At 48.4% G+C, this 116,106-nt stretch overlaps 4 protein-coding genes and 1 long non-coding RNA gene across 10 annotated transcripts; 4 read left to right on the top strand and 1 right to left on the bottom strand.

Annotated features, from left to right (window-relative positions):
* Positions 1 to 1,925: 1,925 nt before the first annotated feature.
* LOC142472613 (aquaporin-8-like) lies at positions 1,926 to 8,408 on the top strand. The gene is made up of 6 exons (XM_075579686.1): positions 1,926 to 2,012; positions 3,942 to 4,228; positions 5,277 to 5,403; positions 7,372 to 7,583; positions 7,793 to 7,927; positions 8,304 to 8,408. The coding sequence occupies exons 2-6, from the start codon at positions 3,954 to 3,956 to the stop codon at positions 8,344 to 8,346; spliced, it is 792 nt and encodes a 263-aa protein (XP_075435801.1). The 5' UTR covers positions 1,926 to 2,012; positions 3,942 to 3,953; the 3' UTR covers positions 8,347 to 8,408.
* A 2,996-nt stretch (positions 8,409 to 11,404) lies between these two features.
* LOC142472612 (cytochrome P450 2F3-like) lies at positions 11,405 to 32,512 on the top strand. 2 transcript variants are annotated; one of them, XM_075579685.1, is made up of 9 exons: positions 11,405 to 11,563; positions 23,997 to 24,159; positions 24,679 to 24,828; positions 25,718 to 25,878; positions 27,375 to 27,551; positions 28,743 to 28,884; positions 30,175 to 30,362; positions 31,306 to 31,447; positions 31,586 to 32,512. In XM_075579685.1, the coding sequence occupies exons 1-9, from the start codon at positions 11,480 to 11,482 to the stop codon at positions 31,762 to 31,764; spliced, it is 1,386 nt and encodes a 461-aa protein (XP_075435800.1). In that variant the 5' UTR covers positions 11,405 to 11,479; the 3' UTR covers positions 31,765 to 32,512. The 2 variants fall into 2 exon arrangements, with proteins under 2 accessions (XP_075435800.1, XP_075435799.1); XM_075579684.1 differs by lacking the exon at positions 11,405 to 11,563 and adding an exon at positions 12,192 to 12,439 and having other exon boundaries at positions 31,586 to 32,507.
* Positions 32,513 to 39,929: 7,417 nt separating this feature from the next.
* LOC142472611 (uncharacterized) lies at positions 39,930 to 56,117 on the bottom strand. 4 transcript variants are annotated; one of them, XR_012789785.1, is made up of 5 exons: positions 55,995 to 56,117; positions 43,381 to 43,982; positions 43,084 to 43,174; positions 41,442 to 41,731; positions 39,930 to 40,759 (listed from the first exon to the last, which is right to left on the bottom strand). It is a non-coding gene; the product is annotated as an uncharacterized LOC142472611 (long non-coding RNA). The 4 variants fall into 4 exon arrangements; XR_012789783.1 differs by lacking the exon at positions 39,930 to 40,759 and having other exon boundaries at positions 41,214 to 41,731; XR_012789784.1 differs by lacking the exons at positions 39,930 to 40,759; positions 43,084 to 43,174 and having other exon boundaries at positions 41,214 to 41,731; positions 43,175 to 43,982.
* On the top strand, positions 40,086 to 55,869 carry FBXW10B (F-box and WD repeat domain containing 10B). Its single transcript, XM_075579677.1, has 13 exons — positions 40,086 to 40,774; positions 41,500 to 41,700; positions 43,322 to 43,449; positions 44,374 to 44,496; positions 45,057 to 45,166; positions 45,828 to 46,031; positions 47,805 to 47,926; positions 48,768 to 48,916; positions 49,470 to 49,612; positions 50,586 to 50,744; positions 52,294 to 52,580; positions 52,829 to 53,029; positions 54,494 to 55,869. The coding sequence occupies exons 1-13, from the start codon at positions 40,258 to 40,260 to the stop codon at positions 55,366 to 55,368; spliced, it is 3,219 nt and encodes a 1,072-aa protein (XP_075435792.1). The 5' UTR covers positions 40,086 to 40,257; the 3' UTR covers positions 55,369 to 55,869.
* A 51-nt stretch (positions 56,118 to 56,168) lies between the features above and the next one.
* Positions 56,169 to 65,325, top strand: TVP23C (trans-golgi network vesicle protein 23 homolog C). 2 transcript variants are annotated; one of them, XM_075579681.1, is made up of 7 exons: positions 56,169 to 56,289; positions 59,236 to 59,318; positions 60,617 to 60,761; positions 61,538 to 61,627; positions 62,505 to 62,633; positions 63,613 to 63,741; positions 64,594 to 65,325. In XM_075579681.1, the coding sequence occupies exons 1-7, from the start codon at positions 56,278 to 56,280 to the stop codon at positions 64,624 to 64,626; spliced, it is 621 nt and encodes a 206-aa protein (XP_075435796.1). In that variant the 5' UTR covers positions 56,169 to 56,277; the 3' UTR covers positions 64,627 to 65,325. The 2 variants fall into 2 exon arrangements, with proteins under 2 accessions (XP_075435796.1, XP_075435797.1); XM_075579682.1 differs by lacking the exons at positions 56,169 to 56,289; positions 59,236 to 59,318 and having other exon boundaries at positions 60,621 to 60,761; positions 61,471 to 61,627.
* The last annotated feature ends 50,781 nt before the right edge of the window (positions 65,326 to 116,106 follow it).

Raw genomic sequence — 116,106 nt, 5'->3', positions numbered from 1 at the left:
TATGTATATTTAAATAAAATTCACATCCAGAAGAAACCCAGCAATAAGCTGCCTCTACCTCCTCTATAGACTTTATTTCCCCACTTTGAACCATCTCCATTGATTTTGTTTATTTGATTGTCTTTATTTGCATCGGACTGCTGTTATGACGGGCGTTTATATTTTGGCAGCCCATATTTTTATTGGTATTCCATTATTAGACCGGGCTATTTTAAGACGAGGTCGCCGCACTCGCATGCCCCCGTCTCTCTGTGAGCATCGCACACCTGTTCTTTTGTGTCATTCACAAGTTTTCGTCTGCCTGTCGCACTCCGTGTTTCCTGCAAAACTTTTTGCTGTTATACGTCGATGGAAATCCCTCGGTGATTAGTTTCCCGGAAATGTTTTCATTTGCAAAAATGTGGACCCCTGACAGTTTACCAAAACCATTTGATTCCCGTCACCGGGTTGTGTGTTTTCCGAGGCCCCCACAAGTCTGACAAAATGACTTCAGAACTTACAGTTTAATCAGTGTTAAATTATACAAACTACAGGCTGTTCCTCCGAAAGTTACAGCACTTGTGTTGCATCCCACTCGTGGGCATGTAAATATATTTATATGTATAATTATAGTATCATCCATCTCCCGTGCATCATCCAGCCCGTGTCTCCCCACTGCTGGATGAAGTCTCCCCAGCAATCTCCCAGGTCCTGCGGTTACAGCCTCTCTTCTCCACGTCGCTCCCACACATTCCCTCACCCCATCCTCCCCATCCCGTGTCTCCCCACTGCTGGATGAAGCCTCTCCAATGATCCCCCAGGTCCTGCGGTTACAGCGTCTCTTCTCCACGTCGCTCCCACACATTCCCTCATCCCATCCTCTCCAGCCCGTGTCTCCCCACTGCTGGATGAAGCCTCTCCAATGATCCCCCAGGTCCTGCGGTTACAGCGTCTCTTCTCCACGTCGCTCCCACACATTCCCTCATCCCATCCTCTCCAGCCCGTGTCTCCCCACTGCTGGATGAAGCCTCCCCAGTGATCTCCCAGGTCCTGGGGTTACAGCCTCTCTTCTCCACGTCGCTCCCACACATTCCCTCATCCCATCCTCTCCAGCCCGTGTCTCCCCACTGCTGGATGAAGCCTCTCCAATGATCCCCCAGGTCCTGCGGTTACAGCGTCTCTTCTCCACGTCGCTCCCACACATTCCCTCATCCCATCCTCTCCAGCCCGTGTCTCCCCACTGCTGGATGAAGCCTCCCCAATGATCTCCCAGGTCCTGCGGTTACCTCCGCTCTTCTCCACGTCGCTCCAAGCCATTTCCTGATCTCATCCTCCCATCTTACTTTTGGACGTCATGTTGGCCTTTTAATATCCCTTGGAATCCAGTTGATTACCATCTCTGTCCGACAACGGTAATTTCTTCTTGGGATATGTCCGTCCCGCCTCCATTTTATTTTCTTGCCCCTTATGATGATGTCACAGACTTTTGTTGGGTTTCAAACCCATTCATTTTCTCCCTGTCTCTTCAGATAATACCCAGCATGCATCTCTCCATATTTCTTTGAGTTTTCGGAAGCTTCTGAATTATCTTTTGATTTAGGGTTCAAGTTTCACAATATATATATATATATATATATATATATATATATATATATATACATACACTATGTTGAATGGAGGGGTCATTGCATGGATAGCACCACTACCCCTTGGGTAGAGAGACAACACAAGAAGAAAGCTGTAATCATTTATATCTAAGGACTGAGCCACTGATTGAGCCACCTGTGCTGAAGCTGGGATATTCTGAAAACCTGTCCTATTGGTAGCCCTGTAGTTGGCTGCCCCTGTTCTGTTCTATAGAGTTTGGTTCCAGTCCACTTTTTGCCCTCTGGTTCATTGCCCCGAACTCACAGATATAAACCTTCTGAACTTTGCATGTTAGCAGATCTGCATCGTTGTCAGACGTCAGGACTTGTGCTGTAACTGTCCGTATAATATATACCGCGCGGAGTAAAGAGCGGACAGGAGGCTCGGTAAGTATTTCTTTCATAGAATGGGATTATTGGCTTGGGAAATATCTTCATCTTTAAGGAGAGTCAACATATTCCTTCTAGAGGATAATGCAGAGGAAAGTCCCCCGTGAGACGTTGTTTCCTGGGAACGGCACAAGTTATTACTCACATTACAAAGCTATCTGACCCACACTTTAGGGGTTACACCTATGTAAAGGATTATAGGCAATCCTCTAGCACAACAAGAACTCACATTGGAGAATTGTTTACAAATTTGATTTACTCCTTGAGCACAAAATCACAATTTTTTTGTTTAATCCTTCTAGAAGGGGATCCCATGAAAGTCTATGGGGACGGATCATTTCTTGAAGAGGGGATCCCATGAAAGTCTATGGGGAAGGATCATTTCTTGTAGAGGGGGTCCCAGGAAAGTCTATGGGGACGGATCATTTCTTGTAGAGCGGATCCCATTAAATCTATGGGGATGGATCATTTCTTGCAGAGGGGATCCCAAGAAAGTAGATGACAAATAACTTTGTGTACGGGGTGAGGTGCAATCGAACACTAGGGAGGCAAGTTTTACGGAGAAAATGGAAGAGGGTTTATTGTTTCCTAAAGGTTCTAGGCAAGTGTAAAATCTTAGATCTTCATCTTACCTCTTCCTTCGTTCCTTATTTCCGAAGGGTCCATTACTCATACAGCATGGATTTGTAACCCCTGTTATTATATTTACCAGCAATACTGTATGTGTGTGTGTGTGTGTGTGTGTGTGTGTGTGTGTGTGTGTGTGTGTGTGTGTGTGTGTGTGTGTGTGTGTGTGTGTGTGTGTGTGTGTGTGTGTGTGTGTGTGCCTGGCTTCCCAATGCTTGGGGTAGGAAAGGGAGAACCATGGAGACCAGACATTCCTAATAAATGTCTTAGCTCTGGGAGAGTGGGTGATTTTGTAGTTAGCAGGGAATATAAAGAGACTGGGAGGTCCATGTGGACATTAGTCTATCAGTATGCGTCTATGTGAATCTTGCTTTTAACCTTACACCAACTGTAGGCCATGAATCCCATGAAGAGGGAACTATGCTATGGCAACCCAACTTCTGCTATGCCGTTTTACTTTCTTGCATGAATTGCTTTCACTCATGGTACAGTGGTCTATCACTCATGGTACAGTGGTCTATCACTCATGGTAGAGTGGTCTATCACTCATGGTAGAGTGGTCTATCACTCATGGTAGAGTGATCTATCACTCATGGTAGAGTGGTCTTTCACTCATGGTAGAGTGGTCTATCGCTCATGGTAGAGTGGCCTATCACTCATGGTAGAGTGGTCTATCACTCATGGAACAGTGGTCTATCACTCATGGTAGAGTGGTCTTTCACTCATGGTAGAGTGGTCTATCGCTCATGGTACAGTGGTCTATCACTCATGGTAGAGTGGTCTATCACTCATGGTAGAGTGGTCTATCACTCATGGAACAGTGGTCTATCACTCATGGTAGAGTGGTCTTTCACTCATGGTAGAGTGGTCTATCACTCATGGTACAGTGGTCTATCATTCATGGTAGAGTGGTCTATCACTCATGGTAGAGTGGTCTATCACTCATGGTAGAGTGATCTATCACTCATGGTAGAGTGGTCTTTCACTCATGGTAGAGTGGTCTATCGCTCATGGTAGAGTGGCCTATCACTCATGGTAGAGTGGTCTATCACTCATGGAACAGTGGTCTATCACTCATGGTAGAGTGGTCTTTCACTCATGGTAGAGTGGTCTATCGCTCATGGTACAGTGGTCTATCGCTCATGGTAGAGTGGTCTATCACTCATGGTAGAGTGGTCTACCACTCACGGTACAGTGGTCTATCACTCATGGTACAGTAGTCTATCACTCATGGTACAGCAGGGTGCATGCCTCAGCCGACATTGAGGTTATGTTGAGGTTGACTTGGCTGTTTCACAGAGGGACACTCGTATGGCCGAAGCTGATAAGAATGCCCCTGAGATGGAGCTGAGTATGGGCTCAGCATCCAGAGAAGATCTCGCCACCCAAAATGAGGAGAAGGACGAACCTACAATCCTGGAGAAGTATGCCCAGCCCTGCCTGGCAGAGCTGCTGGGGAGCACGCTCTTCTTCTCCGTGGGATGCCTGTCGGTGCTGATAAACCCACACGGTGCAGGGCCCCTGATGCCGGCTCTTGCACATGGATTCACCCTGGCAGCTCTCATCTCTGTGCTAGGCAATATAAGGTAAAGACTGACACACACTGCACAGTTACAGGCATGGACACAGCACTATGGGCTGGAAACAAAACATTAGTGTTGAAAGAAAGCTAGGTAAGTGCTCAGGAAGATTATCATACTGTAGTAAGTTGCAGCTGCCACATGTGTTGGTTAAAGATGGACATGGTGTGATCCACACATGGACATGCCGAAATATAAGAAAGGACTGAGTATGACTAGTCTTCCATCTTAGAGAACAAAGTCAACAAAATACATTATTAAGGATTTAACTGTTGGTCAGGGGGGCTCAACTCAAGTCCTCAAGACCCCTCAAAACAGGTCAGGTTTTAAGGATATCCCAGCTTCAGCACAAGTGGCTCAATCAGAGGCTCAGTCAAAGACTAGGCCTCTGATTAAGCCACCTGTGCTGAAGCAGGGACTGACTGGGCCACTTGTGCTGAAGAAGGGACTGACAGCCACCTGATAGCAGCAGTTGATGAGGAGCACAGCCAATGAAATCCGACTTCCAACTTGAGGGACGAAGAAGAGGGGAAAAAAGCGAGCAACTCCAAAATAGCAATGAGGTCAGGTTTATTGCAGGCTAAAAAGGCAATAAAGGGACCACACGAGCGCTCCTACGCGTTTCGTGCAACAGCACTTTATCAGGTGGAACCCTTTCTAATTGTGGAGCATCGCATTCTACCTTATCCTGCACTGACAGCCATCTGTGCTGAAGCAGGGACTGATTGTGCCACCTGTACTGCAGCTGGGATATCATTGAAACTTGACCGGTTGGGGGGTGTTGAGGACTGGTGTTGAGCCCCCTGCTGAAGGTCACTTTACACATTCGCCTGCCGGAGGGGCTTGCAACACATTGTACAACAATACATGGAGTTAAGTTGGGTAGAGAGCAATGTGCTTAACCCATTCCCTGCCGGAATAACCCACAACACGACTTTTCAGGACACGGGCTCAAAAAGACCTTCTCAGGCAAGGGTGAGTATTCTTCCCCATGCAATGCTGTGCAGACCGGCACATCCGTATATAACTAATAGTCAAATAAATTCCTCCCCAGTGGTGGACATTTCAACCCGGTCATTAGTCTGGCCGTTGTCATATCTGGCGGTCTCACTCCCGTGCTGCTTGTACCCTACTGGATCTGCCAGCTGTCTGGAGGAATATTGGGGGCTCTTCTGGCCAAGGTAGGTATTTATTTATTAATAACAACATTTATATAGCGCCCTTATCCAGGACAGTGTACATTGTTTTACTGACTAAAGGTGTGGTTACATATAGATTAGATTATAGAGTAATTGTTAAAATGTCATTGTGGTGGGCGGGGGTGGTAACATTATGGTTGGGTTATGGGTTATCTGCAGTGAGAGCTTGCTTGGTTGGTGGGTAGGGGGGGAACACTATGGTTGGGTTATGGGTTAGGTGCAGTGAGAGATTGCTTGGTTGGTGGGTAGGGGGGGAACATTATGGTCGGGTTATGGGTTAGGTGCATTGGGAGCTTGCTTGGTTGGTGGGCAAGGGTTGGGGTCAGGTCTCTGGATTTAGTCTTGTCAGTGGCATGGTTATGGGTCTGACAGTGGGGAAAGCGGCAGCAATTGGATCGGTGAGGTGGGTGACTTTGGAGGGTTTCGGAGAGACTTTAGGAAGTGGTGTGTGTATGGGAGATCATGGGTGTTGGGGAGGGTAGGGTGAGGGAGGGATTGGTATAGGAGGTTTACCGGTGATCATGGAATGTGATGAAGAAGATTGTATGTGGTGGGGAAGCTTCTGCCAGTGGAGGGGGGAGAGAGTAAGGCAAATGAATGGAATCAAGAGGAGGCACAACAAGGAGGCTGAGGGGGTGGGGAGTGAGGGTGGTGGTAGTCAGGGAGCGAAGAGGAAGGGATGAAGCAAGAGATGAGTGCTGCAAGGTAAAGGGTGGGCAAGTATGAGTGACAACCATGGGGAGGGTCCATGGTTAAGGTTTCCAACTGTACAGCGTTTGTGGGTTACCCTCTGTAAAGATTGCTGGCATCTCTGAGATGAGAAGTTGGCGCCATTGGTGGTTCTACAGGAAGAGGCTGCAAATACTGTGTGCTACCATGTGTTGTTTCTGTGTGAGGCGTGTGTCCCGTACGTTCCTATGAGAGGATGTTTCTGGAGAAGGAGGAGATGAGGGTGATCAGTACCAGATTGTTTGTGTTGGAGAAGTTTGTAAGGTACTGCATGAGGCCCCGATGTTTGTCTAGAACGAGGCCGTGTGTAGGATATTGATGTCTGAGGTTTCTATAAATCAGAGGTTGGATTGAGATATGATTCACGTTGTGTGTCACTGGTGTCTATGTGAAAGCGCAGGGTAAAGTGGTATGCATTGTATATAAATGACTATGATATTCTCCCGCAGGAGCTAATGCTTTTACTGTCTATTGATTTACCATATATTACGTCAAAAAAAGGGTACTAAAAAAACTATATCGAAAAGAGTACTCTCATTTTCTCAAAAAGCATCTCAGAGGGATTATGTGAAATGTTCCTGAGGCTTTGCTATTCCTTAAGACACTTTGTGCCCCATCCATGTGAATGGACAAGCCATAGCACTGCTTAGCGAATATACGCCCATCCCCATACCATACCATTATTAAAGGTGCCGTTCCCCAAAAATGTCCAAATTGAGCTCAATGTGGAGCCTGTTTGAAGCATTATCAAACTTATTTCTATTTCGTCCCTAACTATTTTTAATTGTATTTTCTTTTTTTTAAAGACCCAAAGCTTGAAGTTAGGTGTTTACACGGCCAACGCCACTTTTTATTCCCACCTGCTCCACACCGGCAGGAAGCACATTGCCTTGTTCCATGCAGACTACAAACAGTCTTATCAGAGAACCAGTCTCATCGCAAGCTCCTCTGATAAGGCGATTTGAAGTCCACAAAGTGGGAGGGGAGATCATTTACATTTTGAGCGCATGGGGGGGGGGGGGGGGGGGATAAAAACTAGAAAAGGTGAAGACAGACAACCAATTGTACAATCAGGTGAAGAAATCATCCAAAAAATCAATAACTAAGGGAGAATGGCCCCTTTTAAAGTCCCATGTCCAGTTCTGAGAGGTAACTTATGAGCAATGAGATTCCATCGCAGGACCAATCCTTCTCTCTTATTCTTGTGTCTGTTGATTTCAGGGCTTGGCAGACGAGGCATCATTCGCCAATCGGACGGGAGCCGCCTGCATGGTGGACAGTGGGAGCTCAGTGGTGAGAGCGGTCGGAGTGGAAATGAGCCTAACTTGTCTTCTGATCCTCACTGTATTGATGGGAGCCCTGGGGGACCGGAGCAAGACTCCACTAGCCCCTTTCTCTATCGCTTTCACTCTTGTGGCTGGAATATTAGCAGGGTAAGAACCTGACCTTCCCCAAAAGCCACTATGTGTGGGGTCCATTGCTTATGCACCCAACTCCTGCGACCCAACATTCTTGTTGACCTATTGTGACAACTTGTTCTAGAAGCGATGGGTTTGGTTGCCCCTTTCATGGAGAGGAGAGACGAGGCACCATGAAATGGTCAGATGTACGCCTGGAATGTGACAGCGCTGATCTCTTGCAGAGGTTCCATATCAGGGTCCTGTCTGAACCCAGCTCGAGCTTTGGGTCCTGCGGTGGTGTCTTATTACTGGGATAATCACTGGGTGTACTGGGTCGGACCTGCATCTGGTGCTGTCATGATGTCTATTATATACAGGTAGGTAAAAGAGGCAGAGGGCAAAATTCGTGAGCATGTTTAACGATGAAGTGCCGGCTCTGGGCAAACGTTGAGACTTCCGTCTACTCAATAAGTGAAATGTGATCCAGTTCTTCTTACAAACATGTATAAGAAATGAAAGCCCTCTGCAATGTAACAACTTCTACCATTTTTATGGGTATTTACGAGCACACTGACGAATATCATAGGGAGATAACACTACACGTCCTTATTAAGGGGCAGTTCATGTCCTTTCTGGAGCTATCAGGAATCTCAAATCTCCCTCATTCGGGGGAAAATGTTGGACTATTTTGTTTTTTCCTTTGCGATTGAATAATTATAATAATAATTATTTATTTGTATTTTTTTTTTGCAGGTTTCTGCTGGCAGGAAGATCTCACCGATTATTCCTAAAATAGGGAATATAAAAAAGAGAGAGAGAGAGGAGGAGGGAGAGAGGAGGAGGGGGAGAGGGGGAGAGTGAGCGGGGGGAGGAAGGGGGAGGGAGAGAGGTCAGCTCTTTATGACCTTGGACAAGTCACCTTATCTACCTGTGACTCATAGATTGTAAGCTCACCTGGGCAGTGTCTATAAATTCTTACGTGCTGCGTACCGCGCGCTATACTGTAATTGTGACGCGCTTTGAGTCCCATTGGGAGAAAAGCGCTGTATGAAATAAAGTTATTATATAAATATTTTAAAAAATCAGATAGGAAAAAAAAATGTCATTTGTTTTACATAACTGCGTCCGCGCACGTACCTCGCGATACTGAGAGTCCTGCGCGCTTCAATGCCTAGAAATGGCAGGTTATCAGAGCAAAGTGGGCCCGTAGTCTATTTTTGGATTTACAATCAAAATTCCTGGTTTCCCGGCTTAACTTTTCATCTCATTTTGTGCACATTTAATTCGACAACGTGAATTGTTTAGGCAAGCTACTTTGGAAGGGTCCATCCAGGGCTGGCCAACTACCGATCTCAGGGCCCCCAACAGGTCAGGTTTTAAGAATATATCCCTACTTCAGCACAGGATATACTTGGAAACGAGAGGTAACTCTCAATGTATTACTTCCTGGTAAAACATGTTATAAATCAATAAACAGGTGGCTCAATCAGTCTCTGCTCCAGCACAGGTGGCTCAATCAGTCCCTGCTTCAGCACAGGTGCATGTCATTACCCAGAATCCCTAGCTGCAGTATAAGCAGGCTTGGCGACCGGTCTGGGACATGAATGTGCTCCTGTGTTCTTTATCACTGCTAAGCCGTGAGGTTTGTTACTGCCCCGCCCCGGTCTTATCGAACGAGTCCCTCCCCTCGAGTGGAAATGTAGCGGTTAGACCTAACGGTTAGGGCGCTGGGTAAGAGGGCGGTCCGTCGCAGGACCAGCGTCTTAGCAGCTATAACTGTCGCAAATTATTCAGATCAACAGCGCCCTCTGGTGCTGGAGTGACTGAACTACAACAATGTCGAGACAATGCAAAACCGGGCGATTTGTCTTGCGTGTCGACAACTGGAGAATTTCTCCAGAAACAGTCACATCGTTATTGCATCATTTTAACTCTGTGTCACTTTGCGTCAATGTGTCACGGGGCTCCGCTCCACGTCTGCTCTCCTTGCGCCAGGTAGATTTTTGGGGGAGTGGTTATAGAAAGAGCCAAGGGAGGAGAGTGTCACTTTCTATTTGCACCAAACCTCAGTGTCTCAGGTGGTGCTACTCTCTGCTCAGAGGCGTAACTACATTTTTAGCCCCCCCCCCCTGCAACCATTTCCACTGGGACGACCTAGTGACCCCCCCCTTTCTTTCTCTTACCCCCCCGTTCTCACCTCCTCGCTCTCTCACCCCCTCTTTCCTTGTCTCTCACTCTTCCTCCCCTCCCCCTCTCTCTCTCCCCTCTAAATCTCTCCCTTCCCCTCTCGCCTCCTCCTCCCCCTCTCTCTGCCCCTCCCCCTCTCTCTGTCTTCTCCCTCTCCCTTCCCCCTCCTCCCTCTCTTTCCCTCTCCCCCCTCTCCTCTCCACATCTCTCTCTTCCCCTCTCCCTCTCCCCGCCTCTCCCCTCCTCCCTCTTTTCCTCTCTTTCCCCCCTCCGCCTCTCCCCTTCTCTTTCCCCTCTCCCCTTCTCTTTCCCCCTCCCCCTCTCCGCACCTCTCTCACACCCCTAAATATGTCACAGGTGCAAATTAACATTTTTGCTCCATGTCTTGGAGCTAATGGTCTCTTCTCCATACCCGCCTGTGTACCTCAGAACAGAGGGGGGCGAACGTGTGCCCAAGGTCTGCCACATCGTCAGACTAAAACATGACGGTACCATTGTCGTTGAATAGAAGAGGAACAGAATCGTAGGCCCCAATTCCTGCACCGTGTACGATGGAAGCAAACAGACACTTCCCCCGCACAAACCTTCAGCCGCTCGCCTACCAGCGCCCACCAAATGACCGTATGCTCGTGACCCAAATGACCATGTCCACATGTGGCCACTCACTCCACTCCACTCTGCCCTACCGCTTCCTTAGGAAATATTGTGGATTCTTTAAATGGGGTTGTGCAGCAGTGGGAGAATGGGACATATAGAACAATAACGCCCACATAATATTTATAACTGTCAGCTTTTCTTCTCCTGATTGCCGCATCTATTACGTTATAAATGGCCGCCTACCATAAAGTATAGGGGGGTAGAGTTACTGGGAGTCACTGACAGCAGAGAGTATCCGGCTGCCGCTCGCTAAAACGCAACACTCCGGTACATACCGGTCGGGATAGGGTTGGTTTTGTCATACAAATGACAGGTAAGAATAAGCTGTGATACCTTTTACTGGACCAACCTTAGGCCGCGCTTATAGTGCCGGCAGCAGCGACGTGACGTGTGACGTCACCCGTCGCCGCAAGTGAACGTTCTATTGCGCTTTTGCGGCGGCGGCGGCGCGGGCGACCAGGCTACCGATTGGTTCAGGGGCTGTCACATGAGGCGACAGCCCCTGAAAAATCAAATATTTACGGCTACCAAAAATCGCGTCGCCACGTCGCTTTTTCGCCGTCGCGCTTACTGTAAGCGCTTGCACCGGCGACAATGCTTTTGTTTTCGGGCGACGTCGCGTTGCCGCCCCCGGAACTATAAGCGCGGCCTTAGGGATCTTTATAAAGGAAATTATATTGTACAGAACTTTCCCACCGGGACACGGTTACAACTGAAAAAATAAAAACACCGCAACCTGTGAGGTTGCGAAAATGACTCGGCGCACAAAATACATAAAACCCATCAGAATAACAAGATGCCAAGGAAATGCCGAGCGCAGAGCTGCCTAAGGAGTGTGGCAGCGCTCTTATCCTCAGGCAGCTCTGTGCTGTGCTACCAGGGATATGCATGACCACGTCTGACGTCACCACGTGGGCGTCGACGTCGTGGAGCCGAGCAGGGAGGGGTGAGTACCAGGGGGGGCATGTATTGGTGTGTATATATATCTGCTGTTCACTTGTGTTTGGCAGCCGACACCTTGAGAAAGGCAGTATTACTGCCGAAACGTTGGATTCCTTGGCACAATAAACCCCCCTTTTGTTTTGATGATTAAGACCGTGCGCCTGATTCTTCTTCTTCACTGGATCTATTTGGGACATCAGGAGCTCCCCAGAACCAGCGCACCGGCGGTTAAGTACCCCACTTTCACCCCTTTTGTTTGAGTGCGGTCACTACCTTCATTCCAGGGTTACTCTACACCTGGAAACCCTACTGATGTAGGGATGGGTGGGCACTGGAAACCTTACTGATGTAGGGATGGATGGGCACTGGAAACCCTAGTGATGTAGGGATGGGGGGACACTGGAAACCCTACTGATGTAGGGATGGGGGGGGGCACTGGAAACCCTACTGATGTAGGGATGGGTGGTCACTGGAAACCCTACTGATGTAGGGATGGGTTGACACTGGAAACCCTACTGATGTAGGGATGGGGGGACACTGGAAACCCTACTGATGTAGGGATGGGGGGGCACTGGAAACCCTACTGATGTAGGGATGGGTGGGCACTGGAAACCCTACTGATGTAGGGATGGGGGGACACTGGAAACCCTACTGATGTAGGGATGGGGGGACACTGGAAACCCTACTGATGTAGGGATGGGGGGACACTGGAAACCCTACTGATGTAGGGATGGGGGGGGGGGCACTGGAAACCCTACTGATGTAGGGATGGGTGGGGCAGCTCCTCGCTGTGTGGTTGGGCCATTGATCAGATTACCGAGTGAACTAGAGGAGGGTTCACCAGTGGGAGGAGGGTTCACCAGTGGGAGGAGGCACTCCAACGTTACTGTGAAGTACCCAGAGAGAAGAGGAGTCCCTCAGCACACACACAGAGGATCATGCTTTCTGCTGTCCTAGCAGGGGTGCTGGCAATTTTGGCCTTCTTGCTCTTTGTGTCCTCCTGGAAGAAGAAGTACAACTTGCCCCCAGGACCGACCCCCTGGCCTCTCATAGGGAATATACACCAGTTGGATAAACTGGCCCCATATGAGACTCTAACACAGGTATGTATGGGAAACCTGCGATACATACGTCATGCATTCATGTTAGCGAGAAGACAGTCGGCTTGTGGGTAAGCCCTCCGCTGTATTTGGCCACCAAGGGGGCATTCACCGCAGCCGCTGGACACAGCCACCGGACACAGCCACCGGACACAGCCACCGGACACAGCCACCGGACACAGCCACCGGGCCGATTCCCCAATAAGCTAAGTTAACTTAAGGGGTTTTAGCGGTTAGGGTAGGAGGCTAAGGATAGGGGTTTTAGGGTACGAGGTTAGGTTTTGGGGTAGGGAATTAAGGTAAGGGGTTTCGGTAAGGGGTAAGGGTTTCGGGTAAGGAGTAAGGGCTTAGGGTAAGGGAATTAGGGTAAAGGCTTAGGGTATGGGGTTACATTTTCTAGGGTAAAGGATTAGGGTTATGGGTCTTAGGGTAAAAGGTTTAGGGTAAAGGGGTAAGGGGTAAGGGGTTAAGGTTTTTAGAGTAAGGGGTTAGGGTAAGGGATAAGGGGTTAGGGTAAGGGATAAGGGGTTAGGGTAAGGGGTTAAGGTGTTTAGGGTAAGGGGTTAGGGTAAGGGATAAGGGGTTAGGGTAAGGGATAAGGGGTTTACGGTAAGGGGTTAAGGTTTTTAGGGTAGGATATAGCGTTTGTATTAAGGGTTAAGACTATGGGATTTTAGGGTAGGGGGAAAGGTCAGGAGCTTAACATGGCGGCGAAGTGGCCGTTGGAGAGATGTCCTTGCGGCGAGGTGAGTGACAGCTAAACGCCGGCGGTGACGTGGTCGCGGCAAAACGGTCACAACCAGATGTCCGAGTTTAATGTATGTGTATGTATGTGTTTCTTTATACAGCGCCACCAATATACGCAGCTCTGTACAGAGTTAGTAAGACAGCGCCACCAATATACGCAGCTCTGTGCAGAGTTAGTAATACAGCGCCACCAATATACGCAGCTCTGTACAGAGTTAGTAATACAGCGCCACCAATATACGCAGCTCTGTGCAGAGTTAGTAATACAGCGCCACCAATATACGCAGCTCTGTACAGAGTTAGTAATACAGCGCCACCAATATACGCAGCTCTGTGCAGAGTTAGTAATACAGCGCCACCAATATACGCAGCTCTGTACAGAGTTAGTAATACAGCGCCACCAATATACGCAGCTCTGTACAGAGTTAGTAATACAGCGCCACCAATATACGCAGCTCTGTGCAGAGTTAGTAATACAGCGCCACCAATATACGCAGCTCTGTACAGAGTTAGTAATACAGCGCCACCAATATACGCAGCTCTGTACAGAGTTAGTAATACAGCGCCACCAATATACGCAGCTCTGTACAGAGTTAGTAATACAGCGCCACCAATATACGCAGCTCTGTGCAGAGTTAGTAATACAGCGCCACCAATATACGCAGCTCTGTGCAGAGTTAGTAAGACAGCGCCACCAATATACGCAGCTCTGTGCAGAGTTAGTAAGACAGCGCCACCAATATACGCAGCTCTGTACAGAGTTAGTAATACAGCGCCACCAATATACGCAGCTCTGTGCAGATTTAGCAATACAGCGCCACCAATATACGCAGCTCTGTGCAGAGTTAGTAATACAGCGCCACCAATATACGCAGCTCTGTGCAGAGTTAGTAATACAGCGCCACCAATATACGCAGCTCTATGCAGAGTTAGTAATACAGCGCCACCAATATACGCAGCTCTGTACAGAGTTAGTAATACAGCGCCACCAATATACGCAACTCTGTGCAGAGTTAGTAATACAGCGCCACCAATATACGCAGCTCTGTGCAGAGTTAGTAAGGCAGCGCCACCAATATACGCAGCTCTGTGCAGAGTTAGTAATACAGCGCCACCAATATACGCAGCTCTGTGCAGAGTTAGTAATACAGCGCCACCAATATACGCAGCTCTGTGCAGAGTTAGCAATACAGCGCCACCAATATACACAGCTCTGTGCAGAGTTAGTAATACAGCGCCACCAATATACGCAGCTCTGTGCAGAGTTAGCAATACAGCGCCACCAATATACACAGCTCTGTGCAGAGTTAGTAATACAGCGCCACCAATATACGCAGCTCTGTACAGAGTTAGTAATACAGCGCCACCAATATACACAGCTCTGTGCAGAGTTAGTAATACAGCGCCACCAATATACGCAGCTCTGTGCAGAGTTAGTAATACAGCGCCACCAATATACGCAGCTCTGTACAGAGTTAGTAATACAGCGCCACCAATATACGCAGCTCTGTACAGAGTTAGTAATACAGCGCCACCAATATACGCAGCTCTGTGCAGAGTTAGTAATACAGCGCCACCAATATACGCAACTCTGTGCAGAGTTAGTAATACAGCGCCACCAATATACGCAGCTCTGTGCAGAGTTAGTAAGGCAGCGCCACCAATATACGCAGCTCTGTACAGAGTTAGCAATACAGCGCCACCAATATACGCAGCTCTGTGCAGAGTTAGTAATACAGCGCCACCAATATACCCAGCTCTGTGCAGAGTTAGTAATACAGCGCCACCAATATACGCAGCTCTGTGCAGAGTTAGTAATACAGCGCCACCAATATACGCAGCTCTGTGCAGAGTTAGTAATACAGCGCCACCAATATACGCAGCTCTGTGCAGAGTTAGCAATACAGCGCCACCAATATACGCAGCTCTGTACAGAGTTAGTAATACAGCGCCACCAATATACGCAGCTCTGTGCAGAGTTAGTAATACAGCGCCACCAATATACGCAGCTCTGTGCAGAGTTAGCAATACAGCGCCACCAATATACGCAGCTCTGTACAGAGTTAGTAATACAGCGCCACCAATATACGCAGCTCTGTGCAGAGTTAGCAATACAGCGCCACCAATATACGCAGCTCTGTACAGAGTTAGTAAGACAGCGCCACCAATATACACAGCTCTGTACAGAGTTAGTAATACAGCGCCACCAATATACGCAGCTCTGTGCAGAGATAGTAATACAGCGCCACCAATATACACAGCTCTGTACAGAGTTAGTAATACAGCGCCACCAATATACGCAGCTCTGTACAGAGTTAGCAATACAGCGCCACCAATATACGCAGCTCTGTACAGAGTTAGTAATACAGCGCCACCAATATACGCAGCTCTGTGCAGAGTTAGTAATACAGCGCCACCAATATACACAGCTCTGTGCAGAGTTAGTAATACAGCGCCACCAATATACGCAGCTCTGTGCAGAGTTAGTAATACAGCGCCACCAATATACGCAGCTCTGTGCAGAGTTAGTAATACAGCGCCACCAATATACGCAGCTTTGTACAGAGTTAGTAATACAGCGCCACCAATATACGCAGCTCTGTGCAGAGTTAGTAATACAGCGCCACCAATATACGCAGCTCTGTGCAGAGTTAGTAATACAGCGCCACCAATATACGCAGCTCTGTATAGAGTTAGCAATACAGCGCCACCAATATACGCAGCTCTGTGCAGAGTTAGTAATACAGCGCCACCAATATACGCAGCTCTGTGCAGAGTTAGTAATACAGCGCCACCAATATACGCAGCTCTGTACAGAGTTCGCAATACAGCGCCACCTATATACGCAGCTCTGTGCAGAGTTAGTAATACAGCGCCACCAATATACGCAGCTCTGTGCAGAGTTAGTAATACAGCGCCACCAATATACGCAGCTCTGTGCAGAGTTAGCAATACAGCGCCACCAATATACGCAGCTCTGTGCAGAGTTAGCAATACAGCGCCACCAATATACGCAGCTCTGTGCAGAGTTAGTAATACAGCGCCACCAATATACGCAGCTCTGTATAGAGTTAGCAATACAGCGCCACCAATATACGCAGCTCTGTACAGAGTTAGTAATACAGCGCCACCAATATACGTAGCTCTGTGCAGAGTTAGTAATACAGCGCCACCAATATACGCAGCTCTGTACAGAGTTAGTAATACAGCGCCACCAATATACGCAGCTCTGTGCAGAGTTAGTAATACAGCGCCACCAATATACGCAGCTCTGTGCAGAGTTAGTAATACAGCGCCACCAATATACGCAGCTCTGTACAGAGTTAGTAATACAGCGCCACCAATATACGCAGCTCTGTACAGAGTTAGTAATACAGCGCCACCAATATACGCAGCTCTGTGCAGAGTTAGTAATACAGCGCCACCAATATACGCAGCTCTGTGCAGAGTTAGTAATACAGCGCCACCAATATACGCAGCTCTGTGCAGAGTTAGTAATACAGCGCCACCAATATACGCAGCTCTGTGCAGAGTTAGTAATACAGCGCCACCAATATACGCAGCTCTGTGCAGAGTTAGCAATACAGCGCCACCAATATACGCAGCTCTGTGCAGAGTTAGTAATACAGCGCCACCAATATACGCAGCTCTGTACAGAGTTAGTAATACAGCGCCACCAATATACGCAGCTCTGTGCAGAGTTAGCAATAAAGCGCCACCAATATACACAGCTCTGTGCAGAGTTAGTAATACAGCGCCACCAATATACGCAGCTCTGTGCAGAGTTAGCAATACAGCGCCACCAATATACGCAGCTCTGTACAGAGTTAGTAATACAGCGCCACCAATATACGCAGCTCTGTGCAGAGTTAGCAATAAAGCGCCACCAATATACACAGCTCTGTGCAGAGTTAGTAATACAGCGCCACCAATATACGCAGCTCTGCGCAGAGTTAGTAATACAGCGCCACCAATATACGCAGCTCTGTGCAGAGTTAGCAATACAGCGCCACCAATATACGCAGCTCTGTGCAGAGTTAGTAATACAGCGCCACCAATATACGCAGCTCTGTACAGAGTTAGTAATACAGCGCCACCAATATACGCAGCTCTGTGCAGAGTTAGCAATACAGCGCCACCAATATACGCAGCTCTGTGCAGAGTTAGTAATACAGCGCCACCAATATACGCAGCTCTGTGCAGAGTTAGTAATACAGCGCCACCAATATACGCAGCTCTGTGCAGAGTTAGCAATACAGCGCCACCAATATACGCAGCTCTGTGCAGAGTTAGCAATACAGCGCCACCAATATACGCAGCTTTGTACAGAGTTAGTAATACAGCGCCACCAATATACGCAGCTCTGTGCAGAGTTAGCAATACAGCGCCACCAATATACACAGCTCTGTGCAGAGTTAGTAATACAGCGCCACCAATATACGCAGCTCTGTACAGAGTTAGCAATACAGCGCCACCAATATACGCAGCTCTGTACAGAGTTAGTAATACAGCGCCACCAATATACGCAGCTCTGTGCAGAGTTAGTAAGACAGCGCCACCAATATACGCAGCTCTGTACAGAGTTAGTAATACAGCGCCACCAATATACGCAGCTCTGTGCAGAGTTAGTAATACAGCGCCACCAATATACGCAGCTCTGTGCAGAGTTAGCAATACAGCGCCACCAATATACGCAGCTCTGTGCAGAGTTAGCAATACAGCGCCACCAATATACGCAGCTCTATGCAGAGTTAGTAATACAGCGCCACCAATATACGCAGCTCTGTGCAGAGTTAGTAATACAGCGCCACCAATATACACAGCTCTGTGCAGAGTTAGTAATACAGCGCCACCAATATACACAGCTCTGTGCAGAGTTAGTAATACAGCGCCACCAATATACGCAGCTCTGTGCAGAGTTAGTAATACAGCGCCACCAATATACGCAGCTCTGTGCAGAGTTAGTAATACAGCGCCACCAATATACGCAGCTCTGTGCAGAGTTAGCAATACAGCGCCACCAATATACGCAGCTCTGTACAGAGTTAGTAATACAGCGCCACCAATATACGCAGCTCTGTGCAGAGTTAGCAATACAGCGCCACCAATATACACAGCTCTGTGCAGAGTTAGCAATACAGCGCCACCAATATACGCAGCTCTGTACAGAGTTAGTAATACAGCGCCACCAATATACGCAGCTCTGTACAGAGTTAGTAATACAGCGCCACCAATATACGCAGCTCTGTACAGAGTTAGTAATACAGCGCCACCAATATACGCAGCTCTGTGCAGAGTTAGCAATACAGCGCCACCAATATACACAGCTCTGTGCAGAGTTAGTAATACAGCGCCACCAATATACGCAGCTCTGTGCAGAGTTAGCAATACAGCGCCACCAATATACGAAGCTCTGTGCAGAGATAGCAATACAGCGCCACCAATATACGCAGCTCTGTACAGAGTTAGCAATACAGCGCCACCAATATACGCAGCTCTGTACAGAGTTAGCAATACAGCGCCACCAATATACGCAGCTCTGTACAGAGTTAGCAATACAGCGCCACCAATATACGCAGCTCTGTACAGAGTTAGTAATACAGCGCCACCAATATACGCAGCTCTGTGCAGAGTTAGTAATACAGCGCCACCAATATACGCAGCTCTGTGCAGAGTTAGTAATACAGCGCCACCAATATACGCAGCTCTGTGCAGAGTTAGTAATACAGCGCCACCAATATACGCAGCTCTGTACAGAGTTAGTAATACAGCGCCACCAATATACGCAGCTCTGTACAGAGTTAGTAATACAGCGCCACCAATATACGCAGCTCTGTGCAGAGTTAGCAATACAGCGCCACCAATATACACAGCTCTGTGCAGAGTTAGTAATACAGCGCCACCAATATACGCAGCTCTGTGCAGAGTTAGTAATACAGCGCCACCAATATACACAGCTCTGTACAGAGTTAGCAATACAGCGCCACCAATATACGCAGCTCTGTACAGAGTTAGCAATACAGCGCCACCAATATACGCAGCTCTGTGCAGAGTTAGTAATACAGCGCCACCAATATACGCAGCTCTGTGCAGAGTTAGTAATACAGCGCCACCAATATACACAGCTCTGTACAGAGTTAGTAATACAGCGCCACCAATATACGCAGCTCTGTACAGAGTTAGCAATACAGCGCCACCAATATACGCAGCTCTGTACAGAGTTAGTAATACAGCGCCACCAATATACGCAGCTCTGTACAGAGTTAGCAATACAGCGCCACCAATATACGCAGCTCTGTACAGAGTTAGTAAGACAGCGCCACCAATATACGCAGCTCTGTGCAGAGTTAGTAAGACAGCGCCACCAATATACACAGCTCTGTACAGAGTTAGTAATACAGCGCCACCAAAATACGCAGCTTTGTACAGAGTTAGTAAGACAGCGCCACCAATATACACAGCTCTGTACAGAGTTAGTAATACAGCGCCACCAATATACGCAGCTCTGTACAGAGTTAGCAATACAGCGCCACCAATATACACAGTTCTGTACAGAGTTAGTAATACAGCGCCACCAATATACGCAGCTCTGTACAGAGTTAGCAATACAGCGCCATCAATATACACAGCTCTGTACAGAGTTAGTAAGACAGCGCCACCAATATACGCAGCTCTGTGCAGAGTTAGCAATACAGCGCCACCAATATACGCAGCTCTGTACAGAGTTAGTAAGACAGCGCCACCAATATACGCAGCTCTGTACAGAGTTAGCAATACAGCGCCACCAATATACGCAGCTCTGTACAGAGTTAACAATACAGCGCCACCAATATACGCAGCTCTGTACAGAGTTAGTAAGACAGCGCCACCAATATACGCAGCTCTGTACAGAGTTAGCAATACAGCGCCACCAATATACGCAGCTCTGTACAGAGTTAGTAATACAGCGCCACCAATATACGCAGCTCTGTGCAGAGTTAGCAATACAGCGCCACCAATATACGCAGCTCTGTACAGAGTTAGTAATACAGCGCCACCAATATACGCAGCTCTGTGCAGAGATAGTAATACAGCGCCACCAATATACACAGCTCTGTACAGAGTTAGTAATACAGCGCCACCAATATACGCAGCTCTGTGCAGAGTTAGTAATACAGCGCCACCAATATACGCAGCTCTGTGCAGAGTTAGCAATACAGCGCCACCAATATACGCAGCTCTGTGCAGAGTTAGCAATACAGCGCCACCAATATACACAGCTCTGTACAGAGTTAGTAATACAGCGCCACCAATATACGCAGCTCTGTGCAGAGTTAGTAATACAGCGCCACCAATATACGCAGCTCTGTGCAGAGTTAGTAATACAGCGCCACCAATATACGCAGCTCTGTGCAGAGTTAGCAATACAGCGCCACCAATATACGCAGCTCTGTACAGAGTTAGTAATACAGCGCCACCAATATACGCAGCTCTGTGCAGAGTTAGTAATACAGCGCCACCAATATACGCAGCTCTGTGCAGAGTTAGTAATACAGCGCCACCAATATACGCAGCTCTGTGCAGAGTTAGTAATACAGCGCCACCAATATACGCAGCTCTGTGCAGAGTTAGTAATACAGCGCCACCAATATACGCAGCTCTGTATAGAGTTAGCAATACAGCGCCACCAATATACGCAGCTCTGTGCAGAGTTAGTAATACAGCGCCACCAATATACGCAGCTCTGTACAGAGTTAGTAAGACAGCGCCACCAATATACGCAGCTCTGTGCAGAGTTAGTAATACAGCGCCACCAATATACGCAGCTCTGTGCAGTTAGTAATACAGCGCCACCAATATACGCAGCTCTGTACAGAGTTCGCAATACAGCGCCACCAATATACGCAGCTCTGTGCAGAGTTAGCAATACAGCGCCACCAATATACGCAGCTCTGTGCAGAGTTAGTAATACAGCGCCACCAATATACGCAGCTCTGTGCAGAGTTAGTAATACAGCGCCACCAATATACGCAGCTCTGTGCAGAGTTAGCAATACAGCGCCACCAATATACGCAGCTCTGTATAGAGTTAGCAATACAGCGCCACCAATATACGCAGCTCTGTACAGAGTTAGTAATACAGCGCCACCAATATACGCAGCTCTGTGCAGAGTTAGTAATACAGCGCCACCAATATACGTAGCTCTGTGCAGAGTTAGTAATACAGCGCCACCAATATACGCAGCTCTGTGCAGAGTTAGTAATACAGCGCCACCAATATACGCAGCTCTGTACAGAGTTAGCAATACAGCGCCACCAATATACGCAGCTCTGTGCAGAGTTAGTAATACAGCGCCACCAATATACGCAGCTCTGTACAGAGTCAGTAATACAGCGCCACCAATATACGCAGCTCTGTGCAGAGTTAGCAATACAGCGCCACCAATATACGCAGCTCTGTGCAGAGTTAGTAATACAGCGCCACCAATATACGCAGCTCTGTGCAGAGTTAGTAATACAGCGCCACCAATATACGCAGCTCTGTGCAGAGTTAGTAATACAGCGCCACCAATATACGCAGCTCTGTGCAGAGTTAGTAATACAGCGCCACCAATATACGCAGCTCTGTGCAGAGTTAGTAATACAGCGCCACCAATATACGCAGCTCTGTGCAGAGTTAGCAATACAGCGCCACCAATATACGCAGCTCTGTGCAGAGTTAGTAATACAGCGCCACCAATATACGCAGCTCTGTGCAGAGTTAGTAATACAGCGCCACCAATATACGCAGCTCTGTGCAGAGTTAGTAATACAGCGCCACCAATATACGCAGCTCTGTACAGAGTTAGTAATACAGCGCCACCAATATACGCAGCTCTGTACAGAGTTAGTAATACAGCGCCACCAATATACGCAGCTCTGTGCAGAGTTAGTAATACAGCGCCACCAATATACGCAGCTCTATGCAGAGTTAGTAATACAGCGCCACCAATATACGCAGCTCTATGCAGAGTTAGTAATACAGCGCCACCAATATACGCAGCTCTGTGCAGAGTTAGTAATACAGCGCCACCAATATACGCAGCTCTGTACAGAGTTAGTAAGGCAGCGCCACCAATATACGCAGCTCTGTGCAGAGTTAGCAATACAGCGCCACCAATATACGCAGCTCTGTGCAGAGTTAGTAATACAGCGCCACCAATATACGCAGCTCTGTGCAGAGTTAGCAATACAGCGCCACCAATATACGCAGCTCTGTGCAGAGTTAGCAATACAGCGCCACCAATATACGCAGCTCTGTGCAGAGTTAGTAAGACAGCGCCACCAATATACACAGCTCTGTGCAGAGTTAGTAATACAGCGCCACCAATATACGCAGCTCTGTGCAGAGTTAGTGATACAGCGCCACCAATATACGCAGCTCTGTGCAGAGTTAGTAATACAGCGCCACCAATATACGCAGCTCTGTGCAGAGTTAGTAATACAGCGCCACCAATATACGCAGCTCTGTGCAGAGTTAGCAATACAGCGCCACCAATATACGCAGCTCTGTGCAGAGTTAGTAATACAGAGCAGGGATATAATATACAAAAGCCCTTATTCTGTAAAGGGCAAGCAGCGCCGATCCACGTCGCGCAGAACACCCTGATGACATCAACGGGGCGTTCCGTGCGGTAACGGTGAGTCGTCGGCATCGCAGCTTACAGAACAAGGGCCAAAGTGCCACAAGGCTGCATTAAACCGGAAGTTTAACATAAGGAATTAGGGAGTCCCTGCCCCGCAGAGCTTACAATCTAAATGGAACAATGGGAGACTTACAGAATACTATAGGAGCAAGTGCAGTATAGAACATATTGGTGGTGAAAGTAAGTGCATGGTGAGTGAGGAGTGGCGAAGAGGTGAGATTTCAGGCAGGAAGATGGGGAGGAATGTGGATTGGCGAGTGATGGGGGTAGGGAGACAAAAAGGAGGAAGACAAACAGAGCAGAGGAGACAGCCTTCGGCAGAGGAGACAGCCTTCGGCAGAGGAGACAGCCTTCGGCAGAGGAGACAGCCTTCGGCAGAGGAGACAGCCTTCGGCAGAGCATAAGGGACGGGAAGTGGTATAGCCGGGAGATAAGAGCTGAGATGTGAGTGTGTATAAGAGCATGATGTAGGCAAGCGGGCAGTGGTCACCCAGGACTAATAAAACGCTTTGTTGAACAGATGAGTATTTAGATGGGTTTGGAAGTTGGGGAGAGATGGTGGTTGCCGGACATTGAGGCGGCGTCCCAGTGGTCGGGGGCAGAATGTGAGAAGGGTGGTGCCTGTTACACTGTTTTTGGGACACTTAGCGCCAGACATACTGTGTCCGGTCACAATGGCCGCAGGGTTCATGCACTGTTATTAAGGAGGTAAGTGTGCCATCCATACGCAGAGTTTATATACAATAATACTATGTATTGTAAGGGTCAATAAATAAAGCAGTGCCACCGCGAGATTAGACAAAAGGGAGCAGCTAGAGGAAATTAACCCCCCCCCCCCAAATCTTTGCTCCCCACGTTTACAAACTAACATTACAAGATTATTTAAAAATACTTGTAGGTGTCAGATTTTGGTAAGAAAGAAATCACGCAGCCAGATTTGACCCCTTTTACATGTCAATGGCATTAGTCCACTTCGGCCTTAGGAGAGCTGATCGGCCCTTTAAACGCAATGAAATCTGTTCCTTATACAGGAATTTCCGCCCCAGGCAGACGGGTGTTTCCTTATTGTAATATAAGCGGCCGTTTTTCCTTATCTCTGTTTACCCGCCTGGTAAATGATTATCACTAATTTCCCTTCCAACCTTCCAGCTGGGGGAGAAGTACGGAGCGGTCTACACCATCTATTTTGGACTGAACCCAGTGGTGGTGCTGTGTGGGTACGACACCTTGAAGGACGCCCTGATTGGCCAGGCTGAAGACTTCAGCGGGAGGGCTATTCTTCCCGTCTTCGAACGGATAGCAAAACGGAAAGGTGACATTTATTCTAACCGTACATTATATTTGTAGCTCGGATATGCCTAAAAGTTACTTCATACGCTCAGTGTAGTAAGTACGGTTTTAATAGATGACTCACCCACTCCAATTTTTAACCACTTCATTGCCAGTGGGTTAAGATATGTCGACAAGGGCAGTGGAACCACTCTGTTGTTTTTTTTTGTCAGATTTATAATAGCGCTGAGAATGACATGTGCATCGCAACATGGCAGAGCACATTGCTCTGTAATGCGTTACTGGCATCCCTGGCAGGGAAGGGGTTAAGATTATCATTGCCCCCTTCTCTCCTCTAGCCCTTTAAAGCCTCCGCATAGAGCAAAGCACCAGAAACGTACTAGCAGGATTCCCCCCCAGTGGTGGCTGTGGGATTCAGTAGCATTTGGGAAATCTAAGGCAATTAAAATGAAAGATATTTGGTGGTATATTGTGTATAGACAGGTATATAGTATTAATACTATCATTACTAAAGTGGGGTGGTTTCTTTGACATATTTCAGGGTTGGTCTTCTCCAATGGAACCCACTGGCAGCAGCAGAGAAGATTCTCTCTGGCGACCCTACGTAATTTTGGGATGGGGAAGAGGAGCATTGAGGAGCGCGTGACAGAGGAAGCCAGGTTTCTGGTGGAATTCTTCCAAAAAAAGCAAGGTGGCAAACTACTTCTGTCTCAACGCTGAATGACACGTTTCAACGGTTAAACTTCCTGCAGACAAATGGTGGCCTAACTGCTACTCTCAGATAGATGTAGGGAAAACAATTTGTGATGTCATAAAGCAAAGCAGAAGGGGGGTGATTGAAAAGTGACTATTATCTGACAGTCACATACATACATGATGCATCCACTGTACACTGGCGACACACTTTATTCGAGCTCGGCTAGTCCCACGAATTCGGGTATACCCGGGTGTATTGAGGTTTGTGACTGTTTTCTGCCCGAGTGCATTGAGGTATTTTCTAGGCAGGGATTGAAGCATTTTATTCCCACTGGCTGCAATACTGCACAGTATATATATATATACTGCATTACAATTCATTAATTTATGCCATCTGGTAGACACACGAAGCATTGCAGCCTATTAAATCCTAATCATTACAATTTAACAGATCAGCCGCCCGTCAGCCAGGCATGAACCCAGGCTGGGAAGGCAAACACAACGGGGCTTGTCAGAGGTGAGGAGTGGCACATTCCAGGTATCTGCCAGGTACAAACTGGGCATTTGCTCGAATAAAGTGTGTCGGTGCAGTATAAACAATGCATCTTCATGACTTTAGATCACTATTGACTGAGGGTACTCTATAATCCATATATGCAACAGGACTTCTCTCTGGTTCATATAGTTTCAGGTTTCTCTAATGGTTGAAATGTTGAACCATGAACTAATTAAAGCCGTTGACGATCTAGTTACGTTGATGACATATTTACTGTATGTATAGGTCATGTTTATACGCAAACACAGGTGTGCAGTTGGATGAGATATAGCAGTAGTGGCATATTGTAACATTTTCCCAATTGCTTATTAATTTCCCCTTTTCCTAGGAAAACCTTTTAATCCAGCCTCCCGAATAACAGCAGCAGTCTCCAATGTCATATGTTCCATTGTGTTTGGGGAACGCTTTGATACAGAAGATGAAATATTCCAGACCCTGCTCAGGATGGTTAATGAGAACATCACCTTCTTGGGGAAACGTGGATTCCAAGTGTGTGATCATTCTCTCTCTCTCTCTCTCTCTCTCTCTCTCTCTCTCTCTCTCTCTCTCTCTCTCTCTCTCTCTCTCTCTCTCTCCCCCCCCCCAACTAAACTCTTTGTACAAAAAACATCCAGCTAAAGTCTCTCTCTATACAAGACAACCACCCAAACACTCTCTCTATGCAAGACACCAAGCTAAACTCTCTCTCTATACCATACACCCAGCTAAACACTCTCTCTATACAAGACACCCAGCTAAACACTCTCTCTATACAAGACACCCAGCTAAACACTCTCTCTATACAAGACACCCAGCTAAACACTCTCTCTATACACGGCACCTAGCTAAACTATATTTGTATACACAGCCATTAGGCTAGCATTACCTTGAACTTATCATATGCTGACCCATCACAACTCTAGACCTCATGCATAGCTTGGAATACCTTATATATCCTCAATGGTTTACTGCTGACTCACTCAGGGTGGGATGGGCTTAAAGCCAGTTTGGGAAAGCGTGGAAATGTCACAAGTCCAGTATCAGGACACTTCTATAATGATATCAATATACTGTAACACATGACAACCTTAATAGGAAAACATAGGCCCATAACTACTAAGCAAAAGGTCCGGAAGGTGTGTTATAGGATGGCCCATAATGTTGTAATTACAGGATCAAAGCAGTTTATGAGTAACTTATTACCCTATACATGTTCACCCTCTTCTGTCTTTAAATACCGATCTACGGTGACCCATGGCATATATAACACAATCAAATCTAATCCTCTTGCTTTTCTCTTTATCTCTTGAGCTGACCCTGTTTCACAGGTAACGTTACCCATATTCCTATTTGAATGTATTATCTGTAACCTGTTTATATTAAGCTATATACATATATATATATACGCAGTAAAAGCGCATCGGATCAGGGTTCGCTCTGTGTATGCGCTATACAGGACATTGAGATAGTTGATTGGCAGGGGATATCTACTATATACAGAATACAATAGCACCATCAGTTCTGACCTAAGAGTGATGCACACATACTATTATTTGAAGGAACAGCTCCTCCTCTTACTTGTTGCCCTCTCCCCCTCGCCACTCCTCCTCTTCTTTTTTTTACATAGATAAGTAGCGGACAGTCCCTTGAGCTGAAACTCACTCTTTTCAGCTCCGGGACTCCCTGGTTCCCGAGATATTTACTCCACGGAAGGTAGCGCCGATATTATCCCCTGCCGGGGAAATAAAATGGAGGTTTCAATCTCACGCGGGCCAATAGGAAGCCGCAAACATCATCCGCTCATGTGCCCAAGTGACGCGGGGGATTGAAACCACCAAGAAGAACCAGCGGCCGGTTTCCTGGTAAATATCTCAGCAACCAAAGGGTCCCCGCAGCTGGAATTAACAAGGCTGAGTTCCGGGGACCCCCAGATTCCGAGCCATTTAAAAAAAGGAAGGGGGGCGGAGGGGAGGCTGGTCCTTTAAAGATCAGTGTTATCTCTGTAGATGTACAACACGTACCCAAGCATCCTGAAGCGGCTTCCTGGAGAACACAACAAGATATTCCAGAACGCCGCCACGCTGCAGACGTTCCTGCGAGGCCTGATAGACAATCATATCACCACCCGCGACCCCAACTGTCCCCGGGATTTCGTGGACACCTTCCTAAATAAGATAGAAGAGGTAGGTGGCCTAAACCTGTCATTTGTTTACAGCCCTATTCTCTACGGGGCTTTAACGTGCGTCTTCTGTTGGTCGCGTCAACTAGTATTTTGGTCATTGGCGTCATTGGTTTATTGTGCAGTGAGTGTAGTGCTGACCGCGATCCGCGGCGGATAGTCAGAAGTCTCCAAGGAACAGTGTTGGGGATTCATTTTGAGGGGCAACGATCTATAGGCTTTTGGTGAGCGCAACAAAACTAATGGAAGTTTAACCCCTTGGATGCTGAAGGAGCTATACCAGGGGTGGACAACTCCAGTCCTTAAGGGCCACCAACAGGTCAGGTTTTCAGGATCTCACAGCTTCAGCGCCGGTGGCTCAGTCATAATGAGCGAGCCACTGATTGAGTCACCTGTGCTGAAGCAGGGCGATCCTGAAAACCTGACCTGTTGGTGGCCCTTGAGGACCGGAGTTGGCCGCCGCTGGACTAGACATTGCAGATGTTAACAATGACTAATATAGATTCTTCACATCACACTGTAAATGATGAGCATGAACACCGGTGTTTGGTACTGTATCTCCGACTATTGTCATCTACATTGCATGCGCGGAGCTGTGTCGGCGGCGACACTACCCGCATACTGCTGCTGGCCGGGGCTCGGGTGAGCCTGGTGGATTCCCTGGGGGGAGGTGAGCTGGGGGGGATTATGGGGGGGGAGGGTTATGGGGGGGGGGGAGCTGGCGGGGAGGTGAGCTGGGTGAAGAGGAGAGAGAGAGTGTGTGTGTGTGTCAGTTGGGTGAGGCCGAGGGGGAAGGTGAGCTGCGGGTGAGAGGAAGAGAGTGGCAGTTGGGTGACGTCATAGAGCCACCAATCTGATTGGCCAGAGGCTGAGGACCAATCAGATTCACCACCTCTAGCACCAACCTCACAAAATTCAATTATATATATATATAGATTATATATATGTTATTTTACTTATGCACTTAGGAGGTGATTACACATAAAACTGCAATAGTGCCCATCAGGCCACTATCACACGGAAAACCCTATTGAAGTCAATGGAAAATTCTATCGCAGTTTAATGTGTGTGTGTGTATATATATATATATATATATATAAATATATATATCACTGTAACTCTCTTGATATGAGGATGGATAAGAAATGGGCAAGTGCTCTACAATGTCTCACCCAAACCTTATTTCTTTATTTAGGAAGCTGGCAATCCAGATTCCCATTTCACCTTGGATAGTTTGACATACACCACATTCAATCTGTTCATCGCTGGGACGGAAACAACATCCTCCACCATTCGCTGGGCCTTAAGGCTCATGCTGGCGTATCCTGAAATTCAAAGTGAGGAGGTGCAATGGGGTTACGTTGACGACATTTCGAGGCTCCGGCTGCACTGAAAGATTTAACAAATGTCGGCTTCCCAGTTCACTTCAAAGGCATCCACCATTCCCAAACATGTTCTGTTACTCTCACTTGCAGCAAAGTATCCATCTTATTCCCAAGTCCTGGAAATAATTTGCCTCTAAGTCTTTTAAGCGATCCCAACGGCCAAGGTGCACTAAGCTTCATTAGGCTATTTAACCTAACAATAACCTAAATCAAAATCGGGTTAATCGTTACGGCTATCCACTAACGGTAACCCGGTGTTACTCCTTGAAATAACGCATGGTTACATTTCCGGCTGCTAGTGCCAAGGATAAGGACATTGTCCTCTTACATTTCATACCCACTAAAGGCCGTTCAAGTGAAACTGAAAATGAACGTTAGGTTATTTAGGTCATACCTACAGGGGGCGCTGCTCCCATCCGGACCAAGAAATAGTAGTGTTAGGTAGAGATGGGCGAATTTTTGGGGGCAGACTTGGATCCGCAGCGGATTGGCCGGTTCCTTTAGTCAATCTCAAAAAGGCGCGATTCGCGTTTTGCAATTTTTTAATTATTATTATTGCAAATATTCTTGGCGGATTCCGCCACCCGTGGGCCGATGTGTAGAACGCAATCCGCCCACGGATTTGCTGAACCGGCGCATTGGATTCTAGAAATCCGTCAACGGATTGTATCCAATGGCGGATTTTGATGCACCCGCGTGGATTCTTCCCGACCAAATCGGTCCGCGGATTTTCCACCGCGAAACCGGATTTTGGGGTTAAAATGAGGGGAAAATCAGGGCAACGGATTTGAGCGGATTTGCCCGTCTCTCGTGTTAGGGTCTCTTTCGATGGGAGTAATACCACATTTAGGTAAGACAGACGTTACGTGAGCCGTGTTATTTGTCGCTAGCGCAAGGCTATTGCGCTAAACACTGGATGTGGTGGATATGCGTTAACCTCGGTGAAAACAATGTCCATTACTAATTTATTTATTTATAAAATATTTTACCAGGAACTAATACATTGAGAGTTACCTCTCGTTTTTAAGTATGTCCAGAGTTATCACAATGCATGATTACATAAAATGTAGGTAACCGAACGTTATTGGCACCGATTTAATGGCAAGTAGACTGTCCTGGGATCCCCTCTACAAGTAATGATTTGTGTCCGTACGCTTGCACAGAAGTTCTATGTTATCGGAGACTATCCAGAATTGGGAGTCCATTGGATCCGGGGATAACTTTTAGTTTCTCTTGTTGCAGAGAAAATTCAGAATGAGATTGACGATGTTTTGGGGTCCCAGAGATGTCCTTCCCTGGAGGACCGCATGCGCCTGCCGTACACCGACGCAGTGATTCATGAAGTCCAGAGGTTTGCCAGCATCATCCCCACTGGACTGCCCCACGCTACCCTGTACGATATCAAATTCAAAGGCTACACCATCCCCAAGGTACCCCATGTCTCTGCCGTACGGTATCTCATATGTAGAGATTGGCAAATGTGTCGAAATTCAATTTGCCCTTTTTTCCCCCTGAATTCTCTACCAAGAACATTTTAATTAAAAAAAAAAAACCCAAAAAAACTAAGGGTGGCATTTTTTTGAATTACAACAAATTGGCGAATAATCAAAAACGCTAAAAACGCCTCTTTCGCTGCAAATTTGTAGTCCTTCCTCACTCTATAGAAGGCAGTCTCAAATTATTCCTCTGCCTCATCCATTACATTTCATCACTAAAATGCCATTATTTTGCCATACTCGGCTCACATGGAAATTTGGCTATTGAAAGTATTCTGCAAGTGCTATTAAACAGTATTATATTAAAAGTTACAACAGGGGACAAGCAGGATAGCATACCTGTTACCCCATATATCTCGCTAACCTCTGCACCAATCTCGTTACGTTTAAAGTCCACGTTTAAACCATCAACATGCGCTTTGGAGATAAAGCATAGATCCTGCACCATTCATCTGCCAATTTGGCGATATGTTGCCAAGTTTGAGCAACATCATTTAAATATCCATATTAAGAGCTTGTCTGGGCTGAGGAAGCAGAATTCCTACAGGGAGCAGAGCGACACAAAGCCGCATTCTAACTAATTAATGACAGTGGGTAAAATGTTGACGACTGAGATGTTTAAATTCAACCTTTACATACACAACTTAAGAAACAATGGTGTGCCTCCATGTTTTTGTGGATGGATATATGTATGTATATCTTTATTTATATAGCGCCCCAGTGTACTATATATATGCCTCTACATGGAATATTGCACCAGGATTAACTCCTGGAGGTAATTGGAGTGCCTCTGGATACCTGTATATTGCTTAAAAAAAAACAAAGGTGTATTTCAGAACATCTAGTGATGCTGTATTTGTGCTTCTTCCCACTGCAGGACACCCAGATCATCACATTCCTACACTCGGCTCTGTATGACATAAAGTATTGGGATAAGCCAGAGCAGTTCAACCCTGGCCGTTTCCTCGATGAAAATGGCAAGTTTGTAAAGAACGAGGCTCATATACCTTTTGGAGCAGGTAATTATGACAAGTAAAAAACCCTATGTGCTTCTCCAAGTTCCCCTCCTAAAAACGGCCATAAGTTGGCTCATCAACATTGCAACACGGCGGCCCGACATCTTCACTCAACATGTATGGCCGCCTTCTTTCTTGCAGGCAAACGGTCGTGCATTGGGGAAGCGCTCGCAAAGACAGAAATCTTCATCTTCTTGGTCAGCCTGCTCCAGAAGTTCACCCTGAGTTCCTCCCCTGGGGAAAGTGGACCTATTGAACTGGTTGGGGGAGGGACACGCGCCCCTAAACCGTACGATGTATGCGCGGAGTGGCGGGTCTGACAAAGGAAGAGGGATGATAGTATTGGTTTGTAGGGGCGTTGCTGGTGTCACTCACACAACTTTCCTTACTAACATCAGAGAAATACCATTGGAAACTGATATTTTGAAGACCATGCTTTTCAAGTAACGGTTACGCTACTAGGGTTGCCAGGTGACTTCTCCAGAAATACTGGACACGACGATGAAAGGTGTGGCGTGCTCGAGACACACACACACCTCACACCTCTGTCCACTCCATGCTGTTTCCTCCACTCCATGGCTCCACCTTCAGGGGCCTGACACCTCCTCCGGATTGGCTGCATTACCCAGCAGCCAATCAGGATGGAGGAAGCTGCTCAGCCCCCTAGCAATAGCTCTGATCTCTCTCTGCTCTGGGAATCCAGCGGCCCCCCAAGCCGGTCAGATCACTATGTCCAGAGAGGTAATACCTGTATACACATACACGTACAGAGAGGTAATACCGGTATACACATACACACCCAGAGAGGTAATACCTGTATACACATACACGCCCAGAGAGGTAATACCGGTATACACATACACGCCCAGAGAGGTAATACCGGTATACACATACACGCCCAGAGAGGTAATACCTGTATACACATACACGCCCAGAGAGGTAATACCGGTATACACATACACGCCCAGAGAGGTAATACCGGTATACACATACACGCCCAGAGAGGTAATACCGGTATATACATACACGCCCAGAGAGGTAATACCGGTATACACATACACGCCCAGAGAGGTAATACCGGTATACACATACACGTCCAGAGAGGTAATACCTGTATACACATACACGCCCAGAGAGGTAATACCTGTATACACATACACGCCCAGAGAGGTAATACCGGTATACACATACACGCCCAGAGAGGTAATACCGGTATACACATACACGCCCAGAGAGGTAATACCGGTATACACATACATGTCCACTATTACCTCTCATTTTTTACTGGACAGAGTGTTCAAATACAGGACAGTCCGGTTCAATACTGCACACCTGGTAACCCTATACCCTACCCTTATGTTGGATGGTGTGATGTGGTCTACATCAGACTTTTTTTTTAAACTAGCGTTCTTTATGAAAGCCGGAGTAACTAAGCATTTTTGTACCTAACCAGATAAATCTCCATGGCCCTAAAAGAACCAGACTATTCAGACATGAGCGTTTGTCTTCTTACGTCGTTGAAATATACAATAACCCCCAAACCAAAACAACATACCACTTTAACCATGGCGCCCGCATTTTCGGAGTCAATTTAAACAAATTAATTAGGGGAACTGCTTAATTAGAGGAATACTCCAGTTATTGCTTCCATGCTGACTTTGTCACCCAGCCCACAGTGGTACTGTACATAGAAATGATCCGAACTTATCCCAAACTGCTTTAAAACGTTGTATTTTTCATACTGCATTAACACGGTAACGAGAATATTGGGGCAGGTGCAATTATTTCCTCCCGTGCCCCCCGCCTCAGCACAGGGCACTGATCTGCAAACCGCTCCCACCCTGAAGGGGTTACGGCCCATATCTACTAAATGGTGTTATTTCATAAGACACCTTTCAGTCCATTGCCCAGTGTGGGCTGCAACATGCGTTCCAGTGGCAGAAGGTGCGTTATGACAGAAGACTATTTAGTAGATATAGGCCTAAACGTTGATTTGTTTGTTGTTTTTCATAATAATGACGTATATCATTTTATTTCCCCTCTTTTTATATCTAGCTTTTGTAAAAGTTGTTTTTTTAAAGAAATAAAACACGTAAAACCGCCTGGTTGAGTATTTCCTTTTGCTTGCACACCCGAAGGATTGTAGCATAGATAGGAAATTGAATGCGGGTAAGGATCTAGTCGCTCATTTCCCCTGTATACTCGCAAACTTTAAACCAGGGGCGGCCAACTCCAGTCCTCAAGGGCCACAGGTCAGCTTTTAGGGATATCCCTGCTTCAGCACAGGTGGCTCAGTCGAAGACTGAGCCACTGATTGAGCCATCTGTGCTGAAGCAGGGATATCCCTTAATCAGTGGCTCAGTCAAAGACTGAGTCACTGATTGAGCCCCCTCTGCTGAAGCAGGGACTGATTGAGCCACCTGTGCTGAAGCAGGGTTATCCTGAAATCTGACCTGTTGGTGGCCCTGGAGTTGGCCGCCCCTGGTTTAAACCCTGTCTGATCGCATGCTTTTTGCCCCTATTAACGGTATTTTTAAGCACTTTGTTGCATTTGACCTGCTACCTCTGCTATGCGGCAGTTACATGCATCCACTACACTTTCAAAGAATCCCCTTTCTCACATATTCCTACACTGCAGCGCACGAGCTGTATGTAACATTATAGCAGGAGCACCTCTTTGCATACACTGCAGCGCACGAGCTGTGTGTAACATTACAGCAGGAGCACCTCTCTGCATACACTGCAGCGCACGAGCTGTATGTAACATTATAGCAGGAGCACCTCTTTGCATACACTGCAGCGCACGAGCTGTGTGTAACATTACAGCAGGAGCACCTCTTTGCATACACTGCAGCGCACGAGCTGTATGTAACATTACAGCAGGAGCACCTCTTTGCATACACTGCCGTGCACGAGCTGTGTGTAACATTACAGCAGGAACACCTCTTTGCATACACTGCAGCGCACGAGCTGTATGTAACATTACAGCAGGAGCACCTCTTTGCATACACTGCAGCGCACGAGCTGTGTGTAACATTTCAGCAGGAGCACCTCTTTGCATACACTGCAGCGCACGAGCTGTGTGTAACATTACAGCAGGAGCACCTCTTTGCATACACTGCCATGCACGAGCTGTGTGTAACATTACAGCAGGAACACCTCTTTGCATACACTGCAGCGCACGAGCTGTGTGTAACATTATAGCAGGAGCACCTCTTTGCATACACTGCAGCGCACGAGCTGTGTGTAACATTACAGCAGGAACACCTCTTTGCATACACTGCAGTGCACGAGCTGTGTGTAACATTGCAGCAGGAACACCTCTTTGCATACACTGCAGTGCACGAGCTGTGTGTAACATTACAGCAGGAGCACCTCTCTGCATACACTGCAGCGCACGAGCTGTGTGTAACATTACAGCAGGAGCACCTCTTTGCATACACTGCAGCGCACGAGCTGTGTGTAACATTACAGCAGGAGCACCTCTTTGCGTACACTGCAGCGCACGAGCTGTGTGTAACATTACAGCAGGAGCACCTCTTTGCATACACTGCAGCGCACGAGCTGTGTGTAACATTACAGCAGGAGCACCTCTTTGCATACACTGCAGCGCACGAGCTGTGTGTAACATTACAGCAGGAGCACCTCTTTGCATACACTGCAGCGCACGAGCTATGTGTAACATTACAGCAGGAGCACCTCTTTGCATACACTGCAGCGCACGAGCTGTGTGTAACATTACAGCAGGAGCACCTCTTTGCATACACTGCCGTGCACGAGCTGTGTTTAACATTATAGCAGGAGCACCTCTTTGCATACACTGCAGTGCACGAGCTGTGTGTAACATTACAGCAGGAGCACCTCTTTGCATACACTGCAGTGCACGAGCTGTGTGTAACATTACAGCAGGAGCACCTCTTTGCATACACTGCAGTGCACGAGCTGTGTGTAACATTACAGCAGGAGCACCTCTTTGCATATACTGCAGCGCACGAGCTGTGTGTAACATTACAGCAGGAGTACCTCTTTGCATACACTGCAGCACACGAGCTGTGTGTAACATTACAGCAGGAGCACCTCTTTGCACTGTCTTGCTACAGTATCCATTGGTTTTCCAGCCCTGCAGTTTGTCCTGTTGCCGGATCCACCCCTGTGTTCTCTGACTGATGAATGACCCGCGCGTTAGAGTGTGTCAAAGTGTATCCAGCGCCTGCAGGTTATGTTAGGACAAAAATAATGATTGCCTGCGCTGTTAGGAAAAGTGTGCAAAGGGCCACTGCACTGCTTGCTGAAGTGTGTGTCCGAGGGGTGGAGTAACCAACTATAAAACAAACAAAAGAACAATGTCCCCTGGGAGTCACAAAAATCTAATCTGCAAGATTATTGCCAAAATAAACAAAGGTAGGCATAGAAGAACCAGGGGAGCGATGAACCTTAAAGAAAATAAAGACTACATAGTGCAATATTGTCTAAACAAAGCAAAATGTGTAGAAAGCTCCCAAGTGAACGCTCACAATATATTGGAAATAAATATGCAGATATCCAACTAAAGTGGAAGATGGTCACAAGCTGGAGCAGGTAGGAGGTATCACAATCTCAAAAGAGAGAAACACAAAGCCAAAGTATAAATGGTAACAAATGATTTATCCGAAAAAGTAAAAATTGGAGGCTTACAGGATCCAAAAGGAATAACAGCATTGGATGTGAGGTGAAGATGGTGACTGAGTAGCGATCTCGAAGTCACATCACGCCGCCGTCGCCGCTGTAAGCCTCCGTTCTGTGTCCTTGCCGGGGGCCGATACGTCACTTCCGTTGTTCCGACCGGCTGGATTGTGACGTCACGGGATTTACAGCAATCTCTCTCCCTCTCGATCATAGGCTGAGGGTCACGCTCAACGCGTTTCGCCGTTCTTAGTGACGGCTTCGTCAGGACTCGACGCGGCGGCATGATGTGACTTCGAGATTGCTACTCAGTCACCATCTTCACCTCACATCCAATGCTGTTATTCCTTTTGGATCCTGTAAGCCTCCAATTTTTACTTTTTCGGATAAATCATTTGTTACCATTTATACTTTGGCTTTGTGTTTCTCTCTTTTGAGATTGTGATACCTCCTACCTGCTCCAGCTTGTGACCATCTTCCACTTTAGTTGTATATCTGCATATTTATTTCCAATATATTGTAAGCGTTCACTTGGGAGCTTTCTACACATTGTGCTTTGTTTAGACAATATTGCACGATGTAGTCTTTATTTTCTTTAAGGTTCATCGCTCCCCTGGTTCTTCTATGCCTATTTTCGTTTTGGACCATGGAACAGTCCTTCCAAGGGTTTGAGTGTTTTTACCTTTCTTATTGAACGTGATTTATTTTATTTGACACTTTGCACCATATTAATACATTGTATATGATTTTATGTTTATTTGCACTTATTTAGAGTATTAGAGCGCCATCTAGTGTCGTTTAAATATAAACAAAGGTATCAGTCCATGAAAGATGGACTTTACAGTAAGGGCAGGTACAATGGGGGGTTCGTTACCCATGGAGGCTGTGATGGCAGGTACACAGGGATATACCAAATCAGTAAACATGGGAAGGATGTTGATCCAGGGAGTAATCTGATTGCCAATTCTTGGAGTCAGGAAGGAATTCATTTTCCCCTTATGAGACAGCATTGGATAATGTGTCACTGGTTTTCTGTTTGCCTTCCTCTGGATCAATATACTGTAAGTACGGATATTGGACAAGTATCTGTCGTCTACATTTAGCATAGGTTAAAGTTGATGGATGTATGTCTTTTTTCAACCTCATCTACTATGTAACTATGTAACATGTAGCTATGTAACTATGTAATACTGTATGTAACTATGTATTAAGGTATGTTACTATGTAACACTGTATGTATCTATGTAATGCTGTATGTAACTATGAAATACTGTATGTAACTATGTATCTATGTAATACTGTATGTACCTAGCTAGTATGTAACTACGCAGCTAGTAGCATATCTTGCGTAATGCGGAATGTACCAAGTACAATGTATGAATAGCATTGGAAAAGCAAGGCAAGGTTTTACTAGAAAACCTGTTTGTTTGTTTGTTTGTTTGTTTGTTTTAGTGCAAGCTTCGTGCAGGAATTACCATTGCTTTGTTAATCTGTATCTTGAGCTAGAAAATATAAGAAAAATATGTGCAGAAGACAAGAAAAGTTGATTTTTGTTCGTGACCTAAAGTGAACTTTCTCAGAAGAAACACATATTTCTTTCATTGCCCCTTGCACAGGCAGTATCTCTACAAATAAAAGGATTACTGCCTAATGGGCTAATTTGCACGATCTTTAGAGCTGTTGAGAGACTATCTCGATTAAACAAATGCAGTGCAGAAGTTTCCGGGCAATGGAAAAAGTGTGTGGATGCACATGGAGTAAGGTGAGAAGCCACAGTTACCTCACTATAACCCCGCACGCACGGTGTCATGTAAAACAAAACCCATAGCAGTTATTACAGCACTTAGCAAGGGGTGCTTCTGTATGTGCACTGATTCACCCCTTCCTGCTGGGTCAACTGGCAATTCATTATAACCTCATCTAGCACTGAGAAGTTAAGAGTTACTTGGATTGTTGCTAGAAGAGTACCCCGTGCACAAGCGAAGTACCCCGTGCACAAGCGAAGTACCCCATGCACAAGCGAAGTACCCCGTGCACAAGCAAAGTACCCCGTGCACAAGCAAAGTACCCCGTGCACAAGCAAAGTACCCCGTACACAAGCAAAGTACCCCGTACACAAGCGAAGTACCCCGTGCACAAGCAAAGTACCCCGTGCACAAGCGAAGTACCCCGTGCACAAGCGAAGTACCCCGTGCATAAGTAAAGTACCCCGTGCACAAGTAAAGTACCCCGTGCACAAGCAAAGTACCCCGTGCACAAGCAAAGTACCCCGTGCACAAGCAAAGTACCCCGTGCACAAACTAAGTACCCCGTGCACAAGCGAAGTACCCCGTGCAGAAGCTAAGTACCCCGTGCACAAGCTAAGTACCCCGTGCACAAGCTAAGTACCCCGTGCACAAGCTAAGTACCCCGTGCACAAGCTAATTACCCCATGCACAAGCTAAGTACCCCGTGCACAAGCTAAGTACCCCATGTACAAACTAAGTGCCCCGTGCACAAGCGAAGTACCCCGTGCACAAACTAAGTGCCCCGTGCACAAGCGAAGTACCCCGTGCACAAGCTAAGTGCCCCGTGCACAAACTAAGTGCCCCGTGCACAAGCGAAGTACCCCGTGCCGTGCACAAACTAAGTACCCCATGCCGTGCACAAACTAAGTACCCCGTGCACAAGCTAAGTACCCCATGTACAAGCTAAGTGCCCCGTGCACAAGCTAAGTGCCCCGTGCACAAGCTAAGTACCCCATGTACAAGCTAAGTGCCCCGTGCACAAGCTAAGTGCCCCGTGCACAAGCTAAGTGCCCCGTGCACAAACTAAGTACCCCGTGCACAAGCTAAGTACCCCGAGCACAAACTAAGTACCCCGTGCACAAGCCAAGAAGCTCTTAATTTGATAGCTCCCTGTCGCATTAGGTACTTTAGTCACTTGTGAAAGTATGTTAAACTTAATTTAAATTGTGCTTGTGAGTGTCTGTCAGGAGCGGCCAACTCCAGTCCTCAAGGGCCACCAACAGGCCAGGTATTAGGGATATCCCTGCTTCAGCACAATCATTCTGACTGAGCCACCGATTGAGCCTCCTGTGCTGAAGCAGGGATATCCGTAAAACCTGACCTGGTGGCCCTTGACTGGAGTTGGCCGCTCCTGGACTACGTACCATGCTAAACTTTGTCCATCTGCACCTAAAAATGTTGGCGGCAGATGGAGAAATTTGAGCTCGGTACATAGATGCTCAGCAGAGCAATTCAAAGGCAGCGACGCAGGAATGGACCGCGCCCGGCGTGCAGATACCGGGGTTATATTTCTGCGCACCCCAAATATCAAAGTGAGTCAAAATCGTACGCCAAGTTCAACCTGACGTAAACACAAAAAAGACTTTTCAAATGTTAACGCAGAATGAAGGGGCGATGTTATCAACCCCCAAACATGATCTTGACGCAGCGCCGATGTTTAATTATATAGGGTAACAGAATGTATTGTGACTAGTGTAAATAATATGACACTAATAATTGATATTCACTCATGCTAATTATATATAAACAAATGCACCTCATTCTGTTTTTACCTTAAATTGTATCAATCAGGTAATCAACATGAGGGATGCATCAAATACAATTCTAAACAACAAATTATGGGGCATACTATCTATCTCTCTCTATATATATATGATATATATATATATACTGTATATATATACAGGGCATGCTTTTTATAATGTGTGTATTACTTTTCAGCACTAAAATTGAGTCACAAAAAAGTGAAATAAAATCTTACATAGTACATAGGATTCAATGTGTTAAAAAAAAAAACATGTATAGTTTGCCAGAAAAGTCTTGTTTAATTTTATTAATGTCCCCCTGTGTATTGTCAAACTGCCCATCTATTAGAATACTTATAGCACCTGATTAGCTGGGGTGCATGTTGTAGAGTAATTGTGGTACGCAATGTGTCTCCTAGGAGTCCACAACAATAGAGACTGATTTCTACAAACACCGGCTCTTGCCATGAATCTGGGACAGTGAGTGAGCCGGAGACGCTGATTCCCTGAGCAAAATGAGCCAGCTTGTACTTCGAGAAGAAGAAAGATACTTGTAGTATTCATTTGAACATACAGCGAACTTTCGAACAAGAGGGACATTCATTGGGAAGGAGCAACCATGGAAGTTTTGGTGTTCAACCTCCAACGTGCTCCTGATCTCCGGTGCGAGAGTCAAACTTCCGTGGTGACTCTTTGCCAGACTTGTGAGACGTGCGTTCTGACCACCAAGGCGGCCGTCACCAAGGAATGGTTTGTGAGAGCCGGAGAATCCTCTCAAAGGAAGTTCCTGTTCGGGATCATCAGGAGAGTGGGCGACGTCGGCCTGCTGTCGTACATAGAGAATGTCCTACATCCAACTCTAGGCAAGGACTTCACCTACAGCAGATCCCGGGCAAACCCCAGCTTGGCGGGGGACCTCAGCACCTCCAGCTCAGACCGAGCTCTGAGCAGGCATCTGCTGCAGCAGTTTATGGCGGAGACTTGGGAATGGTTTAAGTGCAGATCCTACTGGACCAAAGCTAATTACGCCCTGCTGCTGCTGCAGTTGTGCAACTCACACTTACTGCACAATGCTGCTAACCTGACTCGAGTTCTCCTCGTCCGAGAGATGTGGTCTTGTTCTGCCAAAGAAGAAGGTAAGGACTTTATGCTGTTCTATGTTATGCGTTCCCATCTCAGTCGGCAAATTGAATGGTTAAAGTGTGTAGGACAGGGGGGATAATACTAAAGAGGAATCAAAAAGAATAACCGTTTGCAGATGGTTTCCTTTTATATTCAGCCCTTGCTTTGCCTATTTGTGTATTTGATATTCCACCAGTAGCATCAGCAAAGGTACAACGTTTTCCCTGTCACAGAGGCCTTGCACACATTGCTTTTCAATTGTAGGCCCCTCTAGGGACTAGAGGTTTTGCTCAGGGGTAGCCAACTCCAGTCCTCAAGGGCCACCACCAATATGTCAGGTTTTCAGGATATCCCTGCTTCAGCACAGGTGGCTCAATCAGTGGCTCTGTCAAAGACTGAGCCACTGATTGAGCCACCTGTGCTGAAGCAGGGATATCCTGAAACCCTGACATGGTTGCTCTTGAGGACTGCAGTTGGTCACTCTTGGTTTATATGAATACAGGTGATAAATGCTGAGCCCCTGTATTTGAAGAAGCAGCAGTATATATTGGAAACTTTCAGTTAAGTGGCAACGTAGGCATAAAGACATTGGCAAAATGGCTATCCAAGATTGGGAATGATACTTTAACTTCCTTGTTTCGGGGGGTCCACGATCACATTGCAGGACCCCCGGACACTTACACAGTTGACCGATAACCACAATAGCCGCCAACTTCCAGTGTAATTTTTGCTTCTTCAGCAGCTCACAGATCACAACAAGAAAACCTTGGAATCAAGAAACTAGATGGAATGAAGGAACCCAACGCGTCCAGCCAGCCTCTGATCTCAGATGATCCATCTCTCGTGGTGGTCCCCACATCTTTTAAGGCAGCATCAGGTGTCAGCAAGTATAAGGACTTCGTCCGCTGCTTGCCAGTCCATCTGTCCAAACGGATTCTCGGTATGCCTGGCCCACGAATCATCACGTAAATCTGAAAGAATACTTGAGTTTAAATCGTTGCATACAAAGAAATTCCAAATCAGGATAGGATGTTAGGTTTCTCTGTCTGAGTAAGTTTGAGCTTCATGCCTAATACAGCGACGTGTTTAGAAATTGGATTCTGGGTTAAACCCTCTCAAATCCACTTTCAAATATGTCATCTGTGATGTAACGACCACAAAATTAGGAATTCTTCCATACTCTAGAGGTAGAAGCAAAAATATGCTTTATCTGGATGAATTCCACACAAAATCTTAAGTCAAGTTATTTTTTTACTAACAAATATGGGAAGTATCGACTATTATCCAATATGTCTCAACATGTACAAACCAATGAGTTTCTGTAGGGGAATAAGTGCGCGTTCATGATCACACGCAAGTGTCTCGGATCCCCTGAAATCCACCCCCGATCGGGCGAGTAATAGGATAACGCCAAATTCCCCAAAAACCGAGCAAGAACCGACACTCCAGGGGTCCTGCGAAAAATATGTTCTTTATTCCAGGTGAATCGACGTGGCGGTCACTAACACTGACTGTTGTCTTGTCTTGACAGAGGTCAGTGCTAGTGAGCGAAACGTTGATTCATGTGGAATAAAGAACATCTTTTTTCATAGGACCCCTGCAGTGTCGGTTCTTTCGTTTTTGGAGAATTCGCTTTATCAGACCGATAAGTTGCCACATCAACTTAGATAAGGTATCCCTAACAAGTTGAAACAGTTGTTTTGAGAGTTGTAAAGAGGGTAACAGATTTAGCGTATCCAGAACAACTTGGACGCTTGTATTTAAGAATAGACAAAGAAACCCCAGTACTACATCCAATATGACAAATGATTTAGTTCACTAAGATCTGTTTTTTCTCATGAGTATGGGTCATTTAGTTAAATCCTTTGGCCAAAACATTTCAATCTTGCAACCTTGTCAAGGTAACCCTATCAGCAGCCCCTGGACTACCTATTTTTAGGGAGACCATAATTCACTTCACACATGTGCATCCGGCGCCGATAAAAACCGGGACAGTGGCCCCAAACAGTTGGGGAAAAACGCCTAAAAACCGGGATTGTCCCGGCTACACCGGGACGTATGGTCGCCCTATCTATTTAATACTGCGTTTTATATTTCTTCCATGGCATAGAGAGAAGGGCAAACGAAACAGCGCTATAGCCAACAGCGTGGGAATGCGTGACATGTATGCTGTGCCTAAAGGGTTCAAATTAAACAGCACTGCACGTGCTACAGTGTGTATGAGCTACTGTGCAGTTACAACTGGTTACAAAACAGAAGTGCCCTAATAAATACGGTGAAAAATAATCTAAAAAATGAAACGCAAGAAAAATGATATTCATACTTCCCATGCTTGTAGTAACAGCGAAGGTTATCTCCACCTCTCTCCAAGGGGAAGAGATCTCTTAATAGACTTCACATTCACATGGGTGTACCTGCATGTAGAGACACAAGATCTATAGCATCCTAATTGGTTAATGTCATAACTCTGATCTGGAATTTGCCTCAAGTGTGTCTTCTTTCTCTTGTATTGTAACCTGCACAATAATCCCGGCAATCTTTCCACGTTTCCCCCTCCATAGGGCTTTTAAATAAAAAATCTCTCGTAAGTTGCTCGTTTGTTTCTCGGCACTGGAGTTACCTGGCGGAGGACATCCAGAAGGATCTCGATGCCGAAAGACTGGTCCAGGATGAAGCAATGATCCTTCAGGTACTCGGCTCTCAGTATAGAAGTTTAGGCTTACGGGGGTTCATCCCATCTGAGCGGTTAATTCATTCACGGACACTGACTCTGGTCGGTGGCTTTCATTACACGGGTGAGGCTGGTAGTCATTCTGGTGGAACACGTGTTCTAACAAGTATTTAGATTACCAGTTAAAGACATTCTTTTGTGCCATGAGCTGCTACAGTATATGACAAAAGTCCAGAATAAATGTTTCTATTCAAGGAGCATCGCTGTTAACAGCACAGTGCCACCGACTCTTCTCATTTAGATGTTGGCCATGTTGTGATATCTTTAACGGACCTACAATAAACATGTTCAAAGACATGAGTTTTTTTTTTTAAACCTGGTGTGTCTTCTTCATGGGTATTTGGATAATATGGATATATAACCATGGCAGGAGGTGTACAGGGTAGTAATCTGAAGGATATTGTTTCTAGAGAAGATGTCACTTCTGAAAGCCTTACTCGTTAAGGTGCAGGCAGCAGGCATCTCATTAAACTTTCTGAGTTCCAGGAATCCTATTAATCAAATAACAATCAGACGTTCAGTTGGGAAAAAACAATATATATATATTCTGAAAAACCTTTCTTAAGAAATGAAGAGCAAGATGGTCTCGCCATGACAGGCAGCGCCCCCTGCATGCTGCTCTCGCCATGACAGGCAGCATCCCATGCATGCTGCTCTCGCCATGACAGGCAGCATCCCATGCATGCTGCTCTCGCCATGACAGGCAGCATCCCATGCATGACCAGGGAGGCTGTGAGGGAGCTCCCCTCCCCTCGTTACCCGGTACCCACATAAACACATACAAATAATGACAGGCTCGGCCTGGTTATGTTGCAGCCATGTTTATTATGTCGCTTCACAAAACTGTTTACCTGCCGTTGTACATCACTGTTTCCCACACAGGGCACGTCCTACAAAGGAGTGAGCGCTTCCTACGCCAAAATTCAGCAAATTCAAGTTCCCACAGTGGGAGAAGATGGAAATATTATCCCACAGTGGGAGAAAAAACTATATCAGACAGTAAAGGTAGGTTGAGCTGCGCAGGCAGTAAAGGTAGGTTGAGCTGCGCAGGCAGTAAAGGTAGGTTGAGCTGCGCAGGCAGTAAAGGTAGGTTGAGCTGCGCAGGCAGTAAAGGTAGGTTGAGCTGCGCAGGCAGTAAAGGTAGGTTGAGCTGCGCAGGCAGTAAAGGTAGGTTGAGCTGCGCAGGCAGTAAAGGTAGGTTGAGCTGCGCAGGCAGTAAAGGTAGGTTGAGCTGCGCAGGCAGTAAAGGTAGGTTGAGCTGCGCAGGCAGTAAAGGTAGGTTGAGCTGCGCAGGCAGTAAAGGTAGGTTGAGCTGCGCAGAACAGCATTTATTTGAATAGATATTGGAAAATCTTTTATAAGCTCTTTGTACCTCTTTTATATCCCATACATGCCCATACTTTATCATAGGTAATAATGATATAGGTATATAGGTATAAAGAATACGCCATCAAGACAAAATCACAATACCGTTGCTCAAATAAACGACCCCTCCTTGCAAATGACAGGCGTTCCCATTGCTGTAAGATATGAGATACCTAACGGGCCCTGTTTTGCGCCTCTAGCCTGGGGACGGTTTGGAAGGAGTGTATGCCGATATTGAAACAGAGACGGTGCTCCTGGAAGAAAGAAATCTCTTCTGCGGATCATACAATGTTCTCATTCTTACAGGGCAGTGAGTAGTATTTCAACGTAATCTTTTCATCAACAATGCCACCTACTGTATTACTTATATATTTATAAGTACAATTAGAAGCAGAAGCGTATAATACAAGTCTCATTACCCCTTTGTATCCGTTTGCCCTTATTTGTACATAACTCTGTATGTACGCCGCAAATTGTATGTGTATTTATCTCTGTTTATGTAATTATCCAATCTCTGTACCCCCCCATTGTACCGTGCTGCGGTATATGTCGTTGCTTTACAAATAAACGATAATAATTGTATGCGAGTGGCTAAGTATAAAGATCTAGTGAAGGTCTCCAAAACAGTTCTGCACCAAGCCAGGTTCCGATACAAAGCCCCAGGAATATCATTGGCGTTGGGCCCTCTCTTGGGGTCCTGCCTCTTCCGGTTGTAAATATACAAAAGCTTCTTACTGGTAGTCAGGCAGGTATCCGAGATTCCTGATCCAGTGAAGCTGACCGTACACACGAAGTGACCAGTGAGATTTCCATTGCTGTGCATGCACTATAGCCACTTCAAACCGTTTCCTGTTGGTCCAATCTCTCCCTTGTGTATTCATGGTCATACATTTTTCTATATATTGTGGTAGTCTTTTTGCTCGCTATAAAATCTTTGTGTTTGTGTGTGTGTACCTGATTATCTATCCCAGCGGAGATCCGAATAGGGTGATCCACTTCGGAGGGGGACGGTTTGTAGCAGTTGGTTCTGTGGACCGCAAAGTGAGATTACTTGACACGGTGGAGATGAAGGAAGTGTCACCCCTTATCCATGGTCACGCTGGGAGCGTCCGAGCAGTGCATCTCTGTGAGGACCGAGGCTTCGTGGTCAGTGGGGGTTTTGACCTCAGCATCAGGTAAACCTAAACAACCAATGTGTGACCTCTAAAAAGAGGGACATGTATCGGGTGTCGAAAACTGGAGCATCACCCCAAAACTGGTGCAATGTCCATCATTTTAAGGCTGTGTGACAGTGTATCGATGTATCAAAATGCTTTGCCCTACTTCTTTGGCCCAAATTGGCCCGCCTGCACCATGAGCGTTTTGGGGTGAGGTTATAGGAGGAGTTAATGAAGGCGTCAGATCTACATTATAATGAGATGTATTGTATCAAGAGCTGTGCCTATCACTGGTACAGTTTCCCTCTCTCTTTGTGTCAAATTAATCCGCCAGGTTTCGGCGAGGTTACCCTCCGCACCTGAGAAATCTGCGCCAACTGTAAGAAACAAGATTAATACATAGAGATGTAGCAGATGTTACCGCGCCGGTTAAGGCAAATGCTTTGCGCTGGCGCGTCCTCTAACAGCAGTGCCGTTGAAAACAATGGTTAAGGAGATAATGCGTGCATTATTTAATGCGCTATTTTGTGAGTCATTTCGTGTTAATGTAACAGCTTTGGTCATCAGCACCGCCGGTGATCACGCCAATGGCTGGTGGAAAATAACAAGAAAATGTACATATTAGTGCAAGGATGGAAAAATCCCGGGCGCCTAAAATATCGCATCTGGCGCCCGAGTTGCACCCCCGCTGTCCCCCTCTCATACCTCTCTGTGCGTCGAGGCACGAGAGGGGGACAGGGAGGGAGCGAGGCACGAGAGGGGGACAGCACGGGAGCGAGGCACGAGAGGGGGACAGGGAGGGAGCGAGGCACGAGAGGGGGACAGGGAGGGAGCGAGGCACGAAAGGGGGACGGCGCGGGAGCGAGGCACGAGAGGGGGACAGTACGGGAGCGAGGCACGAGAGGGGGACGGCGCGGGAGCGAGGCACGAGAGGGGGACGGGGAGGGAGCGAGGCACGAGAGGGGGACGGAGGGAGCGAGGCACGAGAGGGGGACAGGGAGGGAGCGAGGCACGAGAGGGGGACAGGGAGGGAGCGAGGCACGAGAGGAGGACAGGGAGGGAGTGAGGCATGAGAGGGGGACGGCGCGGGAGCGAGGCACGAGAGGGGGACGGGGAGGGAGCGAGGCAAGAGAGGGGGATGGGGAGGGAGCGAGGCATGAGAGGGAGACGGGGAGGGAGCGAGGCACGAGAGGGGGACAGAGAGGGAGCGAAGCACTAGAGGGGGACGGCGCGGGAGCGAGGCACGAGAGGGGGACGGCGCGGGAGCGAGGCACGAGAGGGGGACAGGGAGGGAGCGAGGCACAAAAGAAGGAGCCTTCCATATCTGCACAGCGCCGTTCACATAACTGGTGGCTGGAGAGATTGTCGCTGTCAGTGTGTGTATGCCCATCTGTCCATGTGTGCGCCTTTGAGCGTGTCAGTGTGGGTGTGTGTGGATGTCACACACTGACACACATAGCCGACGGGGGCCAAACTCTGGCTCCTAAAAATCCGGCCTGGCTCCTACGCTTGTTTGAATTTTGCCCACCCCGGGGTTAGCGCTTGCCTTGACCATTGCGTGTGTCAAGCAAGTCCTCCTGTCACTTTCCTACTGCTCCGCAAATCAACTTTCCATATCTGTAATCTAAGATTAATACGTCTCAACACAAATATTGTGCTAAACGACAACATCATTTCAGTGATAAAACGTCCTTGGGAACTTTAACTGCGTCGGTTTTGCCCTTCGACATCGCTGCCTCCTCCGGCCGCCGGACGTCTCACGGCGCTTTGTTGTAACTTCCCATTTTGCAGGCAGTGGAACCTGCACACAGGGACATGCATGAAAATCTTTCACGGCCACATGAAGACGATCACGTGCGTGGATGTACACGGGGATATGTTGGTATCGGGGGCCAAAGACTTTAAGGTGAAAGGTCAGCATGCAAGTGGTCAGCATTCTTTATTAAAGTCAGGGTTTGTGATAACATGGGTCCAGCAAATAACAATACTTCTTGTGGGCACATACACACCTCTGCAGCCATGGATTCTGGGTAATGGCCTGCAAATGAGCGCTCACAGTGTAACATGGGAAAAACAGCTACCCTCTGCAATAAAAGTGATATAGTTTATACTGTTTTATTAGAGAATTGACGTGGTGGCAGCAGTGTTCAAAGAAATGACGAAGTACAATGAATAATAGGCGCAAATGTAAAATGTAATTTTTGGGGCCCAGCATACAACAGCCATGTTAGTAACCCTTTAGGATTGAAATCAGGAAAGACTAAGGGACCTTGTGCAGCTTGGAGGAGAGGAGGGAGAAGGGGATACGATAGAAACTTTTCCATATGTAAAAGGTTTTCTTTTTAAAAGGCCATATTTCAGAGAGAGAGAGAGAGAAGTCCTAGAACAGGAGGTTGGAGAGTAGCGGGCTTTGGGAAATAGGAAGTCCTTCTTCACAGGCAGAGGTGGTAGATTCGTGGAACTGCTTCCCAGCAGAAGGGGTAGGAGCTAATTCAGTAAGGGAACTCAAACATGCTTGGGACAGGCATACGGCCACATCCTACATGTGAAAGAAAGCCCCAGGGATCAGGTAGGGTGTGCGGTCTTACAGCAGATGGGAGAAGGTGCAGACTGCTTGGGCCTTGTGGTTCTTATCTGTTATCACATTCTATGTAGATAAGATGCAGTGCCCCGGGGTCACAATGAGCTGGGAACGCGATGAACCAAAACGTTTAAGATGGCGGTTATACAGCTTTTATTTCCTTTTCCTGACAGTGTGGAATATAACGACGGGGAAATGCCTGCGAACGTTTAAGCACGCAGATGTCATCCTGTCGGTTAAAATGAAGGGGCAGCGTGTGGTCAGCGGATGCGAGAAAGGATTGGTTAAAGTATGGCACGTGGAATCTGCCTCGTTACTCAAGGTACAGGAATAAACACCAAGTCCGTAGTATGTGGAAATTTGGGCAATGTGCTATTTTTTAGACTGAATATTATTATTTTTTTAAATGGCCAGTTCATTCGGTTATAGCATTTGGAGATAGGTGGGTAAGTAGGTAAAGCGACACTATACATGACACACGATAGCTGCATTTCTTACAGACGGTTGTATACAAAACACTTTATTCTGCATGGTGCAGGCAAAAGAGTCTCCCGTAATCCCACTTCCGTAATCCCTCTCCCGTAATCCCACTCCCGTAATCCCTCTCCCAACTCCCATAATACCAGGAGACCTGCCACTGGTTAAATAAATCTGTTTGTAATACAAACTGTTTGACACAACCCAACACTTTAGTGCCGGGGTGGCCAACTCCAGTCCTCGGGGGCCACCAACAGGTCAGGTGTTCTGGATATCCCTGCTTCAGCAGGTGGCTCAGTTGTTGTCCCCTTGAGGACTGGAGTTGGCCACCCCTGCTTTAGGGGGAATCATGTCAGGGAAGAGAACGCCATTAATAGTTTGTGGTTTGTCTCGATCAGACATTATCAGGACACAGCGGCCCGATAAAATGCCTTTCCTTTGACCAGTGGCACCTGGTGTCGGGAAGTGCCGATGGGTACGCCATTGCCTGGAGCATGATGGGAACGCTGAAGAAACCCTTAATGACCTTCAGGCATCCAAAGTAGGTTTGTTCTAAGAATGAGACTGCGTCTGTAAATGTTTATCTCTACTGCGTCATATCAATAAAGAGGTGAGGGCAGGGGAGACCTATTGGGGGTTTGTCCTCAAAATAGCCAGTACCAGCGTCTCGTGACCCTACATGGTAATGTTCCCTTTTGCTTTTCTAGTAGACATGTTATACCAGTCGCAGTGTACCTCTTCTTCCCAATGTCCATCATTCCAAAGGATAACGCTGTTATTATTTCTATATTCCTGAATGCACACTGCTCTTTACAAGAGATATCACGCATGACATGCTACAATACAGGACAGGACACATAGACGAGTGCATAACACAGCAAAGTCAACTTTAAAGATGCAGACCAAACAATACTGTATGTGTGTGTGTGTTTTTTTAAAAATAAAAAAAAAATACTTGTAGCATTTAAAAAAACCAACAACAACTCTGATTGACATTTTGAATGTATTATAATGCAACAAGCATATTTTGTTTCTATAGCAACCATTTACAAAGTCACATCCCCTTCCTCTTCTGAAACAGGCTCTGGCACACCCCTTTTTGAGCCCTGCCCTCTCTCTAGCAGTGCACCAACTAATTGTATCTAGTGACTGCCTGGTCATATGATCTTCCCCCACGGAACTTTGCTTCTTTGGTCCTCTTCTGCTGCACTGACAGCCATTTAGTGAACCCCTGAGCCGAAACTTCGCAGATCGATCACAGGTGAATGGATCGATCGGCAACTTAGCTAATTACTAATTGTGTGGATTGTATTGATGCGCGTATTAAAGGGGGGGACGGGGATGGCAGCTTGGACGGCTTCTTTGAGCGAAAGGAATGCTTGTACCCTAGATGTTTGTAGAGCGAGATCCTGGGCGCATACGCGTGTGGTCCCGCTGGAGTGCGATGGAAATGTTTCATTGTAAAGATGACTGTGCAGTCTTCGTAAGCGATTGAACGTGATTTCCGTTTCCAGGCCGGTGTTGTGCTTGGAGTTCCTCTATCTCAGAGTCATCACAGGGTGTGCAGACGGCAAAATCCGGGTGTTCAACTTTCTCAACGGAGACTGCCTCAGACTGATGAGAGCCAACAGCCGGGCTGACCCGGTGGTGTCGTTATGTATTACAGACAACAGGTAGGCTGCGACTGTAAGTGATGGGAATTTAACACACAATATACTCTGTTGCGTTATACTTTGCAGAAGGCACATTGAGGGCCTAGTGTTAGAACAGGGGGGCTCAACACCTCCCCCAACAGGTCAGGTTTTCAGGATATCCCAGATTCAGCACAGGTGGCTCAATCAGTCCATGCTTCAGCACAGGTGGCTCAATCAATCAATTTGACTGAGCCACCTGTGCTGAAGCTGAGATATAGCTGAGACTTAGAAGCTGTAGTTGTTGGTACATGGTACATGGTACATGGTACATGGTACATGGTAAACATTCATGGGAGATACTGACGATAAAACCCCACAAGGGTATATGCATGTTTTCCCACGAGTCTCTTAATATCCCTCATTAATAATAATAATAACAACTTTATATATATAATAATAATTTTATTTATATAGCTCTTTTCTCCCAATGGGACACCACAGCGTTTCACAGTTAAAAAAAGGGGGAAAAGAAGAAAAGATTGAGGGTTATAAATGAGATCAAACACAAGGAAAGATACAATACAGGATGGGACGGTGCTGTGGCTATCACATACCGGACATTGGGGCCTATGCAGAGAGCAGCGAATTTTAAAATTGGCGAATTTATTAAAAAGTAGCTTTTTTGGAGAGTTTTAATCTCCATATGCAGAAAAGTGCGAATTCTGCTATGTTTAACATGGATGCGTGTGGCGAGTTTAAATTGGCGAGATGCGCGCTTCAGAAATGTGTTAAAACAAATTCGCGCCTTTTTTTTTCCCTTTGCAATGGCCGCGAGCGGCAGTTTTTTTTGGCGAGGCAAAACGGAGACAATCGCGCCATTTTATTGGCGCGAACAGCCGCTAGATGCCGTTCGCGCCTCTCTGCATACGGATATTTTTAAAACTGGCGAGATTGAGGTTCTCGCCAGCCGCGAGGCGAGTTTTACAAATAGAAAAGAAAAATTGGCGCGTTTTTCGGAACTCGCCATTTTCTGCTGCTTTCTGCGCGATTTTTTCCAAAAAATGGCGAATTTCGAAATAGCGCTGCTCTCTGCATAGGCCCCATAATGTGGTTCATTAATGAATTGCCTGGGTAAACAGGTAGGTGCTGAGCCTCTTATTATAGATCCCCAGAGAGGCTTCTCTCACATTGTACAAGACAGAATGTTCCATAGAGTGGGAGCAGCGCGGCTAAAAGCTCGGGCGCCAAAGCAAGTCACGGGGATTCTGGGAACTGTTAGGGGTCCTTCACCTGCAGGTGGAAGTGAGCGAATGGCAGTGTAGGGAACAAGAAGCCCTCTCACATAGCTGGGGCCCTGGGCATGTAGCGCTTTGCATGTCCGCAAACCAATCTTGAAAATAACATGAATCATACAGTGGTGAAGTCGTAGGCAAGGATTCTGGGTAGTGACATGCAAATGAGCACCCAGTGGATGGGTCACTTTTGGCTTCCTGTGCATTTTGTACATTCCCTTGCACTTCTGTCTGCTGCATAAACGCCGCAAATACAGCAGTTAAAAGTGACCTTGTTTCTGTCCCCTTTCTCCTAGAATGGTGATCAACGCATTAACCAGCGTCCTGGTCTTCCAGTTTGAGGACGTTTCGTGGGATTACACCCAGGCGTCTGAACGGGTGGACGTTTTCAAAGAGAGAGACAAGTATAAGTCGGCCCCCATCAGGGCTCAGCCGTACAGGTACGTGCGAGCCCAGAGGATGAAACGCGTGGGGTCCAGCAACAGGAAGATTTACCAGCAGCCTGAGGAACATCTAGAGGGCAAGAGCCGGCTGTCCCATCATGCTAGGAGTTTGTCTGCAAGGAGCATGAAAAGAGCCCAAGGTATTTCATTGTCCATCAATACAGATACTAAGCGGAAACAAGCATCAATAACCATAGAACACATAAGCATGCACAGCCCGAAATCATAACCCATTGATACTACTAGAAGGTACTTTAAGCACCAAACATTAGATTGCAGACTTATGATAGGAATGCATTGCAGTGCAATACATACAGTACAGTGCTGTGTAGACTGTGATCGCTATACAAGCATATAGAATTGTTGCTACTCAACATTATCTCGACAGATCTACATGTGGAGTCCCTGAAACCAGCAACATGGTCCGATTTACGGAGTTTCCGCAGAAGCTTTGCGTACATTGATCTGCAACCTGAGTTCCACAAGAAGCTCCCGTCAGCCAGCAGACCTAGGACAGCCGGACAATGCAGTCCCGCGCCATTCAGCAGAGCGAGCTCAGCGCCAGAGCTAAAGGCCCAGGCTGATTCTGGTGAGACAACGGAAATCTTCATTCTTCAACTAAGCGAAGTGCCTAGAAATGGAGAGGTGTAAAATTGTGTCAAGTAACTTTCTGCGGCGCTCACTATGAAGTGGTAATGTTTCACCTTCTGCGTGACTGAAGAGGAGCGCCTTAGGTGGTCATTAGGAGACTCAAAATCTGGAACAATGTATATGTGACGGTGCTTGTCTCTAACTAGGGCCGACCTGCAGGGCTGAGGCTGGATATGGCAACTGTCTATAGTATAAGGGGAGTGAACCCCATAGTATCCGGTGCTCTAAAAATGTGTATGTTGATGGGATAATACACTGTATGCAACCTCAAAAGTGCATATAAAGAGAACCAAAAACAACAATCCCTGCTGCAATAAATGTGGATCTGATCGAGGAGAATATCTGGGTCACAGGCCGAGGTACAGCAGCGTAGTCGGGGTCACGGTTCCAAGGTCAGGGCAGGAGATCGGAAAACAGAGTCCGAGTCCAGGCAAGGGTTCAGCGGAGGCACAGTGTAGCAGGAAACCAGATGGGGTCCAGGAACAAAAGGATCAGACACCTTGTTTGGGCACTAGGAGTGAATGGCTGCTATTTAAAGGCCAGGAACAGGTGCAGCCGATTGCATCCTCCATCCTGGTTGGGGGCAGAATGAAGCCACTTCGGCCATCTTGGCTGAGGGCAACATGACCGCAAATGTCAGCCATCTTGGTAGAGGCAATGAACTCAGGGAGAAGAGCCCAAGTCCTTATAGTATATATTCCAGTAATTACATGATCAAACCTCAATATACAGTAATTAAACATACGGAACCATTCTGGATAAAGAGGGTTATTTTCCTCCTGCCTTAATCAATTTAACAGGAATGTGCAGAAGACCAAAATATTGACTTTAACTCCTTTGTGATATGGCCCATTCCTCTGACAGCAAAGGACCAAACGTCTTCTTTCAGTCCAATAATAATAATGTGACTGTGAAAATAAATTGAAATATAGAAGCTTATTAAGGAATAACAGGGGTGTTATATTTCTCACGTGTGCAACGTTCCAAAAGACTGGGGTGGCTCTTCGAGGCAGGGTGTCTGCCTTCGCTTCATCGTGTCATTTATCTATCGCGCCTCTCCCCATTGTTTGTACTTTATATTATTATTATTATTATATCCCTTGTATTGTCAGTTTGGAAAGCGCTGCGTAAACGGTGGCGCTACAGAAATAAAACAATTGGTCAGTCCAAATAGGAATCTCTGTAAAAAAAATATTAAAACGCAGTATTAAACTCATAAACCACACTAGTAACATATTTATTAATTAACTTACATTTGATATATATTTTTATTAAAAATGAAAAGCAAGGAAAAAGTGAGTTTTGTTCATTTGTATTAGTAAAAATATGTCGGTGCACGCGCGTGTTCTTCTGCGTTATTGGACCTGCCAATCATAAAGCCATCTATGTGCTGTGATTCCAGATGCAGAATCAGGGTATGCTTCCCCTGTACCCAGATCTGGGCTTTCCGTGAGCGAGGAGGCAACACTGCAACGCATGAGAAAACGTGGACCTCATAATCCAATGAGCCCCAACCAAATCCTTCTAAAGCTCAGCGCCATGCAGAACTCCCAGAAATCGGACACGCTCAGCTCCAACCTGGCGCACAATGCCGGGATTCGGGACGCCTGGGGACCTCCGGCGTCCCATCAAGAACACAAGGGAATGGTTCCACGTTCCAAATCACAGGAGCATCACAAAGTTGATCCTTTCACTCATTTACAGCAGATAAAGTCCTCTGGCACGCCCGTAGGTATGAAGAATGTTGCGACGCCATTTGAAGTTAGAAAGCTGGGACTCAAACTGAAAGAGTCCCTACACGGGCCAGAAGTTCGGTCCTCCATACCTCCCCCAACCGTAGTGCGGTCGCAGTCGTGTTGCAGCTACAAGGAGAAGAACAGAGGTAGCGTGGGGTGGAGGAGGTCATCTTCTGCGGCAGGCGCTAGCTTCAAGCAGATAGGACATTTTACAAGTTGTGAGGCTGTTCAACCTCTGCGTATGGTCATGGGGCAAACTGGGAGAGAGCCCTGCCCCAAGAGAGAAAAGGCTGAGCAAGTTGTAGCCGCAAACCCTTACAGAGAGGGCTGTGGCTTTCAGCTTCTCACAGTGAAGCAGCTGAAGGAATACGAGGCCGAGACGATGTTTCAGCGCGTGCGGGTGGAGGAGAACGTGCAAGCCGGCAAGAACAAAGAGAGCAAGAAGGCCTGGCTGACCAAAATCCAGGGGAGAAACATTGATGATTTCACCAAGGAAGGAAAAATATCCGCGCCGGAGCTCGGACCCGACGCATTCGTCTGACTCGCTCTTTAAAGGACGCTAGAGTTGTGTGACGCGCGTTGTCGCCCCTCTGGCAGCGAAGGGGTTAATAAGTAGTGATGGGCTTATCCGCCCGAATCGGATTTTCTCGAATTTTCCTCCCCAAAATCCGTTTCGCGGGTGTAAAATCCGCGGACGGATGTGGTCAGTTTTTGAATCCGCCATTGGATACAACCCGTTGACGGGAGTTGTAGACTCCAATCCGTGGATTCAGCAAAATCCGCCCAGGGGTTGCGGAATTCTCGGAGTGTATTGGTAATAATAATAATAAAATCCGCCAAACGCGAATCGCTGGACCAACGCAACCGGCCGACCCGCTGTGGATCCAACTGCGCCCATCTGTATTAATAAGGGTTTCTGAGCTTACACGGGCTGTGTGTATTAGGTAATAACGCCCAACCAAGAATTCAATGATGGTGACATTGGCGTGTCACCCCCTGAAGCTTTTTTATTTCCCTGTGAAATAGATCTGTATAAAAACCGTGTTTATAATACATTTTATAGTTTATATATAAATAATTTAACAAAAAAAATAAAAATATATAAATAAATACTGTTATTATTATTACTATTATTTTTATTATTATTTATACGTGATTTCCTCTCACCTGTGGCATGTCCTTTGACGTCACTGGTACTGCATCACACAGCAGCCGGTGACATCACAATCCCCGCCCACACTGGCCTCACACACGAAGGGTGACCTCACTTCCGGAGTGGGCACCGGAACTCCTCTTTGAAGCGTGTCCCCCTCTCCCCCCCCCCCCCCCCCCCCCCCCACTGAATGCGCATGCGGGAGAGAGATCTGGGAACCCGGAAGAGGCCGCGTGTCCCGGAAGTGAGGAACCCGGAAGTGAGGAGGCCGCTGATTTCTTAGCAACACAGAGAGGGATGATGCGGCAGGTGTGAGGGGGGAGAGAGAGAAGGGACGTGTGAGAGGGGAGAGCGAGAGAAGGAACGTGTGAGGGGGGAGAGAGAAGGAACGTGTGAGGGGGGAGAGAGAAGGAACGTGTGAGGGGGGAGAGAGAAGGGACGTGTGAGGGGGAGAGAGAGAAGGGACGTGTGAGGGGGGAGAGAGAGAGAGAAGGAACGTGTGAGGGGGGAGAGAGAAGGAACGTGTGAGGGGGGAGAGAGAGAAGGGACGTGTGAGAGGGGAGAGAGAGAGAGAAGGAACGTGTGAGGGGGGAGAGAGAAGGAACGTGTGAGGGGGGAGAGAGAGAAGGGACGTGTGAGGGGGAGAGAGAGAAGGGACGTGTGAGGGGGAGAGAGAGAAGGGACGTGTGAGGGGGAGAGAGAGAGAGAAGGAACGTGTGAGGGGGGAGAGAGAAGGAACGTGTGAGGGGGGAGAGAGAAGGGACGTGTGAGGGGGGGAGAGAGAAGGGACGTGTGAGGGGGGGAGAGAGAAGGGACGTGTGAGGGGAGGAGAGAGAGAAGGGACGTGTGAGGGGGGGAGAGAGAGAAGGGACGTGTGAGGGGGGGAGAGAGAGAAGGGACGTGTGAGGGGGGGAGAGAGAAGGGACGTGTGAGGGGGGGAGAGAGAGAAGGGACGTGTGAGGGGGGGAGAGAGAAGGGACGTGTGAGGGGGGGAGAGAGAGAAGGGACGTGTGAGGGGGGAGAGAGAGAGAGAAGGAACGTGTGAGGGGGGAGAGAAGGAACGTGTGAGGGGGGGAGAGAGAAGGGACGTGTGAGGGGGGGAGAGAGAAGGGACGTGTGAGGGGGGGAGAGAGAAGGGACGTGTGAGGGGGGGAGAGAGAAGGGACGTGTGAGGGGAGGAGAGAGAGAAGGGACGTGTGAGGGGGGAGAGAGAAGGGACGTGTGAGGGGGGGAGAGAGAAGGGACGTGTCTGGGGGGGAGAGAGAGAAGGGACGTGTGAGGGGGGGAGAGAGAAGGGACGTGTGAGGGGGGGAGAGAGAAGGGACGTGTGAGGGGGGGAGAGAGAGAAGGGACGTGTGAGGGGGGGAGAGAGAGAAGGGACGTGTGAGGGGGGGAGAGAGAGAAGGGACGTGTGAGGGGGGGAGAGAGAGAAGGGACGTGTGAGGGGGGGGAGAGAGAGAAGGGACGTGTGAGGGGGGAGAGAGAGAAGGGACGTGTGAGGGGGGGAGAGAGAGACGGGACGTGTGAGGGGGGGAGAGAGAGAAGGGACGTGTGAGGGGGGGAGAGAGAGAAGGGACGTGTGAGGGGGGGAGAGAGAGAGAAGGGACGTGTGAGGGGGGGAGAGAGAGAAGGGACGTGTGAGGGGGGGAGAGAGAGAAGGGACGTGTGAGGGGGGGAGAGAGAGAAGGGACGTGTGAGGGGGGGAGAGAGAAGGGACGTGTGAGGGGGGGAGAGAGAGAAGGGACGTGTGAGGGGGGGAGAGAGAGAAGGGACGTGTGAGGGGGGGAGAGAGAGAAGGGACGTGTGAGGGGGGGGAGAGAGAAGGGACGTGTGAGGGGGGGAGAGAGAGAAGGGACGTGTGAGGGGGGGAGAGAGAGAAGGGACGTGTGAGGGGGGAGAGAGAAGGGACGTGTGAGGGGGGGAGAGAGAGAAGGGACGTGTGAGGGGGGAGAGAGAGAAGGGACGTGTGAGGGGGGGAGAGAGAGAAGGGACGTGTGAGGGGGGGAGAGAGAGAAGGGACGTGTGAGGGGGGGAGAGAGAGAAGGGACGTGTGAGGGGGGGAGAGAGAGAAGGGACGTGTGAGGGGGGGAGAGAGAGAAGGGACGTGTGAGGGGGGGAGAGAGAGAAGGGACGTGTGAGGGGAGGAGAGAGAGAAGGGACGTGTGAGGGGGGGGAGAGAGAGAAGGGACGTGTGGGGGAGGAGAGAGAAGGGACGTGTGGGGGGGGGAGAGAGAAGGACCCCGTGTCGTGTGAGGGGGGGGAGAGAGAGAGAAGGACCCCGTGTCGTTTGAGGGGGGGGAGAGAAGGACCCCGTGAGGTGTGAGGGGGGAGAAAGAAGGACCCCGTGAGGGGGAGAGAGAAGGACCCCGTGAGGGGGAGAGAGAAGGACCCCGTGAGGTGTGAGGGGGGGAGAGAGAAGGACCCCGTGAGGTGTGAGGGGGGGAGAGAGAAGGACCCCGTGAGGTGTGAGGGGGGGAGAGAGAAGGACCCCGTGAGGTGTGAGGGGGGGAGAGAGAAGGACCCCGTGAGGTGTGAGGGGGGGGAGAGAGAAGGTCCCCGTGACGTGTGGGGGAGGGAGAGAGAAGGTCCCCGTGACGTGTGGGGGAGGGAGAGAGAAGGACCCCGTGTCGTGTGAGGGGGGGGAGAGAAGGACCCCGTGAGGTGTGAGGGGGGAGAAAGAAGGACCCCGTGAGGGGGAGAGAGAAGTACACCGTGAGGTGTGAGGGGGAGAGAGAAGGACCCCGTGAGGTGTGAGGGGGGGAGAGAGAAGGTCCCTGTGACGTGTGGGGGAGGGGGGGAGAGAGAAGGTCCGTGTGAGGGGGGAGAGAGAGAAGGATCCTGTGACATGGGAGGGGGGGGGGGGGAAGAAGGACTCTGACGTGTCGGGGGGGAAGAGAGGACCATGTGAGGGGGGAGGAAGAAGGACCCTGTGAGGGAGGGGGAGAGAGAAGGATCCTGTGACGAGAGAGGGGGGGCGGGGGAGAGAAGGACCCTGTGACGTGTCGGCGAGGGGGGAAGAGAGGACTGTGTGAGGGGGGAGAGAGAAGGACCCTGTGACATGCGAGGGGGGAGAGAGAGAGAGAAGAATAATAGGACATTATACATAGTTATATACTGAGCATGTGATTGTTATATGGGTATCTGTCATTGATTTGCTGTCATGATGATGGGAGATTACATTCGTATCGGTAGCACTGGGGGGGTTCGGACGCGCTGTGCTACCAGCTCACGTCACCGCTGTCCCTTCCTCTGTAGGACAGTAACGATGAGACGGAGGATGTCTCTCTGTTTGATGCGGATGACGATGAGACGAGGAAATCCAAGAAGAAGAAAATACGGTAACGGGCGCGGTTGCAGCCACTTCTTTCTTAGGCCCGTATTAACTAAACGGTGCTACAATGGGAGTTACGACGTGCAAACGCTTAGCGCTCTTCAGTGAATATGGATCTTGGGAAGGCTGAACCCCTGTATATTGTATTGTATGTCTTTATTTATATAGCGCCATTAATGTACATAGCGCTTCACAGCAGTAATACATGTGGTAATCAAATAAATAACAGGTCATGGGAATAAGCGCTTTAGACATAAAAGTAACATTAAGGAAGAGGAGTCCCTGCCCCGAGGAGCTTACAGTCTAATTGGTTGGTAGGGAGAACGTACAGAGACAGTAGGAGGGAGTTCTGGTAAGTGCGTCTGCAGGGGGCCAAGCTTTATGTATCAGGTGTTCAGAATATCCACAGTGCTATTCATATGCTTCTTTAAGCAGGTGGGTCTTAAGGTGGGTCTTAAAGGTGGATAGAGAGGGTGCTAGTCGGGTACTGAGGGGAAGGGCATTCCAGAGGTGAGGGGCAGTCAATGAAAAAGGTTTAAGGCGGAAGAGGGCTTTAGATACAAAGGGGGTAGAAAGAAGACATCCTTGAGAAGAACGCAAGAGTCTGGATGGTGCATAGCGAGAAATTAGGGCTGAGATGTAAGGAGGGGCAGAGGAGTGTAAAGCTTTAAAAGTGAGGAGGAGAATTGAGTGTGAGATGCGGGATTTAATAGGAAGCCAGGAGAGGGATTTCATGAGGGGAGATGCTGAGACAGATCTAGGAAAGAGTAGGGTGATTCTGGCAGCAGCGTTTAGGATAGATTGTAGGGGAGACAGGTGAGAGGCAGGAAGGCCGGACAGCAGGAGGTTACAGTAATCAAGACGGGAGAGAATGAGGGCCTGAGTCAGAGTTTTAGCAGTCGAGCATATAGCCAAAGCACCCTGTCCTGCTTCAAAACGAGGTTGATGGATGCAACATTTGCAAACCGTACAAAATGTCCTTTTTTTTCCCCCCCACAAATGTGACTGAATCAGTCACAGCGCGATCAAAATTCACCAAGCATGTTAATATATATAGAGATATAGATATGTGTATAAATGTATAGTTATCATTAGACGTGATAAAATAAGCACAGATTTCAATCCCATTACTTCCTAATCTCCTAATCATTTTCTTGGAGGCTTCGCTTATATTTTTGCACGGGTTAAAACCAAAATGGCGGGCAGTGGCATTGTGGAGGTTGCGAGAGATCATGTCATGAGTACTCCTCTCTTTTGGCCGGTAAATCGGACATTGTTGAAGCCATTGGACATGGTGTCTTTCAGGCATCCGATCGCCTCGTTCTTCCACCTGTTTTTCCGGGTCAGCGCCATCGTCGTTTACCTGCTGTGCGAGTTGCTAAGTAGCAGCTTTATCGCCTGCATGGTGACCATCATCTTACTCCTGTCCTGTGACTTCTGGGCGGTGAAGGTGAGTGTCGCTGTAAATCGGTCATTATTCCCAAGCTAGGGAAGGCCAGGGGTCTTGTTAATCGCTTTAACGCGCACGGGGATTGACAATGTATCCCTAAATGGTATCCAAACAACCTGGATGATTATATATTTTTTTTAGGTTTGAAGCAGGGGGTCTCCGGAGCTGATCCGCTTTGATTTCAGCTCTGGGGACACTCTGCTTCCCGAGATACAGACCTCGGTAGTGGGAACACACTGTTTTATATCATAGGTTTGATGCAGGGGTCCTCCGGAGTGGACCTCCCTTGCTCCCCGAGAAACTTTCCTCCACAGGGGGCGCCGGTATCTCGGCGCAGTTTAAATGTCCCGGTCACGCAGGCCTATAAGAACCCCCAAGGGATGGTGTCGCAGCTTCCTATCGGGACGTGGGAAATTTAAAGCCGCCATTTTGAAAGCCCCAACTAGCCCTGTCTAGGCTGCTACCGGCACCCCCTATGGAGCTCTGTATCTCGGGAAGCAGGGGGGTCCCGGAGCTAAAATTAACCCGGTTCAGCTCCGGAGACGACCTGCTTTAGCCTCCTTAAATATGTCACTGTCCTGAATCCACTTTGGTCTTGGGTCATACTGTCCATTTATACAGCGCAGGCATATTGATCCAGGTGCCCGGGTCATCTTCAGGCCGACGGTCACCTTCACCTGTCAACTCTTTTTTTTTTTTTTACTCTAAGCCGGGTCAGGAAGTCGCAGGAAACGTAACGGTGTCACTGATACGTCGTCCTCGTGTCTTCCCCCTAGAACATCACCGGGAGGCTGATGGTCGGGCTGCGGTGGTGGAACCAAGTGGACGATGATGGGAAGAGTCACTGGGTTTTTGAATCCAGGAAGGTAAACGCCTGCTCCAGCTGGTGGTGGTTGGGGGAGAAGGGGGGGGGGGGGGCAGAGATATTTGAAGTTCGAGAGCTGATGTGGAAGCCGGCGGCTTCCCCTGGGAGCCGATCCAACGTTACCCGAGAGATTTGCATCATTTTTTTGTGCCGGTTTTGAGACACAAAAAAATATGACAAAAAAAATGGTTGAGGTTCACAAATACAAAGTCATCTGATGCTGCAACTTTCTATTGGCTGAAGGAATGAGCAGTGCGGACTGCTGTTTTAAAGGAGCAGGTGCTCCCCAAAAGAATGTTATCCCCTCCACCCCCCCCTCCGCCCCCCAGGTTGGAAGCAGGGGGTCTCCGAAGCTGAACCGTCTTCATTTCAGCTCCCGTGGGACCCCCTGCTGCCAGAATTTCCTCCGTAGGGGGCACCGGTAGCGGTTCTGCAGGTTTTAAATGTCCCGGTCACGAAAGCCGCAAGGGACGATGTCACGACTTCCTGTTGGCCCAGGTGACGCAGGACATTTGAGCCGCCATTTCGATAGCCCACATAGCCAACCCGGAGCTGCTACCCCTACCTAGGTAAGTATCTAAGGAAGCAGGGGGTCCCCGGAGATGAAATGAACATGGTTCCGTTCCGGAGACCCCCCCTGCTTCAATCCTGTTTAAAAAAATAAAAAAAAATCGAAAACAGTTCTGCTACACGAATAAACCGGTTTCCTGTTGCTGGCCCCTTTGGCGGGGAAAGGGTTGTCTTCTTAACCTCAGACAGTCCCCCTGCAGTGCAAATGTTAATTATGCGATGATGTCCTTATTCTAACATTGACGGAGCCTGTGCGAGAGTGGATACGCACCCCCTGTATTTCTAAGTGTATTATTTGACCTTCCAAGGCAGCTCAAGGAACAAAATCCTCTTCGGAAGCAGAGTCGCGAATCTTCTGGCTGGGACTCGTCACGTGCCCGATTATTTGGGTGATCTTTGCCTTCACCGCGCTGTTCTCCCTGAAAGTGAAATGGCTGGTAAGTGACCCGCGGGGGCCAGACTTCGTAAAAGGTGACCCCAGCAACGGGAACTTTACACTGCATCGGAATGACCGGTCGGAGAAGTGCCTCATGTCTTTGCATTGTTTAGTAAATCTAGCCATAGATCTATTTTGTGTGCACGGTTGGTGGCGCAGTACGGAGGCAGCCAGCGTTACCGATGATGCAGAAGATCACCGTTTCCACAGGATTTCATATCCGTGACAACGCAAAGCGTCACGACCTGTAACGCAGGCGTTTATATAACCCTGGCTACATCTGTATATGCACTGTCTCTGCTACGTGTCATTAAATCGGGGGTTCTCAACCCCAATCCTCAAGACCCCCCTCCCCCCCCCCCTCTCCCCCAAACAGGTCAGGTTGTAATGGTTATCCCTGCTTTAGCACAGGTGGCTCAATTAATCCCAGCTTTAGGTGGTTCAATAAGTCCCTGCTTCAGCACAGGTGGCTCAATCAGTGGTTCAGTCTTTGACTGAGCCACCTGTGCTGAATCTGGGATATCCTTAAAACCTGACCTGTTGGGAGGGGAGGGAGGGGCTTAAGGGCTGGCGTTGAGAACCCCTGAATTAAATGGTTTGACAGTTCCTTGTGTTATAATGGGGTAGAACGCCCCCCTACGTGGGGTTCTGCGGCTCAAACATCACCCACCCCACACTTTCTAGGCCGCTATAAACCGCTTTGCTATTAGAATAGCTTCACCTCCTACTGAGCGCTGCATGGGGAAAAAGAAATAACTACAACCGCTTACTGGGGTTATCCGTTAAACCGCGAGCGCGCTAATCGGGACCGATCGCACAGGACCTTGCATTCAATTCATTTGTAAAGTATCTTTACCGGGGTGGGAGATTCCACCTCGATCGGCACTATCGCGGTTGAATGAACAACCCGTGAAAAGACGGCGCATCGCGTGGAAGAGCCCAACGATGACGCGGGGGGGGCTGGGCTTTTTTCTTTTCAGGCTGTCGTCATCATGGGCGTCGTTCTGCAAGGCGCCAACCTCTACGGCTACATCAAATGTAAAGTGGGCAGCCGTAAGAATTTAACCAGCCTGGCCACCAGTTACATCGGAACCCAGTTCCTGCGACAGGTGAGCGACGCTGCGACGCGCAACGCTGTGATGTATCGTGTTAAGGACTGTTATTGGTATGGCGCCAACAAATTCAGTAGCGCGGTACAATGTGGGAGGGAGGACTCTATTTTTGGTATGTATGTAATGCACCATTAATGGACACAGCTCTTCATAGCAGTAATACACCTGAAATAATCCTATAAATAATACAAATAACACATAATGGGAAGAAGCGCTTCACACACAAAAGTGACATTTAGGGAAAGGAGTCCCTGTCCCGAAGAGCTTACAATCTAATGACACTAAACATGGTGTGACAGAAGAGAACGGATATGGTAAGACAAACTGAGACCATAGGAAGGCTTGCTGCCCCAGTGTAATCTGCAGAGGTCGGGAGGTTCTGGGGGATTCTGGGAAATAAGATAAGGCACTGATGGAAAACACGACTTTTATCCCATTATTACGCTACGTATTACTTTGGTTTTTTTTTTCTCTCGCACTCTTGCTCTACTATTTGGGGCATTTTCTAACAGCGGCGCCCGCCCAGCGCTGCACATGTTGATGGGGTTAGAATCGGGGCTGATATTTGCATTCTAGCACTTAAAGGGTTAATGTGATGTATGTATATCTTTATGTAGTGCTGTCCTGGTACACAGCGCGTCACAGCACGTCACAGCGCGTCACAGCAGTAACACACAGGACATCGTAATAATATAACACATAATGGGAACAAGCGCTTGAGGATTAAAAGTAACATTGGATAAAGGAGTTCCTGCCCCGAGGAGCTTACAATCTAAGTAATAATGTGCAGTGGAGCTTTGTGTATCTGGGCCTTTCTGTGGGGTATTGTGACAATTATTTCCTTTTCAGACACTGGCAAAAGAGAACCAAGCAGAATCCTAAAGTGCGCAGGACGGCGGCCTGCCCGGATTATATTTCTCCCGCCGGAGAGAAGGGGGGAAAAAAAACAATTTTTTGGATCAAAACACAATGTTGAAATTTTATCTTTTCAGATACTTTTCCAGAAGCGTTAAATTTGCTGCTGTGGCGTCGGTCACATGCAAGGGGCCGTGTATAAAAGCCGAGCTCATTCTCTGTCTGTGTGATAGTCCCATCCCCCTGTGATCAGGAAGGAGATGGGAGTCCTTTTTCCTAATGCTTTCTGAGAACACCCTGATACGGGAAAATGTCTCTTAAATCTGCTTTTAAGAGGTATTCTAATTAAATAGGACAGAGGCGGCCAACTCCAGTCCTCAAGGGCCGCCAACAGGTCAGGTTTTCAGGAGATCCCAGCTGTCGAAGATTGAGCCATCTGTGCTGAAGCAGGGATATCCTGAAACCGTGACCTGTTGGTGGCCCTTGAGGACTAGAGCTGGCCACGCCTAAAACGGGGGCGTTGGATTTGGCAGGAAACAAATAGAACACGTACAAATAATTTTTCTATCACTAATGCAATATATTTACACTTCGAGAAATATTTACTGTACAGTTTTGCTTTGGGGGAAGAGTTGTAAATATGTATTTATAGATGCGGGGTAACTGCAGTGCGGCGGTGCGTTTATCCGAAACTTACAAGGTGATAAATAAAAGATATTTCTCAAATGCGTTCTTGCAGTTTTTTTTAAGTCAGGCGGATCTTTCTGTCAGGGAAGGGAGACTGTCGCCCGTCGGGTGTCACCCAGCCCTCTTTTCCTTACCTCACTTCTCCCCCTCTTTCATGCCACCCACCCTGTGCTTATATTACTTCTCGTGTTACAAACCTCTACTCGCTGGATTTCATCCCCCCTGGGAAATACATTGTGGACTCGTGTGGATGGGGAATGAGAAGGCGCAATCAGACAGGGGCCAGTTTGAATTTCTTAGTGTTTGTCAACTAATTGTTTTCTTTCCCCTAACCCCCTCCCCTCCCTCCTTATCAGAGAGCTAATGAAGGGGAGGGGGAGGTTCTGGCTGTACAAGTGCCCGCTGATCCCGCAGTGACATCATACAGTGACATCACAGAAAATGAAATCATATCGCCCGCAAGTCTCCCACTCACATAAATGGAAAATACTTCGGTGCCAGGTTCGGGTAAAATGGTATCAATCATTAAGATTCCTTCATCGTGGCACTGGGATTAGAGTGCTTCGGTACTAGGGATTTCCCGTAATATAGAGTACACTGTTTGGTGAAGGGACCTCCCAGTGCAACGTCTGCCTTGTCCTCCGATGACCTCTCTTTCTCCCTGTCCAAGAGTAAACAAGATGTTCGTGTGGCCTAATACCCTGAATTATTGGCCCAAGCGGTCAGAGCACCTCTCAGATGTTCAGTTTATCTCGGATGTGTAGGGGAAGTTCAACTTCGCTTTTAATTTTAAATATACCTTTTCCCGCAGGGGGTTAATGTCTAATGACAGGCGATAGTTGTGTGATCTCTTCTGTTGCATAGTATATGAGGTTGGGGGGGAAAAAAGGACCTGTCAATCGAGTTTAACTTATGTTAGATTTTGACGACTGAGATACTAATCCAATATTGGTATTCATATTGATCCAGAGGAAGGCAAACGCAGAATCCCAGTGACACACAACCCGATGATGTCTCATAAGGGGAAAGAAAATCCCTTCCTGACTCCACTAATGGCCATCACATTTCTCCCTGGATCGACCTCCTTCCTATGTTTACTTATTTGGTGCTTGCTGAAAGTACCCAACGTTGCTCGGGGATTCCAAAAATACTGAGATGTATACATGGATAATTAACATTTTTAGTCTCTTAATGCGAAATCCCCTTCTAAAACTACAACTCCTCCACCCGTAACAGTGTCATTGCCTCTGAGGTCCTGAAGAGTTCGGGCGAGAGCCTCTAAGGCCGCGCGAATAGTGCGCGGGACGGGTGATGTCACCTGTCGCCGTCGCCGCTAGCCAAAGTTATATTTCGCTTTGCGGCGGCGGCGGTGCGGGCGTACTGGCATTGGATTGGTTCAGGGGCTGTCACATGAGGCGACAGCCCTTGAAAAATCAAATATTGGCAGCTACCAAAATTCGCGATGCGACGTCGCTTTGCCGCTGTCGCGCATACTATATGCGCACGCGGCGGCGGCGGCAATGCATTTGTTTTTGGGCGCCCGTCGCGGGCACTATACGCACGACCCTATTTCCGCGTGTGTGCGGGACATTGCGCTCTCGTCCCAAACAAGGATCTCGCCTTGAGTGAAGGGGTGAGTTGTGTGAATGGCCCGAACCCCGTATTGCTTCCCTCCGCCCTAAAGCGAAATCAGGATTACAGAAAATGACTCGCACTGTCAGGGGATTGTGACAAACCTTTTGTTCAAAGGCGCAATCCCAGCAGTATCCTACGTGTGGGGTGTTCTTTTAAAGTACATCCGTTCTGTAGTATTAGATAATACTGGCTTTTTATTATAAAATTCAACTCTTAATGTCATTTTTAATGAGTGTTATACACTGAGCATCCTTTGATTTCTATCGCAGGTTTAGCCACCTCCCCAGCAGTGCAAGATCTTTGCAACACTTTCCTGTTTGTGATAATTTGTTGCCAATGTTCCCAGCGGTTTGAGCTGCAAACTGTAACAGTAGATAATGTTACCTTAGTAATATAAGAATACATTGTAGCTACTGAGTTACACTGACTGAAGGATTTATTTGAAACGGAAAGATAGCCATTTAGTGAACCCCGGGAAACAGGATCTGTGCTGATCGATCACAGGAGACCCAATCGATCGTCAGCGTAGGTAATTCGTTTTCAATAAAGGTAATCACAGTCGGCGTAAATTAAAACAAAGAAAAGATTGTTTTTTTTTTTTTTTTAACGGCTTGGATTGCCTCTTTAAGAGACAGGAAAGTAAGTGGCATATATAGGTGTATAACTTGCATGAAAGCAGACGTTTGGAGCAGGCACCTGAGCGTGATGGGAATGACAGGACGCTCGCTGTGCCACACGCTGCGTATCCCACGCTGTACTTCTGAAGCGCTTCAGCCCGAGACGTGAAAACCACAGCCATGCGTGGAATGTTCTTCCAACCCGCAGGCAGGAGGCACGGGCGGCTGGGGGGGGATTCTCTCTGACACACGGTTATTTTCATGGATAACGCATTGGCCGGGTGTCATCAAAGCGCGGTCTGCGCTAACGCTGGCAAAATTGCTGATGTCCGCCATTAAAGTCAATGGATAATATCGCCGGGGGGGGGGGGGGGAGCGATATCGCACTGTGGTAACTCCCGGCCAGAGTCTCTGAACCAAGAAACTATTCCTCAAGCCGCCCCCCCCCCCCCGCCCCCAAAAAGTCAGGTTTTTAGGATATCTCTGCTTCAGCACAGGTGACCCAATCAGAGCCACCTGTGCTTGATTAGGGATATCCTGAAAACCTGACCTGTTGGGGAGGGCTTGAGGACTGGAGTCAAGCACCCCTGCACTAGATTGTAAGCTCTCCGGAGCAGCGCCCTGTGTTTAAGCTTGTCATTTATATTTGAATATATACAACAGCCTGGACTCAGGGCTGCTGTCTCACACCCACAGTCACAGCCAAGCACTGCCAACTACTGCACCTACCCACCATCAAGGCCAGGCACTGCCATCTACTGCACCTACCAACCATCAAGGCCAGGCACTGCCATCTACTGCACCTACCAACCATCAAGGCCAGGCACTACCATCTACTGCACCTACCCACCATCAAGGCCAGGCACTGCCAACTACTGCACCTACCCACCATCAAGGCCAGGCACTACCATCTACTGCACCTACCCACCATCAAGGCCAGGCACTACCATCTACTGCACCTACCCACCATCAAGGCCAGGCACTGCCATCTACTGCACCTACCCACCATCAAGGCCAGGCACTGCCATCTACTGCACCTACCCACCATCAAGGCCAGGCACTGTCACCTACTGCACCTACCCACCATCAAGGCCAGGCACTGCCAACTACTGCACCTACCCACCATCAAGGCCAGGCACTACCATCTACTGCACCTACCCACCATCAAGGCCAGGCACTACCATCTACTGCACCTACCCACCATCAAGGCCAGGCACTGCCATCTACTGCACCTACCCACCATCAAGGCCAGGCACTGCCATCTACTGCACCTACCCACCATCAAGGCCAGGCACTGTCACCTACTGCACCTACCCACCATCAAGGCCAGGCACTGCCATCTACTACACCTACCCACCATCAAGGCCAGGCACTAACATCTACTGCACCTACCCACCATCAAGGCCAGGCACTGCCATCTACTGCACCTACCCACCATCAAGGCCAGGCACTGCCATCTACTGCACCTACCCACTATCAAGGCCAGGTACTGCCATCTAATGCACCTACCCACCATCAAGGCCAGGCACTGCTATCTACTGCACCTACCCACCATCAAGGCCAGGCACTGCCATCTACTGCACTTATTCCCTCACCTGCTGTCTCTGTAACTCTCCCAACATTCCGCTTAGATTGTAAGCTCTCCGGGGCAGGGATTTCCTTTCCTACTGTCTGACTTTGCTTGATGCTGTATGTAGTGTATTGTAATTCCCTGTACTGTATTGTCTCTTTGTAAGGCGCTGAGTACACTGTGGGCGCTGCTATATAAAGAGAGACTGTACCCTTCCTTATAGAGTGTAAGCTCTGCGGGACAGGTACTGTAACAATGTATGTTAATGTTGGTTATCTTATTGTGTTTCGCCCTCTTATTGTACTGCGCTACGGAATATGTTGGCACAATATAACTAAAACATAACAATAATTCAATACTCTTCTAATAAATACAAGTGGATGCGTTTAATCATCGTCGCCTTATATTCCAGCCAGTCCGGAGTGGGGACCGGTTCCTGCGTCATTGACGATATCGGTGGGGGGGGGGGGGGAATGTTATGACGATGGTGATTGGGTAGGCTTCTGCCTCCTGCAGTCCTCAACATGAACACTAGAGGGAGCTCAGCCCCCGTCAGGTCCCAGCCACCAGGGCAAAATGGCCGCTGTGATGCTCTCGGCAAACCATAGCAAACTTGTTCCAAGCTGGCGGAATCTGGAGCGAATTAACAACCTGCCTGTCTGATCCCAAGGAACGATCCTTCTCGGGGTGGGGGGAAGGGAAGAAGGGACGGGCTTGGAGAGGTTGAGGAGAAAGCGAGAGCGCGCGCGGGGATTAGTACGCCCAGGCCGGGCTGCGCTGTGGGATTGGCAGTGCCGGTGCGGCCCAGTGTCCACACTTTTATAATGCGTCAATATTCCTCAAGTCCTCCAGGGCCACCAACGGGTCAGGTTTTCAGGATATCTCTGCTTCAGCACAGGTGACAATCAGTGGCTCTGTGATTATGACTGCGCGGTTGGGGGAGGGGGAGTTAACGTTTCATGTAGGTCTGCAAAGGGTAGCTGATTTCTCTCCAGCCCTGAAAGGGTTAATCCGCTCCATGGAACCATTTTGAGCCGTTGAGAACATCTTTCGGCCTTTTATATAGTCATATTCTTTTATTATAATAATATTCTGGGCTGAGAACACGTGAGCAGAGACTGATATAGGATGGAATATTCTATAATATGAGACAGTATAATATCATGTGATAAAAGGCAGTGGTTTGGCCTTACCTGTCCGGTCCCTTTAAAAAAAAAAAAACAGGCTTTGTGATGTCATAGGACACAGCAGTGACATCAGCAAGCCTAAGGTAAGATGCTCTCCCTCACAGACAGTAAATAAGGCTACTACATTCCCCAGGCTTTGTGATGTCATAGGATACAGCAGTGACATCAGCAAGTCACATGTTCTATGTACATTTTCTCTGGTGTAGGGGGGCAGTTCCAGGCCCCCCTGGGGCACCGATGCTCACATTTATATGCTGCATTGCCGTTAGTTACCCCGCCCCGCCTGCGGAGGAAGGAGCCGTTTATATTCCGCTCACACCCGGCCCACTGCAGGAATAACCCGAGGTGGACGTCCCGCGCCCAAATGCACCTGTCCAGCATCCATGAATTGGATATAGAGGCCCTTATGCTGCCAGCTCGGATAGTGCCGATCCGGCGCTATCGCACGGAACGCCCCGCTGGACTTCAATGGGACTTGTGCCGGATGTTAAAGAATAGGGGCCATAGGCTGTGACGTACCCCAATAATTGCTGGGGTCATCAGCGTGAGCGGCTGGTTTCAGAGATGTGAGGTTCCCAGGACGGAAATGAGTAATTGTGCGCCCCGTTATTCGTGGCTCGGGAAGGTAATGTGGGCCCGTTATTCGTGGCTCAGGGATGTGTGCCCCCCGTTATCCGTGGCTCGGGGCATCGGGGATGTGCGCCCCATTATTTGTGACTCGGGACCTCGGGATGTGCGCCCCGTTATTCGTGGCTCGGGGCCTCAGGATGTGCGCCCCGTTATTCGTAGCTCGGGACGGTAATGTGCGCCCCGTTATTCGTGGCTCGGGGATGTGCGCCCCGTTATTCGTGGCTCGGGGATGTGCGCCCCGTTATTCGTGGCTCGGGACCTCGGGATGTGCGCCCCGTTATTCGTGGCTCGGGACCTCGGGATGCGCGCCCCGTTATTCGTGGCTCGGGACCTCGGGATGTGGGCCCCGTTATTCGTGGCTCGGGGCGGTAATGTGCGCCCCGTTATTCGTGGCTCAGGGATGTGTCCCCTGTTATTCGTGGCTCGGGGATGTGCGCCCCGTTATTCGTGGCTCGGGACGTGCGCCCCGTTATTCGTGGCTCGGGGATGCAGACAATGAATTCTCCGGGCTCCTGCCTCAGTTTGGTTACAGGACGTCCTGTGACATGTGAGAGATTGCAGCTGCAGAGAGAATCATTCACCCTCCTCCCCGTGTTACACGCGTGACGGGTCACTGCTACAGAGATATTGCACGGGCAGTCCCCCGATGGGCACTTTCTCGGTGTAATGGGGGAAGATTCACTAAGCTGTGATCGTGCCCAGGGCCGCCTACAAATCTCCCGGGCCCCCCCCCCCCTTTGTCGGCGGTCTTGTGAGCTTCCCCCCTTTACACCTCTTTGCTACCCCCTCCTCCCCATGTATTTCTCCCCCCCTGTCTCTCACTGTGCCCCCTCTCCGCTTTCACTCAATTACCCCCTCACTCAATCCCGCTCCCTCAATACCCTCCTCCTCACAGTCTTTCCTTCCTCCCCTCCTGCGCACGCACGCACGCACGCACGCACGCACGCACGCACGCACACACGCACACACGCACACACGCACACACAATCCCCCCCGCAATAATTAACTCCACAATACACACAACACCCTTCCCCAAACAAAACTATCCAAAAATACAAACACCCCCCCAAATTCCAACAACACCCCCCCAAATTCCAACAACTCCCCCCCAAATTCCAACAACACCCCCCAAATACAAACATCACCCCCCAAATACAAACATCACCCCCCAAATACAAACAACCCCCAAATTCCAACATCACCCCCCAAATACAAACACCCCCCCAAATTCCAACAACACCCCCCAAATACAAACACCCCCCCAAATTCCAACACCCGCCCCCAATTACAAACACACTTAACTTGGAGATGGTCTCAGGTCTGTGGTGGTCGCGGAGCCCCGGCCCTCTTTCTCCCGCCAGTGCGCGTCCAGATGTGGCGTCCAGCCTCCGGCGCCCACCGGCGTGGGAGAGAGGCCCCCGGCGTGGGAGAGAGGCCCCCGGCGTGGGAGAGAGGCCCCCGGCGTGGGAGAGAGGCCCCCGGCGTGGCAGAGAGGCCCCCGGCGTGGGAGAGAGGCCCCCGGCGTGGGAGAGAGGCCCCCGGCGTGGGAGAGAGGCACTGGTGTGGGAGAGAGGCCCTGGTGTGGGAGAGAGGCCCCCGGCGTGGGAGAGAGGCCCCCGGCGTGGGAGAGAGGCACCAGGCGTGGGAGAGAGGCCCCCGGCGTGGGAGAGAGGCCCCCGGCATGGGAGAGAGGCCCTGGTGTGGGAGAGAGGCCCCCGGCGTGGGAGAGAGGCCCCCGGCGTGGGAGAGAGGCACCCGGCGTGGGAGAGAGGCCCTGGTGTGGGAGAGAGGCACTGGTGTGGGAGAGAGGCCCCCGGCGTGGGAGAGAGGCCCCCGGCGTGGGAGAGAGGCCCCCGGCGTGGGAGAGAGGCCCCCGGCGTGGGAGAGAGGCCCCCGGCGTGGGAGAGAGGCCCTGGTGTGGGAGAGAGGCCCCCGGCGTGGGAGAGAGGCCCCCAGTGTGGGAGAGAGGCCCCCGGTGTGGGAGAGAGGCCCTCGGTGTGGGAGAGAGGCCCTCGGCGTGGGAGAGAGGCACCCGGCGTGGGAGAGAGGCCCCCGGCGTGGGAGAGAGGCCCCCGGCGTGGGAGAGAGGCCCCCGGCGTGGGAGAGAGGCCCCCGGCGTGGGAGAGAGGCCCCGGCGTGGGAGAGAGGCCCCCGGTGTGGGAGAGAGGCCCCCGGCGTGGGAGAGAGGCCCTGGTGTGGGAGAGAGGCCCCCAGCGTGGGAGAGAGGCCCCCGGCGTGGGAGAGAGGCCCCCGGCGTGGGAGAGAGGCACCCGGCGTGGGAGAGAGGCCCCCGGCGTGGGAGAGAGGCCCCGGCGTGGGAGAGAGGCCCGCAGCAGTTGGGGAGAGCCGTGGCCCAGCGGTAACCAGAGACCCGGCAGCCGAACGCAGGCGTGGGGGCTGACCTCTGTCCGGGCCCCTCTTCCAGCACGAGCCGGACGAGCCCCCCGTAGCCCCCGGCCCGGGACACATGCCCCCCCCCCCCCCTTGCCGGCGGTCCTGATCGCACGGAAACTCATATTGAAGCCAGTAGGTAGATTCCGTGCAAAAGCTCCATGATCTGCACTATCGCAGCTTAACAAATAACAGCCCTCCCGATTGGTCGATTCTTTAGCAGCTACAGTCAGCAGTCGTGGTGGGAAAAATAGAAAAGTAGTGGTACTCTGCGACACTTAGGGGCTCATTCTGTATCATGGGGGGCAACTCCAGTCCTCAAGGGCCACCAACAGGTCAGGTTTTAAGAACCTCCCAGCTTCAGCAGGGACTGATTGAGCCACCTGTACTGACGCAGGGATATCCTTAAAACCTGACCTGTTGGTGACTCTTGAGGACTGGAGTTGGCCTGCCCTGTTGAATATTGTCCGAAGCGGCAATCCGTGGCATTTTTCTGTACAATGTGCCCAACAGCTGCTCGGGCCCTTTACAGACACCCCAACTGTCCCTATTTCTTATGCCCTGTACCCATGAAAACCAGATACTGCCCCTATTTCTGCCTGTGTATCAGCTGAGACCATATGCCCGATGTTGGAGGGTCCGCAGTATGAAATGACCCCCATAGTAACATCGCACTCTGACCACTGATTGTGAGAGGAAGATACTTGGATAAAGATAGAGAACATCCCGGCTGCCCCGGGACTTAAAGGGTCAATCCCTCCCCCAGTGACGGGTTTAAGGGGGTCACATCTGTAAGCATTTTAATGTTGTTGTTGGGAGGGTGTGATTTCCCCATGCAGCTCCCTTCTGTGTGATGTCACTGTGTGATGTCACTGTGTGGTGTCACTGTGTGGTGTCACTGTGTGGTGTCACTGTGTGATGTCACTGTGTGATGTCACTGTGTGATGTCACTGTGTGGTGTCACTGTGTGGTGTCACTGTGTGATGTCACTGTGTGGTTTCACTGTGTGGTGTCACTGTGTGATGTCACTGTGTGGTGTCACTGTGTGGTGTCACTGTGTGGTGTCACTGTGTGGTGTCACTGTGTGATGTCACTGTGTGGTGTCACTGTGTGGTGTCACTGTGTGGTGTCACTGTGTGATGTCACTGTGTGGTGTCACTGTGTGGTGTCACTGTGTGGTGTCACTGTGTGATGTCACTGTGTGCTTGTACAGTCCGAGTCCCCACCTCCCCTTATCAGCTCTCTGATAGGGCAGCATTGGATAAGGGGGAAATAAAACTCTCCCCCATTCGGGGACCCGTAAGAAACGAAACGGAACGATTACATGCGGGATTACGCAGGCCAGAGAAAGCTTCGCTGAGCATCATGGGAAAGTGCGTGCAATGCTCGCGCAGCGCCCACAATGAAGTCACATACTTGGCCAGTGTAAGGCTCGTACTGGAAGCGTGCGTGTAACACCAGGAAGCGTGCGAGTAACACCAGGAAGCGTGCGTGTAACACCAGGAAGCGTGCGTGTAACACCAGGAAGCGTGCGTGTAACACCAGGAAGCGTGCGAGTAACACCAGGAAGCGTGCGAGTAACACCAGGAAGCGTGCGTGTAACACCAGGAAGCGTGCGTGTAACACCAGGAAGCGTGCGTGTAACACCAGGAAGCGTGCGTGTAACACCAGGAAGCGTGCGTGTAACACCAGGAAGCGTGCGTGTAACACCAGGAAGCGTGCGTGTAACACCAGGAAGCGTGCGTGTAACACCAGGAAGCGTGCGTGTAACACCTCATCCCGTCCAGCCACCAAAAGCCGGCGGCGTGAAGGTTTAAAAGTGCATTAACCCGGCAGTGCAGAAATAAAACCCGCTTATAACCGACCTTCCGACATTGAGCGCAGGAAAACAGGCCAGACGTTCGTTCCCAGGTTAATGTGAGCTGCAGAATACAATAGTGAGCTCGCCCTATGGACGCCCCAAAACACCCCATTCCCTGTATTATACATCAGTTTACCAATAAAACCCATGCACTTCTGGATTTATGTGTTGGTGCTGATATATACGTGTTAACTCAGGAGGGGGAGGGAGGCGCGGGTATGATGCCTTTTGTTGGACCAACAAGTAGTTGATATGTTACTCGCTTTCCAGCCTCTCCGGGTCAGGGTAACCTAACTCTGAGGGAAGTGTTCTTTTCCGCTTCGATCGCGTCCTGCGTGCCCACGGTACAGGGAAAACGGGGGGGGGGGGGGGGGGGGCTCCTCTTCTGTTAAGGGGTCGCCGTGGCCAAATGATTGTGCTTGTGCCGGCACTCAAAAGGTTAAGTAGATGCCTTGGCGCTCAGAACATTACCCCTGTCTTCGCGTGGGAAGCCGGATCAGCGTTTAGTTAGTTATCTGCGACCAGGACAATATAGATATACATATACCATGTAACTACCCCCAACTCCCCCTACTGACTCTCCCCAAGGTGCATGCTGGGACAGAGACGCAGAATGTGATACATCTCCTTATAATCTGTGCCCCATGTAACTCCCCCAACTCCTCCTACTGACTCTCCGCAAGGTGCAAGCTGGGACAGAGACACAGAATGTGATATATCTCATTATAATCTGTGCACCATGTAACTCCCCCCCCCCCCCAACTCCTCCTACTGACTCTCCCCAAGGTGCATGCTGGGACAGAGACGCAGAATGTGATACATCTCATTATAATCTGTGCCCCATGTAACTCCCCCCAACTCCTCCTACTGACTCTCCGCAAGGTGCAAGCTGGGACAGAGACACAGAATGTGATATATCTCATTATAATCTGTGCCCCATGTAACTCCCCCAACTCCTCCTACTGACTCTCCGCAAGGTGCAAGCTGGGGCAGAGACGCAGAATGTGATACATCTCATTATAATCTGTGCACCATGTAACTCTCCCCAACTCCTCCTACTGACTCTCCTCAAGGTGCATGCTGGGACAGAGACGCATAATGTGATACATCTCATTATAATCTGTGCACCATGTAACTCCCCCCAACTCCTCCTACTGACTCTCCCCAAGGTGCAAGCTGGGGCAGAGACGCAGACTGTGATACATCTCATTATAATCTGTGCACCATGTAACTCCCCCAACTCCTCCTACTGACCCCCCCCCAGGTGCAAGCTGGGGCAGAGAAGCAGAATGTGATACATCTCATTATAATCTGTGCACCATGTAACTCCCCCCAACTCCTCCTACTGACTCTCCCCAAGGTGCATGCTGGGACAGAGACGCAGAATGTGATACATCTCATTATAATCTGTGCACCATGTAACTCCCCCCAACTCCTCCTACTGACTCTCCCCAAGGTGCATGCTGGGGCAGAGACGCAGAATGTGATACATCTCATTATAATCTGTGCCCCATGTAACTCTCCCCAACTCCTCCTACTGACTCCCCCCAAGGTGCAATATGGGGCAGAGACGCAGAATGTGATACATCTCATTATAATCTGTGCCCCATGTAACCCCCCCAACTCCTCCTACTGACTCTCCCCAAGGTGCAATATGGGGCAGAGAGACGCAACAGTTCTGTAACTAATATGGCCACTCCCCAAATCGCAAGGTGATGCACACGGGCGCAAAACTTTGAGCAAAAATACATTGATATAAAGAGATGCAATGTGCATCTATTTAGCGCCAATGTTGCTATGATACATCACCCTCTACGTGTCTACGTACTGACCCCCCAGCCCTTTCTCAGTGAAAGGGTTAATCCCGCCCACGGTGACTGCTTTTTCGGCAGATCTCCACCAGTTAGGCTCTTCCTTATCTATTTCCAACTGCTTCCTAAGTGGTTAAATGCAGGATGCTGACCTTCTGGCCGCACTTCCTGTATGGCCCCTCCCCAGGGCGACGAGCGACAGAATTCCTCCAGGAAATGACAACGATTTCTCGGGAAGCCCAACAACATTGTCTGACTCCCAGAGGCGGCTTGTGCGAAAGTGCCACCAGCGACCGGCTAGTGGGCCATGTACGCCGTCCGTGTAGCCAAGATTACGGCAACCCGCCGCCGGACATACGCAACCTACCAGTGGGGGGCAGCGGCCATTATTTGGAAGTAGCCGCACGCGAGAAGTGCGCGGGGCTATCACGCGATATCCCCCGTGGGAGCGCACCGCGTGTTACAGTAACACAGCTTGACAATCACGTCATTTTCCATGCTCTTAGACCCGGGGTGGACAACTCCAGTCTTCGAGGGTCACTGACAGGTCAGGCTTTAAAGATATCCCTGCTTCAGCACAGGTGGCTCAATTAGTCAATGGCTGAGGCACTGATTGAGCCACCTGTGCCAAATCAGGGCTATCCTGAAAGCGTGACCTGTTGGTGGCCCTTGAAGACTGGAGCTGTCCACCCCTGTCGCGACTCAACATTAGAGAAGCGTGAAATTTACAACAAAGTAAGTAATGGCGTGCTCCAGATCTGCGGTAATAGTAATGGCGCTGGACGGTGGTGATCTCGGGCCCACGGCACAGCTCCCAAGATCTACAGCTTTCCAAAGTCCGGGCTTGGCATCAAATGGAAAGGACGTTTCAAAAGCTTAGCCAACCCCTACCCGTTTTGCAGGGGATCCCGTAGAGAAGAACCACCGGTGCGAAACGCGTAGGGATTTAATAAGCCTCTTAACCACGACTCCGGATGTTTACGGGCACCAGGGCGGGTTACTCCTAGCAGCACGTGTGGCCATGCCTGCACCCGATTCCTCACAACTGCCAACAGAAGACTGGGTGCTAAACTCATCCAGCTTTCTGTAAATGGGAACGCTGACGCAGGTAAGGTGTGCCGATAATCGGCATTCAAATCACGAACATGTTTAGGATCTATGAGACATTTGCACATCTGTAGTCCGCATCCCATGGCCTAGACTTCAGGAGTTAATTAATGTTATTGTCTTCGTTTCCAAAGGGGCCACAGCGTCAGTTAATCGAATATGCCACAAATGATCCCTATAGAAATTAACTCATTTGTCAGGTCTTTAAAAGTTCACGCTCCGCAAACACATCCTGAGTATAAAGAAGGAAATAGTCACTCCAGTAGCGTTGGACGGTGACGTAACTTACAGTGCCACCCGACTCTTATCTCTAGTTAAATTCCAGCTCAAGGTTCTGCCTATTTCTGTTTAATTCTGTTAAATGTCTTAAAACCTACAGTACATCAATAGCTGGTTCTGACCCAAGGTGATAAGCTCACTAAGCATATAAGACTTTGGGGGCGGTGATGCCGTGTCGTTGAAACCCTATAGAACCCTATGGAACTAGAGTAATGCGTGGCAGGCAGAGTAATACATAGTAATTAGAGTAATGCGTTGCAGGTGGGGGTATATAGTGCCGGCAGTGAAGGAGTTAAACAGTGGTACCAAACAGCGGGCGTGCAGGGTCCTCCCGCCGGCCTCTCTGCCCACCATTACCCGGGACAAAGCGTCGCATTGTCAGCGCCCAGAGCAGCGCACAAGCCATGAATGTGACACTTGTTTCCTCCGGCTGCTTTAGGTGTAAAGAGGAATGGGCTCAGGCGGGGGGGGCTCAGGGGGGGGGCCTCAGGATGGGGAGGGGGGCTCAGGATGGGGAGGGGGCTCAGGATGGGGAGGGGGGCTCAGGCGGGGGGAAGGGGCTCAGGCAGGGGAGGGGGGCTCAGGCGGGGGGGCTCAGGATGGGGAGGGTGGCTCAGGCGGGGGGAAGGGGCTCAGGCAGGGGAGGGGGGCTCAGGCGGGGGGGCGCTCAGGATGGGGAGGGGGGCTCAGTGTGTATCAGAGTATTAATGTGCTTGTGTGTGTGCGTGCGCTGGTGAATCAGTGTGTATCAGAGTATTAATGTGCGTGTGTGCGTGCGCTGGTGAATCAGTGTGTATCAGAGTATTAATGTGCGTGTGTGCGTGCGCTGGGGAATCAGTGTGTATCAGAGTATTAATGTGCTTGTGTGTGTGCGTGCGCTGGTGAATCAGTGTGTATCAGAGTATTAATGTGCGTGTGTGCGTGCGCTGGTGAATCAGTGTGTATCAGAGTATTAATGTGCGTGTGTGCGTGCGCTGGGGAATCAGTGTGTATCAGAGTATTAATGTGCTTGTGTGTGTGCGTGCGCTGGTGAATCAGTGTGTATCAGAGTATTAATGTGCGTGTGTGCGTGCGCTGGTGAATCAGTGTGTATCAGAGTATTAATGTGCGTGTGTGCGTGCGCTGGGGAATCAGTGTGTATCAGAGTATTAATGTGCTTGTGTGTGTGCGTGCGCTGGTGAATCAGTGTGTATCAGAGTATTAATGTGCGTGTGTGTGTGTGTGTGCGCTGGTGAATCAGTGTGTATCAGAGTATTAATGTGCTTGTGTGTGTGCGTGCGCTGGTGAATCAGTGTGTATCAGAGTATTAATGTGCGTGTGTGTGTGTGTGCGTGCGCTGGTGAATCAGTGTGTATCAGAGTATTAATGTGCGTGTGTGTGTGCGTGCGCTGGTGAATCAGTGTGTATCAGAGTACTAATGTGTGTGTGTGCGTGCGCTGGTGAATCAGTGTGTATCAGAGTATTAATGTGTGTGTGCGTGCGTGCGTGCGCTGGTGAATCAGTGTGTACCAGAGTATTAATGTGCATGTGTGTGTGTGTGCGTGTGTGTGCGTGAACTGGTGAATCAGTGTGTATCAGAGTATTAATGTGCGTGTGCATGTGTGTGCGTGCGCTGGTGAATCAGTGTGTATCAGACTATTAATGTGCGTGTGTATCAGAGTATTAATGCGTGTGTGTGTGCGTGCACTGGTGAATCAGTGTGTATCAGAGTATTGATGTGCGTGTGTGTGTGCGTGCGCTGGTGAATCTGTGTGTATCAGAGTATTAATGTGTGTGTGTGTGTGCGTGCGCTGGTGAATCTGCGTGTATCAGAGTATTAATGTGCGTGTGTGTGTGTGTGTGTGTGTGTGCGTGCGCTGGTGAATCTGTGTGTATCTGAGTATTAATGTACGTGTGTGTGTGTGTGCGCTGGTGAATCTGTGTGTATCAGAGTATTAATGTGCGTGTGTGTGTGCGTGCACTGGTGAATCAGTGTGTATCAGAGTATTAATGTGCGTGTGTGTGTGTGCGTGCACTGGTGAATCAGTGTGTAGCAGAGTAATAATGTGCGTGTGTGTGCGTGCACTGGTGAATCAGTGTGTCAGAGTATTAATGTGCGTGTGTGTGTGCGTGCACTGGTGAATCTGTGTGTATCAGAGTATTAATGTGCGTGTGTGTGTGCGTGCGCTGGTGAATCTGTGTGTATCAGAGTATTAATGTGCGTGTGTGTGTGCGTGCACTGGTGAATCAGTGTGTATCAGAGTATTAATGTGCGTGTGTGTGTGTGCATGCACTGGTGAATCAGTGTGTATCAGAGTATTAATGTGAGTGTGTGTGTGCGTGCACTGGTGAATCAGTGTGTATCAGAGTATTAATGTGCGTGTGTGTGTGCGTGCGCTGGTGAATCTGTGTGTATCAGAGTATTAATGTGCGTGTGTGTGTGTGTGTGCGTGCGCTGGTAAATCAGTGTGTATCAGAATATTAATGTGCGTGTGTGTGTGCGTGCACTGGTGAATCTGCGTGTATCAGAGTATTAATGTGAGTGTGTGTGTGCGTGCACTGGTGAATCAGTGTGTATCAGAGTATTAATGTGCGTGTGTGTGTGCGTGCGCTGGTGAATCTGTGTGTATCAGAGTATTAATGTGCGTGTGTGTGTGTGTGTGCGTGCGCTGGTGAATCAGTGTGTATCAGAGTATTAATGTGCGTGTGTGTGTGCGTGCGCTGGTGAATCTGTGCAGCGGTTTAAGAGAATCCGGCGCTGTCATTAGGATACAGCCACTATAACGTGAATAGGACGCCGTTAACCCCAGCAACGCGCTGCTCTGCATATCATTACATTGAATCGCTCGCTCATCTGGCTGCGCATGGCCTCTCCTAACCTTGACATGGCCTCTCCTGACTGTGCCGGGCCTCTCCTGGCTGTGCCGGGCCTCTCCTGGCTGTGCCGGGCCTCTCCTGGCTGTGCCGGGCCTCTCCTGGCTGCGCATGGCCTCTCCTAATCTTGACATGGCCTCTCCTGACTGTGCCGGGTCTCTCCTGGCTTTGCCGGGGCTCTCTTGGCTGCGCCAGGCCTCTCCTGGCTGTGCCTGGACTCTCCTGGCTGTGCCGGGCCTCTCCTAACCTTGACATGGCCTCTAATGGCTGTGCCGTGCCTCTCGTGGCTGCGCCGGGCCTCTCCTGGCTTTTCCGGGCCTCTCCTGGCTGTGCCGGGCCTCTCCTGGCTGTGCCGGGCCTCTCCTAACCTTTACATGGCCCTGCAGTTACTAAAATAACACCCCCCCAGTTAGAAGAAGCTGTTAAACTGGGAGTCGAGGCGTTAGTGTGACGGGTAACTCCAATACGTGTTGTTAAGTGGGGCGGCGTGATTAGGGGCGCTAATTCCTTATTTAGGAACCATCTATTTAGAGGCTGACAGATGGGCAGAGCGCGCACACACACACACATATATATATACATATACATACACACACACTTACACACTCACATATATATATATACATCCCTTGCTGCAGTGGAAGTGCAGTATGCTGGGTGATAATGGGGAAAGGCGGGGTTGCAGACATGCCTAAGACATGCAGATGAGCATACAGCTATATTTGCATATTTGCTTTCCTGTGGAGGGTTTTTGTCACTTTTTTTACTCACCATAACTTAACTCAGTATTATGGTTTAGCCTATCCCATAGCCTCTTTGCATACCCAGTTAAAATCAACCCCACACTGATGAGACCCATTAAGGTCGAAACAGCTGTCTGTGGGTGGTTTTCATATACATACACACACACATACATACATACACACATACACACATATATACATACACATATACATACACACACACACACACACACACACACACACACACACACACACACACACACACACACACACACACACACACACACACACACACACACACACACACACACACACACACACACACACACACACACACACACACACACACACACACACACACACACACACACACACACACACACACACACACACACACATATATACATACACACACACACACACACACACACACACACACACACACACACACACACACACACACACATACACACATACATATACAGAGACATACATACACACACACACACACACATACACATACACATACACACATACATATACAGAGACATACATACACACACATACACTTATATACATATACATACACACACACATACACACACACATATATATATATATATATATATATATATATATATATACACATATACATACACACACACACATACACATACACACATACATATACAGAGACATACATACACACACATACACTTATATACATATACATACACACACACATACACACACACATATATATATATATATATATATATATATATATACACATACACACACACACACACACACACACATACACACATATATACATACACACACATACACATATACATACACACACACACACATACACATATATATATACACACATACACATACACATATATATACACACACACACACACACACACACACACACACACACACACACACACACACACATACACACATACATATACAGAGACATACATACACACACACACATACATACACACACATACATATACAGAGACATACACACACACACACACACACTTCCTACACATCGCCCCGCAGGATAACACAAGACCGTCTCCATTAATACCACAGGAAACCTGCGCTCCCGCGGGACGCAGCGGGCGCGATCCCATTAGTGGAGAAAAATGATGAGGCAGCAAAATGGTCCGAACCCAGCGGCCGCCTGGGAACAGGTCACAGAGAAATACTGACAGGGGCAGCACGCACCCCCCGTCCCATGGACGTGACGCAGGGGGTCCCCGGAGCTGAGCTTACTTCGGCTTCAGCTGAAGATATTTTTAAATCCCCCTGTTCATGCGGGCCCGTGTGATGCCCAGCAGATTTAAACGGCCATTTTGTTTCCCCAGGTGGGGGACGGTATTTATGTATCGCGGGAACACAGGGTTCTGTTGAACTGAAATTAACGTGGTTCAGGAAACCCCCTGCTTGTTAAAAAATGGGGGGGGTCATAAAATTTGTGCGGGGGGGGGGGCACTTCTTTAATGTAAACCAGAAGGTCAGCAACACAGTGTATAAATCTTGACCTTCTGATCTCCCCCTTCCATTAATACCCCGTGTCCACCATACTCTGCCACAATGTATCTTCCGGTGCAGGAAGGCACCTTATCAAAAAGCCCCGCGCAGTCAACATGGGACACTTAGGGATTTGCCCCCCACCCTCCAAACCCCGACACGCGTTTCGCAAGCCCCTCTGGCAGCAAAACGGCCACGCTCGTACCGCAGGCGGTGGGTTTCCTGCCAGGGTGAGAGAGGGAAGGCAAAAAAACGTTTAATAGGGATTTTAGCCTCATGGAGGGGGTCCAGTTTCCAAAAAATTCATTTATTGTACCTAGGAGTCCGTAACAACAGGGTGCAGGAGAGTAACAAACCCACAAAGTGCCCCTCCCAAAATCCGCTGCCGCCAAGTATCAGCAACATTCCAGAGAGGCTGAGACGGGATGTGCCGGGGCTGCCGGGGTTCCCCAGTGACCACTTACTGCTCTTTCCTCTTAATAGGCTCCACGCTGTACTCCCGGTGTAAGCCAGAGAGAAAGGTTATACAAGCACTTGGTCACTCCGGGCTGGAGGGGCGTGGGGGGGGGGGGGGGGGACACACTCACAAAGGAGTTTGCGGTGAACCTTTGAGCTGCGGCACTTGGTATAATAGCCGGTGCAGCTGTATGGGATTGTAAAGGAATCCCGGTGATTTAAAGCTGCACACCTAGCAATATCCGACGTGTGTGTTTCTTTTAAATAAATCCGTTCTGTACTATGAGAAAATACTTGTAGCATTTTTTTAAACCACCCTGAGTGACATTTTTAATGTGTTATAATGTAACAAGCATTTTTTGTCACTATAGCAACCATTTACAAAGTCACATCCCCTTCCTCTTCTGAAACAGGCTCTGGCACCCCCCTTTTTGAGCCCTGCCCTCTCTCTAGCAGTGCACCAATTGTATCAAGTTTGCATCTCTGTTCCTCTTCTGCTGCACTGACAGCCATTTAGTGAACCCCGAGCCGGTCAAGTCACTATGTCCAGAGAGGTAATACCGGTATACACATACACGCCCAGAGAGGTAATACCGGTATACACATACACGCACAGAGAGATAATACCGGTATACACATACACGCCCAGAGAGGTAATACCGGTGTACACATACACGCCCAGAGAGGTAATACCGGTATACACATACACGCCCAGAGAGGTAATACCGGTATACACATACACGCCCAGAGAGGTAATACCGGTATACACATACACGCCCAGAGAGGTAATACCGGTATACACATACACGCCCAGAGAGGTAATACCGGACACATACACGCCCAGAGAGGTAATACCGGTATACACATACACGCCCAGAGAGGTAATACCGGTATACACATACACGCCCAGAGAGGTAATACCGGTATACACACACGCCCAGAGAGGTAATACCGGTATACACATACACGCCCAGAGAGGTAATACCGGTATACACATACACGCCCAGAGAGGTAATACCGGTATACACATACACGCCCAGAGAGGTAATACCGGTATACACACACACACCCAGAGAGGTAATACCGGTATACACATACACGCCCAGAGAGGTAATACCGGTATACACATACACGCCCAGAGAGGTAATACCGGTATACACGTACACGCCCAGAGAGGTAATACCGGTATACACATACACGCCCAGAGAGGTAATACCGGTATACACATACACGCCCAGAGAGGTAATACCGGTATACACGTACACGCCCAGAGAGGTAATACCGGTATACACATACACGCCCAGAGAGGTAATACCGGACACATACACGCCCAGAGAGGTAATACCGGTATACACATACACGCCCAGAGAGGTAATACCGGTATACACATACACGCCCAGAGAGGTAATACCGGTATACACACACGCCCAGAGAGGTAATACCGGTATACACATACACGCCCAGAGAGGTAATACCGGTATACACATACACGCCCAGAGAGGTAATACCGGTATACACATACACGCCCAGAGAGGTAATACCGGTATACACACACACACCCAGAGAGGTAATACCGGTATACACATACACGCCCAGAGAGGTAATACCGGTATACACATACACGCCCAGAGAGGTAATACTGGTATACACATACACGCCCAGAGAGGTAATACCGGTATACACATACACGCCCAGAGAGGTAATACCGGTATACACGTACACGCCCAGAGAGGTAATACCGGTATACACATACACGCCCAGAGAGGTAATACCGGTATACACATACACGCCCAGAGAGGTAATACCGGTATACACGTACACGCCCAGAGAGGTAATACCGGTATACACACACACGCCCAGAGAGGTAATACCGGTATACACATACACACCCAGAGAGGTAATACCGGTATACACATACACGCCCAGAGAGGTAATACCGGTATAGACATACACGCCCAGAGAAGTAATACCGGTATACACATACACGCCCAGAGAGGTAATACCGGTATACACACACGCCCAGAGAGGTAATACCGGTATACACACACACACCCAGAGAGGTAATACCGGTATACACATACACGCCCAGAGAGGTAATACCGGTATACACATACACGCCCAGAGAGGTAATACCGGTATACACGTACACGCCCAGAGAGGTAATACCGGTATACACATACACGCCCAGAGAGGTAATACCGGTATACACATACACGCCCAGAGAGGTAATACCGGTATACACGTACACGCCCAGAGAGGTAATACCGGTATACACGTACACGCCCAGAGAGGTAATACCGGTATACACACACACGCCCAGAGAGGTAATACCGGTATACACATACACGCCCAGAGAGGTAATACCGGACACATACACGCCCAGAGAGGTAATACCGGTATACACATACACGCCCAGAGAGGTAATACCGGTATACACATACACGCCCAGAGAGGTAATACCAGTATACACACACGCCCAGAGAGGTAATACCGGTATACACATACACGCCCAGAGAGGTAATACCGGTATACACATACACGCCCAGAGAGGTAATACCGGTATACACATACACGCCCAGAGAGGTAATACCGGTATACACACACACACCCAGAGAGGTAATACCGGTATACACATACACGCCCAGAGAGGTAATACCGGTATACACATACACGCCCAGAGAGGTAATACCGGTATACACATACACGCCCAGAGAGGTAATACCGGTATACACATACACGCCCAGAGAGGTAATACCGGTATACACGTACACGCCCAGAGAGGTAATACCGGTATACACATACACGCCCAGAGAGGTAATACCGGTATACACATACACGCCCAGAGAGGTAATACCGGTATACACGTACACGCCCAGAGAGGTAATACCGGTATACACACACACGCCCAGAGAGGTAATACCGGTATACACATACACACCCAGAGAGGTAATACTGGTATACACATACACACCCAGAGAGGTAATACCGGTATACACATACACGCCCAGAGAGGTAATACCGGTATACACACACACCCCCAGAGAGGTAATACCAATATACACATACACGCCCAGAGAGGTAATACCGGTATACACATACACGCCCAGAGAGGTAATACCGGTATACACACACACGCCCAGAGAGGTAATACCAGTATACACGTACACACCCAGAGAGGTAATACCGGTATACACATACACGCCCAGAGAGGTAATACCGGTATACGCATACACGCCCAGAGAGGTAATACCGGTATACACATACACGCCCAGAGAGGTAATACCGGTATACACACACACCCCCAGAGAGGTAATACCGGTATACACATACACGTCCAGTATTACCTCTCATTGTTTACTGGACAGTGTGTGTAAATACAGGACAGTCCGGCTCAGTACTGGACACCTGGCAGCCTATGTATCTGCAGGTTTGAAGGTACAGATCGCAGGGTTTTCCACGGTCAGACCTCCCATAGGACGACTTATTCTAGGCTCTGTTGATGGGTTATGTTAAGAATGCTCCGACATTACATTCCCGCTCCAGTGACCTAAAGCCTTGGGAAACGAACCAGCGCGTCTTATCCTATGAGCATGGAAAGAGCACATTCTATCCTGCGGCCGCGTCCCGCGTCACGTTACAGATATGCAGAATTGGTCCTACTTATTTGGTGTGTGTGTGTGTGTGTAAATAAATATAACGCTGTTTATATATATATATAAATTATTATTATCTGTATGGTGCCAACATCTTCCGTAGCGCGGTACAATGTGAGAGGGAGGACACATAACACTGAAATTAACTCAGTTAACGCATAACTGAGATTATAGGAAGAAGCTCCCCAAGGAACGTACAATGAAAAAGGGGGGTTTGGAAGGGGACTATGTGCGGCTCATGCAGGGTTAAATTGAGGTTACACAGGGGGGTATGTGCTTTTGTAATGACACAACCCTAAACTTCCACTTATTATCCTTTCTGTTCCCATAGCAGCAGAGACACAGGACCATAAACCTTTTTGCAACAGGGTTTAAAAGATATTTCCCCTCTTGTTCCATATGACTGAGCTCCTTCCAGCAGACACGTGTTAATGGCTCGTCAAGCTCTTACCCCACATTATAGGGACACATTCAAACTGACTTATTGTGTGACACAATGTGCTCATATGCATGCCATTACCCAGAATCCCTTGCTGCAGTGGAAGCGCTGCATGATAAGGCTACAGGGCGCTGCCTGCGCTGCACGCGCGTCTGCGAGGCTGGCGGTGCGTGCAGCCGAATTCCCCGGTCTGCAGTGAGCTGCAGGGGAAAAGACGGGGGGTGGGCTGTCGGGGAGTGATGGGGGTGCGGCTGTGACGTCACCCGGCAGGTTTTCCCCCCCCCCGGCTGAACCGCCGGGGGGCGAGGCCTAGCGCTCCGTCACGAGTCCTGATCTCAATTCTCTTGCGAGCAGGAGAAACTGTCGGCGCAGCGCGGCGGCCCCCCCCTCGCAGCGGCCCGGCCCCATTGTGGGGCGGCTCTTGTCCCTGCAGCGTCCGCCGCCGCCGCGGGCGCTGCAGTAGCCAGCGGGGACCTGGCCCAAGAGATAATGGGGAAGGGCAGGGTTGCAGACCTGGCTGAGTGAAAGTGCTCACACGCGGGGTTTTTATTTGCGGTGCATCGTACGGTGGAGGGTTTTTGCCCACCATAACTTACACAAGGTCTGGTTGCACTAACCACCAAAGCCAGGTTTCCCCAGTGTTGTGGGTGGGGGGGAGTATGCTGGTGCGGGGCAGACGTGCGGTGCCCGGGGTCTATATTCTCCCTGGGAAGATGCATTGCACAAAGTCAGTGTTTCTGTTCTCAGCCCCGGCCTGAGCTGGACATTCCTCTCCCGGCATTTCTTGGCAGCGCCGGCAGATGAAGTGACCTATCGGGCTCTCTGTACTAAAAACAGACACCATTAAGTCCATCATACGGTTCAGATTGCATTCCCGGGGGTCTCTTGTTCACTAGCACATACATGTCCATCTATGAGGATCCAGCGCTTTGCAAAGCCTTAACCACAAGGCCCCCCGTGCTTTATACTGCTACGGTTTTGGTCTTGCATATACAAGTGCTTAAAGCAGGGGTAGGCAACTCCAGCAACCAAGGGCCCCCAACAGATCAGGTTTGCAGGGTATCCCTGCTTCAGCACAGGTGGCTCAATCAGTGGCTCAGTCGAAGACTGAGCCACTGATTGAGCCGCCTGTGCTGAAGCAGGGATATCCTGAACACCTGACCTTTTGGTGGCCCTTGACGACTGGAGTTGTCCACCCCTGCCTTAAAGGGTCAAGACACATTCATAGGACTCAACACACATGATTGAGTTAACAATAAAAGTCGATGAGTTGTTGGAAGTCACAGTGGCCGCTTCAGCGCTCGTGACATAGTATCAAGCGAAAGAAAAGCTCGTGTAGAACTCATTCTGACCCCATTGGCTGTTGATGCTCAGCGAGTCCCGTAACAATAGCTGTCATAATGTGTAAGCACTGGCACCATCAACGCCTGAATGGTATCACCGTCCGAGGCGTCTGCTGCCGGCGCTTTGTGTTCTAACGCGGCGACACTGAAACAGCGAATTTCGATGTCTCAGCTCATGGAGACAAGATCAGTTGGAATCAATTCAGCCAGAACAGGATGTTCCCGTGATGAGGCCAGGCTGGGCTGGGTGTGAGCCACCATGTGCAGTGCTAACACACACACGCACACACACACACACACACACACACACACACACACACAGACACACACACACACACACACACACACACACACACACACACACACACACACACACACACACAGACACACACACACAGACACACACACCATCGCTTTCATCCACCCAACAATGGCTTCCATTTATTACACCGCGCTACTGCTACAGTTGGTACAGTATTAGCATTAACACCATAAACTGGTGGCATGGATGTATTGTATTAAGATCTATATATATATAGCAAATAAAACGATCACTTGTGAGCACATTCACATGTCTAAGGCAGGTCTGCACCCCTGCCTTTCACATATATATATATATATATATATATACATAGTGCCAGCCACGTATGCAGTGTGTTAAAGACATACTAAACAACACATAATACAAAAGAGAACAATATAAATAAGTGCCTAATACATATAAATCCCTCGTACACAGAGCTTACAATCTAAGGGGTACATTCATCAAACTCTGCTATGGTGGTTTGCAAATGAATGGGTGTTAAACGGCCATTCAGCTGACTAGGAGCTCGTGGCTATTAGGAGGTTGGAGATACTGGGGGTGAGCGAGTCGGGGAACAAGGCGAAATGTCTGCAGACTAAGGTTTCTTTTTCAAAGTCTGATGTCGGTAACACACTCCCAGATTTAGCGCGGTAAGTAACCTGTCTGACAAAGCAATTGGTACATTTTGCGCCACCAAACCCCCCCCCCCCCCCCAAATTAAAAAGAATTGAGAAATACGCATTTTTTTTGTCCTTGCAACTCAAAAAATTGCCTTGTCACAAAATATTTTTTGCGGTTTGCAGTTGTACAGTTGCAATTTCTTGTGATTTTAATAGTCACGGCATGATATGCTTAACCCCTTCTGTCCTAGTGCGCCCATCAACGCGACGTCGGTTTTTCTGGCGCTATACGAGTTAGGCGTTGATTAAAAATAAAAAAGTCTGGATTTAGATCAAATCCTTTAAATAGTATCCTGCTGTTTCGTTCCCTCCGTGAACCTCCTGTCTGATCCTTTTTTGTTGTCTGGCCCTAATTGTCTAAAAACAGTTAGGAGGTTACTAATTAGCTCAAATCCGTCTCCCGGCCAATCAGACGGGGGAAAGGGGAAACGAGACCGACCTCGGGCCTGGACGGATTGTTATTACAGATGTGGAGAGCCAGGGAATAGGGCTGCTGGGACATGAAGACAGAGGACCCCCGTCTCCAGACTGTTCCATTAATACCTTTGCAATGCTCTGGTTTTCGGAGACGCTGGATGTGTCGGAAACAGAATAAGTGGGAGTGGGAGATTGTACCTTATGAAGTTGGGTTAGATCTCAGTGGTACCTTCATTGCCGTTATGGTGACGGACTCCTGCTTGGAATGTCAGCTTCCTGGGCACGCTAACCCTGTAAGCCCCTCCCCCCGCGGCATCAAGATGCCACGGACACACCAACATCGCCATCATGCATCCACGTGCGGCCATGAACCGCACGCTGACATCAGGGACCTGAAAAGGAGGTCCCCCTGTTCTGCTCCGATCATGTGCTCTGCTCTTGCGCCCCCCCCACCCCCAAAAAAAAAGATAATGAAGGTCACTGGTATATCCACCCTTGGGACCGTGACATCCAGCGGTCATCACTAGCGCCCACTCAAGGTTAATAACTGAGGACACGGGTCAAGTTCACAAGTGGGCACACACAAAGTGGTCATTTTAGTGGCGCTAATGCGTGAAAGTGTTTCGCCTCAAACTTTGCTCCTCTGGTGCTAGTGGCAGATTTCGGGAGAGGTGATGGGAGCAGATGATGGAGAAGTGGTAGGGAGCGGTTATAGGAGCAGCCAGAAGGTTATAAGGGGAGTTGTAAGGAGGGATTATAAGGGAGCAGCTATGGAAGTGCTCAGTGAAGGGGTTACAGTTTGTGCAGTGGGATATTTGGGGTGAACGAACATCTGCTTCTGTAACTCATGCATGTTCCAGTCTTTTTACATAAACCATTTTCAACAGGGCCGGCGGGAAGTTAACCCTCCGTTCCCCAGAGATCAGCGTCAGATTTAAAGAGGCAATCAAAGCCGGCGAGTTTTTGGTGTGATGCTGGAGCTTTAAACTTGCAGGAGATACCGGCACCCCCTTCGGGGGTCTGTATCTCTGGAAGCAGGGGCTCCCTAGAGCTGAAATTAATGGGGTTCAGCCCAGGAGACCCCCTTGCTTCAATCCCTTGTTTAAAAAAAATTGACAGCTTGGATTCTTCCTTTAAGAAGCTCGAACAACGGGCATTTGATGCTGCCAAAAACTGGCCCCAAATTGCACCGAGGAGCATAGTGCATCATCTTAATAATAATATCCCCTCTTCCTACCGGGGCCGGGGGGCCACACACTAGGCTGTAAGCTCTGTGGGTCCAAAGATGCCTGTGTGCTGCCGTGCTTCATAATAGCAAGGAATGTTATTCTAACGCTTAGCAGGAGTGGGGCCCGGACATTTCCTCTTTGGGTTTGGTAATCGGGGGTTGCCGCTGCTGGAATTTCCCATGGCACAAGCTTAGCCGGCTTCCTGGATTATCCCCGCACAAACACTTCTCCTGATTCAGGCAGAATACACACCGCAGGCGCAGCCCGCGGCGGAGAGGAAGCCGGAAGCAGTGGAGGAGCGCTGCCCGTTAGGGGGCCTCCCGTTCAGCCCGTGGATCGTGCTGCGATCGCATGTACGCGTCTCTTATCTGCTGCCCGGGATAGCGGAGCAATCCCTGTTTGTTTGCAAGACAACGTTATTATACACCGGTGTCCTTTGCAGTCCCACGTAGATTGCAAGCTCTCCGGGGCAGGCGCTCTCTTTGCCTTCGGTTGTCAGTTACCCCCCATTGGTTGTCGTTCGTTTGCCTTTGCGTTGTCATGTTGTAAGGCGCTGCGGACAGTGTTGGCGCTGTAGAAGTAAAACTGTACCGGCAGGCTACACGCATGGGATCACGTCGGCATCGCGTGAGCTCGCCGCGACTGACGGAAACGAGAGAGGAGGGGACCCCTTCTCCTAATCGGGCCGCTACATTGGACCAGCCCTTAGAACGGGAGTATTACCCCCGTGACATACCTGGTACAGCAGTAGGATACTGAGAGGTTAAGGCTGCGTCCACGCGGCAGCTGAGTGCGCTTGGCGCGCTCACTTCAGTTATAACAAATTGGTACGGCCACGCTGACGCGGCGCGCGCTCATGCACGTACGCTCTCTCCCGGCGCTTGGAGAGACGAGGAAATTTGATTTCCATGCGCTGAGAATGGTCACATGACCCTTCTGTAACCAATGAAATTGCCCCAGTCACCGTCACCAATCACAGCAGCCTTTAGCCATCCACCCGCCCCCTCCCTTGAATGCCATGCACCCCCCCTCACCCCCCCCCCCCGCTCCTGCTCTAAAATGATTGCAGGACACCCGGCGCTTATGCTTGGAGAGTTGGTGACGTCACCGATCCCAAGCATGAGCTCCCCCAGCGGCAGCGTGGATGCAGCCTAGGCAGGGGGTGCTCAGCGCTAGCCCTCAAGACCCTCCAACGGGTCAGGTTTTCAGGATATCCCTACGTCAGCGCAGGTGGCTCAATCAGTCTCTGCTTCAGCACAGGTGGTTTAATCAGTCCCTGCTTCAGCACAGGTGGTTCAATCAGAGGCTCAGTCGACTGAGCCTCTGATGGAGCCACCTGTGCGGAAGCTGGGAAAACCTGACCTGTTGGGGGGTGGGGGGTGACTGGAGTTGAGCCCCCTGGGTTAAGGTAAAGATTTGGCTGCTTTGGAAACTTTCTTTTTATCGGGGGCGCCTCTCAATCAAAAGTTTACTCAACCGTGTCTCCGTTAGGGGGACAATAAAGATAAAGAGAGAGAGGGCTGGGGGCTTTGCCCGTGCAAACTCCTGTTCAGCACATAGTGATATCAGACATAAGGGAGGAAATAACCCCCCCTCCCCCCTCCCCGCCCCCCCAAGTCTCAGCTCCCTGTGTTTACAAAGTAACTCAAAAAAAAAAAGCATTTTTCTTTTAGTAAAAGGGTGCACCGTTTATTCTCCCATTCTAATAACCCCATCACTCCTATCAAATCCGGCATCAGTTTTCCTGCAGATATATCCATCCCGAGTCATTGGTGCGGGGGGCTTTATTAGTGCACCCGATCCCCGCCTCCTTGCAATCGTGGCTGCATTCCCGTTATCTAAGTCTGACCCCCTAACTGGCCCCTAATGGATGCAGTGTGCCTTGTAGGGTCCATGGAATTTGTCGTTGTGCATATATATCCAGCCAACAGCGCTTTGTCCATCGTAGCACAGATTCCTCCACGCCTTGCACAATGTATGCGCTCTTCTGCTTCCTACATGACCTGTGTATTGAGGGTACAATGTGTTTTCTGTCTTTGGTTAATTGGCCTCTAATGTCCGCTGCGACAACAAAAAGGCCCCTTTGTGCGTCCCCTGGCAGAAGCAGCGAAGTCCCACAGATGGGTTTAATGTCAATACATTGGCACCAGTGAAAACCAAGCTGCAGACAGCCCCAGTTCCCTGGTCTGAGTGCGTTGTGTCTCAGCGAGAGGCTCCATTGGCCGGAATCAGCGAGGCTTGGGTCTGCCGGGCCAGGACAATGACAATGCCAGTGGGAAAAGTGCTGATATGTATTAGTTGAGGTGTAGAAGACAGTACCGTGTAAAACTGACTCCAGATCAAGGGGTTGTTGACATGTCCGTGAGCTTGCATTTCACTTGTGTTCCTGCCCTCACTCTCAGCCTGAAAAGGTGAGGATGAGAGAAGCCGAGGATTCTGGGAAAGGTAGGCCCTATCACCGTCTCCCCATATACAGTGGGGACCCTTAAAAATGAAACTTCAACGTGTATAAGCCGGCGAAAGGGACAGGAATGTTTTCATGGTGGGCTCCGGGGAGAGATGACACCCACAGATTCACAATACAGAACGGGAGCGAGTCCTTGAAACCGAAGTGCAGTAGCAAGGAGAGCGAAGGAACCAAATATGGGCCAGATTCACTAAGTGAGGCGACACCAGGAGACGCCTTCCGAGCTGGAGGACCCCTTACAGACCCTTTTAAATGAAAGGCCATATTTTTTAAGCGGTGTGACTCCATAAGACAGCTTATAGATCGCAAGAAACTTTACATCTCTTTGACTAGACTCGGCTATAAATGGCGGACATCTGAATTAGCACTGCTTAGCGAATATGGCCCACAAGTTGTTCCTTCGCCCTCCTTGCTACTGCACATCGGTTACAAGGACCAGCTCCCTGCTCTGTATTCTGAACCTGTGGATGACTGCGCTCCCCGGATCCCACCTCTAACCCCCTTGGAGCCCACCTCTAACCCTCCCGGAGCCCACCTCTCACCCCCCCACCTAGTCCACCTCTCACCTCTTTCATCCTGACAGATTCCAGGTACCCCGAGCACAGAGTAAAGTCCTCTACAAGCGTGACCTGGCCTGACATCTCAAGTCTCGCTTCGGTTCCTTTAACACGGATGTGTAACATTAACTGTGCCCCTCCACGGGTCATTGTGTTCCTTTGTGTCAAAGAGATGTATGTGTGCAATTTATACACTGCTACTATTATTATTACTCATTTTGACCCTTTCTACGGTCAGAAGAATGATCTTTAACCTCTAATAATTCTTATTTGTGTGGTGTTTCCAAAGTGTGCCACCACCCCCCCTCCCTAATATATCCTACTTTGTTTAATAGTGTTTGGGGACCACACAGCATTGTTCTAGCACAAGACAGCGCCCCATATAGATTAAATCAGAGGCGCAGGGAGATAAAGTCACTTGTCCAATGTCATAATAAGGGCTGATACTAGGATTCAAGCGGGCTCCAAGGGAAGGGATGTTTCCACCACTGTGTCCATTGCCGATCATATCTGCCACTTCCAGGAAAGTCTTTATTCTCTTCGTAAGCTATTATACTAACGTTGCACATGGGAGTATAAAGCCAAGACTGGATTCTTACCCAGGATCTGGACTGCAGCGACACGGCACGCATGCACAACTCCAGAAGGGCCATTGCTCTGCTGACATATTCGTGTGGTCTCTGCAGCTGAACGTCTGTTGGCCCTGACCTGGCCCATCCCTTTTCTGCTTGGGAAACAACAGAGAATAATATGCTTATCTCTACTAACAGCATCTCTCCTAAAATTAGACACTGCCCCAGCCTTGGCCGTAGAGAAATAAACAGGAAAACACATTCATCACGTCCCTGCAGTGAGATCTTCCCTGTCTCATCCACTGCCTGGAGCTTACGTGAGTCTGCTTAAGAGGAGCCATAGTTACTGCAGCCAGAACGGTGCAGGTAAAACCCACTCTCTCACTGCCAGAACAACACTTAGCGGAGGCTGCATAACGCCAACATATTCCGGAGCGCAGTACAATGTGGGGAGGACAATAACATTTTGTGACAAATGAGTACAAGAGTAAGAGTAAGGCAAACTGAGACAATAAGAAGGACGTCCTTTCCCAGAGAAGCTTACAATCTAATTACGAAGTAGTGCTGCTCGATAAGAGACCTTCCAGCGAATATGGAGCCATCATGGCCCATTAAATGGTTGTCTCCAGTGACAGAAGGTGGACGAGCAGATAGGTAACTGTCTGGGTACCAGGGAGATATGTTGCCTATGATCTAGTGTAGATTATCCGTGCGAGAGAGGTGCAGCGTGTGTGATTCATAATGTATGGTGGAAAACACAGTGGAGCAACTCTCCAAAGACCCTCTCATGAATGGTAAAGGGCGGTCCATGTCTCTGCTATGATTTATAAGTGAGAAGACATGTAAGTTGCAGAACAGAATACTACTGTGGGCACTGTAACATGCTGCAGAACAGAATACTACTGTGGGCACTGTAACATGATGCGGAACAGATGGAATTTTCTGAATGCTGAGCTGTCGGTCAATCATTTTTATGGCCGCTCTGCATAGCGGGCTGCATGGGAACCGGCTATTTTATCCGCATTCCTTGGGGCCCCTAATCACTGTGCATCGTTTTTAATGTCCTATTTTTTCAGTATCCAGTCCTCAATCCAACCTCACAGGATGTATGTCCATTGTATGACCATAAAGGAGTGATGGGATAGGGAGTGGAAGAGGACACTGTTCATATGTTGACATTAAGCAGTTGAGATGGTTGAAACAACCAAAAATCCAAACAATGGAGAAACAGTGGAAGGGGGGCTTCGCTAGGCCCTGGTGAGGGGTATTGGAGTTCGCTTCAACTGCCATCCAAGTCAATGGCGGTGAGTGCCAGATCAAGCTTTGATTCACCCTTCTGTTGGTAGTAGGTTCACTCCTGCTACACTCCTCCCATGTCTGTGGATAGCCAGGGCTACCTGCACCCGAAGCCCGTCCCTCCAACCCCTCTCGAGACATGAAATCGGCTTTCGCACGCTGCTTGCTCGGCCTATGTCATATCTCAAATGAGAAGGGCTGGGGGGACTGGTACCACCTGGATTATAAAGAAGAATGTGCCAAGTCTTTGCCAGAGTAGTGATAAGGAATGAACTGGAGGAACGCTTAATCTCTGCCCAGATACTCCAGGAATGCTCGTACCTGGTAAGAATCAGAGCAGAACTCCGGTACTGATCTCTCCTCTGTGTGTAGCAGTGATATGTTGTATCAGTTGTAGCTGAAGACTGTGACGTTGTGTGTTCGTCTTGCCCGACCTGAGGAAGACAGCGCAGTCCCTAAACCTTGTCCTAGAAATATCTATTGTTCGTTCAAATAAGAAAATGTCTCGCCCAATACTCTAGTACTCTGTTACTTTGCACTATTGTAACTGGACTAACAAGGTCACTCCAATGGGCCCCTTTCAATGCCACCTCCGTGGCCGCAGAACCTCCAGCACATCCGCGTCACTGGCAAGTTCTTCGGAGCGATGGCGTGGTGCGTTTTCTGTTCCGGATGTGACGCGGCGCCCTTCAGTCCGGACGCTGGCGCGGGTCTCCTGCTGGGGGGCGCTACATGGTTGAGGTTCCCTGTAGCGTATGCTTGTCTCAAAGATTAAGCCGTGCCCGTGTAACCGAGAGTGGCTCATTAATTCGGTCCTGTCAGATACCCCTCGGAGCTCCGATCGCGTTCAGCCGCTAAAACACAGGCAACGGTTAATGACGCACGGGGAAGGCCGGCCTTATGCTTTGCGACGCCCAAGGTGGCACGCTGGCAGTGGGGCCCCCCCTGTAACAAAGTTAAGGGGACTTACCTTGACAAGCGTCCCTCCTCCAGCAGCGTCGCGGCATGATGACGTCATGGCACCATGTGACGCCACATTGCCATGGCAACATGTCATCATATGACGTTACGGCGTCATTTGATGTCGGTCACCATGGCAACGCTACGTTACAGGAGACATCCCGCTCCGGAAAAGGTAAGATCCCATCGCCCCTCCCCCTCACCTCTCACAAACCAACACAGACACACACAGAGAGACACACAGAGAGACACACAGACACACACACCGAGAGACACACAGACACACACACAGAGAGACACACAGACACACACAGAGAGACACACAGACACACACACAGAGAGACACACAGACACACACACAGAGAGACACACAGACACACACACAGAGAGACACACAGACACACACAGAGAGACACACAGACACACACACACACAGAGACACACAGACACACACACACAGAGACACACAGACACACACACAGAGAGACACACAGACACACACACACACAGAGAGACACACAGAGAGACACACAGACACACACACAGAGAGACACACAGACACACACACAGAGAGACACACAGACACACACACAGAGAGACACACAGAGAGACACACAGACACACACACAGAGAGACACACAGACACACACACACAGAGACACACAGACACACACACAGAGAGACACACAGACACACACACAGAGAGACACACAGACACACACACAGAGAGACACACAGACACACACACACAGAGACACACAGACACACACACACAGAGACACACTTCTCTCTGCCGGTCCAGGGGCTCCAAGCTTCCTCCTCTCCCTCCTGTCAACACCGGGATCCAACTTCCGCCCAACTGGACGGGGGAGCCGGAGGGGGGAGTTGGAGAAGGGGGGACCCCGCGCTCCCCCCTCCGGTCGGGTGGAAGTTGGATCCCCGTGCAGACAGGAGGAGGGAGGAGAGGGAGCGCAGGGCCCCCCCAAACATGCGGGCGCCAATGGCGGCCACCTTGCCCTCAGGCCTCCCCCTGCGATACAGGGTGGCACTTTTCATGACGTACACCGTATGTCATTACAGCCCTAAAGGAGTTACATACCCTTTGCTGCACCGCACTGTGAGACTAAGATTATAATTCTTGTGCATCAGAATTTCAATACTAAAAAGTAATACACACCTTCAAAAAACAGGCATGGTATGTGCAGTACACGTGTGCATGGTGTGTGCAGTACACGTGTGCATGGTGTGTGCAGTACACGTGTGCATGGTGTGTGCAGTACACGTGTGCATGGTGTGTGCAGTACACGTGTGCATGGTGTGTGCAGTACACGTGTGCATGGTGTGTGCAGTACACGTGTGCATGGTGTGTGCAGTACACGTGTGCATGGTGTGTGCAGTACACGTGTGCATGGTGTGTGCAGTACACGTGTGCATGGTGTGTGCAGCACACGTGTGCATGGTGTGTGCAGTACACGTGCATGGTGTGTGCAGTACACGTGTGCATGGTGTGTGCAGTACACGTGTGCATGGTATGTGCAGTACACGTGTGCATGGTATGTGCAGTACACGTGTGCATGGTATGCGCAGTACACGTGTGCATGGTATGCGCAGTACACGTGTGCATGGTATGTGCAGTACACATGTGCATCGTATATGCACATACACATATCAAAGCTTCATACATATGACACACAATTTGTTCTTTGAAGTGATTTTTGACGCATCGCTTCATGTTGATACAATAAACACTCAGTAATGTGTATTTTATTTTTTATTGATCTTTTTTCTATTGCAATTCAGATACTAAAACATCCGTCCCAATTGCCATAGCATTTTTTATTTTATTTGATAGCAACAATGTTTTTTTGCCTTAATACACAGGGCAGAGGTTCTCAACTCCAGACCCCCTAACAGGGCAGGTTTTCAGGATATCCCTGCTTCAGCACAGGTGGCTCACCTTTTGCTTCTTATCCTCTTTAACATGGAGCCCTATCAGGTTATTCCTACCGCATTGCACAGCTTTTCAGCACAGCCTGGGTTAAAGAAGTGCAGAGCCAGTAACCTACTCACAGACAGCATGTTTCATCGTTTTGGATCTCAGTGTGAGGCTGGTTATACTGGCTGTGCAATGCGATCCTGGGACCGGTTTCCACCCCTCTTGTCAAACCATGTTGTTGTCCTTCTCCCACGTTGTACTGTGCTGCGGAGCATGTTGGTGCTATACAAACAAATGACAATAACAATAAACATTACATCGTTTAATCCCGGCCCCTTCGGTTTCATTATCTAACCAGCTGCTGCCGTTACCGGACACTCCCATCCAGAACTATGAAACACGCAATGAAATATATCCCTATATCTATGCACTACGGTCACCAAAGCTCGCGGCGAGCAAATTGCCGCTATTTGCATGTCGCAGGGAGGGGGCAGCGGGGGAATGTTGTAGGATTTGTTATTTACCATCCAGATGTTTGCATTTAAAGCGTTCCATCAATAAACCGCTTAATGAGCTTTTCGCTTTAACCCGTACCGTGCCCGGCGAGGAATTGCTATAGGGTTATCTCTGTTGGGACTGCGATGTGCACCTTCTGGTCCCTTCCGGCATGGAATGGGTTAAATACCCTCTAAGAGTCCTTTATAAAAACCAGGTGTAGGGCACCGCTTGGTACAAAGGAAGGCCAGCTCCCTGGGGCCGCCATATATCAACTACAATATGGGCCGATTTTAAACAGGGGCGCTGGGTAGAGTGGATTTCCGAGGCTTGGGGGTCTCTGTATCGAGACAAAGAAAATGTTGCTTGGACAAGACCCCCGTTTTTGTTTAGTTTTTCTTACGCACAGTTGCGTCAGATCTCGGACACGCGTCCATCTGTTGTTTGGTTTTTCTTACGCACAGTTGCGTCAGATCTCGGACACGCGTCCATCTGTTGTTTGGTTTTTCTTACGCACAGTTGCGTCAGATCTCGGACACGCGTCCATCTGTTGTTTGGTTTTTCTTACGCACAGTTGCGTCAGATCTCGGACACGCGTCCATCTGTTGTTTGGTTTTTCTTACGCACAGTTGCGTCAGATCTCGGACACGCGTCCATCTGTTGTTTGGTTTTTCTTACGCACAGTTGCGTCAGATCTCGGACACGCATCCATCTGTTGTTTGGTTTTTCTTACGCACAGTTGCGTCAGATCTCGGACACGCGTCCATCTGTTGTTTGGTTTCGGTTCCGGACGCAAGGAGACCCGGAAGATATTTTTGATGCAAAAAATAAAATAAACTGGGAAAGGAGATGGACAGAAATGAAATAAATGGATGAATCCCGTTGGAAGGCGTCCGTCAGGGGTCCGCCAATGACTTTAACGAGACGTGAGCTCCAGTTAACATCTCGTTAAGTGCTAACGGGGATCTTCAGAGCTCAGTAACGATGTGTTCGTGCTGATTTCAGCCGTAACGAGCCCGTGCGTAACTATAATGACTGTTAGTGCTAATTATATGCAGAATAGGCGTTCCCTGTAACAGCGCCGTTCCCCAGCGCGCCGTTACAGTTACCGCAGGGATTTAATTTTTCAGGTCATTTGGAAATACAGTAGTACCAAATACAGAAGAATTTACAATGTATCTGATCTCAGACGCGCTATTAGAGAGGGTTGGGGTTCCTTACAATGCATCTGATCTCAGACGCGCTATTAGAGAGTGTTGGGGTTCCTTACAATGCATCTGATCTCAGGCGCGCTATTAGAGAGGGTTGGGGTTCCTTACAATGCATCTGATCTCAGGCGCGCTATTAGAGAGGGTTGGGGTTCCTTACAATGTATCTAATCTCAGACGGGCTATTAGAGAGGGTTGGGGTTCCTTACAATGCATCTGATCTCAGACGCGCTATTAGAGTGGGTTGGGGTTCCTTACAATGCATCTGATCTCAGACGCGCTATTAGAGAGGGTCGGGGTTCCTTACAATGCATCTGATCTCAGATGCGCTATTAGAGAGGGTTGGGGTTCCTTACAATGCATCTGATCCCAGACATGCTATTAGAGAGGTTTGGGGTTCCTTACAATACATCTGATCTCAGACGCGCTATTAGAGAGGTTTGGGGTTCCTTACAATGCATCTGATCTCAGACGCGCTATTAGAGAGAGTTGGGGTTCTTTACAATGCATCTGATCTCAGACGCGCTATTAGAGAGGGTTGGGGTTCCTTACAATGCACCTGATCTCAGACGTGCTATTGGAGAGGGTTGGGGTTCCTTACAATGCATCTGATCCCAGACACGCTATTAGAGAGGTTTGGGTTTCCTTACAATGCATCTGATCTCAGACGCGCTATTAGAGAGGGTTGGGGCTCCTTACAATGCATCTGATCTCAGACGCGCTATTAGAGAGGGTCGGGGTTCCTTACAATGCATCTGATCTCAGACGCGCTATTAGAGTGGGTTGGGGTTCCTTACAATGCATCTGATCTCAGACGCGCTATTAGAGAGGGTCGGGGTTCCTTACAATGCATCTGATCTCAGATGCGCTATTAGAGAGGGTTGGGGTTCCTTACAATGCATCTGATCCCAGACACGCTATTAGAGAGGTTTGGGGTTCCTTACAATACATCTGATCTCAGACGCGCTATTAGAGAGGTTTGGGGTTCCTTACAATGCATCTGATCTCAGACGCGCTATTAGAGAGAGTTGGGGTTCTTTACAATGCATCTGATCTCAGACGCGCTATTAGAGAGGGTTGGGGTTCCTTACAATGCACCTGATCTCAGACGTGCTATTGGAGAGGGTTGGGGTTCCTTACAATGCATCTGATCCCAGACACGCTATTAGAGAGGTTTGGGGTTCCTTACAATGCATCTGATCTCAGACGCACTATTAGAGAGGGTTGGGGCTCCTTACAATGCATCTGATCTCAGACACGCTATTAGAGAGGGTTGGGGTTCCTTACTATGCATCTGATCCCAGACACGCTATTAGAGAGATTTGGGGTTCCTTACAATGCATCTGATCTCAGATACGCTATTAGAGAGGGTTGGGGTTCCTTAAAATGCATCTGATCTCAGACGTGCTATTAGAGAGGGTTGGGGTTCCTTACAATGCATCTGATCTCAGACGCGCTATTAAAGAGGGTTGGGGTTCCTTGCAATACATCTGATCTCAGACGCGCTATTAGAGAGAGTTGGGGTTCCTTACAATGCATCTGATCTCAGACGCGCTATTAGAGAGGGTTGGGGTTCCTTACAATGCATCTGATCTCAGACGCGCTATTAGAGAGAGTTGGGGTTCCTTACAATGCATCTGATCTCAGACGCGCTATTAGAGAGGGTTGGGGATCCTTACAATGCATCTGATCTCAGACGCGCTATTAGAGAGGGTTGGGGTTCCTTACAATGCGGTTATGCAGAATTTCACAATATAATTATAGCCTTCCTTAACCAAAAATGTTTTGAAAACCACAGCTCTATGTCAAATACAAGTGCAATTTCTAGTATTTTAAGTATTATAGTATTGATTCTTGAGCGGTATAATTGAGGTGTTAGGTATTGGTTACAGTATGATCTCCAGCATAGGAGTTCTCTATAGTAGGTGCTATAGAGCCATCTCAACTCTCTTCTACGTATGTAATGGCTATTCAAGCAAAAGCAACGAATCTGATACACCGAGCTGCAAGGCCAAGTATATTGTGACAAACTCAGCACTTTGGTCTGGCCCGGCAGTGGATTAACTAGCCAGCCCGTTTCCAGCGGCAGTAGGAGTATGGAATGATGGTAATGTCCCGAGTAGGTGAGCAGTAGGAGTTTCCATTGACTTGGGCACATTTCTGGGGCTCGGCTGATTCGTGGCATATACACTGTTCCCTTTTTTATTTGCTGCAAGAAACAGGCTCGCTTTGTCATTCTCGCGCCCAAAACATGCGAGACGTGGACGTGAAGAATTCTTCTGTGTCTAATTCCGGTCCGGAATGAACGCGTTCTCTAACAGTATACACCGTAGACTTTAATCAATGTACTGTCATGTTCTTTGTCTTACCTTATGGTGCCCGTTGTATATTATGAGTTGAACGAGACATTCGGCGCGCTCGGAAACCGCACACCATGATAGAGAGAACCTCGCTGAGTCGGATGATGTAACAGGTAGTGGATGCAACCTAGGAGGGAACGTGAATACAGTAAAGGTATATTAAGGAAGTATCCCAAAAGGAAATCCTATATATGGTACACACCACACCATTGTGCATCATATGTAGGATTTCCATGTGGGGGACACGTCCTTAATATCCCTTTGCTGTTGCTTGTTAAACGCAACTCGTATTGTTATGCTAAAATGCAATCTTACTTGTAACCTGTATACCTGGATATTTGCAAAATCGAAGATGAGTGCACCAAACAGCGTGTATCTAATGTGGTCGAAACGGCTGTCTGTGAGTAGGATTCCTGGCTCTGCACTTCTTTAACCCAGGATGTGCTGGAAAAGCTGCGTAATGCGGCAGGTATAAACTTCATGTTGAAAAGTACACGAAGCAAGAGGTGACACACTGTGAGTACTTATTGGTATGTCATTACCCAGAATCCCTGGCTGGAGTGGAAGCAGTATATGCTAAGGGAGGTGCAGACCTGGCTGAGACATGTGCTCACACGTGCGAACTTTTTTGAAGATCTGGGCAAACGTATTTGCTGGAATTTTTCAAAAAAGTTCGACCAGCTTATTACATTTATTTTTAAAAACGTCAAAATATCGATATATTTAAAATAACCCCGTAAATGTGGCCTTTCTCAGGGTTTCTCGAAAATCTCGCTCATGTTGGAAAGTTCGACTCAAACTTCCAAATAAACTTCGAAGCTCGCAGAGTGGGGGTTTTGAAACCTCCCACATGCGCATAATTTTAATAATTGTTTGTTCTTGTATAGCGCTGCTAGTTTTACGTAGCGCGTTACAGAGACATTTTGCAGGCACAGGTCCCTGCCCTGTGGAGCTTACAATCTATGTGAATAAGTGAAGTAGATGGCAGTCCTTGACCAGATGAGCTTACAATCTATGTCTTTGGTGCCTGAGGCACAGGGAGATAAAGTGACTTGCCCAAGGTCACAAGGAGCCGACACCGGGAATTGAACCAGGCTCTCGTGTCTTTACTCACTGACCCGCTCCTTCTCCCTATGCACCCTACATACTATCACCTGCATCCTATCTGTGCAGAGCATCCAAGGGCATCGTAACAGTGAGCTTTTCGGATCAGTAACCCTGGAAGGCTTCAGGGAGCATATCTTCATTCGGATCATTTCGTTATCATCTCGTGCTGAACGGCCATGTGATTCCCCTACGTTAGCCAGCAAAGCACATGCATAACTTGTGTCTCCAAAGCACCATTCCAACCCCTGAAAAGTTCTCCTAGCTTCTTGGCAGGCTTCACCGAGGCTTCACCGAGGCTTCACCCGGCTCTCCATCTCCGGCTTGTTCTCTTGCTGTTATGTGGGGAAGGCAATAAAACAAGATGCTATGGCAGCCAGAGGCAGGAATTCCTCCCAGACAATCAAATGTATAGAAATCTGGGTCAAAGTGAGACTGTTGAAATAGTTCTCTTTGTCTTGACTGGAGAATAAAGAAGCTGTTTTCCATACATATAGCGAAGCGAGCCAAGCTGGATGTTACGGAGATGTTCTCCATGAAAGTTTGAATTCTTGAAGGGGTTTGGGGGGGGGGGGGGGGGGGGGGGTGGTATTGCCACAATAACATATTATCTTTTTTTATATAATAATCAGATAAAATATACAATCCTCCAACCAGATGTAGCCATGCAGAGCCTTTTGTATTGTATGTCTTTATTTATATAGCGCCATTAATGTACATAGCGCTTCACAGCGGTAATACATGTGGTAATCATATAAATAACAGATAATATAAATAACAGATCATGGGGATAAGTGCTTTAGACAAACATAACATTAAGGAAGAGGAGTCCCTGCCCCGAGGAGCTTACAGTCTAATTGGTAGGTATGGAGAACGTACAGAGACAGTAGGAGGGAGTTCTGGTAAGTGCGTCTGCAGGGGGCCAAGCTTTATGTATCATGTGTTCAGAATATCCACAGTGCTATTCATATGCTTCTTTAAGCAAGTGTGTCTTAAGGTGAGTCTTAAAGGTGGATAGAGAGGGTGCTAGTCGGGTACTGAGGGGAAGGGCATTCCAGAGGTGTGGGGCAGTCAGTGAAAAAGGTTTAAGGCAGGAGAGGGCTTTAGATACAAAGGGGGTAGAAAGAAGACATCGTTGAGAAGGACGCAAGAGTCTGGATGGTGCATAACGAGAAATTAGGGCTGAGATGTAAGGAGGAGCAGAAGAGTGTAAAGCTTTAAAAGTGAGGAGAAGAATGGAGTGGGAGATGCGGGATTTGATCGGAAGCTAGGAGAGGGATTTCAGGAGGGGAGATGCTGAGACAGATTTAGGAAAGAGTAGAGGGATTCTGGCAGCAGCGTTTAGGATAGATTGTAGGGGAGACAGGTGAGAGGCAGGAAGGACGGACAGCAGGAGGTTACAGTAATCAAGACGGGAGAGAATGAGGGCCTGAGTCAGAGTTTTAGCAGTCGAGCAACAGAGGAAAGGGCGTATCTTTGTTATATTGCGGAGGAAAAAGCGACAGGTTTTAGAAATGTTTTGAATGTGAGGGGCGAATGTGAGAGAGGAGTCGAGTGTGACCCCTAGGCAGCGTGCTTGGGCTACTGGGTGAATGATCGTAGTTCCAACAGTAATGTGGAAGGAGGTAGTAGGGCCAGGTTTGGGAGGAAGTATGAGGAGCTCTGTTTTAGCTCTGTTTTAGCTCTGTTTTAGCCATGTTGAGTTTAAGGCGGCGGAGGGCCATCCAGGATGATATTGCAGAGAGACTTTCAGAAACTTTGGTTTGTACAGCAGGTGTAAGGTCGGGAGTTGAAAAGTATATTTGTGTGTCGTCAGCATAGAGGTGATAATTAAACCCAAAAGATGTTATTAGGTCACCTAGAGAGAGTGCATACAGAGAAAAGAGAAGAGGTCCCAGGACAGAGCCCTGGGATACCCCCACAGAGAGATCAATAGAGGAGGAGGAGGTGTTAGCAGAAGAGACACTGAAAGTACGATGGGAGAGGTAGGATGAGATCCAGGAGAGAGCTTTGTTCTGAATACCAAGAGCCTTTTGATTTGAATGTATGCACAGGGCCGCCAACAGGAGGGGGGGAGCCGGGGCCCCACCGGCGTTGGAAGTTGTGCCAGACCTCTGGCTGGGGCCCAACGCCTTTGACCGGCTGCCGGTCCTCTCGTTGCCGCCGGGCCCCCGGCTCTCCCCAGGTGGGGTGAGGGAATGAGTGTGAGGAGGGGGGATTGAGGGAGCGGGATTGAGCGAGAGTGGGGTAATTGATGACAAGGGGGAGAAAGGAGAGAGGGGGTGTAATTGAGGGGGGGAGGCGGAGGAATAAATGAGGACGAGAAGGGGTAAGAGGGAGACAGAGGGGAGAGAAATACATGAGAAGAGGGTGAATAGAGGAGGGTGCTCGTGAGGTGTGAAATGGGGGGGGCATCGTAACTCTAGCCCTGCGCCCCGGGGAAATCTCTCTGCGCCCCTGTGTATGCATGATGCAATGTGACATTTGAATGACCTGCGGGTCGTTTGGAGGGGGAACGTGTAAGGTCCTTTGGCTTAAATGTAACACTGTTAGTTTTTACAGTTTAAATGTTGAATGTGTTGGACTCAGTGGTTTGAACATGAGAATTACGGGTCCTTGTGGTTTGGACGCAGAACCTACAGGAGTTTGTGGTTTGGATGCAAAACATGTACGTTTTACTTCATGGGCAACACATACTAAACCCGAGAGGTCTTATGGTTTTGAAGAAGGGACACGTATGACCTTGTGGTCTCAAGGACAAGGACATGCAGTGCATGCACAACCTTGTGATTGGAAAGTAAAAAGTGTTGTTTTTTTTTTAACATCAGGGATTATAAAAGTGCAGTGCCAGTGACCACCAGTTGAACCAAACCCCAGCTGAATCCATCAATGAAAAATTCTTCTTGGCTGCGGGTTCTTAAGGGTGCCTCGGGTGACCCTTCACTAAGCCGGCTAAATAAAGCATCACGTCTGTTTACTACGGCCCTGAAATTTGACCTCTTTCAAAGAGAGGCACAAGACGGGCATGACAAGTCTTCCCTGGCAGATGTGCCTCGCTGAAGACCAGTTGTGGCTGCACGTGTGTCACAAGGTACTCCCAAATACAGCAAAGTATCCTGAATTGGGACGAGTACTGCTCTATAAAGGTCCCCAGAGAAGCAGATTTCAGACCTCTGTCGTCACGGGATCTATTTTAGTGGGCACGGGGAGCACGTGGACCATGCTATGCAATGCCAGGGATTCCTCGTCCCTCTCTTCCCCCCCTCTGAACGTGAGCGTTTGTGCTGGAGCTTTGTCACATACTGTACTGGTGTAGCATTCCTGTAATACTCTCATTACCATCTCAGAGAAAACAGCTCGCAATGTGGGACGCTTGTCCCTACGGATAAGGTTTCAGCGGGCCGCGTATCAAACTGCCCAGGGGCCTTCTTTAATCCTAGGTGCCAAACACGTAAAGTAGCAGTGACACCTACTTTTAGATAAGTGGCCGAGTAAGAAACCCTATATTGAGACATTTGTAACTGACCGCGTGGCTCGTAGATAAAGTCGCAGAAGACTGCAGGCTTCAGATGTCCTGCCAGCCACTGGAGCAATTACTCCGTGGTACTTGCAGGAAAAGGTCCTACACCCCGGCAATTTGGGCAAGATTTGGCTAATGTGAACTTTTTGAGAAAACGTTGAGAAAAAATGCAACGTTTATGGAAATGTAATTTTTAAAGACCGTGGTGTATTTCCAGTAGCTGCAAAATCGAGGTGTGTGAACTCTTTACTTTCAAATTTGCAGGGTTTTGGGGCTGAAAAATGGCAAGAGTCACCCCAAAAATGGATTCGTGTAACCTTGCTTTTTTAAAAAAATTAAAGTGTCAAAAATATTGGTGAAAACAGCAAAATTTGACATAGGTTGAACTTGATGTACGTATATCTTTTTTCAATCTCATCTACTATGTAACTATGTAACTATGTGCAACTACTATGTAACTATGTAACTATGTAACTATGTAACTATGTGCAACTACTATGTAACATTTCAATATATGCAGCACAAATGTAGCAAATGTGAAACTTTTAAAGGAGCAATCCATGCAATATCCTACGTGTTGGTTTTTATTCAAATAAATCAATATTATATAATACTTACTGCATTTAATTATTTTTAATTCAACTCGATACAATTTTTAATGGGTGTTAATATACTGAGCATCCTTTGATTTCTATAGCAGGTTTAGCCACCTCCCTAGCAGGGCAAGATATCTGTAACACTTTCCTGTTTGGGATAATTTGTTGCCAATGTTCCCAGCAGTTTGAGCTGCAAACTGTAACAATAGATAATGTTACCTTAGTAATATAAGAATACATTGTAGCTGCTGAGTTACACTGACTGAACGATTGATTGAAACTGAAAGTCAGCCATTTAGTGAACCCTGGGAAGCAGAAACTTTGCGGATCGATCACAGGAAAACCAATCGATCAGCAGCGTAGGTAATTCATTTTCAATGAATGTAATCAAAGGCTGCATATATTTAATATATATATATATACACACATTTTTTTTAAAGTGCTGCTTGGATTGCATTCTTCGACTGAGCCACTGATTGAACCAACTGTGCTGAAGCAGGGATATCCATAAAACCTGGCCCGTTGGTGGCCCATGAGGACTGAGTTTGAGACCCCTGACTTAAACCAAGGGTGACCAACTCCAGGAGATGCACTTGAAGACTGAGCCACTGATTAAGCCACCTGCGCTAAAGCAGGGATATCCTGCAAACCTATTCTGTTGGTGGCCCGTGAGAACTGGAGTTGTGCCCCCCCCTCGCCCCCACGTTCTTGATACATAGATTATTGTACTGTGGCTGCAGAGACAAACGTGTGGATGAGCCCGGTAATAATAACGAGATCGGTAACAGCTGAGCCGTAGTGAAGCTGATCTGCAGCACAGCTGCGCGCAGAACTGCAGAGCAAATCCAGCTCTTATTCTACAAGGGGTTGACTTGAATCCATAGGGGGGAGGTGCATTGCGGGCTCCTCTGGGGGTGAAGGGGATAAGGCACTGACCTTTGTAGTGGTGGTCCCTGTAAAACAGCTAGAACCTGCTCTGTGTTGCCATCTTTATCTCCATGGTACCCCCCTCCCCCCCACTTCTCCCCCCCCCCAAAAAAATAGATTGCAAACTGCCCTGACGAACGATGTCAGGAAGGCCCTGAATTAATGGGGTACAATTGTCTCACCAATTAGAAAGGTGCTGTTGTGACTTCTACCCAATGACAATAGGATTAAAATGGACTTAATGTCACCGTTAATACAGTTTCCTCCCATGAATAAGTGTTTCCCCAAATTACCCCAAAGTCACTATGTGGAATCAGGCTCTTTAGTTATAATCATAATAGTATAATAATACATTGACTTATATAGTTCTAGCAGTGTACACAGTGCTGTACATATCATTTTGCAGTCATAATGATTAACTGCCCCAAAGAGCTCACACTCTATTATTATTATTTTTTGGGGGGGAGGGGATAAAGTGACTTGCACGAGGCCATCTGCATTATTCGTGCCACTATACTGCTGCCCTGTAACGCCGGCTTTGTAAATTACTAACATTTAATCGTTTGGGTTCATTAAAAATAACAAATCCTGGACACATTCTTGCGCGATTCCTTTGAGATTGCAACATTGGCAGCCTGGATGGAAAGCCCAGAAGTTCTGGTACCGTCACAGGAATGCCACCCTCTGAGCTGGCATCGTACCTCAGTGCCTGTGGCCCCTTATTGGGGGGTTGATAGCATTCCACCAGCCTACAGAATGCAGAATAAGCTCTATGTCTCGGAATTCAATGCATGAGCTACTGCAACCCACACCGGTTACAATGCTATTTCTAGTGCTCCCTATATAGCAGAACAAGAAGCGTTTTTAAGGGCAGTCTGACCAAGAACACAATGGCATGTGAAATATATTAGTGGCGATTTGTTGGTGTGCATTGGTACTCAGTTGTAATGAAGATATCATCGCGGAGTATAACCACTTTTATTTACAATTCTATAAATAAAGACAAACAGTACAATACAATTCTACGCTAAGGAAAACATTAACATTTTTCGAAGATGATGAAAATCGATGCCGAAAGAGCCTTGCGTCGTCAAAATATACTGCTGCTAATTTCGCGAAATAACGCATTGTACCAAAAAAAAATGCTCATGCTTTTGGGGTGCCAAATGTTTCGGAAGGTTTCATTATGTCGAATAACAATGTTAATAAATTATTCACTTTCCAAAAGGAAAATGTTTTAGATTATTATTATTATTATTTAAAAAAAAATATTAAATAAAACAGATTTGTATTAACTTTAATAAAACTGTGAATGAAAACTCATGAGGTTGTTGATTCTGACGTCTGCGGGTACATTGAAATGTGGTTCCTCCAATAGCAGAGGGATTGTAAATAGTTATAAACTGGGCCGGATGGACGAGATGACCATTTTCCAGCAGTGGCAGTCTGCTTCTCTTGGAAGCCTGGGTCTGCTTGCAATCACAGGTCACATGTAAGTTGTGCCAGGAAGTCTGGTCTTAGGGCAATAGAGGTTAACCATGTCGCCCAATCAGGAAGCTTCTGTCATCTGCAACATGTTAAAGTGTCCCCTCTGACCCCCATTCTCTTGGGCTGATCGGATCACACGTGGATAAACACAAAAGCCATTTGAAAGACCCTTAATTGAGTTTGGATATAAACAAAAATCACAGACCTCCCAGTGTTAATTTCCCATCGCCCCCTCTTCCCCCCAACCCTCAAACTTTGTGACCTACCCATGTATTACAGAACAGCCAGATGCTGAAGTCTTGTATGCCATTCTCTTCCTCTCTACCTTCTATCCTCAAAGGTATTTGGTTGGGAGCAGAGATGTGGAACTTCAGAGGTCCTAGTAAAATTGGTCCTGGAGATCTGTGCTTAAGTAGGATACATGTGAACCCTTTGGTTGTCCCATGATTTAGGCACCATGTTGCAAGGCCGGGCAGGGGTCTCAGAACGGCCAGGCCCCCTGACTCACTGGGCCTGGGACGCCAACCCCGGCAGACCCCCCACCCCCTGTTGGCAGCCCTGCAGCCGAGAACAGAGGGGAACCAGCATTTCAGGTCCCATGTGGACCTCTCAGCAGTTTGATTCCTGTGTTTGTCTATGTTGTGTTGGCTGCACAAGCCGGATTCTCCTCGCCTGAAACTGTTTCCCGCACTTTGGAACTAAACTTTCAAGGAGGGAAATCAGGGAGGTTTGGGGTATTCGGACCCAAAAATCATATTTTAATGACATTCAGGTGCTGATTTATTTATACCATTGAGACTCCCCAGAGGTCTAGGAGACTAAAGATGTTGAAATCAGTGAGAGTTCTCCTGTCTGGTATATGCTTGTTTTTAAACCTCAGGTCTCGTTGTCACTGGTACTGTGACTTATTGCAATATTGTGATATATTTGGATACAGCAAATGAAACTGGTGCTATAAGCTAAACTCCAGCACATGATGTGCCAGTCACATAACCAGGCGTATCATGTGACAGTGCGCTCACTACCATGCGTCATTACTCATTGTGGTTTCCTTCACAGACCTTTGATGATGTGAAACTTCTCCGTAGAACAAAGATGCTGAAAATAAACAATGTCTCATGTTTTCAGAAACTTTCATCAGGAATCGAAAACCTTGACGGCAAAATATAAAGGAGAGTCCATTAATCCAGGACAGGGTTTCGATGTTGATACCCTGTAGTGGACCAACACAAGAGTTCTTTGTAGATGAAATTATAGTGTACGGAGCTTTGTAAACCTTCCTTTTTCAAGAGTGCTGTGTATGAGGTTTGGAAAGCTCTGCACACTTATTTTATCTGTGAAGAATCCCCATTGTTGGTTCCCTTAAAAAGAATTACAACATACAGCAAATCTGCATTTCTCCAGGACCTAACAGTTACTAGAACTTTGACCTACAAGATGTCCCAGTAAAACATAAAATGAAAATACAAGAGCAAGCTGGGCACTAACGCAAAAAGATTTTATCGCACTAAAAATGAGCAAGACCTTTTGCCAACGTTTCGGTTCTACATTAGACCTTCCTCTGGGCTTAGCCCAGCTTGCTCTTGTTGTGACTGCACGATTCCTGTTGAGCGCAGAGAGACTATCGGCCATCTTGCTGGAAGCGTTGCTTGTTGTGGATTGACCATAACTTTGTTTGTTGTACATAGTGCGCCTGGTCTGACTCGGTTCTTCCAGTAAAACATGACACAGTCTGCCCAGAAAACGTTTGTAATAAACATATCTAACATCAATAAACATCTATTTATGTGCGGTCAAGAAACTCTGCATAGTATGTGGTCTAATGTATGACCTCTATGTAGCAATAGGGCCATATTTACCAAGGTGTCTTATGGAGTAGCACTGCTTAATAAAGATGACCATTAATATAGGCTTCTTCTTTCACCTGTTGATGACGCCTCCTGAGAAGGGTTACCATTTATGGTAGAAGTTAGCAAGGAAACTATGGACTGTGCGCAGCGGAGGGGTGGACATATTCTCGTGTATCTTTCCTAATTATTCCTTCCGGTCAGAGGGATCCAGAATAAGATGCAGGACACTGCCCAGCCAGTATCTCTTGCCCATCCGTCTAAATCTGCCCACTCGTACTGCTCTCTTCCTACACATGGGTGAGGAACATCATCGTGACACAGAAAGCCAGCTTTACAAAAGACAATCTAATTAGCAGGAGAAGGAAATACTCTGGCTGGATATGTGACTGCTTATGCTGGGGTTATAATGCTCTCACTGACTGGTTGCCAAAGCTGCACTTTGTTCTAACAGAGGCAGAAACCTATTAGCAAAGATTTCTCTTGATGCTTTAAGACTCGTTCCCATTTAGCAACAAATATTGTATTTCCACTAAACTAAAAAAACATTTAGGCATCAAACACTTGGTCTAACATTGGACATTTTGGGTTCATAGTACTGTATAACATGCATAAAGAACACACAGTCCCAGCGAGCTCTAACCCCAGCACCCACCCCATCATATATATATATATTTGGGTCAAAAGGAGTGCTACTGAGTGTGGCCAAAAGTATACAACAAAATACAAAAATGGGACAGAAAATACATTCAATGTTAGTATTCTCATAAGTAAGGCTCATTTAGTGAAACCCTTTGGCCAATGCGTTATAAGCCTGCAGCCACGTCACGGCATGACCAGTATGCAGCCACGTCACGGCATGACCAGTATGCAGCCACGTCACGGCATGACCAGTATGCAGCCACGTCACGGCATGACCAGTCTGCAGCCACGTCACGGCATGACCAGTATGCAGCCACGTCACGGCATGACCAGTATGCAGCCACGTCACGGCATGACCAGTATGCAGCCACGTCACGGCATGACCAGTCTGCAGCCACGTCACGGCATGACCAGTATGCAGCCACGTCACGGCATGACCAGTATGCAGGTCCTAACACTACCTGTACTGTATAAGATGCTCAGTAGATTTTATTCCACAGAATATACAACACACACACCTTTTTTTGGGGTTTATTTAAGTATCATGCCCAATCCCCTGGTTCCCTTGCTCTGCAGTGTTGCTCGTGCTACCTCTGGGAGTGGAGGGGTTACAGTTAAAACCTTTCCTTATTCATGCTTGGGACACTTTACAAGACTCGCTGCCTTCCCAGGGTGACACGGATTGCCTGAATGCATATTCCCCCGTTTAACGTGGCTCAGCAAATGCTCCCTAGAATTCTCACTCCGGTCCCACGTTCCATAACACCTTAGGATGACATTTGTTACTATACCATAGTCCTGGCGTGCCGCTGCGCTTTGCTAAGGAAGGCGGGACGCTGGTCCAGAGCCTGACAAAACGCAATTACTGTCTCCCAAAATATAAAGGTATTAGTGCCCAGAAAGTGCTTATTGAATATTTTACAAGACCTGTCTGTTTCCCCCGTTGCCGTATTACTTTAACACTGGGTAATAAAAGGGATATCGCCGTGGCTCTTTTCCATCCAAAAGAGCTTTACATTAATGCAGAATATATCTGAGCAGCCATCTCTGGGGTGGAAACAGTGCAGGATATTTCAGTTCTTTGCTGGAAGCTCACACAATGTTTAGTATAGGGGGGTATTTAAAGGTGGGGTTCTATTTCGGGTTTATTGTTTTTCTTCTTGGTGAGAAAACTGCTCCAGATTTCTTACGGGAATAACATCCACGTGGTTCATATTTCATTTTAGTTAATGGCAAGGTGTGGAATAAAATTCTGCGGGTCAACGTATGAAGCGCAAACACGGTATTCTGATGCTAAACTGTCAGCAAGAAAGACATTTTCCGCGAGTTGAGGTACAGGATCAAGGCTGCGGGAGTTCCTCAACACAGGTGTTAAAATATAAATATATTGTACATCTATGGGATATTATCCCATACACATATGGGTTGGGTTATATGTGTCTATGGGAGTTAAATGTGTCTATGGGGTTTTATGTGTCTATGGGGTTGTATGTGTCTATGGGGTTTTATGTGCCTATGGGGTGGAGGTAAGATTGCCAACATTGTTTTGACCTTACATAGAATGGGGGTGTTCTCTGCTGGGCGAGCATAGATCCCCTACTGTATAAAAGCATCAATGGCACATTTGTCTTTGTCCTTCCTATTCTAACTTTCAGGTAAGTGTCGGGAAGCCACGACTTGTCTAAGTTAATGAGCTTATCATACTGTACGTTACCAAAGCTGTAATTATGAATTTATGCATATTAGCACCTAATATAGTAGGTCATTATTTCCGAATAATCTGGATATTGTTTACTGAAAGGAACCACTCTCTATTTGTATTTTGCAGTACTGTCCAGCCAACTGACCGTTCATCTCACAGGTAAGAGACCTCTTTCCAGATGCTGACAGCTTCTAATGAGCCCAGCGCCGGGAACAGTCACACATACATATTACTTGTGACTTCTTTAAGATGCATCATTTTGCATCACAACTCTTCGTGGCTGAAGAATTCTGCTCTGCCACGGAATAGTTTAATAACGACTTAACCACACAGGCATTGCACAGAGTAGAAAGAAACAATGACACAATGGGACTCAGTGGCTTA

This window comes from Ascaphus truei, chromosome 22, assembly GCF_040206685.1.
Source record: "Ascaphus truei isolate aAscTru1 chromosome 22, aAscTru1.hap1, whole genome shotgun sequence".
In the NCBI taxonomy this organism is placed as follows: domain Eukaryota; kingdom Metazoa; phylum Chordata; class Amphibia; order Anura; family Ascaphidae; genus Ascaphus; species Ascaphus truei.
The sequence above is the reverse complement of the archived record's forward strand: the minus strand, read 5'-3'. Positions and strand labels throughout refer to the sequence as shown.

Coding starts and splice junctions, on each gene's coding strand:
- LOC142472613 (XM_075579686.1), top strand. CDS start 3,954: ATGGCCGAAGCTGATAAGAATGCCCCTGAGATGGAGCTGAGTATGGGC. Junction 7,584..7,792: donor GTGGCTGGAATATTAGCAGG/GTAAGAACCTGA, acceptor GATCTCTTGCAG/AGGTTCCATATCAGGGTCCT. Junction 7,928..8,303: donor ATGATGTCTATTATATACAG/GTAGGTAAAAGA, acceptor TTTTTTTTGCAG/GTTTCTGCTGGCAGGAAGAT.
- LOC142472612 (XM_075579684.1), top strand. CDS start 12,275: ATGCTTTCTGCTGTCCTAGCAGGGGTGCTGGCAATTTTGGCCTTCTTG. Junction 24,160..24,678: donor ACGGATAGCAAAACGGAAAG/GTGACATTTATT, acceptor GACATATTTCAG/GGTTGGTCTTCTCCAATGGA. Junction 28,885..30,174: donor GGCGTATCCTGAAATTCAAA/GTGAGGAGGTGC, acceptor CTCTTGTTGCAG/AGAAAATTCAGAATGAGATT.
- FBXW10B (XM_075579677.1), top strand. CDS start 40,258: ATGGAAGTTTTGGTGTTCAACCTCCAACGTGCTCCTGATCTCCGGTGC. Junction 44,497..45,056: donor AACTATATCAGACAGTAAAG/GTAGGTTGAGCT, acceptor TTGCGCCTCTAG/CCTGGGGACGGTTTGGAAGG. Junction 47,927..48,767: donor CAAAGACTTTAAGGTGAAAG/GTCAGCATGCAA, acceptor TTTTCCTGACAG/TGTGGAATATAACGACGGGG.
- TVP23C (XM_075579681.1), top strand. Junction 62,634..63,612: donor CCCTGAAAGTGAAATGGCTG/GTAAGTGACCCG, acceptor TTTTCTTTTCAG/GCTGTCGTCATCATGGGCGT. Junction 63,742..64,593: donor GAACCCAGTTCCTGCGACAG/GTGAGCGACGCT, acceptor TTTCCTTTTCAG/ACACTGGCAAAAGAGAACCA.